This window comes from Catharus ustulatus, chromosome Z (genome assembly GCF_009819885.2).
Source record: "Catharus ustulatus isolate bCatUst1 chromosome Z, bCatUst1.pri.v2, whole genome shotgun sequence".
NCBI lineage: Eukaryota > Metazoa > Chordata > Aves > Passeriformes > Turdidae > Catharus > Catharus ustulatus.
Window position 1 is genome coordinate 64,310,807 of NC_046262.2, and position 134,146 is coordinate 64,444,952.

Consider the following 134,146-nt stretch of genomic DNA (forward strand, 5'->3'; position numbering starts at 1 on the left):
CCTGTGTATTGTGTAATCACCATGGACTGGAACAGGAAATTCAGCTTCAGAATGGTGTTGCCTTACCTTCATATGGCTCCACTTTCCAGGCAAATCCTGTTATAACTTGCCTACTTGATGGATGTTGGTGTTTAGGGCACAGCAGTGCATTAGCTCTTTACTGTTTAGGTTTCTACATTGGTCAAAAAACCCAGTTACCATCTGAGAGGGACAAAAATCATCCTTTGGGCACAGAAGCGTTTCACATTCTTAACGACAGGGCAACATCTGCACCTGTTTCTTCCATTTATTTTGTTTTCATAGTTTTGTGTTTCTTGCACTTGTTGTTGCAGACTTAAGGTGCCAGATGCTACTTTTTCACTGTAGATGTAATAATAACTGTAGGGAAGGCATTGATCTGTACAGAAAGGAGTGTGAAGCGAAACTCTTCCTAGATGAGGATGAAGGGATCCCTGAGTTCAGGGCTGCCTGGGCAATGATCAAGCCAGCAGATTTTATAAAATTTGGGTGCAGGATTTTATAAAATTTGGATGCAGGGTATTCTCAGAGCAGAAAGTACCTTATTAATATTATTATAATTATTATTATGCTTACAATTCAAAATTTAATTCAGTTTAATGAAATTCAAATTAATATAACTCAGAAGGAAAGGGTTGTGGTCCACTAAATCCCGAACTGCAGCTGGTCCATTCTGCTGTTCAAAATATTTTTCCCTTTAGGTACTGCAAGATATCCTTTAGCAGATTAAAGAATTGCAGCAGCTTTTCACGTGGAAGTGGACAGGGCTTTGTTGAACTTGGAGGTAGTGTTTGCAGAGGGCTTGAGGTGTAGGCTGGTGCTGGTGTTGCAGTAACTGCTGGTGTTGGCTTTATTCCCGTCGCTGGCTTTATTCCTGTCTTGTACCGGATCCAGTTGTAGTAGTACTGAGTGGAGGTGGAGACTCCAGGCTTTTTATATCTAGCACAGCCTATTGCCCAGCTGTGTACACCAATTTGCCAGAAGAAGTCACCACTCTTATCTTGGCAGGTAATAGGTCCCCCGCTGTCACCCTGAAGCAGAGCAGAGAGGATTAAGATGATTTTGAGTGCCTGTCAGCAGTTAGAGTTGGGTCCTTCGCTTGTCCTTTACTCTCCCAGCCCTGGCTGGAGAACTGGATTCCTGGCAGAGGAAGGAACCTGCAGAACCTTGACACTCTTGGGAGCAGGTTGAGGGTCTGTAAGGTGGGGCTCTCTGTCTCCCTTGGATGCTTGGATGTTTCAGGGTTGGTATCTGGACCTCACTGAGCAACAACCCACAGGTGGGAAAGGGGGCAGAAGCTACAGCAGTGGTGTAGAGCTGTGGGTGGGAGAGTGACTGGCCAGGGAAAGCAGGTGCTGGGCTGTGCTTGGGTGGTGTGGTGGGGCTGCCCACACCCCTGGGAGCAGGGGGACTCATAGCATGCTCCTACCTGGCAGATGCCAAGGCCGGTTACCCCAGAAGAACACACGTGGAAGTCGTGGATGTACCCTTGCAGGTAATCGGTACTGTTGCAGAGTTTGTTATTCACAACCTGGACCTTGGCCTGCTGCAGGATCTCACTACCTACTTTTGCTGTGAGCAGAGAAAGAAATGAGTTCCCAGCAACTCCTTGCTCATTCTCCTGGCCTGTCTGTGTGTTGAAATCCTTCCCTAGGGCTTGGCTCTGCCTATAGAGTGGTTTTGGAGTGCTATGTCACTGCCATCTGGCATTGGACAGCAGCCCAAACCCATCTCTCCAGAAGTATGTATCCCACAGCCCAACTCTCAATTTGGCTTTTGCTGTCTGGAAGCCCCAGCCATCTCTCCCTGGTGTTCCAAGCTTGCCCTCAGGGCACAGGTTCTTTATGGGAACTCACATTTTGCGTATGTGTCACCCCAGCCGGCAATGTAACAGTTTTTCAGCTCTGACAATTTCACTGAAGGACCAGGCAGGCAGGCAAGCTGAATGAAGGAGGTGCACTCTACTGGTCTGTCCAATTCCATCACGGCAATGTCGTTAAATACCGTTTCCCTATCGTATTTTTCGTGGTTGATCACCCGCTTAACCCCGCGCACTACCACATCTTGGGTTATCTGGTTCATTATGGTGGCCCCAATCACGACGGCCCACTCCTTCATGGGACTGGAAGGCAGATGGAGAGAGGTGTGAGAGGGAGTCATGTGCTGTCACAGCCCAGCATTTCCTTGCCTTCTGCTTCCTGAGGCAGAGAGCAAAACAGCACTACAGAAAGACAAAACAGGCTCAAGATATGTTCAGCTGGAGGCTGCTAGGAAGCAGAGGCCTGAGCCCAGTCCTCTCCCTGCCCAGGCCTCAGCTAGGCCCTGCAATGTCCTAGCACAAGGCACACTAGTGAGGAAATGGGATGGGAATAGCACACACTGGTTGTTGTGGGGATATCCTTGTGCCCAAGTCTTCCTTACTTTGTGACATTATCAAAGCAGTGGGCCGCTATGAGGACCCACTTCGGGCTGATGAGGGTTCCTCCACACACGTGCATGCTATATTGTAATGTCCAGATAGGGCGGAAACTGACAATGCCAGCCCAGGCCCCATATCCTGGCAGGACATCTGTGCCACCCACAACGCGTGATGAGCTGACCGTAGCAGGCATGGGCCGGAGTCCACAGGTGTCCCTGTAAGGAGAAAGACATTACTGTCCTGTGAGAAGGCTTGCTGCTTTGCAGCATGAAGGTCAGGCAGCTTCCTTTCCCGCAGGGCCTTGGCTGCAAAGCCAGCACGGCCAGGGAACTTCCTGGGGAGTGCATATGTCTGCCTGTTTCTGCTGTAGACAAGTGGTGCCAGCAGCCTGCATGCTGGTAATAAACTGAGACTCCCACCCAGCCTTTTAGAAATTGGTGTGGCCACAGGCAGCAAGCAGGCATCCTCAGGGAACACCCTAAGCTTTTGCCTGGGTCCCCTCAGAGCCCGGGGCTACTTACCCACAGGCGCCATGTGCAGGCCCGCACAGAGCCAGCAGGATGAGGATGCACAACAAAATCATTGCTGTCAGAGACACAAGTCAGCAGCAAGGAGAGAGAGAGAGAGAGGGCCCGTCAGCTCCTCCACAACTGCCAATGGAGCGCCCACAGAATTTGCACTGCCGCAGTGCCCTTGGCCCTGGGGCTGATGTCACAAAGGGACTGATTCCATGTTCCGGGCATGGTGCTGGCCTCTGGAGGCGGGGGGGAGGGGCAATGTAGAGGCATAGAACCACAGAAAAATCTGACTGGAAGGTACCTTAAGGATTGACTGGTTTCAAACCCCAGCCATGCACACAGATGCCTTCCACTACACCAGGCTGCTCAGAGTCCCTCCTGGCCTCAAATGGCAAAAGGAATGGGACATCCACAGCTTCTTTGGGAAACCTGTGCCAGCACCATGACAACGATACAAGATTGTCATCTAAAACTCCTACAGAATTTGCAACAACAATTCAAAGCAACACACATTCTGATTTTTAAAAACAATTTGTGGCATTGTTTTCATTTGCTTCGAGACAGAAAAATCAACTAAACAAATGGAACTGTCTCAAGGCCTAAGCTCTTTTGGTGTTGTTTAGAAACCAACTATGAAGAACTCTAATTAAAAATAATTTTCCTTCAAGAAACTGTAGTCCCTTTACAGTTGAGCCTGTTTATTTAGTTGCTTCCACTGGACTGCTAAACAGCTTACCCTTATTTTGAGAGGTACAGCAGCTGTGCGTTGGACTGCCATTTCAGCTACTGCCAATAAGTTCCTCTGTTCACTAAACTCCAATTTTCTTAGCTTTCTTTTGATGAAGTTCAGGGAGGACCAAGGAGATGGAAGGCTCCTACCCAGAGATCAGTTTCAAGTTCCCTGGTGTGCTATACAGCACACACACAGAAGCACCAGATGTCAGCAGCCTAAGACACTGCATTTCCAGCTGCTGTCCCCAACATCTCTAGGACCTGCAGTCCCTTATTCCACTGCACCTTTGCCTAATGTTGGTGGCCTCTCAGGAGCTCAAGATGACCACCTGTGTATTTTAAGTCTCTGTTACCCAGCCCGAGCACCGGAGAAAGAGTCAGGAGTCATCTTCTGCAGGTCCCAGAGGCTGTTTATTTTATATTATCTAAGAAGTTCTTTCCCTGACTGTTGTGGTCCGTTCAGCTCTTCAGTCCCAGGCACACTGCCCGCCTTCAGGGTGGTATTATCTTTATATACTACAAACTACGTAAACATTATTTATAGTTATTCCAATACATATCATCTATATGGTACAGTCTCGTTCTACTCTAAACCAATCCAGAAGTGTCACCATCACCTAGAAGATGGATGCCAAGAAGAAGGAGAAAGAGGGACAGAATATGCCCAAATTCCTCCATCTTGACCCTGGACCCCTATTCTAAAAAAATCTTAAAAATCTACTTTTTCACCTTTTGATAAACTTACTTATACTCTACTTATTTTTTGTGACTTGTAACTCTTCATGCAATGGTGGTAACTTTTCCCAGGCGTTAAAATCAAAGGCACAGGGGTCTTAGGCTCTGTGCCAAGGCTTCTGAGCCCCCTGCCAGGGTCTCAAGCTATCCAAGGCAGCCAGAGGGATGTCCTGGGTTCCCACATTTGCCCTCCTCTCTGAGCGGGCACAGTTCTGGCCCTTTAGAGAGACCCTTTCCCTTTGTGCCTGACATGCCTGTCCACGGCTGCATTTTGCAGATCCCAGCTCAGGGAGGCCTTGCCTCACACATGAGAATGAGTGGAAGTGCAAACACGGTTATCTGTGAAACAAGATAGTTTCTTAAGACCACTAAAGGTCCATTTTACATCTACAGCAACTAAGTCACCATCAGCCATGGCACACATGTGGAGGAGGCGTGTGGGCTGGACAGCATGGGCCTATGGTATTGAGGCTGCCTTTGGATCAGCAGGCATTGCCCCAGAAAGAAAAGTTGTGTACCACAGTAACCTGAAGTGCTACCAATCAATCCTTCCCTAGCGGGCCTTAGGCTCCCACCTTCAAGCTGCAGTTGGAGTTGAATGCAAGATGAGGCTGGGTTTTTGTTTCTTTGAACTCAGGAAATCTGGTAATGCCCTTCCCTTGCCTTGGTTACACGGGAAAAGAGAAACAAAAATATTTATTTCAGTTTGTTGTAGCTCTTTGGTCTTTAAGGCAGAAATGTCCTTCATGCAGTGCCAGCAGTGGTATTTCAGGAGAAGTGGGCTTGAGGTCTAGGCCTTTGACTTTTGCAAAAGGTAAAAGGGGGAAATGAGATAAAAAGAGGAAAAAAAAGAGATTAAAAAAAGAGAAAAAAATAGAAGAGACAAAAAGATAATAAAAGGCGGGTAAAGGTTTCCCCTTGGCTGGTCTCACCCTTGCAGGTTCTTGAAGGCCTTTGCTGTTGATGGTCACGTCCTGTGGCAAAGTGTGATCTAGGGAGCCTGCAGGTGTCACCTTTGGACACTGAAAGTTGCTGTGGGTTTTTGGTTTTGCTTTGGTTTGACACTTCCCCCCGTTTGGAAATACTCCCCATTGCTCCCCCGTCATTTTCCCCCTTAAGAAGTGCAGGAACAGGGCAGAAAACTTATTTTTGGTCTGAAACTCTCAACCTCTCCCTCTGTAATAAATATTTTTAGATTCCCACTGCATACAATATAGATTATATTATAGGCTGTTTTATAGGGGTATGGGAAAAACTACAAGCCAGTGTTTTCAGAGCTATGCCTTGGAGGAGAAGCCATGCTGAGGTGCGATGGTTATGGACTTGCATGGATGCAGGGCTGGATGATGCCTTGGGAGGAGAGAAGAGCTGTGCACACCCAGCCCCAGCTTGTATCTGCCTCCTGCTGCACAAATGAAGAAGCAGCAACTAACCAGGGAATGATGAGCAATGTTGTCAATATTTAGTATGAGAAGTGGGGAGGGGAGTCTCTGCTGGTACAAGGGCCACCACAGTTGTGGGTTTTCCATTGCACAAAGTCCCTATGCCTGTTGCACAGTATTACAGCACACGCAGCAAAATGTGCCATGATAGTACGTAAATAAACACAGTTCTTTCCAGAGGCTTTTGAAATTATTACAGCTTTTAAACCAAGGGGAAAGCCTCCCCCAAAAGTTCTGGTGTGAGCCTTCACCACAGGGCTGGATAATTCATAGCTTGATTTTTCACAGAGGCTGCTCCTAACTTGGAGAGAAGAATGATGTGATGGCTGCAGATGTTAGACTGTGTTCTTCCTCATTTTTTTTATTCTTGAGTTCATTATCATGATGCTGATTTGATCTTGTCATCTTGTGCCATGCAAAGATTTTAAAAAATGCTGCTGTGTCATGAACAAATCTGAGTTGTCCAGCCAAAGCTGACATTTCAGAAACAATTTCGTACTTTCAGGAACACTTGCTCCTAGCACTTATTGCAAAGCTGGAGCAGAATGGACTTGGGAGAAAGGACAGGTCTACACCATTGAGGGATACAATGAAAATGAAATTGAGAGAAGTTGGTATTTCCTCCCTAGATGGATGCACTGATTTAACTGTGGTTTCTGCATCAGCTGGCTTCCCGGTATCAAGAGCAAGTGCCACTTTTTTGCAAATCTCTGAATCCTGTGCAAGGGTGTGCAGACACCACTGGTCACACACAGCCACCGCCATAACAGACTCCATAGCTGGAAGCATCAGAAAGAGGAGGACTTTGCTCCAACAGAGCAAGACTACTACTGTAACAATCCACATCCCTCACTAACCTGTTTAGGGTTATGTGGACACTATGTGAGGTCTTCTCCAGGCAGGTCCATGTGGCTAGTTCTGAGGGAAAGTGGCATTGCTTAGCAAGATGACCTTTCCTTTAAGGCTGTTTAAGCGCATGATTTTGCTAAACGCATCTTCCTTAGAGGGATCCTGCCTTTAGAAATGGAAGTCAGAGAGAATAAAGCAGTCTATCCTTATGCAGAGGAGAAACATGTTTCTCCTCCGTGGTCCTGGGCCAGTCTGCACAGTCCTGGAGGTAAGGGCCTAGCCCAGTAATAATGGCTGGACTGGTGCACATCTGATGCCCACTTGGAATGTAAGCATGACACCCACAGTAACAGGATGAAGCTTTGTCTCCTATCCCCAGACACCCCACCCCAGTGGGTACAGTTCATCCTCAGTACCAAGTCGGAGGAGCAGCACATCCCTCATGACTTGCTCTCTGAGCTGGATAAGATCTGTGTGAAAGAGGCTGAAGATGCTGAGTGGAAGGAAATGGCAAGGTAAATCCTGCTTGCCAGCTGTGATGGCAAGTGCCCATGCTGGCAGTACCCTTGGGGCTCTGCTTTCTGCTCTCTGGAACACCTTCTGCAACTGCAGATGTGAGCAGCCTTCTCCTCTTGCTACCCCAGAGCTTTTGCTAAGGAGTTTGAGATCTGGAGCTCAAGAGGAGGTGAAAGACAGTATCAAGTGCAGGGTCAAGCCCTATGCAGCTAACTCTATCCTTGCACAGCATTTGAGCTGAGGAGCTGCACCACCAATGAAACGATGCTGCCGGACAATTGTGCCAATAGCATCAAAGATACTGAAGGTAATGCGGGAGCCTCATGCCTCAGGGAGTGGCCGAGCTCGGTTTGTCACACAGCCCTTCACTCCCAAATGAATCCTGCCCCAATGACACATCCTTTTTCAGAAGTTCTGCTGTACCTTTAAATTCTGTAGTCATCCTTCTAACATTGCCAGGCTGGCTCATTAAGTCAATTCATAAGGCATGCAAGGACACACTTGCTTACTACACTTCAGCCAGTAAGTCTGCATTTGGTACAGCCCCTAATACTTTGTGTCCTACACTTGGTAGTCTCACTTACAAAGTACTACTGAGTAATACTACAAATTCCATAATCCAGCATTACCTGGGTTAGCTTGAACAGTTCAAGTTTTTGTCCTGCACCTATGGCTAAGCTTAACTAGCCATACCAGCTAGCCATAGTCACACTAGTCCTAACCGGAATCCTGCTAATGGGACATCCAACTCTCTGGCACTTAGAGTGGAGTAGCAGTCCTTACCTTCCCTCGGAAGCCTTTTCACAGCCCTCCTAACACTGAGTTTCTGCTCTTTGTGCTGCACTAACACCTCACCCTTTTCCTGACCCTCACCACGCCCTAAGTCCATGTCCAAACATGAGCCTTGCCAGCAAAGATTATCCGCCTTGTACCAGGTCTTGGCCATTTCTGTCTTCATCAATTGCCAACACACTCCAAAAAATGACAATTATATTTAAGCATTTATCATGGAAGGAGGAATTGATTCCAGTAGAACTTATTAATAGGGCTGCAGACTCCCTAACAGAAAAACAATTTAAAAACCTCTACGACTGACATAATAAAGTATGCGTATGCAACAAATGGTAAAATGAAAAAAAGCCTCCCCAGCTTTCCAGATTTTCTTGGTACACTTTCTTGTCTAAAACTGAGCTCCATGTTATTGTTTCATAGTTGTCAGTAAAGCATTTTAATGGAATAGTAAATATTTTAAATTTCAGAGCAGAAATCAGGAGGAAGATGGGATCCTCTTCCACAGTTTTGATTTTAAATGTTTTAAGACTCAATATTGTGGCCAAGGATGAAATAAAATGTGTGAGAGGACAGCCGGGATAAAAAAGTGGAAGTTTACAACTGACTTGTCATTTAAGAAATGAATAGGAAGAAAAAGATGGTATATATATGTACATACACACACGTATATATGCAAATATTAAAATATGGAAATAGTACTTCTGTATTTTAAAATAAAGGATGAATCAAAGTAATAACACATGACAGTAAAAACTTCAAGAATATACTTACAGTAAATTCACGAATACAAGCCGCACTGAGTATAAGCCGCATCGCCGGGTGTTGGCAAACATTTTGTTTTTTGTCCATAAATAAGCCGCACCCAAGTATAAGCCGCTCTGTCGTTCGCAGCGAGGACCCGCGTGCAACAAAGTTGCCAAATAGTAACAGAACCGTGGCAGGGCGGGGTTTACTGGCTCGGCTCGGGCCATGTGGGCTCGGGGTTGCTGACAGGGCTGGGTGGTCCAGCTCGGCGCTGCCACTCGGCGGGGCCGCTCGGGGCCGACCACCACCACTGCTGTGCTCGGTCACCCCGGCCCGGCGCTGCCCCGCGGCGGCAGGGGGGCACAGAGCCCGCCGGCATCTGCGGTGGCCATGGGAGCCGGGGATGTAGCTTGTCTGCTCCTGTGGCGGCGGCGGCACGCGGGGACAGGAGCCCCCCGAGCAGCGGGGCCAAGCAGGAGAGAGCCCCTGCTTCCCCCGAGCCGCGGGGCCAAGCAGGAGAGAGCCCCTGCCTCCTCTGAGCCGTGGAGCCAGCAGGAGAGAGCTGCCCCTGCTTCCCCCGAGCCATGGGGCCAGCAGGAGAGAGCTGCCCCGCCTTCCCCACCCCCTGTGCTACCTGCACAGAGCAGCTCCACCCGCCGAGCAACAGAGTAACCAATTTGTAACAACCACGTAAATGAAGGGTTTTACTGGCAGGAGCTTGACTTTGCAGTTCGCACTGACTTGGTTTGCACTCCTAGGGTTGAAAATGTCAGAAAATTATTCACATATTGGCCGCACCTGAATATTAGCCGCATTTCTGCTATGGGAGCAAAATTTTGGTCAAAACAGTGCGGCTTGTATTCATGAAATTACTGTAATTGCAATTCTCATTCCATAATGTAACAACAGTTCTAAATCTGCTTGCACGAATCCACAATAGATACATTGGTAGTGAAATGAAAAGATAAAAAATGTATGTTTAATCTTGCATGTACTGTATATATATATACACTATATCTCCAAAGTGGCTTTTTTCACCATTTCTGAAAGACATAGATTGCGCTGCAGGTATTACATTTTACAGTGTTGCACATTAGGAATTTGGTTCCTATTCTTCAGAAGACTTTAAGGATTTGTCTCATAAGATTTTTTACAATAGTAGAAAAATAAATCATTAAAATCTGAATTAAAAGTTTTCCTAAAACTAATGCCCTAAAGACTGAACAATGATGACAATTTACACTTATTTGACAGTTACCAGGCAATGAAAGACTAGAAGTTTACAAAAATGAGGTGACTGACTAATCTATCAACTGCAACTCCTCTGCAACATGTGGTGAAAGTCAGTAGTCAAAAGGGCACAAATCAGTATCAGTCTAAGAGATGAACCAACCTTAAAAAATACAGCAAAATCAGTTAAAGTTCAACCATTAATGAAGAGATTTTCTACCATTAATGAAGTGTTGCCTTCGTTGGGGGAGAAACGAAGGCAAGTGGCGACCTGGTTAGAGTGGGCCACGGCGAACACACACATACACTTTTACAATCCCAGTCGCCGGACAAATCACTCGCTACACCGATACGGTCGACGGTGAAATGCGTTTATTTCTCGGCAAACGCCGGCTTAAGTAACTTTGGTACAGCTGTGATTGGCTAACGCCGTGGAGAGGGCGGGGCCTAACTCCTCGTGCATAACGATGTCTTCTGAACGAACTTTCTAGCTCACCACATTTCCCCCCTCTCCATGACCGATTAAGCCTTCGCAGCTGTGCTAAACTGATGTTAGTAACAACTCGTGAAACATATTAGTAACAACATGCAAACTATTTTAAACGTCTAAATGCAATCGCAACTTGGTTATAACTTATCCAGTCTAACAATGAAACGGGGACCGAACATTAACACGGGTACAACAACTGCAACTGGTCCTACTAGGGTGAACACATGGGTGGTAAACTAGGGCTGTTGGGTAAACAGGGGAATCGAACAATCATTGCTGGAGCTTTTGGCCGTGACGTTGGAACTTGTCTTCGAGTTCTTTGCTTGGCCGATGAAGCGGGTTTGGCGACAACAGGACACCGAAGCACGAAGATGGAACACGAGGCTGATGAGATGGATCACGGCCATGAACCTGTCAAAAGAAACTCAGAGATTTCATTAGTTTCATCGGTTTTGTTAGACAGCACGGGCTTTATGGATTTTAATGGGCACCACTTGATGACATCATCATTTTTTACTGCCGCGTACCCTCTGCCCATTACAACTAGCTTCCATTGTTTCTTTAGTGCAGGAAGCTTCTGCTGTCTCCAGAGCAGTCACTGCTTCAGAGGTTAGCTCCAGTTCACTTGCTGTGGTGTCATCACTTACATTCTTTCTAGTCTCTGGCACTGTCTTAGCAGTACATCCTCCACAGTAACACCCAGTTCAGCTGCTTTCTGAATTTCTTTCTCTTCCTCTTCTCTTGCCTGCTCAATGCACTCTGTCAGAGCAGCAGATATCCATGATGGTGATCTCTCCTCAATGCTGCTCACTACCTTTTCTTCTTCCACAACGGTAACAGCAACTGCATGTACCAGCCCTTCAGATCCTTACTCCATCCTCAGGGTCTCCTGTAACTTTTCTGCTCTCTCTTCCTCTGAGGTTTGTTCTCTCATTGCTTCAGCATCTTTCACTCATTGGGCTTCCGTCTTTTCCTGTTCTGCTGCTTCATACTGCGATAAAGGAACAACAGCTGGAATATCAGAATGTTCTTCAGCTGTTTCTGCCATGTCTTCTCTTGCTTGTTACCTGCAGCTGAGTCCGCGCACCAGGGCACTGGCAGAGGAATTCTCAGATGTGTGGGCGCACTCCTGCCTGGACTGCTGGATGGGGACCTGGTGCCCCTCCAGGAGGAGCGCCCGCAGTCCTGGCGCGAGAAGAAGCTGGTGGAGGGACTGCTGCGTGGATGGGAGCTAGATGTTCTTCTTCTGTGACTGGCTGGTTCGATGCCCAGATGCCTTGGGGCAAATCTCTTGCCTTTCTCCCCGCTTCTTTTCCCCATTTTTTTTTTTTTTGAAACCACAACAGAGGAAAACATGCATTTGAATTTCCTTAGTTTGGTGAAAACCACGATTCTTGATATTTTACAATCCCATCTTAGTATTTAATATTGTTTGAGAACCTTCCTTTCAAATGACAACCCAGGAGAATCCTCTCCAGACAAGATTCTCCACGTTCCCTTCAAAGGAAAAGGTTCTAGCCCTTATGAGGCCGAATCAACCCTTCCAAATTACTTGTTTTCAATTTTAACTCGTAAATATCTGAACTTTATAATTTTCTCCCCTTGTCAGTCAATTCCAATCTGGCCACAATTGAAACAGACTGAGAAGGTTTTGATGGCAAACGTTCTTTGCTTAGCTAATATTCCCACCTGACCAGGGCTGAGATATTAGACTAGGCAAAATTTTTTTTCCTATTATATTTTAAAACCCAACCTTTACTAAATTTTGAAAAGTGGTAAGGGATAAGTATTTTAGAAAACCACACAATTTTAATTCAACAATGAAATGCTTTTCACCAAACTAATTCACTCAATTTGGTTCCTCAAACCTATAATGTTAAAGGAAGCAACATCCTTAAGTTCTCTGAATGGCTAACAATATTTCGGCGCTCTGGGACTTTCACTTCCTGGGTCCGGTGGACTCCTTTTGTCTGCGCGCGGTGTGAGTAAGCCGGTATGTTTGATGGGAACGGCCGGTGCATAGCTTCCATCACAATCGGATTCCGAGTCTGTACTGGATATGTATTGTTTTGTGTGTCTTTGCTTTCCCCACTGCTCGTGCCGTGATGTTTGCTCGGCCCACCCGAGCTCGCTATCCGAGTTGGAGGAAATAGAGTGATAAGGAGCTTCCGGCCACTGGTGACTTTTGTCCGAACTCCACCTTTCTTTTCCCCCTCCCCTTCTCTGTCCTTCTTTGGGGGAGTTCTCCTCCTCTGAGGGGAGTATCTTGGGGTGAGCTCCCTGGTTGGCTCTTGGGCTCTCCTCCCTTTCGTTGTCCGCACCTCTCCCCCCATGTTCGTCACTGCCCGTGTGTGAGGCGTGAGAAAGCTCTTGGCCCCACCCCTCGCCTTGGCAGGCATAGCCCGGCCCCGTGCAGGCGGGGAGGAGCCCCGGCAGGCTTGCCCTGGCCCCGTGGAGGGGACACAGAGGAGCGAGTGGCAGAGCCCGGCCCCATGGAGAGGGCACGCAGGGGCAGGTGGAAGAGCACCGCCCCGTGGAGGGGGCATGGAGGGGCGGGCGGCAGAGCCCGGCCCTGGGGAGGGGGCATGGAGGGGCAGGTGGCAGAGCCCGGGCCCAGGGAGGGGGCACAGAGGGGCGGGTGGCACAGCCCGGCCCCGGGGAGGGGGCATGCAGGGACGGCAGGAAGAGCCCCGTCCCGTGCAGGCAGGGAGGAGCCCCGGAAGGCTTGCCCTGATCCCATGGAGGGGACACGGAGGAGTGAGCGGCAGAGCTCAGCCCTGGGGAGGGGGTACGGAGGGGTGGGCAGCAGAGCCTGGCTCCGGGGAGGGGGCACGTAGGGACGGCACACATAGGCTGGCCCTGTGCAGGAGGGGAGGAGCCCCGGAAGGCTTGCTCCGGCCCCCTGGAGGTGGGGCTGCACCCCGGCAGGCATAGCCCGGCCCCGTGGAGGGGACACAGAGGGGTGGCAGGCATAGCCCGGCCCTGGGAAGGATGCATGGAAGGGCGGCAGGAAGAGCCCGGTCCCGTTTAGGCAGAGAGGAGCCCTGGCCAGCATGCCCCGGCCCCGTGGAAGCGGGGAAGAGCTCCAGAAGGCATACCCCGGCCTTGTGGAGGTGGGGAGGAGCCCTGGCAAATTTTGCGACTCCCGGGGGATGCGCCTTATTATCCGGTGCACCTTATGGTCGTGAAATTACTGTAAATTGTACACAAAGTTGAGAATTTCTATGGCTCCAAATGTACATGAATCCACAGCAGAATGAATTCTTCATAATAAAAAAGCGGGCTTTGGATTTGCCACTAAGTAATCTTCTTTCAGCATGCAGCTCAGGAAATGCAGATGAAAGAAAACGTGTGGCTAGTTTTGCAGTTGAACTTAATGAGACTGGAGACGAAGTCTAGCACAGTCATCCTCTCATAGAGCAACACTAATTGCAGTAACTTCACGACTATAAGGCGCACCCTTTTGACTAAAATTTTACCCCAAACCTTGAAGTGCACCTTATAGTCCGGTGCGCCTTATCTGATGGACAAAGTTCAGAGATTTGCCTACCCAGAAGTGAGAGCTGCGAGCCGCAGGGGGAGCCAGCAGTGCCATGGCTGCCAGGTGGAGGCGGGGCAGAGCAGCGGCGGGCATGCCCCAGCCCTGTGGAGGCGGGACAGCCCCTCTACAGACACGCCCCGGCCCCGTGGAGGCAGGACGGCCCCTCCAGAGGCACGCCTTGGCCCCGTGCAGGTGGGACGGCCCCTCCAGAGGCCCCCATGCAAGCAGGACAGCCCCTCTACAGACACACCCTGGCCCCGTGGAGGCGGGACGGCGCCTCTACAGATACCCCCTGGCCCCGTGGAGGTGCGATGGCCCCTCCAGAGGCACTCCCCAGCCCCATGGAGGCGGGACGGCCCCTCTACAGGCACGCTCCGGCCCCGTGGATGGGTCACGGAGTGGTGGCGGCTGTAGCCCGGCCCCAGAGAGGCGGCACGGAGGGGCGGCGGGCAGGCCCTGGCCCCTCCTGGGTCCAGGCGGACCGGGGGCCCATGGCTATCGGGTGAAGGCGGGCCAGGGGACCTGCGGCACCGCCCCTTCCGGGTACAGGCAGTCCCGGGGGCCAATGGCTGCCGGGTTGAGGCGGGGCCTCGGCCAGCAACCGTGCAGGGGGAGCTGGGGGCGGAGCCTCGCTGCAAAAAGAAGTGCGCCTTGTAGTCCGGTGCGTCTTATATGATCTACAAAGTTGCGAATTTTGCCGACTCCCGGGGTGTGCGCCTTATAGTCCGGTGTGCCTTATGGTCGTGAAAGTACTGTACTTCCACACATGGAACAATTCAAGACAGAATCACATTCTTTATTAGTGTGAAGTCGGTGGTGGTGGTGTGGTGGGGCTTTCATTTTTGATCGTTCTGTTTGTTGTTGGGGTGTTTTCCCCAAATACAATGGTGACAATTTAAAAGCAAGACAGACGGGTACAAGAAGTGGAAGCTCAGTTTTTGTGATACCTTACTGTTCCGTTAGACTTCATCCATGTGTCAAACATCTTGGCAGCAGTTGTTCTACAATTTCTTATATCATGAGTGCAGGCAAAAGCCAGCAGTGTTGACCGGAGCTCTCGTTCAGACAGGGTCCCGTCATCTGTCCAGTGCTGTTGATCAGTTTTATCTCCAAGCAAGTGCTCTATCCTATGCTAAAGGAGGAGAAAGTTAATAGCAATACCTAATTCATTCCAAGAGGATTTTCTATATATAAAATCAGTTTAAAATCAAAAAAAAAAAAAAAAAAAAAAAAAAAAAGGTTGATTGTTGCCTCACAGGTGGAGGTGTGGTGACCCAGTTCCTAGGACCGGACACGTCGGCTAACACCTTACAGGCCTGACAGGCCAAATCACTCACTGACACCCACGGGGTGGATGGTGAAATGCGTTTATTAACTGGTGAGCACCGGCTTAAGTAACTGTGGAATACATACGTAACTTCCTTCAGCCATATGATTGGCTGACGTCATGGAGAGGGTGGGGCCCTATCTCCTTGTACATCGCGATGTCTTCTGATTGATCTTTCTGGCTAACCACATTTCCCCCCTCTCCATGAACGGTCAAGCCTTCGTTGCTGTGTTAAACTCTTGTTAGTAGCAACTTGTGGAACATGTTAGTAATAACGCACTGAACATTTTAAACGTTTGAACACGGTTACAACTTGGCTATGCAACTTATTAAGTTAACAGGTTAAACAAACGGCTGAAATTTTTTCAGGTTAACTGCCTTTGTTCTAAAATCATAACATCAATTCTATTCAAATGAGATTTAATGAACTGGGCTAGTCTATTTAGGAGGCAGGGACCGAACACGAACACAAGTATAATAACTATAACTGGTCCCATTAGGGTGGATATGAGGGTGGAAATCCAGGGATGTTTTTTTCCCAGGCTGGTCTCTGTCCTACAGGAGTTTTCAGCATCTGGTTTCACTTTGGGAGTCTGTTCTTTGCTTGGCTGGCACAAAGTAGGCTTAGTAACAGCAAACACTGAGGCACGAAGATGGAACGTGAAGCTGAGGAGGTGGATCACAATGGCAAGCCTGTTAAAAGAAACTCAGAGGTTTCATTAGTTTTATTGGGCAGCATGGGTTTTATGGATTTCAGAGGGCGCCACTTAATGATACCATCTTTTTTGACTGCCACGTACCCTTGCCCCATGAGCACTAGTCTCCTACCTTGTTCCCACTCCCTTAGTCCATCTTAACTATAACCAGTGGCCCAGTGGCTCAGGTGGCCCAGTGTCTCTGGGCAGGACTATTTATCTCATCCCCCCTGAGGAATTGATTTAATGCTAGCAGTGCGGTTGCTAGTATGCGCACTTGGTCACTCAGGGGAATGGAATTGGTAAAACCCTCTGTCTCTGCCAGTACTTCCAGCCTAGTTCTCAGAGTCCGACCCGCTCTCTCAACAACGGTCTGCCCGGTGCTGTTGCACGGGATGCCATGCACCAAGGTGATGCTCCGTTTCGAGATGAATGCTTGGACCGATTTTGAGACAAAATTTGGACCATTGTCTGTTCCAATCTGTTTTGGAGCTCCAAGCCATGCTATGGCTGTCAACCAATGTTGGATAGTTGCTTTGGAGTCGGTCTTGAGATGCTGTGTGGCCACGATCGTTCCGCTGCACGCATCCACGACGACAGCAAGGCATGCCCGGAGTCCCAACAGCCGGCACAGTGCAAAATCTGTCTGCCATATTTCTGAGGCCTTGAGGCCTCTGGGGTTGACGCCGCCCGACCACGGCGGCGATCCCTGGCAGTGGGGGCACGTGGCAACGACGTACTTGGGCATCTGCGGAACCCGGTCTGCAGGACAGCACCACCAGGACCCGCCCGAAAAGGGGGAGCCATGCACCAGAGATGGCTTAGAGGCATGTATATATCTAGGAGGGCATTGAGACAGCAGTTTGATCCTCACACGTATCCGAGAGAGGCATACATGCTGTGCAAGCTGCAGTGGGGCGCAAGAGCAGGACTTGGATACACTGGGCCAGAAATGACGAAATAAATGATTACCATGTGGAAGAGTATTTCCTGGAACAAATCTTGGAACCAAGAAACTACCGTTTCTGTGACATGACCTGGTACCTGTCCTGGAGTCCAGGGTGCGAGGAGCCGAGGAGAGTGGGAGAATTTTCCAGGAGTTGGGAATCCATCAGGAGCCGGGCTCTGGAGCCAGTCAGGATGCCGAGATTCCCACCGGGATTTATGTGAGCTTCATGGGAATGCTGAGGGTCAGCGGGAATGCTGAGAGCAGGAACTCAGACTCGGGCTCGGACTCAGACTCGGAGCAACTCGTTGTGATCGCGTACCTGCAGCTGAGCCCACGCACCAGGGCGCTAGCAGAGGAATTCTCGGATGTGTGGGCGCTCTCCCGCCTGGATTGCGGGTGGCTGAGCCAGGAGGAGCTGCTGGACGGGGACCCGGTGCCCCTCCAGGAGGAGCACCCGCAGTCCTGGTGCGAGAAGAAGCTGATGGAGGGACTGCTGCGTGGATGGGAGCTAGATGTTCTTCTTTTGTGACTGGCGAGTTTGATGCCCGGATGCCTTAGGGCAAGTCTCCTGCCTTTCTCCCCACCCCACCTTTTTTTTTTTGGTTTGTTTTTTTTTTTGTTTGTTTGTTTTGTTTTTGTTTTTGTTTTTGAAATTACAACAGAGGAAAACATGCATTTTGAATTACCTTAGTTTGGTGAAAACCACAATTCCTCATATTCTACAATTCCATTCCAGTGCTTAATACTGTTCGAGAACCTTCCTTTCAAATGACAACCCAGGAGAATCCTCTCCGGACAAGATTCTCCACGTTCATCCCAAAGGAAAAGGTTCTAGTCCTTGCAAGGTCAAATCAACCAGTCCAAATTACTTGTTTTCAATTTTAACTCAGAAATATCTGAATTTTATAATTTTCTCCCTTTGTCAGTCAATTCCAATCTGGCCACAATTGAAATAGACTGAGAAGGTTCTGATGGTAAACATTTCTTTTGCTTAGCTAATATTCCAACCTGGCCAGGGCTGAGATATTAGACTAGGCAAAATACTTTTTTTTATTATATTTTTAAATCAAACTTTTACTAAATTTTTGAAAAGTGGTAAAAGGTAAGTATTTTAGAAAACTATACAATTTTAATTTAACAATGAAATAGTCCCCACCAAACTAACTCACATAATTTTGGTTCATTAAACTTATAATGTTAAAGGAAATAACACCCTAAAGTTTTCTGGATGGCTAATAGTGTATAATGCTAGTGCAATGTATACAAACAACATTAGCAAACATTGTGGTGCCAACATCAATACACTTTTAAGAGACATTAACATGTTTTTGCTGCATTGGTAAGACACGTTTTTAGCAACTGCAGGAGAATGAGTTAGCAAGGCAAATATTAACTTAGTAAGTTTGCAAAATATATAGGCTTTGACAATTTTAGTTTTGAGATGGGTAAAGCAGCTGTTGAACTCTCCCAAGGGCAAACGTCACCTGGATCAATGTCTTTAAGTTCTTTGCTTTTTATCCTTACTGAGTGGACACTTCCCAAGGGTTCCGTCCACACTCCAATCCGTGTAGGTGCCTGAGTGCCACACCTCGCCTGAGATGGTAGCTCCCCATGTGACCGGGGCTGTTTGGAAACGACACTCAATTGCAAACATTCTCTTTCTATACCTCTGTGTTTCTCTCCTTTACAGCTCAATGAAAGGCTAGTGTTTAAGTGTTCATTTCCCGGGGAGAAACCCTCCTGTCTCCATGGACACTGAGTCAGATGGAGCTGGAGCCACCCCTGGCCACGTAACATCAGCAGGATGGCCTGTGTTCTTTTCCTGAATGTCTTAAATGTCCTTCTGTGCTGTTACCTTCTAAAATTGGACCCTCGACTTTTGATACAAAATTTTGGAGCTCCGGGATTTTCACTTCCTGGTTCCGGTGGGCCTCTTTTGTTTGCGCACAGTGTAAACAAGCCAGTAAATTTAATAGGAGCGGCTGGCGCATAATTCTCATCTGAATTGGAGTCAGACTCTGTATTGGGTGAGTACTGTTCCCTGTTCTTTTGTTTTCCCCACTGCTGACTCCGCGGTATCCACCCAGCCCATCCGTACTTGCTGTCTGAGTTGAAGGAAGTGGAATGGTAAGGAGCTTCCGGCCAATGGCGGCTGTCCCCCTCCCCTTCTCTGCCCCTCTTTGGAGGAGTTCTCCTTCAAGGGGAGTGTTTTGGGGCGAGCTCCCCGGTTGGATCTTGGGGTCTCCTCCTTCTTGCCAGCCACGCCCTCCCCCTGGTGTTCACAGTTGCGCATGCCTGTGGCGGGAACAGACTCCTTGTCCCGCCCCTCTCCCTCGTGCCCAACGCCATCTTGTGACGCATAGGGCAGTGGCTTTTTAAAAACTTCTTCAGGGCTCGCTTCATTAAGAATGCCCTGAGGCTCACAAACTTTCTCGCTGTCTGGCGACCGATTAGTAGCTAGGGGTTGAGATAAGGGACTGGGGCCAAGAGTGGTTGTTAGTTTTCGACCCCGCGCGATCACCAGATGCAGTCTGGGTGGCAGCGGCCACCCCCACTTTCGGTGTGATTTTTAAACAGCTTCGAGCTGCTTTCCAAGTCTCCTGTTCCGATAAAGCTCTTTCCAGAGCCTGCATAACTTTTCCCCAGCTCCTCAAACATTTGCTTGACCCTGTGGTTATCACGTCTTCCGCGAGTGCTTTGAGGCATTCATCCCAACATCCCGAGTGCGGCACATCCACAGGACAACCTATTGCACTCAATTCTATTAACCTTGTAACCGCACACTCCAAATCTTTTCTTTTAACACTTATCCCCCACTGATTGTGTAATTCCCCTAATACCTCGCCGAGCACCTCCATCTCGATGGCACTAGGAGCGTCCTCCCGGTTGAAGTCGGTCCAGCTGATTCGACTGTCCCTCCTGAACCGGCGTGAATCCCATTACCCGATGGCCCGCGCCCGTGTGTCAGGGGGCTATCCGCCCACACTCGCATGTCAGGGGGCTATCTGCCTACGCCCGTGGGGCAGTAGACGACGTTCCCTCACCCAAACGTCGAGAGGCGACCTTCCCTCACCCATACACCGGGTGGTGATCCCGGGTTTCGGCACCACTTTGTTGCCTCACAGGTGGAGGCATGGCGACCCAGTTCCTAGGACCGCACACGTCAGCTAACACCTTACAGGCCTGACGGGCCAAATCACTCACTGACGCCCATGGGGTGGATGGTGAAATGTGTTTATTAGCTGGTGAGCACCGGCTTAAGTAACTGTGGAATACATACGAAACTTCCTTCAGCCATATGATTGGTTGATATCATGGAGAGGGTGGGGCCCTACCTCCTAGTACATCGCAATGACTTCCAATTGATCTTTTCTAACCACAGTTGAGCTTTTGAAACGCGGAAGCTAAACATAGTAGTTTTTCATCTACTTATTCCAACTTACACATGCTATTTCTTAACTGCAGGAATAAGTATCAGATAATACATAATCTGAAAGATGGGCCAGGTTACATCTTTCCATTGCACATGAAAAATGGAGACTACTCTTTGAGCCATGGCTCAGACTTGCTTGTAATCAGCTTACAATCTCAATGTGCTACAACTTCTGTATGTTTAACTGCTTTTAACTTCACCAAATCACAGTAAATATGCCTTCATTTAGCACAAAGAAACAACTTCTGTATGCCTACAGGCTGAATACCCTTCAGTTTTATAGTTCTGTAGCTTTGCCAAAACCACAGCTGGATGCCTGATCAACTACGACATCTCAGCTGAAACTTCTGAACTTAAATAAAACTGCATAGACACTGCATTGCAAACCAGAGCTCAGGCTGTTTATAGGAGATACGTGGCAACTTTGGGTAAATTAAAATAGTGCTCTTTTTTCTTATGTTTCTCTGAGCAATCACTAATAATCCCTACCTAGCATAAAGAAAAAACATCTGCTATTTTATCTAGTAATATAATAATTTCTTATAGAGTAAACCCCTTTACTCACATTTTACACCATAAAGCTGCAAAGTTCATTTTAAACTGGTAGATGAATATGGAGAAGAAGTTCCATAACAAGAAGGTAAACAGAGCATTGAGATATGCTCATCAAGAACAGAACCTACAGTTTTGATTTCACTGTCAAGTCTGTAGAACTATATTGTATTACTCTGTTACACAACTGAAACAGGACAATGACAACCATACTTGTGTTTCTATTTTTACAGAAAACCGTTCTGGTTTTTTCTCCTCTATCTCTACAAAGCAACTATATCTACAATCTCTAGCCACTCTAACTTTTGGAGATAACTTTTCTGTGCAAGCAAAGTACATCAATTTCATGATTATAAGCCGCACCTGATTATAAGCCGCGCTTCTGGATGTCACCAACTTTTCAGACTTTGCCCATATATAAGCCGCACCTGATTATAAGCCACAGGTTAAAATACAGAGTGTGATAAAAGGTATCTATTTTATCACCATCTGTTGAGGGTGGAGGCAGTGATCCTTATCTCCATGGGAGATATTCTGCTAATGGGCCATCAACTGAAACCAGGTGGGGCATTTTTCTTTATCTTTTCACTACCCATCCTTTCTCCAGGGAGCCATTTTCTGCTAATGGCCCATTGAGTCACACTGTATGACTGATAAAATTACTGCATCCCATTGGAAGTTGCTCCAGCCAGGGGGAAGAGCCCAACATTTCCTACCAAGATAAAAACAGAGGTTCTGGGACTCTAAGGTAGCCCCTTTCTCCACTGGACTCCAGGGGAAAAAGAGATTTCTCCAAATCACCACTGGACCTCCAGAGGGAAGCTGCACCTTCTACAGGACCACTGCTTCAACTGAACCACCTCTGTCACTGCAGGAGGATGCAGCCACCATTTAATGGGACTGCTAACAGCACCCTGCCTGACAGGGTGTCAGGTTGTACTCTGACTTTGTCAGGGTTTGTGGTTTGTTTCTTTGTAGTACTGTATTTTTATTTTAATTTCCCTAGAAAAGAACTGTTATTCCTAATTCCCATATTTTTGCCTGAAAGGTCCTTGATTTCAAAATTATAATAATTTGGAGGGAGCGGGGTCTACATTCTCCATTTCAAAGAAAATCTCCTGCCTTTCTTAGCAGACACCTGCCCTCCAAACTAAAACAGCAACTTTTTGTTCTTTGTCCATATATAAGCCGCACCTGATTATAAGCCGCACTTCGCGTTTGGACCAAAACTTTAGTCAAAATGATGCGCCTTATAATCCTGAAATTACTGTACATGGAACCTGTTCAATTACATATTTGTATTAAATTGACCTATATCTTTATTATTATAATTATAATTATTATTATGCACACAATTCAAAATTTAATTCAGTTTAATGAAATTCAAATGAATATAACTCAGAAGGAAAGGGTTGTGGTCCACTAAATCCCGAACTGCAGCTGGTCCATTCTGCTGTTCAAAATATTTTTCCCTGTAGGTACTGCAAGATATCCTTTAGCAGATTAAAGAATTGCAGCAGCTTTTCACGTGGAAGTGGACAGGGCTTTGTTGAACTTGGAGGAAGTGTTTGCAGAGGGCTTGAGGTGTAGGCTGGTGCTGGTGTGGCAGTAACTGCTGGTGTTGGCTTTATTCCCGTCGCTGGCTTTATTCCTGTCTTGTACCGGATCCAGTTGTAGTAGTACTGAGTGGAGGTGGAAACTCCAGGCTTTTTATATCTAGCACAGCCTATTGCCCAGCTGTGTACACCAATTTGCCAGAAGAAGTCACCACTCTTATCTTGGCAGGTAATAGGTCCCCCGCTGTCACCCTGAAGCAGAGCAGAGAGGATTAAGATGATTTTGAGTGCCTGTCAGCAGTTAGAGTTGGGTCCTTCACTTGTCCTTTACTCTCCCAGCCCTGGCTGGAGAACTGGATTCCTGGCAGAGGAAGGAACCTGCAGAACCCTGACACTCTTGGGAGCAGGTTGAGGGTCTGTAAGGTGGGGCTCTCTGTCTCCCTTGGATGCTTGGATGTTTCAGGGTTGGTATCTGGACCTCACTGAGCATTAACCCACAGGTGGGAAAGGGGGCAGAAGCTACAGCAGTGGTGTAGAGCTGTGGGTGGGAGAGTGACTGGCCAGGGAAAGCAGGTGCTGGGCTGTGCTTGGGTGGTGTGGTGGGGCTGCCCACACCACTGGGGGCTGGGGGACTCATAGCATGCTCCTACCTGGCAGATGCCAAGGCCGGTTACCCCAGAAGAACACACGTGGAAGTCGTGGATGTACCCTTGCAGGTAATCGGTACTGTTGCAGAGCTTGTTATTCACAACCTGGACCTTGGCCTGCTGCAGGATCTCACTACCTACTTTTGCTGTGAGCAGAGAAAGAAATGAGTTCCCAGCAACTCCTTGCTCATTCTCCTGGCCTGTCTGTGTGTTGAAATCCTTCCCTAGGGCTTGGCTCTGCCTCTAGAATGGTTTTGGAGTGCTACGTCACTGCCATCTGGCATTGGACAGCAGGCCAAACCCATCTCTCCAGAAGTATGTATCCCACAGCCCAACTCTCAATTTGGCTTTTGCTGTCTGGAAGCCCCAGCCATCTCTCCCTGGTGTTCCAAGCTTGCCCTCAGGGCACAGGTTCTTTATGGGAACTCACATTTTGCGTATGTGTCACCCCAGCCGGCAATGTAACAGTTTTTCAGCTCTGACAATTTCACTGAAGGACCAGGCAGGCAGGCAAGCTGAATGAAGGAGGTGCACTCTACTGGTCTGTCCAATTCCATCACGGCGATGTCGTTAAATACCGTTTCCCTATCGTATTTTTCGTGGTTGATCACCCGCTTAACCCCGCGCACTACCACATCTTGGGTTATCTGGTTCATTATGGTGGCCCCAATCACGACGGCCCACTCCTTCATGGGACTGGAAGGCAGATGGAGAGAGGTGTGAGAGGGAGTCATGTGCTGTGACAGCCCAGCATTTCCTTGCCTTCTGCTTCCTGAGGCAGAGAGCAAAACAGCACTACAGAAAGCCAAAATAGGCTCAAGATATGTTCAGCTGGAGGCTGCTAGGAAGCAGAGGCATGAGCCCAGTCCTCTCCCTGCCCAGGCCTCAGCTAGGCCCTGCAATGTCCTGGCACAAGGCACACTAGTGAGGAAATGGGATGGGAATAGCACACACTGGTTGTTGTGGGGATATCCCTGTGCCCAAGTCTTCCTTACTTTGTGACATTATCAAAGCAGTGGGCCGCTATGAGGACCCACTTCGGGCTGATGAGGGTTCCTCCACACACGTGCATGCTATATTGTAATGTCCAGATAGGGCGGAAACTGACAATGCCAGCCCAGGCCCCATATCCTGGCAGGACATCTGTGCCACCCACAACGCGTGATGAGCTGACCGTAGCAGGCATGGGCCGGAGTCCACAGGTGTCCCTGTAAGGAGAAAGACATTACTGTCCTGTGAGAAGGCTTGCTGCTTTGCAGCATGAAGGTCAGGCAGCTTCCTTTCCCGCAGGGCCTTGGCTGCAAAGCCAGCACGGCCAGGGAACTTCCTGGGGAGTGCATATGTCTGCCTGTTTCTGCTGTAGACAAGTGGTGCCAGCAGCCTGCATGCTGGTAATAAACTGAGACTCCCACCCAGCGTTTTAGAAATCGGTGTGGCCACAGGCAGCAAGCAGGCATCCTCAGGGAACACCCTAAGCTTTTGCCTGGGCCCCCTCAGAGCCCGGGGCTACTTACCCACAGGCGCCATGTGCAGGCCCGCACAGAGCCAGCAGGATGAGGATGCACAACAAAATCATTGCTGTCAGAGACACAAGTCAGCAGCAAGGAGAGAGAGAGAGAGAGGGCCCGTCAGCTCCTCCACAACTGCCAATGGAGCGCCCACAGAATTTGCACTGCCGCAGTGCCCTTGGCCCTGGGGCTGATGTCACAAAGGGACTGATTCCATGTTGCGGGCATGGTGCTGGCCTCTGGAGGCGGGGGGGAGGGGCAATGTAGAGGCATAGAACCACAGAAAAATCTGACTGGAAGGTACCTTAAGGATTGACTGGTTTCAAACCCCAGCCATGCACACAGATGCCTTCCACTACACCAGGTTGCTCAGACTCCCTCCTGGCCTCAAATGGCAAAAGGAATGGGACATCCACAGCTTCTTTGGGAAACCTGTGCCAGCACCATGACAACGATACAAGATTGTCATCTAAAACTCCTACAGAATTTGCAACAACAATTCAAAGCAACACACATTCTGATTTTTAAAAACAATTTGTGGCATTGTTTTCATTTGCTTTGAGACAGAAAAATCAACTAAACAAATGGAAGTGTCTCAAGGCCTAAGCTCTTTTGGTGTTGTTTAGAAACCAACTATGAAGAACTCTAATTAAAAATAATTTTCCTTCAAGAAACTGTAGCCCCTTTACAGTTGAGCCTGTGTATTTAGTTGCTTCCGCTGGACTGCTAAACAGCTTACCCCTATTTTGAGAGGTACAGCAGCTGTGCGTTGGACTGCCATTTCAGCTACTGCCAATAAGTTCCTCTGTTCACTAAACTCCAATTTTCTTAGCTTTCTTTTGATGAAGTTCAGGGAGGACCAAGGAGATGGAAGGCTCCTACCCAGAGATCAGTTTCAAGTTCCCTGGTGTGCTATACAGCACACACACAGAAGCACCAGATGTCAGCAGCCTAAGACACTGCATTTCCAGCTGCTGTCCCCAACATCTCTAGAACCTGCAGTCCCTTATTCCACTGCACCTTTGCCTAATGTTGGTGGTGTCTCAGGAGCTCGAGATGACCACCTGTGTATTTTAAGTCTCTGTTACCCAGCCCGAGCACCAGAGAAAGAGTCAGGAGTCATCTTCTGCAGTTCCCAGAGGCTGTTTATTTTATCTTATCTAAGAAGTTCTTTCCCTGACTGTTGTGGTCCGTTCAGCTCTTCAGTCCCAGGCACACTGCCCGCCTTCAGGGTGGTATTATCTTTATATACTACAAACTACGTAAACATTATAGTTATCTTGCAATACATATTATCTATATGGTACAGTCTAGTTCTACTCTAAACCAATCCAGAAGTGTCACCATCACCTAGAAGATGGATGCCAAGAAGAAGGAGAAAGAGGGACAGAACATGCCCAGATTCCTCTATCTTGACCCTGGACCCCTATTCTAAAAAAATCTTAAAAATCTACTTTTTCACCTTTTGATAAACTTACTTATACTCTACTTATTTTTTGTGACTTGTAACTCTTCGTGCAATGGTGGTAACTTTTCCCAGGCGTTAAAATCAAAGGCACAGGGGTCTTAGGCTCTGTGCCAAGGCTTCTGAGCCCCCTGCCAGGGTCTCAAGCTATCCAAGGCAGCCAGAGGGATGTCCTGGGTTCCCACATTTGCCCTCCTCTCTGAGCGGGCACAGTTCTGGCCCTTTAGAGGGACCCTTTCCCTTTGTGCCTGACATGCCTGTCCACGGCTGCATTTTGCAGATCCCAGCTCAGGGAGGCCTTGCCTCACACAGGACAATGAGTTGGAAGTGCAAACACAGTTATCTGTGAAACTAGATATTTTCTTAAGACCACTAAAGGTCCATTGTACATCTACAGCAACTAAGTCACCATCAGCCATGGCACACATGTGGAGGAGGCGTGTGGGCTGGACAGCATGGGCCTATGGTATTGAGGCTGCCTTTGGATCAGCAGGCATTGCCCCAGAAAGAAAAGTTGTGTACCACAGTAGCCTGAAGTGCTGCCAATCAATCCTTCCCTAGCGGGCCTTAGGCTCCCACCTTCAAGCTGCAGTCGGAGTTGAATGAAGATGAGGTTGGGTTTTTGTTTCTTTGAACTCAGGAAATCTGGTAATCCCCTTCCCCTGCCTTGGTTACACAGGAAAAGAGAAACAAAAATATTTGTTTTGGTTTGTTGTCGTAGCTCTTTGTCCTTTAAGGCAGAAATGTTCTTCACGCAGTGCCAGCAGTGGTATTTCAGGAGAAGTGGGCTTGAGGTCCAGGCCTTTGGTTTTTGCAAAAGGAAAAAGAGGGGGGAAAGAGATAAAAAGAGAAAAAAAAGGAAAAAAAAATAGGAAAAGAAAAAAAGATAATAAAAGGAGGATAAAGGTTTCCCCTTGGCTGGTCTCACCCTTACAGGTTCTTGAAGGCCTTTGCTGTTGATGGTCACGTCCTGTGGCAAAGTGTGATCTAGGGAGGCCTGCAGGTGTCACCTTTGGACACTGAAAGTTGCTGTGGGTTTTTGGTTTTGCTTTGGTTTGAAACTTCCCCCCGTTTGGAAATACCCCCCATTGCCCCCCCCCTTCTTTTTCCCCCTTAAGAAGTGCAGGAACAGGGCAGAAAACTTATTTTTGGTCTGAAACTCTCAACCTCTCCCTCTGTAATAAATATTTTCAGATTCCCACTGCATACAATATAGATTATATTATAGGCTGTTTTATAGGAGTATGGGAAAAACTACAAGCCAGTGTTTTCAGAGCTATGCCTTGGAGGAGAAGCCATGCTGAGGTGCGATGGTTATGGACTTGCATGGATGCAGGGGTGGATGATGCCTGGGAGGAGAGAAGAGCTGTGCACACCCAGCCCCAGCTTGTATCTGCCCCCTGCTACACAAATGAAGAAGCTGCAACTAACCAGGGAATGATGAGCAATGTTGTCAATATTTAGTATGAGAAGTGGGGAGGGGAGTCTCTGCTGGTACAAGGGCCACCACAGTTGTGGGTTTTCCATTGCACAAAGTCCCTATGCCTGTTGCACAGTATTACAGCACACGCAGCAAAACGTGCCATGATAGTACGTAAATAAACACATCTCTTTCCAGAGGCTTTTGAAATTATTACAGCTTTTAAACCAAGGGGAAAGCCTCCCCCAAAAGTTCTGGTGTGAGCCTTCACCACAGGGCTGGATAATTCATAGCTTGATTTTTCACAGAGGCTGCTCCTAACTTGGAGAGAAGAATGATGTGATGGCTGCAGATGTTAGACTGTGTTCTTCCTCATTTTTTTTATTCTTGAGTTCATTATCATGATGCTGATTTGATCTTGTCATCTTGTGCCATGCAAAGATCTTGAAAAATGCTGCTGTGTCATGAACAAATCTGAGTTGTCCAGCCAAAGCCGACATTTGAGAAGCAGTTTCGTACTTTCAGGAACACTTGCTCCTAGCACTTATTGCAAAGCTGGAGCAGAATGGACTTGGGAGAAAGGACAGGTCTACACCATTGAGGGATACAATGAAAATGAAATTGAGAGAAGTTGGTATTTCCTCCCTAGATGGATGCACTGATTTAACTGTGGTTTCTGCATCAGCTGGCTTCCCGGTATCAAGAGCAAGTGCCACTTTTTTGCAAACCTCTGAATCCTGTGCAAGGGTGTGCAGACACCACTGGTCACACACAGCCACCGCCATAACGGACTCCATAGCTGGAAGCATCAGAAAGAGGAGGACTTTGCTCCAACAGAGCAAGACTACTACTGTAACAATCCACATCCCTCACTAACCTCTTTAGGGTTATGTGAGCACTATGTGAGGCCTTCTCCAGGCAGGTCCATGTGGCCCCTTCTGAGGGAAAGTGGCATTGCTTAGCAAGATGACCTTTCCTTTAAGGCTGTTTAAGCGCATGATTTTGCTAAACGCATCTTCCTTAGAGGGATCCTGCCTTTAGAAATGGAAGTCAGAGAGAATAAAGCAGTCTATCCTTATGCAGAGGAGAAACATGTTTCTCCTCCGTGGTCCTGGGCCAGTCTGCACAGACCTAGAGGTAAGGGCCTAGCCCAGTAATAATGGCTGGACTGGTGCACATCTGATGCCCACTTGGAATGTAAGCATGACACCCACAGTAACAGGATGAAGCTTTGTCTCCTATCCCCAGACACCCCACCCCAGTGGGTACAGTTCATCCTCAGCACCAAGTAGGAGGAGCAGCACATCCCTCATGACTTGCTCTCTGAGCTGGATGAGATCTGTGTGAAAGAGGCTGAAGATGCTGAGTGGAAGGAAATGGCAAGGTAAATCCTGCTTGCCAGCTGTGATGGCAAGTGCCCATGCTGGCAGTACCCTTGGGGCTCTGCTTTCTGCTCTCTGGAACACCTTCTGCAACTGCAGATGTGAGCAGCCTTCTCCTCTTGCTACCCCAGAGCTTTTGCTAAGGAGTTTGAGATCTGGAGCTAAAGAGGAGGTGAAAGACAGTATCAAGTGCAGGGTCAAGCCCTATGCAGCTAACTCTATCCTTGCACAGCATTTGAGCTGAGGAGCTGCACCACCAATGAAACGATGCTGCCGGACAATTGTGCCAATAGCATCAAAGATACTGAAGGTAATGCGGGAGCCTCATGCCTCAGGGAGTGGCTGAGCTCGGTTTGTCACACAGCCCTTCACTCCCAAATGAATCCTGCCCCAATGACACATCCTTTTTCAGAAGTTCTGCTGTACCTTTAAATTCTGTAGTCATCCTTCTAACATTGCCAGGCTGGCTCATTAAGTCAATTCATAAGGCATGCAAGGACACACTTGCTTACTACACTTCAGCCAGTAAGTCTGCATTTGGTACAGCCCCTAATACTTTGTGTCCTACACTTGGTAGTCTCACTTACAAAGTACTACTGAGTAATACTACAAATTCCATAATCCAGCATTACCTGGGTTAGCTTGAACAGTTCAAGTTTTTGTCCTGCACCTATGGCTAAGCTTAACTAGCCATACCAGCTAGCCATAGTCACACTAGTCCTAACCGGAATCCTGCTAATGGGACATCCAACTCTCTGGCACTTAGAGTGGAGTAGCAGTCCTTACCTTCCCTCGGAAGCCTTTTCGCAGCCCTCCTAACACTGAGTTTCTGCTCTTTGTGCTGCACTAACACCTCACCCTTTTCCGGACCCTCACCCTGCCCTAAGTCCATGTCCAAACATGAGCCTTGCCAGCAAAGATTATCCGCCTTGTACCAGGTCTTGGCCATTTCTGTCTTCATCAATTGCCAATACACTCCAAAAAATGACAATTATATTTAAGCATTTATCATGGAAGGAGGAATTGACTCCAGTAGACCTTATTAATAGGGCTGCAGACTCCCTAACAGAAAAACAATTTAAAAACCTCTACGACTGACATAATAAAGTATGCGTATGCAACAAATGGTAAAATGAAAAAAAGCCTCCCCCAGCTTTCCAGATTTTCTTGGTACACTTCCCTGTCTAAAACTGAGCTCCATGTTATTGTCTCATAGTTGTCAGTAAAGCATTTTAATGGAATAGTAAATATTTTAAATTTCAGAGTAGAAATCAGGAGGAAGATGGGATCCTCTTCCACAGTTTTGATTTTAAATGTTTTAAGACTCAATATTGTGGCCTGGGATGAAATAAAATGTGTGAGAGGACAGCCGGGATAAAAAAGTGGAAGTTTACAACTGACTTGTCATTTAAGAAGTGAATAGGAAGAAAAAGATGATATATATATGTACATACACACACGTATATATGCAAATATTAAAATATGGCAATAGTACTTCTGTATTTTAAAATAAAGGATGAATCAAAATAATAACACATGACAGTTAAAACTTCAAGAATATACTTAATTGCAATTCTCATTCCATAATATAACAACAGTTCTAAATCTGCTTGCACGAATCCACAAAAGATACAATGGTAGCGAAATGAAAAGATAAAAATGTATGTTTAATCTTGCATGTACTGTATATATATATATACACTATATCTCCAAAATGGCTTTTTGCATCATTTCTGAAAGACATAGATTGCACTGCAGGTATTACATTTTATAGTGTTGCACATTAGGAATTTGGTTCCTATTGTCCAAAAGACTTTTGAGGATTTGTCTCATAAGATTTTTTACAATAGTAGAAAAATAAATCATTAAAATCTGAATTAAAAGTTTTCCTAAAACTAATGCCCTAAAGACTGAGCAATGATGACAATTTACACTAATTTGACAGTTACCAGGCAATGAAAGACTATAAGTTTACAAAAATGAGGTGACTGACTAATCTATCAACTGCAACTCCTCTGCAACATGTGGTGGAAGTCAGTAGTCAAAAGGGCACAAATCAGTATCAGTCTGAGATGAACCAACCTTAAAAAATACAGCAAAATCAGTTAAAGTTCAACCATTAATGAAGAGATTCTCAAAACTAATAAATGCAGAATAGAAATTCCAAAGTCACACCCCTGTTTCCAGAAATCCCACCTCTAAAACACTTTGTTTTGCTATCTGTTTCTTCTTTTCCATACTACCATCCAGCCACTTTTATATCTCAAATTGTGTATTCTTAGCATAAGATTTATTTTTTATGTGTAATTCCTAATGAACACCATGAAAATAAAAAAATCCAAACTCAAATTGAATTGTAACTGTATTTATTTTGCCTCTTGAACTTTGTAACATTCACTACTATTTACACATCTGAAATATATTTCTGTTCCACAACAGCTTCTAGATCTACAAATGTGGAAACCACACACAGTTTTGCATTAAGAAAAAAATCTACTGCTCAATGAGCAGTCTGCAAAAAAATAACAGTTCACGGTAACTCTTTCTTTATTACCTGACTGTCAGTATTAATCCACTGCCAAGAAGCTGTAACACAACTCCAAAGGAAAGAGCATAAATTCCACATATAAAATAATATTGAATCATTTGTGCAGATGTTCGGGCTACAGATGAAAACAGTTTCAGGGTAAATACTTACATATTGCTCAAAATGCTTCAAGGAAAATAAAAATTTATCTGAGACATGCCCTGAGCTATCTAGATTCCTTAATAGTGCAATGTCGCAGCGATGCCTGGTTTCATGAAACACAGTAACTGCTCACAGAGCTCCTAAGTGGCTGACACAGCACAGTATTATATGCACTACAGCAGTTCTTGTAGCTTTGCCAAATTTCTCTCCATCCACTGGATATTGAGCTGAATTGTGTCAATTGCCTCTTTTACACAACGCAGTTGAGAACTCTTCTCTGACTTTGACTCAAAAAATGACTTGACCTGCATAGCAAGAATAAAGAAAGAAAGAAAAAAATATTAATTTTAATTAACACTAGCCAGACAAATAGGTACAGCAGCAAAGGCTATACACATGTTGGAGGAAATCCATTTCTGAGAATTGTTTGTATCTGCGCAAACCTCTCAAAGGAGTTTCCAAAATGCAAGGAAAGCATTTTTCATGGATACAGCAGCAATAACTCATTTGGTTTCAATATATCATTTCACAAATAAATAGACATTAATTTACCATATCACAAACCCAACAAAGAGTATGCTGTGTTCTGGAAAAAAAGTCCTATTCTCTGACAAAGAATTGTTTATTGTAAGCAACCCTCTACAGTATTCTGAAACAGCCCCGACACCCAACCATCATCATTCTAACTGTCAATAACACTTAAAATGTTATAGGTCAAACTATTAATACCTATCTCTACCAAATTATCTGAATGAAAACATTGGACTGAACTGTAAACAACTCTTGATACATTAACTTCAAGGCCTTGTTAGGGAAGACAACAGAGCTTTCTAAAACCTATTAAACAATCTTGGCTGATACTCAACTTCCACAGTAACTCTGGGATTGTAGATGGAAAAAACCAGCATAAAGCAATTTTCATGTCATAGCATCACATTTCATAGATACAGAAGTCATAGCTTGTTTACAAAATCTAGACCAAAATTACATATAGATCAAATCATTATTTGGTGAGACAGCGTGTTCCAGTGCACAGGAAAACACAACAGTATAAACCAATAACTGCATTCAACTCTGTAATGCAATTCTGTCATAGACTTGGTATACAATTTCCCAGTGTCTGTGCATACATTTACCATGTGTCAAATGGGGAAAGCAACTAATATATATACTCGCAACAGGGTGTCAAGGATATACAAAATATGTGAACATGTGTTTTCCTCATCCTTCAACTAAATGAAAGCAGCATTGCCATCAGAAAATACCCCTGGTAGATTGAGCCACCAACCTCCAGTAGATGTGCCTTTGTTGCAAATTGAGAAGTTGACCAGCTAATGATATTCCGGATAGTATATGAGCCTAGGTGAAACCTGAAAGACAAACAAATATTTTCAGCTAGGAGACATTTTAACATGCAGTTTTGGTATGTGAATGCATTCATTTCTACCTTTTTGTTTAGAAGTTGGAAAATATTAAAAGCACTTAAATTCAATACCTTACATTCCAATTACAAACCTTATTTTTCAAAAGAAATATATGGACTTAGAAATCCAAGCTCCCTATTCCCTCTAAAACTGTAACATCAGAGCAAAAGCCAGGGAAAATTTTCAAACTCCTATCACAGGTCAAATAGTAAAGAACTGAGGACACCACACAGTGAATATCAAGATCTTGATCTGTGGTATGTATGTGTTCTAAAGCTTTACCAGAACTGAACTTGCAACCAGGTTTTCTTTCAAGTGAGATAACTGTAATATTGGATATGAAGAGCTTGCTAGAGCAGAAGTTTTCATGAGGAGAAACTTCTTTAGCAGCATGAAACTGTTTAAAATCAAACTTGGGATTTAGAAACAGAAGTTTCTAGTACTGTTGGCTTTCTGAAGACTTGGGGGGCCAGCTTTCCTGCTAGGCACCCTTCAAGGCCAGTGAAAGACAACATATTTCTGAAGCAAGTGGGATATTTTGGTTACTTGGTTTTAGGAGTGCTGTGACAATTCAGAAACAATAAATACTGAATTAATTCCCTGGATGTCCTTTTGAATCCATTTGATCCACACAAATATTTGGCAACTGAACCAATCATCCTAGAGACAGCAAACTTCCAAGAAAAATTAAGATTGTTTAGAATTACTCCGAGGTTCTAGGACAATCGCTAAGCCTTCAAGTTTTATGTAGCAAGTTACATTTGTAACCACTGATTTTAAAACATGATTTAGATTTTTAATATGAATCTTTTCATATGAATGCTACTATTTATTGTCCCGTTTGAAAGAAACAAACGGGTGCTTCTATAACTGTGAATTTGAAAGTTTCCGCTGCATAAAAAGCCTTACTTTCGTGTAAGTTTTTCCCAGCTCTCTTTGACGAAGTCCCAGGCCAGCAAATATCCAGGTAAACTCTGGCTAATGGTTGCTATGATATGTGAAAGCTCCTGTGACCTGATGATTTCTCCTTCAAGACTGTTCTGCATTAACCTAGGAGACAAAGCATATGCAAAGAGACAGGAAAAAAAGTCTATTCATATGTTCCCATGGGTTTCCTGAAAGTTCCCAGTGAGACAGAAAAGATTATATAAAACATCAAGCAAGCAACTTGTGACATCTGGAAGAAATCAATGTTACATTTTATTACAACAACTGTATCTGCTTGGCTTTAATTTCATGAATACAAGCTGCAACAATTTGACTAAGATTTTGCTCCTACACCGGAAATGCGGCTAATACTCAGGAGTGGCTAATATGTGAATAATTTTCTGACATTTACAACCTCAGAAGTGCCAGCCAGGGTGCTGAGCCCAGCTGCTGCAAAGTCGGCATTTTGGAATTGTTACAAATCGCTACTCTGTTGCACCGTGGGTGGAGCCTGGTTCCCTGCAGGCAGCACGAAGGGCGGGGAGAGAGGCGGGAGAGTTCCCTCCTTCCCTCGTCTACCGCAGCCCAGGGGAGAGATGGACAGGGCCCCGCGCCGTCATTGTCGCGGCTCGGGGAGGCGGCGGGGGACCCGGGCTGCCACTGCCGCGGCTCGGGAGGCGGTGGTGGGCTCCGTCCCCGCCCGCCGCCGCGGGAGAAAGGGGGGCTCCATCCCTGCCTGTCACCACAGGGCAGCGCCGGGCCGTGGTGACCGAGCCCAGGGGCAGCGGCGGTTGGCCCCCAGTGGCCCCGCCGGGCTGGGCCACCTGTCCCCGTCGGCAACCCCGAGCGGGCCGAGCCTGCACAGCCTTAGCTGAGCCAGTAAACCCCCACAGTCGCTGTTCTGTTACTATTTGGCAACTTTGTTGCACGCAGGTCCTCGCTGCGAACGACAGAGCAGCTTATACTCAGGTGCGGCTTATTTAGGGACAAAAAACGAAATATTTGCCAACACCCAGAGATGCGGCTTATACTCAGTGCGGCTTGTATTCGTGAATTTACTGTACTTAGCTTTAATTTCCAGAAATCAGAAGAGTGACCTTAGTGCTAATCCAAGCACCTAAATTTTCACTGGTGTTGGAAAAGTAAATTCTAATAATTTGCAAAAGAAAAACAATACATCAAAGAGGTAAGAGAGGGTAGCTGAAGACTAAATTGTAAGTCCAAGTTTGTGTTCTCCTTGCAGTATTAAGTCTATAGAGAGGAACATAATATAAAGTGAAATTTTCACCCAAAGAAAGAAATGAGAAAAAGAAGAGGAAAAAAATCCAAACAAAAAGTATACCTCAACTAGCCATTACTTTGATTATAAAGATATATCAATCTTTTAAGGTTCTATAGAATAGCCTGCAATTTAGTTACCCGCACTACAAAATCTGAAATTTTGTGTTACCAGAAGTGCAAAGCCTTTAAGTTCAACTCTTTTCTCCTTATGCATATTCAGAACTTGTTTTTTTGTGTGGATCTGTTACATAATTTATTTTTAAGTGAAAAATATCAGTTCTTCATGTGTATGGAAGCCTGTAACATTTGTATGGATTTTCTTTATCAAACAGAAATTTTTTCAGCAATAGAAAAAAGGCAATGCACTTTTCCAAGAAGATTTACCACTTGTAATTTACACAGCATACAACTTTTTGGCTCCTTCATACCAGATCAGCTTTCTGGCATCTTCTGTGCTGGCCAAGGCTTCAATCATTTTGCTTTTCTCTGCTTCAGAAACTGAAGAGAAGTACATCTTCAGGAGGAATTCCCAGACATCATTAGACTTGGCTCCAACTGCAAATATGGCTTTCATAACATCACTAGGCAGACTACAGGGAAAACCAAAAGCAACAAAACAAATAAACATCGGGGGCACAAAAGAACTCCCATGAGGAAAGAAAAAAGAAGTCACAAAAATAAAATATTAACTTTAAGGAGATGCCTCTCTTCGAACAATTTGATTCTGTAGCAATTGTTAAGATTTTACATGATTGACTTCATGCTGATCTAATACTTTCAGTCACTACAAAAAAGCAAATAATTTAGTCACACGAAAACAAAGTAAATTGTACACAAAGTTGAGAATTTCTGTGGCTCCAAATGCACATGAATCCACAGCAGAATGAATTCTTCATAATAAAAAAGTGGGCTTTGGATTTGCCACTACGTAATCTTCTTTCAGCATGCAGCTCAGGAAGTGCAGACGGAAGAAAACGTGTGGTTAGTTTTGCAGTTGAACTTAATGAGACTGGAGACAAAGTCTAGCACAGTCATCCTCTCATAGAGCAACACTAAGTACTTCCACACATGGAACAGTTCAAGACAGAATCACATTCATTATTAGTATGAAGTTGGTGGTGGTGGTGTGGTGGGGCTTTCATTTTTTGATTGTTCTGTTTGTTGTTGGGGTGTTTTCCCCAAATACAATGGTGACAATTTAAAAGCAAGACAGATGGGTACAAGAAGTGGAAGCTCAGTTTTTGTGATACCTTACTGTTCCGTTAGACTTCATCCATGTGTCAAACATCTTGGCAGCAGTTGTTCTACAGTTTCTTATATCATGAGTGCAGGCAAAAGCCAGCAGTGTTGACCGGAGCTCTCGTTCAGACAGGGTCCCGTCATCTGTCCAGTGCTGTTGATCAATTTTATCTCCAAGCAAGTGCTCTATCCTATGCTAAAGGAGGAGAAAGTTAGTAGCAATACCTAATTCATTCCAAGAGGATTTTCTATACATAAAATCAGTTTAAAATTTAAAAAGAAAAAAAAAAAAAAGTTGGGCTTTTTAAACGCGGAAGCTAAACATAGTAGTTTTTCATCTACTTATTCCAACTTACACATGCTATTTCTTAACTGCAGGAATAAGTATCAGATACTACACAATTTGAAAGATAGGCCAGGTTACATGTTTCCATTGCACATGGAAAATGGAGACTACTCTTTGAGCCACGGTTCCGACTTCTTTGCAATCAGCTTACAATCTCAATGTGCTACAACTTCTGTATGTTTAACTGCTTTTAACTTCACCAAATCACAGTAAATATGCCTTCATTTAGCACAAAGAAACAACTTCTGTATGCCTACAGGCTGAATACCCTTCAGTTTTATAGTTCTGTAGCTTTGCCAAAACCACAGCTGGATGCCTGATCAACTACGACATCTCAGCTGAAACTTCTGAACTTAAATAAAACTGCATAGACACTGCATTGCAAACCAGAGCTCAGGCTGTTTATAGGAGATACGTGGTAACTTTGGGTAAATTAAAATAGTGCTCTTTTTTCTTATGTTTCTCTGAGCAATCACTAATAATCCCTACCTAGCATAAAGAAAAAACATCTGCTATTTTATCTAGTAATATAATAATTTTCTTGTAGAGTAAACCCCTTTACTCACATTTTACACCATAAAGCAGCAAAGTTCATTTTAAACCGGTAGATGAATATGGAGAAGAAGTTTCATAATAAGAAGGTAAACAGAGAAATGAAAGAGATATGCTCATCAAGAACAGAACCTACAGTTTTGATTTCACTGTCAAGTCTGTAGAACTATATTGTATTACTCTGTTACACAACTGAAACAGGACAATGACAATCATACTTGTGTTTCTGTTTTTACAGAAAACTGTTCTGTTTTTTTCTCATCTATCTCTACAAAGCAACTATATCTACAATCTCTAGCCACTCTAACTTTTGGAGATAACTTTTCTGTGCAAGTAGAGTACAGCAATTTCACGATTATAAGCCGCACCTGATTATAAGCCGCACTTCTGGATGTCACCAACTTTTCAGACTTTGCCCATATATAAGCCACACCTGATTATAAGCCACAGGTTAAAATACAGAGTGTGATAAAAGGTATCTATTTTATCACCATCTGTTGAGGGTGGGGGCAGTGATCCTTATCTCCGTGGGTGATACTCTGCTGATGGGCCATCCATTGAAGCCAGGCAGGGCATTGTTCTTTATCTTTTCACAACCCATCCTTCCTCCAGCGAGTCATTTTCTGCTAATGGCCCATTGAGCCACACTGTGTGACTGATAAAATTACTTCATCCCACTGGAAGTTGCTCCAGCCAGGGGGAAGAGCCCAACATTTCCTACCAAGACAAAAACAGAGGTTTTGGGACTCTAAGGTAGCCCCTTTCTCCACTGGACTCCAGAGGAAAACCGGATTTCTCCAAATCACCACCAGACCTCCAGAGGGAAGCTGCACCTTCTACAGGAGCACTGCTTCAACTGAACCAAATCTGTCACTGCAGGAGGATGCAGCCACCATTTAATGGGACTGCTAACAGCACCCTGCCTGACAGGGTGTCAGGTTGTACTCTGACTTTGTCAGGGTTTGTGGTTTGTTTCTTTGTAGTACTGTATTTCTATTTTAATTTCCCTAGAAAAGAACTGTTATTCCTAATTCTCATATTTTTGCCTGAAAGGCCCTTGATTTCAAAATTATAATAATTTGGAGGGAGGGGGGCTCTACAGTCTCCATTTCAAAGAAAAGCTCCTGCCTTTCTTAGCAGACACCGGCAATCCAAACTAAAACAGCAACTTTTTGTTCTTTGTCCATATATAAGCCGCACCTGATTATAAGCCGCACTTCGCATTTGGACCAAAACTTTAGTCAAAATGATGCGCCTTATAATCCTGAAATAACTGTACACGGAAGCTGTTCAATTACATATTTGTATTAAATTGACCTATACCTTTATTATTATTATTATAATTATTATTATTATTATTTTGTTTACAATTCAAAATTTAATTCAGTTTAATGAAATTCAAATTAATATAACTCAGAAGGAAAGGGTTGTGGTCCACTAAATCCTGAACTGCAGCTGGTCCATTCTGCTGTTCAAAATATTTTTCCCTTTAGGTACTGCAAGATATCCTTTAGCAGATTAAGGAATTGCAGCAGCTTTTCACATGGAAATGGACAGGGTTGTGTTGAACTTGGAGGTAGTGTTTGCAGAGGGCTTGAGGTGTAGGCTGGTGCTGGTGTTGCAGTAACTGCTGGTGTTGGCTTTATTCCTGTCGCTGGCTTTATTCCTGTCTTGTACCAGATCCAGTTGTAGTAGTACTGAGTGGAGCTGGAGACTCCAGGCTTTTTATATCTAGCACAGCCTGTTGTCCAGCTGTGTACACCAATTTGCCAGAAGAAATCACCACTCTTATCTTGGCAAGTAACAGGTCCCCCGCTGTCACCCTGAAGCAGAGCAGAGAGGATAAAGATGATTTTGAGTGCCTGTCAGCAGTTAGAGTTGGGTCCTTTACTTGTCCTTTACTGTCCCAGCCCCGACTGGAGAACTGGATTCCTGGCAGAGGAAGGAACCTGCAGAGCCTTGACACTCTTGGGAGCAGGTTGGGGGTCTGTAAGGTGGGGCTCTCTGTCTCCCTTGGATGCTTGGATGTTTCAGGGTTGGTATCTGGACCTCACTGAGCAATAACCCACAGGTGGGAAAGGGGGCAGAAGCTACAGCAGTGGTGCAGAGTTGCGGGTGGGAGAGTGACTGGCCAGGGAAAGCAGGTGCTGGGCTGTGCTTGGGTGGTGTGGTGGGGCTAACCACACCACTGGGGGCTGGGGGACTCATAGCATGCTCCTACCTGGCAGATGCCAAGGCCGGTTACACCAGAAGTGCACACCTGGAAGTCGTGGATGTACCCTTGATTGTAATCGCTACTGTTGCAGAGCTTGTTATTCACAATCTGGACTTTGGCCTGCTGCAGGATCTCACTACCGCTTTCTGCTGTGAGCAGAGAAAGAAATGAGTTTCCAGCAACGCCTTGCTCATTCTCCTGGCCTGTCTGTGTGTTGAAATCCTTCCCTAGGGCTTGGCTCTGCCTCTACAGAGGTGTTGGAGTGCTACGTCACTGCCATCTGGCATTGGACAGCAGGCCAAACCCATCTCTCCAGAAGTATGTATCCCACAGCCCAACTCTCATTTTGGCCTTTGCTGTCTGGAAGCCCCAGCCACCTCTCCCTGGTGTTTCAAGTTTGCCCTCAGGGCACAGGTTCTTTATGGGAACTCACATTTTGCATATGTGTCACCCCAGCCGGCAATGTAACAGTTTTTCAGCTCTGACAATTTCACTGAAGGACCAGGCAGGCAGGCAAGCTGAATGAAGGAGGTGCACTCTACTGGTCTGTCCAATTCCATCACGGCGATGTCATTATGAGCCGATGACCTATTATATTTTTCGTGGTTGATCACCCGCTTAACCCTGCGCACTACCATATCTTTGGTCATCTGGCTCTTCATGGTGGTGCCAATCACGACGGCCCACTCGTTCATGGGACTGGAAGGCAGATGGAGAGAGGTGTGAGAGGGAGTCATGTGCTGTCACAGCCCAGCATTTCCTTGCCTTCTGCTTCCTGAGGCAGAGAGCAAAACAGCACTACAGAAAGACAAAATAGGCTCAAGATATGTTCAGCTGGAGGCTGCTAGGAAGCAGAGGCATGAGCCCAGTCCTCTCCCTGCCCAGGCCTCAGCTAGGCCCTGCAATGTCCTGGCACTAGGCACACTAGTGAGGAAATGGGATGGGAATAGCACACACTGGTTGTTGTGGGGATATCCCTGTGCCCAAGTCTTCCTTACTTTAAGATGTCATCAAAGCAGTGGGCCGCTATGAGGACCCACTTCGGGCTGATGAGTGTTCCTCCACACCAATGCAAAGAATATGGTGGTTGCCAGACAGGGCGGAAACTGACAATGCCAGCCCAGGCCCCATATCCTGGCAGGACATCTGTGCCACCCACAACGCGTGATGAGCTGACCGTAGCAGGCATGGGCCGGAGTCCACAGGTGTCCCTGTAAGGAGAAAGACATTACTGTCCTGTGAGAAGGCTTGCTGCTTTGCAGCATGAAGGTCAGGCAGCTTCCTTTCCCGCAGGGCCTTGGCTGCAAAGCCAGCACGGCCAGGGAACTTCCTGGGGAGTGCATATGTCTGCCTGTTTCTGCTGTAGACAAGTGGTGCCAGCAGCCTGCATGCTGGTAATAAACTGAGACTCCCACCCAGCGTTTTAGAAATCGGTGTGGCCACAGGCAGCAAGCAGGCATCCTCAGGGAACACCCTAAGCTTTTGTCTGGGCCCCCTCAGAGCCCGGGGCTACTTACCCACAGGCGCCATGTGCAGGCCCGCACAGAGCCAGCAGGATGAGGATGCACAACAAAATCATTGCTGTCAGAGACACAAGTCAGCAGCAAGGAGAGAGAGAGAGAGAGGGCCCGTCAGCTCCTCCACAACTGCCAATGGAGCGCCCACAGAATTTGCACTGCCGCAGTGCCCTTGGCCCTGGGGCTGATGTCACAAAGGGACTGATTCCATGTTGCGGGCATGGTGCTGGCCTCTGGAGGCGGGGGGGAGGGGCAATGTAGAGGCATAGAACCACAGAAAAATCTGACTGGAAGGTACCTTAAGGATTGACTGGTTTCAAACCCCAGCCATGCACACAGATGCCTTCCACTACACCAGGTTGCTCAGACTCCCTCCTGGCCTCAAATGGCAAAAGGAATGGGACATCCACAGCTTCTTTGGGCAACCTGTGCCAGTACCATGACAATGATACAAGATTGTCATCTAAAACTCGTACAGAATCTGTAGCAACAATTAAAAGCAACACATATTCTGATTTTTAAAAACAATTTGTGGCATTGTTTTCATTTGCTTCGAGACAGAAAAATCAACTAAACAAATGGAACTGTCTCAAGGCCTAAGCTCTTTTGGTGTTGTTTAGAAACCAACTATGAAGAACTCTAATTAAAAATAATTTTCCTTCAAGAAACTGTAGCCCCTTTACAGTTGAGCCTGTTTATTTAGTTGCTTCCGCTGGACTGCTAAACAGCTTACCCCTATTTTGAGAGGTACAGCAGCTGTGCGTTGGACTGCCATTTCAGCTACTTCCCATAAGTTCCTCTGTTCACTAAACTCCAATTTTCTTAGCTTTCTTTTGATGAAGTTCAGGGAGGACCAAGGAGATGGAAGGCTCCTACCCAGAGATCAGTTTCAAGTTCCCTGGTGTGCTATACAGCACACACACAGAAGCACCAGATGTCAGCAGCCTAAGACACTGCATTTCCAGCTGCTGTCCCCAACATCTCTAGGACCTGCAGTCCCTTATTCCACTGCACCTTTGCCTAATGTTGGTGGTGTATCAGGAGCTCGAGATGACCACCTGTGTATTTTAAGTCTCTGTTACCCAGCCCGAGCACCGGAGAAAGAGTCAGGAGTCATCTTCTGCAGTTCCCAGAGGCTGTTTATTTTATCTTATCTAAGAAGTCCTTTCCCTGATTGTTGTGGTCCATTCAGCATGTCAGTCCCAGGCACACAGCCCGCCTTCAGGGTGGTATTATCTTTATATACTACAAACTACGTAAACATTATAGTTATCTTGCAATACATATCATCTATATGGTACAGTCTAGTTCTACTCTAAACCAATCCAGAAGTGTCACCATCACCTAGAAGATGGATGCCAAGAAGAAGGAGAAAGAGGGACAGAATATGCCCATATTCCTCTATCTTGACCCTGGACTCCTATTCTAAAAAAATCTTAAAAATCTACTTTTTCACCTTTTGATAAACTTACTTATACTCTACTTACTTTTTGTGACTTGTAACTCTTCGTGCAATGGTGGTAACTTTTCCCAGGTGTTAAAATCAAAAGCATAGGGGTCTTAGGCTCTGTGCCAAGGCTTCTGAGCCCCCTGCCAGGGTCTCAAGCTATCCAAGGCAGCCAGAGGGATGTCCTGGGTTCCCACATTTGCCCTCCTCTCTGAGCGGGCACAGTTCTGGCCCTTTAGAGAGACCCTTTCCCTTTGTGCCTGACATGCCTGTCCACGGCTGCATTTTGCAGATCCCAGCTCAGGGAGGCCTTGCCTCACACAGGACAATGAGGGGAAGTGCAAACAAGGTTATCTGTGAAACTAGATATTTTCTTAAGACCACTAAAGGTCCATTTTACATCTACAGCAACTAAGTCATCATCAGCCATTGCACACATGTGGAGGAGGTGTGTGGGCAGGACAGCATGGGCTTATGTTATTGAGGCTGCCTTTGGATCAGCAGGCATTGCCCCAGAAAGAAAAGTTGTGTACCACAGTATCCTGAAGTGCTGCCAATCAATCCTTCCCTAGCGGGCCTTAGGCTCCCACCTTCAAGCTGCAGTTGGAGTTGAATGCAAGATGAGGCTGGGTTTTTGTTTCTTTGAACTCAGGAAATCTGGTAATCCCCTTCCCCTGCCTTGGTTACACGGGAAAACAGAAATAAAATATTCATTTCAGTTTGTTGTCGTAGCTCTTTGTCCTTTAAGGCAGAAATGTTCTTCACGCAGTGCCAGCAGTGGTATTTCAGGAGAAGTGGGCTTGAGGTCCAAGCCTTTGGCTTTTGCAAAAGGAAAAAGAGGGGGGAAAGAGATAAAAAAAAAACAAAAAGAGATTAAAAAAAAGAGAAAAAAAAATAGGAAAAGAAAAAAAGATAATAAAAGGAGGATAAAGGTTTCCCCTTGGCTAGTGTCACCCTTACAGGTTCTTGAAGGCCTTTGCTGTTGATGGTCACGTCCTGTGGCAAAGTGTGATCTAGGGAGGCCTGCAGGTGTCACCTTTGGACACTGAAAGTTGCTGTGGGTTTTTGGTTTTGCTTTGGTTTGAAACTTCCCCCCGTTTGGAAATACCCCCCATTGCCCCCCCCCTTCTTTTTCCCCCTTAAGAAGTGCAGGAACAGGGCAGAAAACTTATTTTTGGTCTGAAACTCTCAACCTCTCCCTCTGTAATAAATATTTTCAGATTCCCACTGCATACAATATAGATTATATTATAGGCTGTTTTATAGGGGTATGGGAAAAACTACAAGCCAGTGTTTTCAGAGCTATGCCTTGGAGGAGAAGCCATGCTGAGGTGCGATGGTTATGGACTTGCATGGATGCAGGGCTGGATGATGCCTTGGGAGGAGAGAAGAGCTGTGCACACCCAGCCCCAGCTTGTACCTGCCCCCTGCTACACAAATGAAGAAGCAGCAACTAACCAGGGAATGATGAGCAATGTTGTCAATATTTAGTATGAGAAGTGGGGAGGGGAGTCTCTGCTGGTACAAGGGCCACCACAGTTGTGGGTTTTCCATTGCACAAAGTCCCTATGCCTGTTGCACAGTATTACAGCACACGCAGCAAAATGTGCCATGATAGTACATAAATAAACACAGTTCTTTCCAGAGGCTTTTGAAATTATTACAGCTTTTAAACCAAGGGGAAAGCCTCCCCCAAAAGTTCTAGTGTGAGCCTTCACCACAGGGCTGGATAATTCATAGCTTGATTTTTCACAGAGGCTGCTCCTAACTTGGAGAGAAGAATGATGTGATGGCTGCAGATGTTAGACTGTGTTCTTCCTCATTTTTTTTATTCTTCAGTTCATTATCATGATGCTGATTTGATCTTGTCATCTTGTGCCATGCAAAGATCTTGAAAAATGCTGCTGTGTCATGAACAAATCTGAGTTGTCCAGCCAAAGCTGACATTTGAGATGCAGTTTCTTAATTTCAGGAACACTTGCTCCCAGCACTTATTGCAAAGCTGGAGCAGAATGGACTTGGGAGAAAGGACAGGTCTACACCATTGAGGGATACAATGAAAATGAAATTGAGAGAAGTTGGTATTTCCTCCCTAGATGGATGCACTGATTTAACTGTGGTTTCTGCATCAGCTGGCTTCCTGGTATCAAGAGCAAGTGCCACTTTTTTGCAAACCTCTGAATCCTGTGCAAGGGTGTGCAGACACCACTGGTCACACACAGCCACCGCCATAACGGACTCCATAGCTGGAAGCATCAGAAAGAGGAGGACTTTGCTCCAACAGAGCAAGACTACTACTGTAACAATCCACATCCCTCACTAACCTCTTTAGGGTTATGTGGACACTATGTGAGGTCTTCTCCAGGCAGGTCCATGTGGCTAGTTCTGAGGGAAAGTGGCATTGCTTAGCAAGATGACCTTTCCTTTAAGGCTGTTTAAGCGCATGATTTTGCTAAACGCATCTTCCTTAGAGGGATCCTGCCTTTAGAAATGGAAGTCAGAGAGAATAAAGCAGTCTATCCTTATGCAGAGGAGAAACATGTTTCTCCTCCGTGGTCCTGGGCCAGTCTGCACAGACCTAGAGGTAAGGGCCTAGCCCAGTAATAATGGCTGGACTGGTGCACATCTGATGCCCACTTGGAATGTAAGCATGACACCCACAGTAACAGGATGAAGCTTTGTCTCCTATCCCCAGACACCCCACCCCAGTGGGTACAGTTCATCCTCAGCACCAAGTAGGAGGAGCAGCACATCCCTCATGACTTGCTCTCTGAGCTGGATGAGATCTGTGTGAAAGAGGCTGAAGATGCTGAGTGGAAGGAAATGGCAAGGTAAATCCTGCTTGCCAGCTGTGATGGCAAGTGCCCATGCTGGCAGTACCCTTGGGGCTCTGCTTTCTGCTCTCTGGAACACCTTCTGCAACTGCAGATGTGAGCAGCCTTCTCCTCTTGCTACCCCAGAGCTTTTGCTAAGGAGTTTGAGATCTGGAGCTCAAGAGGAGGTGAAAGACAGTATCAAGTGCAGGGTCAAGCCCTATGCAGCTAACTCTGTCCTTGCACAGCATTTGAGCTGAGGAGCTGCACCACCAATGAAACGATGCTGCCGGACAATTGTGCCAATAGCATCAAAGATACTGAAGGTAATGCGGGAGCCTCATGCCTCAGGGAGTGGCTGAGCTCGGTTTGTCACACAGCCCTTCACTCCCAAATGAATCCTGCCCCAATGACACATCCTTTTTCAGAAGTTCTGCTGTACCTTTAAATTCTGTAGTCATCCTTCTAACATTGCCAGGCTGGCTCATTAAGTCAATTCATAAGGCATGCAAAGACACACTTGCTTACTACACTTCAGCCAGTAAGTCTGCATTTGGTACAGCCCCTAATACTTTGTGTCCTACACTTGGTAGTCTCACTTACAAAGTACTACTGAGTAATACTACAAATTCCATAATCCAGCATTACCTGGGTTAGCTTGAACAGTTCAAGTTTTTGTCCTGCACCTATGGCTAAGCTTAACTAGCCATACCAGCTAGCCATAGTCACACTAGTCCTAACCGGAATCCTGCTAATGGGACATCCAACTCTCTGGCACTTAGAGTGGAGTAGCAGTCCTTACCTTCCCTCGGAAGCCTTTTCACAGTCCTCCTAACACTGAGTTTCTGCTCTTTGTGCTGCACTAACACCTCACCCTTTTCCTGACCCTCACCACGCCCTAAGTCCATGTCCAAACATGAGCCTTGCCAGCAAAGATTATCTGCCTTGTACCAGGTCTTGGCCATTTCTGTCTTCATCAATTGCCAATACACTCCAAAAAATGACAATTATATTTAAGCATTTATCATGGAAGGAGGAATTGACTCCAGCAGACCTTATTAATAGGGCTGCAGACTCCCTAACAGAAAAACAATTTAAAAACCTCTACGACTGACATAACAAAGTATGCGTATGAAACGAATGGTAAAACGAAAAAAAGCCTCCCTAGCTTTCCAAATTTTCTTGGTACACTTTCCTGTCTAAAACTGAGCTCCATGTTATTGTTTCATAGTTGTCACTAAAGCATTTTAATGGAATAGTAAATATTTTAAATTTCAGAGCAGAAATAAGGAGGAAGATGGGATCCTCTTCCACAGTTTTGATTTTAAATGTTTTAAGACTCAATATTGTGGCCAGGGATGAAATAAAATCTTGCATGTACTGTATATATATATACACTATATCTCCAAAATGGCTTTTTTCACCATTTCTGAAAGACATAGATTGCACTGCAGGTATTATATTTTACAGTGTTGCACATTAGGAATTTGGTTCCTATTGTCCAAAAGACTTTTGAGGATTTGTCTCATAAGATTTTTTACAATAGTAGAAAAATAAATCATTAAAATCTGAATTAAAAGTTTTCCTAAAACTAATGCCCTAAAGACTGAGCAATGATGACAATTTACACTAATTTGACAGTTACCAGGCAATGAAAGACTAGAAGTTTACAAAAATGAGGTGACTGACTAATCTATCAACTGCAACTCCTCTGCAACATGTGGTGAAAGTCAGTAGTCAAAAGGGCACAAATCAGTATCAGTCTAAGAGATGAACCAACCTTAAAAAATACAGCAAAATCAGTTAAAGTTCAACCATTAATGAAGAGATTCTCAAAACTAATAAATGCAGAATAGAAATTCCAAAGTCACACCCCTGTTTCCAGAAATCCCACCTCTAAAACACTTTGTTTTGCTATCTGTTTCTTCTTTTCCATACTACCATCCAGCCACTTTTATATCTCAAATTGTGTATTCTTAGCATAAGATTTATTTTTTATGTGTAATTCCTAATGAACACCATGAAAATAAAAAAATCCAAACTTAAATTGAATTGTAACTGTATTTATTTTGCCTCTTGAACTTTGTAACATTCACTACTATTTACACATCTGAAATATATTTCTGTTCCACAACAGCTTCTAGATCTACAAATGTGGAAACCACACACAGTTTTGCATTAAGAAAAAAATCTACTGCTCAATGAGCAGTCTGCAAAAGAGTAACAGTTCACGGTAACTCTTTCTTTATTACCTGACTGTCAGTATTAATCCACTGCCAAGAAGCTGTAACACAACTCCAAAGGAAAGAGCATAAATTCCACATATAAAATAATATTGAATCATTTGTGCAGATGTTCGGGCTACAGATGAAAACAGTTTCAGGGTAAATACTTACATATTGCTCAAAATGCTTCAAGGAAAATAAAAATTTATCTGAGACATGCCCTGAGCTATCTAGATTCCTTAATAGTGCAATGTCGCAGCGATGCCTGGTTTCATGAAACACAGTAACTGCTCACAGAGCTCCTAAGTGGCTGACACAGCACAGTATTATATGCACTACAGCAGTTCTTGTAGCTTTGCCAAATTTCTCTCCATCCACTGGATATTGAGCTGAATTGTGTCAATTGCCTCTTTTACACAACGCAGTTGAGAACTCTTCTCTGACTTTGACTCAAAAAATGACTTGACCTGCATAGCAAGAATAAAGAAAGAAAGAAAAAAATATTAATTTTAATTAACACTAGCCAGACAAATAGGTACAGCAGCAAAGGCTATACACATGTTGGAGGAAATCCATTTCTGAGAATTGTTTGTATCTGCGCAAACCTCTCAAAGGAGTTTCCAAAATGCAAGGAAAGCATTTTTCATGGATACAGCAGCAATAACTCATTTGGTTTCAATATATCATTTCACAAATAAATAGACATTAATTTACCATATCACAAACCCAACAAAGAGTATGCTGTGTTCTGGAAAAGGAGTCCTATTCTCTGACAAAGAATTGTTTATTGTAAGCAACCCTCTTCAGTATTCTGGAACAGCCCCAACACCCAATCATCATCATTCTAACTGTCAATAACACTTAAAATGTTATAGGTCAAACTATTAATACCTATCTCTACCAAATTATCTGAATGAAAACATTGGACTGAACTGTAAACAACTCTTGATACATTAACTTCAAGGCCTTGTTAGGGAAGACAACAGAGCTTTCTAAAACCTATTAAACAATCTTGGCTGATACTCAACTTCCACAGTAACTCTGGGATTGTAGATGGAAAAAACCAGCATAAAGCAATTTTCATGTCATAGCATCACATTTCATAGATACAGAAGTCATAGCTTGCTTACAAAATCTAGACCAAAATTACATATAGATCAAATCATTATTTGGTGAGACAGCGTGTTCCAGTGCACAGGAAAACACAACAGTATAAACCAATAACTGCATTCAACTCTGTAATGCAATTCTGTCACAGACTTGGTATACAATTTCCCAGTGTCTGTGCATACATTTACCATGTGTCAAATGGGGAAAGCAACTAATATATATACTCGCAACAGGGTGTCAAGGATATACAAAATATGTGAACATGTGTTTTCCTCATCCTTCAACTAAATGAAAGCAGCATTGCCATCAGAAAATACCCCCGGTAGATTGAGCCACCAACCTCCAGTAGATGTGCCTTTGTTGCAAATTGAGAAGTTGACCAGCTAATGATATTCCGGATAGTATATGAGCCTAGGTGAAACCTGAAAGACAAACAAATATTTTCAGCTAGGAGACATTTTAACATGCAGTTTTGGTATGTGAATGCATTCATTTCTACCTTTTTGTTTAGAAGTTGGAAAATATTAAAAGCACTTAAATTCAATACCTTACATTCCAATTACAAACCTTATTTTTCAAAAGAAATATATGGACTTAGAAATCCAAGCTCCCTATTCCCTCTAAAACTGTAACATCAGAGCAAAAGCCAGGGAAAATTTTCAAACTCCTATCACAGGTCAAATAGTAAAGAACTGAGGACACCACACAGTGAATATCAAGATCTTGATCTGTGGTATGTATGTGTTCTAAAGCTTTACCAGAACTGAACTTGCAACCAGGTTTTCTTTCAAGTGAGATAACTGTAATATTGGATATGAAGAGCTTGCTAGAGCAGAAGTTTTCATGAGGAGAAACTTCTTTAGCAGCATGAAACTGTTTAAAATCAAACTTGGGATTTAGAAACAGAAGTTTCTAGTACTGTTGGCTTTCTGAAGACTTGGGGGGCCAGCTTTCCTGCTAGGCACCCTTCAAGGCCAGTGAAAGACAACATATTTCTGAAGCAAGTGGGATATTTTGGTCACTTGGTTTTAGGAGTGCTGTGACAATTCAGAAACAATAAATACTGAATTAATTCCCTGGATGTCCTTTTGAATCCATTTGATCCACATAAATATTCGGCAACTGAACCAATCATCCTAGAGACAGCAAACTTCCAAGAAAAATTAAGATTGTTTAGAATTACTCCGAGGTTCTAGGACAATCGCTAAGCCTTCAAGTTTTATGTAGCAAGTTACATTTGTAACCACTGATTTTAAAACATGATTTAGATTTTTAATATGAATCTTTTCATATGAATGCTACTATTTATTGTCCCGTTTGAAAGAAACAAACAGGTGCTTCTATAACTGTGAATTTGAAAGTTTCCGCTGCATAAAAAGCCTTACTTTCGTGTAAGTTTTTCCCAGCTCTCTTTGACGAAGTCCCAGGCCAGCAAATATCCAGGCAAACTCTGGCTAATGGTTGCTATGATATGTGAAAGCTCCTGTGACCTGATGATTTCTCCTTCAAGACTGTTCTGCATTAACCTAGGAGACAAAGCATATGCAAAGAGACAGGAAAAAAAGTCTATTCATATGTTCCCATGGGTTTCCTGAAAGTTCCCAGTGAGACAGAAAAGATTATATAAAACATCAAGCAAGCAACTTTTGACATCTTGAAGAAATCAATGTTACATTTTATTACAACAACTGTATCTGCTTGGCTTTATTTCACGAATACAAGCTGCAACAATTTGACTAAGATTTTGCTCCTACACCGGAAATGCGGCTAATACTCAGGAGTGGCTAATATGTGAATAATTTTCTGACATTTACAACCTCAGAAGTGCCACCCAGGGTGCCGAGCCCAGCTGCTGCAAAGTCAGCATTTTGGAATTGTTACAAATCGCTACTCTGTTGCACCGTGGGTGGAGCCTGGCTCCCTGCAGGCAGCACGGGGGGTGGGGAGAGAGGCGGGAGAGCTCCCTCCTTCCCTCGTCTACCGCAGCCCAGGGGAGAGATGGACAGGGCCCCGCGCTGCCATTGTCGCGGCTCGGGGAGGCGGCGGGGGACCCGGGCTGCCACTGCCACGGCTCGGGAGGCGGTGGTGGGCTCCGTCCCCGCCCGCCGCCGCGGGAGAAAGGGGGGCTCCATCCCTGCCTGCCACCACGAGGCAGGGCCGGGCCATGGTGACCGAGCCCAATGGCAGCGGCGGTTGGCCCCCAGTGGCCCCGCTGGGCTGGGCCACCTGTCCCCGTCGGCAACCCCGAGCGGGCCGAGCCTGCACAGTCTTAGCTGAGCCAGTAAACCCCCCCCGTCGCCGTTCTGTTACTATTTGGCAACTTTGTTGCACGCGGGTCCTCGCTGCAAACGACAGAGCAGCTTATACTCAGGTGTGGCTTATTTAGGGACAAAAAACGAAATATTTGCCAACACCCAGAGATGCGGCTTATACTCAGTGCGGCTTGTATTCGTGACTTTACTGTACTTAGCTTTAATTTCCAGAAATCAGAAGAGTGACCTTAGTGCTAATCCAAGCACCTAAATTTTCACTGGTGTTGGAAAAGTAAATTCTAATAATTTGCAAAAGAAAAACAATACATCAAAGAGGTAAGAGAGGGTAGCTGAAGACTAAATTGTAAGTCCAAGTTTGTGTTCTCCTTGCAGTATTAAGTCTATAGAGAGGAACATAATATAAAGTGAAATTTTCACCCAAAGAAAGAAATGAGAAAAAGAAGAGGAAAAAAATCCAAACAAAAAGTATACCTCAACTAGCCATTACTTTGATTATAAAGATATATCAATCTTTTAAGGTTCTATAGAGTAGCCTGCAATTTAGTTACCCGCACTACAAAATCTGAAATTTTGTGTTACCAGAAGTGCAAAGCCTTTAAGTTCAACTCTTTTCTCCTTATGCATATTCAGAACTTGTTTGTTTGTGTGGATCTGTTACATAACTTATTTTTAAGTGAAAAATATCAGTTCTTCATGTGTATGGAAGCCTGTAACATTTGTATGGATTTTCTTTATCAAACAGAAATTTTTTCAGCAATAGAAAAAAGGCAATGCACTTTTCCAAGAAGATTTACCACTTGTAATTTACACAGCATACAACTTTTTGGCTCCTTCATACCAGATCAGCTTTCTGGCATCTTCTGTGCTGGCCAAGGCTTCAATCATTTTGCTTTTCTCTGCTTCAGAAACTGAAGAGAAGTACATCTTCAGGAGGAATTCCCAGCCATCATTAGACTTGGCTCCAACTGCAAATATGGCTTTCATAACATCACTAGGCAGACTACAGGGAAAACCAAAAGCAACAAAACAAATAAACATCGGGGGCACAAAAGAACTCCCATGAGGAAAGAAAAAAGAAGTCACAAAAATAAAATATTAACTTTAAGGAGATGCCTCTCTTCGAACAATTTGATTCTGTAGCAATTGTTAAGATTTGACATGATTGACTTCATGCTGATCTAATACTTTCAGTCACTACAAAAAAGCAAATGATTTAGTCACACGAAAACAAAGTAAATTGTACACAAAGTTGAGAATTTCTGTGGCTCCAAATGCACATGAATCCACAGCAGAATGAATTCTTCATAATAAAAAAGTGGGCTTTGGATTTGCCACTACGTAATCTTCTTTCAGCATGCAGCTCAGGAAATGCAGACGGAAGAAAACGTGTGGTTAGTTTTGCAGTTGAACTTAATGAGACTGGAGACAAAGTCTAGCACAGTCATCCTCTCATAGAGCAACACTAAGTACTTCCACACATGGAACAGTTCAAGACAGAATCACATTCATTATTAGTATGAAGTTGGTGGTGGTGGTGTGGTGGGGCTTTCATTTTTTGATTGTTCTGTTTGTTGTTGGGGTGTTTTCCCCAAATACAATGGTGACAATTTAAAAGCAAGACAGATGGGTACAAGAAGTGGAAGCTCAGTTTTTGTGATACCTGACTGTTCCGTTAGACTTCATCCATGTGTCAAACATCTTGGCAGCAGTTGTTCTACAGTTTCTTATATCATGAGTGCAGGCAAAAGCCAGCAGTGTTGACCGGAGCTCTCGTTCAGACAGGGTCCCGTCATCTGTCCAGTGCTGTTGATCAATTTTATCTCCAAGCAAGTGCTCTATCCTATGCTAAAGGAGGAGAAAGTTAGTAGCAATACCTAATTCATTCCAAGAGGATTTTCTATACATAAAATCAGTTTAAAATTTAAAAAGAAAAAAAAAAAAAAGTTGAGCTTTTTAAACGCGGAAGCTAAACATAGTAGTTTTTCATCTACTTATTCCAACTTACACATGCTATTTCTTAACTGCAGGAATAAGTATCAGATACTACACAATTTGAAAGATAGGCCAGGTTACATGTTTCCATTGCACATGGAAAATGGAGACTACTCTTTGAGCCACGGCTCAGACTTGCTTGTAATCAGCTTACAATCTCAATGTGCTACAACTTCTGTATGTTTAACTGCTTTTAACTTCACCAAATCACAGTAAATATGCCTTCATTTAGCACAAAGAAACAACTTCTGTATGCCTACAGGCTGAATACCCTTCAGTTTTATAGTTCTGTAGCTTTGCCAAAACCACAGCTGGATGCCTGATCAACTACGACATCTCAGCTGAAACTTCTGAACTTAAATAAAACTGCATAGACACTGCATTGCAAACCAGAGCTCAGGCTGTTTATAGGAGATACGTGGTAACTTTGGGTAAATTAAAATAGTGCTCTTTTTTCTTATGTTTCTCTGAGCAATCACTAATAATCCCTACCTAGCATAAAGAAAAAACATCTGCTATTTTATCTAGTAATATAATAATTTTCTTGTAGAGTAAACCCCTTTACTCACATTTTACACCATAAAGCAGCAAAGTTCATTTTAAACCGGTAGATGAATATGGAGAAGAAGTTTCATAATAAGAAGGTAAACAGAGAAATGAAAGAGATATGCTCATCAAGAACAGAACCTACAGTTTTGATTTCACTGTCAAGTCTGTAGAACTATATTGTATTACTCTGTTACACAACTGAAACAGGACAATGACAACCATACTTGTGTTTCTGTTTTTACAGAAAACCGTTCTGTTTTTTTCTTCTCTATCTCTACAAAGCAACTATATCTACAATCTCTAGCCACTCTAACTTTTGGAGATAACTTTTCTGTGCAAGCAAAGTACTTGGAATCTATTCAATTACATATTTGTATTAAATTGACCTGTATGGGCACTTTAGGGTTGCCCAAGACACCACTGTGTTCCTGCTGCACCACACTCCCTACAAAACATTTTGGAGCATATGGATATGGTATGGAAACAGGGGAAGGAGAGGGGAAGAAGAAAGACCAGAAAGAAGCATTTTGGCAAGATATCATTAGAAAAAATTGGCAAGACCAGCAACTCTGTTCAATCTCCATCCAGCTTAGTGAAATTAACGAGTATGTTCAGCAGTCAACATGTAAAAAGAGAATGTAACTATAAAGAAGCATTATAGCTAATTATTTAAAATTATCATTTATGAAAAACTAAGACATACCATGACCCGTGCTGCCAGTTGTTGCTCACCCTTCTTGTCTAAAAGGCTGTATATAAGACTCAGCTGAAACAAAGCTTGAGTAAGTGGTGCAGTGCTGTTCTCTTTGTTGAGGTAATCAATCAACTCAAAGGCCTTTTCCAGAGACTCTCTTCCTAAACTACGGGTCAATGAACACAAACATTAAAACGGATTGCAAAACAAAAGCACTCCCTTAAACATATCACAAGTGGTGCTTTCCATTACAATAATAGAGAGGTAAGTGAATAGAGGGAGTGACAAACAATTGAAATGTGGAAATTTTCATATTTTAACTTTGGTAAGATTACAGCAAAGCAACAATGGCCACTAACATGCCTTCAGTTAACAAACATTGAAAATGGGTAAAGAAGTGCAGCAAGGATGTCTGAAAATATTAATCATAAATAAGGGTACTCAGATAGAACGGCAGCTGCCAACGAAACTATCCATATTGTTCAGCTTCCCTACCTGCTCTGGTAGTGAAACAAATGAGAGGGCACCAGCAAAAATTTAAGCGTAAAATAGCTTACTTTTCTAAAGTGAAGCACTGAGTACAGGAAAACAGTCTAGCAGACAGATTATTGGACACTAAAGAAAACAGTGTCTTCCAGAAATGGGAACTATCATGTGGTTCTCTGTGATCCAAAGAGATGATGCTAAAAAGAAGAGGGAAATAACATCTAAAGTATCAGTGAACAGTATTAACAAGGCTATTGAAGACTGAATTAAATTTTCTCTAAAGCAGTTGTCTCTAGAAACTAAATATGATCTTCTCTGATTTGGAAAAAACTTGAAACACACATAAAAATACCTTTTCCAATATAGAAGTCTTACCGTGCAAGGTTGAAGATGTTGTTGATCAAATTTGCTCTGTCTTTAGGACTCAGAGCAGTGTGGTTTTTTTTCAACAGATCAATCAGTGTTTTCCAATCTTCAGCATAGTGCACCATGTAATAGCCATTCATGTCCACATTGAATTTTATCCATTCCACCTCTTCTGGAAGTTCAATGACAGCTAGTGGACAAACAATATGTTGTCAACAGAAACAAACACTGAACAACTGTTTGTTCAAACCAAAGTCTATGAAGTAGACTAGTTTCAGAGAGACAGTAAATTCTTTCACACTATTTCCCCCCTATAGTGAAGAAGGAAAAGCCAGTACGAAGGTTTCAAAAGACAGCTCAAAAATTTGAGGCTGTACTTCCTCATCCCTCTTCCTACATCTGACTGAACAAACACTGTCATAAGTCTGCCCCAAGTTGCATGAGTTAATTTTTCTCCTTTTGTCCTATCATTCTTTCAAACAGCCCCATCTACAGTTCCAAATACAGTATTTTTCCATAAAATTTAAAAAAATAACCATTTCAGTGGAAAGTTACTTCCTAACATTTCAGCAAACTGGCAGACCAACATTCACATAACTTGCTCTCTGAGAACATGTAGTTTGAGAGATTACATGTATGCACTGTGATGAAAATCATAGGCTTTTACCAAGTTCAAATCTGTGCTTCTGTTCCAGCTGTTGTCATGTATTTATACACACTATGTACAGGGAACCATCTCTCTGATGATGACAAGACCAGCAGTGCTTTTCTCCAGATCTCCGAAATCATAATCACGTATCTGTAACACTTAAGTAATTTGCTACTGAAGCTTTTAGTCACATACCTGACTTCTGATCCAGTAAATATGCGTTAGTACAATGAGTGAAGTTGCACCTATTTGTTAGGTAAGTAAGAGGAATATGCCACAGGTAACTGCAAAGGAAAACAAATGTTTACTGACATGTTATATACATATTATCTCCCTTGAATGGTTTCTTTTAATTTAAGCACTTTTGTATACTAATAAAACTAGAATCACTGAATTCTGTGTAAAATAACAAAGTATAAATCTCACTTATATAATCAGAATATGATGAAAGAATAAATGCACAACATGCACAGAAATTTTTTTTTTAAATCCCACCATGTTGAGAAATGGGTAAATTTTACAGAACAGATTAGGTTCAAAGAAGTTTTAAGGTCATCTAGTTCAGCTCTCCTGCAACGAGCAGGAACATCTTCAACTAGATCATGAAGATGATCAGATTCCCATTCAACCTGGCCCTGAATATTTTCAGGGATGGGGCATCAACCACCTCTCTTGGCCACCAGTGCCACTGTTTCACCACCCTTATTATAAAAATACTATTCCTTATATCTTGGCTAAATTGACCCTCTTTTATTTCAAAACCATTATTCCCAGTCCTATCAAGACAGAACCTGCTAAAAAGTCTGTCCTGATCTTTCCTTTAAGTACTTGAAAGAATGCAGTGAGGTCTCCCCAGAGCCTTTTGTTCTCCAGGACAACCAGCCCAAACTGCCCTTGTAGAGGAGAGGTGCTCTGTCCACCTGATTGTTTTTGTGAACCTACTCTGGACTCACTCCAACAATTCCATGTCCTTCCCGTACTGGGACCGTAGAGCTGGATGCAGGGCTCCAGCTGAGGTCTCACCAGAGTGGTGCAGAGGGGTAGAATCCCCTCCCTGGGCCTACTGCCCACACTGCTTTGGATGCAGCCCAAAATATAACTGGAATTCTGGGCTGTGAATGCATACTGCTGGCCTGTATCCAGTATCACTGTGGATGATACAATTCCTCCAAAGCCATCTTCCCCTGGCCCCTGGAACTTGCTATAATAGAAAAGGTTTCCTAGATACCAAGGCTGAGCCAAATTCCTTAAGAATTTGGTCACTCTCCTAACACCTTGAAAGATAATTGGTTAGAAATTAGTTTGTGTAATTGGTCAGTTCACCTTTAGAACTTTTGACTTAGACTGGATGCTGTTCTTTGTATAAACTTTTTATTGGCTGTAGTTTCAATCCCACTTGATCCTATAAATATGACTGTATGCCCTTTGTTCTGAGAGAATCCTGCTTGACCACCCTTCGCATGAAATAAAGATTCTTCTGGAACTTGTCAAGTAAGGCCTCCGGTCTTTCTCTGCTGGCTAATGTAAGCTTCTGAGAGATGGCACTCTCAGGTCCTGGTAAAACAACTACCAGGAACCAAAAAAAGGAAAACTTACATTGTGGTGCCTTGAACAGTGTCTGAAAACTGGGTTTACACACTGACGAACCAATCCTTCAAAATTCTCCTTTGCAAGGTTGCTCTTTATTTGTTCATCCCCCAGCATGTGTTGATACCAGGGGTTGCCCTGACCAAGGGCCCACTGCTCGAGTTTGTACAGATTCCTCTGGATGGCATCCATTCTCCCAGGCACACCAACTGCACCACTCAGCTTGGTGTCATCTACAAATTCTCTGGGGGGGAACTTGATCTTACTGTGTATGTCACCAACAAAGATTTTAAACCACACTAGTCTCTGATGGAATGAACTTTTCCTAGTACTTCTTTTCCAGTTCCCGCATACTAGGTAGCTTGTCTAACTCATACAGACAGTAAATCTCTGGCTGCATCAGAAATTCATCCAGTATTATTTTTACCTGAATCCAACATTCTTTTTCTGATCTTTTACAAGTTTTAACTAAAATTTTAAAATTATCGAAGTACAAGACTCAAATTCTAAATCATGGTATAGAAACCATAATTAATTGCATACCACAAAGACTTTCTTAGGTGAACTGCAAACTGGAAGAACAAATGTTAAGAAGGCTCATAATGATGACAAGGACTTAGCTAATTAGAGAAAAACACAAATCCGAGTGGGATGAAAAGCTTCACATATTAATCTGATTTTGAGAGGGATCACCTCTGTGTGTGACTCACACAGGGTGCTCTCTTTGAAAACTTTTTCATGCATGTCCCAAATTTACTTCAACTAGAAACAGAAATTATTTAGCTTAAAAATCCTTCCCTTCTTCCCTTACCTTTCAACCCCACATTGTTTTTCTCTCTCTGCATAACAAAAATAAAACAGAGCTCTCTAAATTCCCACATTTCAAGAAATAAATATCTTACACAGACCTAATTTTCTGCAGGATGATGAAATGAACTCAGCTCCTGTTAAAACCTCAAACAACTCAGTAAAACCAGAAATTCTCAAAAGAATTCACACTTACATATTTTTGTTAGAAGACACTGTTGAGGTAAGTCATATTTGTAGTAAACAAAATTTTAAAATTACCAACTGCCATATCTTTGCTTCTTCAGTATTTGCATACGTACTTTCTTTTTAGGTTTTGGCACAATGGATATTGCCTCTGTTATATATTCAGTCATTTGTTGTCATGCAGTAGCGTAATCTTAAAATTTCAAAGCCAACAAAGCATTGATTCTAGCTTCTTTACCTCCTTGTAGCAAAGCCCAAGATATACACTGAATTTTTGAAATAAGTAGGACAGGTTCTAAAGTTACATGAAAAATACATGCATCTGTAACTTCTGCCTTTCTTCAGAGTCTTGTTAAACACACAAAACTTTCCCAAATATAAAGAAACCTTTACTTAAGAGATCTGCCTTTTGGTATTGAAAACCAACTCATGCTGTCAAGCTTAAAAGCTTCAGGAAAATGGATGCGTGTAAGAAACTCAGATTATAAAGGGTGTCATTGATTTTTACCAGTTGCCTCAGTGGAAATAGACATGGATCTTCAGGCAGATACTAGATGTGTGAATTTCTGTGCTGAATTCTCTATTACTACCTGCCTTCAATGTAAACACTAAAAGGCCTGAATACAAGTGAAAAAAGGTACAAGGTTTAAGACAGTAGCCTGCTTTTAATGGATAAAAGGTATTAAGAAGGTAATAACCTTGCATCTGATGTCCAATTTTCTGGTTCCACACGATACAAAAATTTCTCTTGTTGTATTGAAATAAATTTTCCCTTTCGGACAACAGTGACTAAAGGAAATCCTTTATGCCCAATCCAAGTCTTCATCATTTTTTTTACATCTAAAGTTCCACTGGTAATCTGTAAAAACAATCATAACATAACAAGAAAATAGCAAATGGAGAACACTTAATTTTCTTAAGTTACCAATTTAGTGGTAGCATGATTCCGCATCTGTAAACAATCACTCTGACAGTGAACTTGTAAATTTCCCTCCACTCTCTGGGCATGGCTGTGCAGCCAGTTTTTAACCCAACAAAGAGTACACCTGCCCAGGCCACGAACTGTCAGATTTTTCAGGAAAATGCCATGAGAGAGAGCATCAAAGGCTCTGCTGAAGATCAGGCAAATAACACCCACAGCCTTTTCCTCAACCACCAGGCAGATCACCTAGTCATAAAAGGAGACCAGGTTGGTGAGGCAGTACCTGTACCTCCTAAATCCATGCTGCCCGGACCTGATTCACTGGTTGTCCTGTATGTGCTATGCAATGGTACTAAAGATGATTTGCTCCATGACCCTCCCTGGCACTCAGTTTGGGCCAACAGGCCTGTAGTTCCCTGGACCCTCCGTCTTTCCCCCATCCTTCCTGCTGCCTCTCCACCCTCCTTTCTCTAGCCTCTCTGATTCCCACAGACTTGCTGACTCTTGTCCTCACTCTCTTCTGCCTTGTTTTCCTGAGTCCTTCACACTAATTTTAAAATAAGACATAGCCTTATGCCTGGCACCTTATAATTTGAGAGCTGCCTGTACAGTCTGCCTTCCTAAAATTTCATCACACTTGTTAAAACAGATGCTACAACAAAGTTACACTACTAGAGAGTAACCCAAGAGCTCTGCAAGGTTGGATTTAGCTATTCCTTGAAAGTAAATTTTCTCCTGAATTTTATTACTTGCATTCTGGTCTTAACACACTACCCATGTAATTCTAGAGAGGATATGTCCATACTGGATGAACATGCATAGCAGTACATACCCACTCATAGTGATTTTTTTGGGATGATATTCAATGTAGCCCTAGAAGCTTCAGTTATCTCTCTATCTATATGAGAGAACTTTGGAATAGGATGAGCAAAAAATTCAGAGTACAGTAATTTCACGACTATAAGCTGCACTCTTCTGACTAAAATTTTGGCCCAAATCCAGAAGTGCGCCTTATAGTCCGGTGCGCCTTATATAAGGACGAAGTTCAGAAATTTGCCAACCCGGAAATGCGAGCTGCAAGGGGGAGTGGCCCCGTGGCAGTGTTGGGCTGTGAGGGGGAGCATCCCTGCAGCAGCGCCAGGCTGTGACAGGGGGCGGCCCCGTGGCAACGCCAGGCCGTGAGGGGGAGTGGCCCCGCGGCTGCCAGGTACAAGTGAGCCCGGGGGCCCGTAGCGCTGCGGCCGCCGGGTGTAGGTGAGCCCGGGGACCCGCAGGGCCGCAGCAACGGGGTGGAGGCAGGGCCTTGGCCAGCAACTGCACTGGGGATGCCAGGGGCGGATCCTCGCTGCAAAAAAAAAGTGCGTCTTATAGTCCGGTGTGCCTTACATATGGGCAAAAGTTCGGAAATTTGCTGACACCCGCAAGTGTGCCTTATAATCCGGTGTGCCTTATAGTCATGAAATTACTCTATTTACCTGAAGTCCATTATCCTACTTTTTTTCATAAACAATGAAATTAAAAAAAAAAAAATCTGACTATACTCTCAAAGAAGTGAAGAACAAAAAAACAGCAAAGAAGAACAGTGCATCAAAGATGGATACCTCATTCATGCTGTCCCACAGGTCATCACTCTGGGCAGTTCCGTAGCTGTGATTATGCAAGTATACCTCAATGCCAGCTTGGAAAACATCCTTACTGAGATAATGCTTCAGCATCAAAAGAAGTGAAGCCCCCTGTAGGGAGAAAAAAGGAGAAAATGAACCAGTAAATTGAAGCTACAGAACTTTTTTAAGCATATGCATATTTCAGCCCTTTCACAGTACAGGAGTAAGTCAGATGTTGGCAGATCTTATTCCAAGTAATATCCTTCAAATAATCACCTTTATACTCACTTTATACTCAAGTTGCCTTGGAAAAACACTCTTTTACAATTTCATAAACTCCAGATACAGTTACAGAAAAGGCTAATACAGTTTGAAAATCTTTCGAGCTCCTTTGGAAAAAAAATATTTTAAATGCTCAAACTACAATTAAAAAACAGACTAGTAGAATTTGATATTTTTTCCAGTTAACATAATCTGAAAAATATTGCCTTCTTACTGCTATATCTCTGTTCACTGCCACTTTTCATTACCAATACTCATCTGTATTGTACAGAACTGCACTTGTGAGTCAGTGTTTAACAGTCATATGATGTGCGGTTATATCAAAACCTAAAAATACAGGAAAAAGACGACATACACCACTTGGTAGCCTGGAATAGAATGCAGAAGAACAAGTACATTTTGATGTGTTTAAATACAGCCATGTCTTGTAAAGAAAGAAAGAAAAAAAACAGTATCTAAGTAGTTTTAGTATCAAAAGGACTGTGAAAATTTCTATGTCAAAGTCACAAATAAGTACAGTAATTTCATGCGTATAAGGCGCACCCTTTTGACTAAAATTTTGGTCCGAACCCAGAAATGCACCTCATACTCCGGAGCACCTTATGTATGGACAAAGTTTGGAAATTTGCCAACCTGGAAGTGGGAGCCGGCAGCCTACAAGAGCTTGCGAGAGCCGGCGGCAGCCCACAGCAGCTTGCAAGAGCCGGCGGCAGCCTGCAAGAGCCAGCGCCAGGCGGGAGTGCCAGGGCCCATGGCACAGGGAGGGCCCCTGGGGCTGAGTTTAAAGGCTACACCAATCTGTGAAAAATGTCTGCAAATTGAGCACCTGCCAGTAAACCCTGTGATCGCGTGAGTCCATTACTAATTCGTTACTTTGCTGAGTGCGGATCCTTACTGCAAAAAAAAAGGTGTGCCTTACACTCCAGTGCACCTTATACTCATGAAATTACTGTAAATTGCCTGAGGACTTGCATGCTCTAGAACTGAATACAGATGAGCAGCCACAGATCGAGAATAGTTTAAAGGCGCACTTTACACTTTTGGTACTATTTCTAGTACTGTTTCTAGGAAAGAAACAGTAGAACAGAAGAAGTAAAGGAGAAGATTTTAGAGAGATAATGCATTGTTCCCACACAATCCAAACTCAAGTTCTGGAATTTGAGTAACATCGTATCTGAAACTGAAGGTTGCCTGGTTATTTTCGACTCAACAAAAGTTAAAAATAACCCTTACGACAGTTTTTAATAATATGGCCACAATTTCTTCTCCTGCATGTATCCATACTTAACCTATAGGTTTGCTCCTTTGTTTTTCCTACTGTATATCCTTTCATACACTCTGTTGTTGCAGGTGGGTCTTGTCCCACAGGTCTTAGGCTTACTGACAGTCTGCAAAACAGTCAGACTAAAAATAAAATTGTACAATTATTTCTATTCCATACTGTACAATGTAGAGGCCACCTACTAATCTACGTCAGTTGGCAGTCCAGTTGAACAAATTTTTTTGTACAATTCAGTAACAGACAACTCTTTGCTTATTAGGGACTTCATTGCAAGTCTCTTTTCATGTGAATTGCCAAGAACTAACCTAAGCTACAGGGACAAGAGTAGCGGAATACAAAAACTTCATGCATGAAGGAAAAGCTATGCAATGAAATCCTCTGAAACACAGAAAGTAGCTGTGAAAACACTATTTCTGACAATGTCCAAAACCTCTTTTGGTCAGCTCTTAAAGGTGCAGGTTGGTACAATTGTATTTGAAATGTGCACATACTTATTAGTAGCAATGAAGTAATAAAATAATTCTCCAAATAAAATGTTATACTAATTTAACAAAGCTCTGATCCAATCAATGAGGGGACTTTTCCATTAAAATTATATAGGGAAGTTTCAATCAGTCAAAGACTGACAGAATTTGTATCTCTAAAGTTATTTGGCTACAGACATTGTGCTACAATTGTGCTAAATGCATAGTTTCCAGAAGTTCATCGAAAAGGGGATTACTTGAGACAGCACCTCTGAAGCACGAAACAACAGCCATGTCTTTTGATAAAAGAACACAAATTCATCTGTCAACCAAGATAACCTGGAAATCACACATATCAGTTCTTGCAGTTGAGAGAACAGAGTCCAAAATAAATGGAAGCACATCACTACTGAAGGTCTATTTGGCATCCCAGACTACTCAAGGATGCCAGACAACATGTGTTGACCAGTTGAGACTTGCAAAAAGAAGTCAGAGGAAACAAACCATGACTGTCATGGGAACTGCATTCCGCTCAGCAGAGGAAGATGTAGCATTTGACTATTTTCTAGCAGAAAACAGCTGTCCCCATGATTTCTAATTAGATGAAAGCATAAGATAGTGATGGAAAGAAGTGCCAGCTAATCCAAAGTAAACAAACAAAAGGCTTTCCTCAACACTATCAAAATCTGGTATCTAAAACCTGAGACAATGTGGATGAAAATTTTGCGAATACAGGTATTTCTTCTCTCATGCATTTTTAAGCAAGACACTGAGATGCTTTAATAACATAAGCCTCACACACAATTCTGACTAGACATTAGAAATTATCATGTTTCAGACAACCAGAATATGCAGTAAAATAAGTTGCATTCAGAGGCAAGTTTCCAGTTCAGGGTATTTCTAAAATACCGGGGTTTTCCTAAACCAGGGAAAACATAAGATTGAGTGATTACTTTGGTGTTCTGTTTTTATTCTTTTTTTAATCACTTATTATAGTATGCTATCACAAGAATATATGCCCAACTGGTTAGGTAGCTTCACCTATTGGTTCCCCTCTTACATCTCCATGAGTATTGTATTTTGTGCTCAAGTATTCAACAAGATGGTATGTAAGGCCACAAATACAGATACATAATATTTTCCTAATTAAATGCTACACAGAGGCTCCAAAACATAATTGAGAAATCCTGCATTGTTTGAATTAGGTATTTACTTGTGATTCCACATTCATATTTTAAATAGGTAATGTATCACTATCTAAATATTTTGCAATATTTTTACAGTTACCTTGATATAAGAAAGAGCATCAAACATTTCTTCGATTTGCTCAGAAGACTGAACAGCAGAAGAGACTGGATGTGAAGAATTCAAGGCATCCTTCATCATAGCCTTGAAAATTAGATTAAGAAAATCTTCATCCTAGAAGAGAAACATTTTTACTGTTTAGGAACCTGAAACATACACGTTAAGCGGAAAAATAAAAGTTGGCTTTGCTTTGCTCCTCCATTGCTCTAGGCAGCAAAAGAACTGTCAGTTTATCATTTATAAAAGCTACTATTTCTCTGCCAAATTTTAGCAGTGGAATCTCATTTCTGCGTTTGCATCATTATACAGACCCTTAAGCCCGTCTCAGGAAAGTGTGTCATCGGCACCAGACAAAAATGGACCCTCTAAATAAGTGCATGTCAAATTTCACATTTGGCTCACCGCTGTTCTCAGTTCACTTACAGGGGGCAGGGAATACAAAAATATGACTTTCATGTACTTTAAGCATGAAGTCTAGAGAAATTATTCACTACAGTAATGCTTGGGAGAATGTAAACAGCACATTATCTAGTGATTATCGAAGTCACTCACTTCTTTGTTTCCAGAATGAGGATATTTGCATTTAATGTATCAGAACAAGAAAACCCCAAACACTGAAAAGAAGCTGATCATATTGGTATGTGTCCGTTTCATTTCATCACAGCAAGCAAACAATTCTCTATACGTAAAAACTCCTACAAAAACAACAAAACAAATTCACAAAACCCCTCTGTGAAATACAAAACAAATAACTGCTGAAGTTTAAAATGTTAAGGCTATTCTTCTTGAATGAAGAAGTTCTGGGTGATGCCTTTTACTTTTACCAAAACACATTCTGACACAATCAAACAATAAAATGAGATATTGGTCAAGGCAGCTTTTCACACAGCTTTTGGAATGAAGTACACAGATGTTAGATATGTCCTTGCTAATAAAGGGCACTACTTTTGTGTCCCACCCTCAGCACATATGCAGCCAACAAGCAGAATGGCTATATACTTTTGGTGACAATGAAACTGAACAACCAAGCTAGGTCAAATGACAACATTTTGAAACATTCAGCGCTGTAAAGGAATTCTACTGGACCACGTCAGCAATTCAAGTTTCTTAATACGAATAAGTGTGAATTAAGACTTTAAAACTCACACTTCTCCAGAATGCTGAGAAGAACACACTCTATCAGGTAGGAAACAGTCCCTATAAATCAGGTGTTTAATCCCATGACTAAGGTAAGTCATATAAATGCTCCTAGAAGTTTATTTCAGGGCTAAGGTATGTGCTCTCCTTGGAGATATGTTTATCCAGAATGCAAAATTATTCTCTCAACTACCCTCTACATTTAATTACACTGACCTTTGTTTATCTGCCTGTCATTCTCAGTGACAATAAAGTGTTATAGCAGTAGTTGATATACTGTCCTTGGAGAAGAAACAACAAATTTGAAACCATCATGTTTTCCAGTGTCTGAAAAGCTGAGTCAGTATATGAGAGAGTTTGGAAATAATCACTATATTATTTTATCAGAAAGATTTTATCCTTCAGCTATATATGGAAACACAAGTGGCAGTGGGAGCAGTGCTTTGTGTTAAATGTAACTCAATGCTATCAGAGTCCTTTCTGATGGACCATTTGATACTTTTATGCCATGTCTGCTCATTTGTGAAACCCAAACTGATTTAGACACAAGCAATATCATGATGATGGGAAGACAGGAAGTACCTCATGCAGGAAAAGAAAACAAAGGGAACTTGCAATTGAGAGAACAAAGAGCATTTAGCTGGAAAGAAAAAACTATTCAGCCAATGCAGCAGAGATGTAACAAAGTTTTAAAAAATGTAACGACTAGCAGGTGCACAGTAGTTTGCAGAGCAAACTATTATATAAGCATTTATCTTCGAGAGAAAAGTCTGATGTTGCTACTAGGGAATTATCACAAATATACTGGTTAGCAAGCCTATAAACAATTATACTATCGGCTATCCAGGTCTGCACTATTCTAACTCGATGGTGAAAATATTATAAAAGCTATGTACATTTTTAATAAATGTCTCTGGTTACACCATGACTGGGACTGTTTCTTTCATGCGCTTGCAAATGGCTCGTTGAACAGGGACATATAATCTTCTAAGGCAATCCTGGACCTTCAGCGCATCCCAACTGCACCAATGGTGAACGTCAAGGATCGCTGAGGACATCCTTTCACTGCTGTCTAATAGACAAGTTAATGACACAGTCCTTTCCTCATAAAATGGGAAACAATACCTCTAAACTAGAAGCCTTCCATAAAAACTGCTTATTACATATAGCAAAGGAGCAAAATCTTAAAATTCAGGAAAAGAAACTAATACAACTCCTTACATGGAGTTGTCCCAGGTACACCACTAAAGGTTCCTATGATCTCAATCACTGGAACCAAGTGGGGGATGCTTTAAAAGCATGTCAAACACATGCACCTGAGATCAACTCAGATGAATTTATAACATGGACAAGTATGTATTCTGCATAGCAAGCTTTTAATAATTCTGAAGACGCAGTACTCCCAGCTGTAAATTCTCCAGCAGACGCTTCCCCTGCATCCACAGCAACGCTTTCATGCTCTAATTCACTTGCTTTGCATTTGGAGGGGACCACTGGGGAGGAAAAAGAAAGCAAATCTGGAGGAAAATATCTGCGATTTGCACTCTAAAATAGCGTTGCAACAGCTGAAAATTATGGTTGCAGCACCATCTACTGACGCAAAAGTACAAAGTAGTCTTTCATGACAGTCAATTTTTGCTGCTCCCTGAGCCACTTTTTAGACACCTGTAGAAAAACAGTTTTGTTTCAAGGGGATGTTGAATTGCTCTGTCCTTTGCCTGTGGTTTATCAAGGCAATCAGCCTCCACACGAGCAACTTTTCCATTAAATGGTAAAAGAATTAAGAAAATCTACGAAAGATAATGGTTTGAAATCTTCCTACACATTGAGATCTACAGAAGCTATCACAGAGAGCTATGTTATATTATCTGCTGGCTGGAAATCTTTATTTAAATCAACTATGACCGCAGCACAATATTCTACATGGTGGACAGAGTACAAGGGGCTTTGTGAAGAGACCAAACACAGGCTAACGTAAACACTGCTAATGCTCCAAAAACCAAGGATCATTTGACAGGGACTGGGGATCAGATGATGATAAGAGTTAAGGATGGCCCCAGAAATATATAAACAATTAAGAGAGCTGGCTATAAGAACTCTGAAAAAAATGTCAGAGGTTAATAAACTGAACCTGGCTTCTCTAGAGTAAGGCAGGGATCTCAAGAGCCCTACATTACTTTTATTGATAGTTTGTAAACAGCTGTGAAAAGGCAAATTGATTTACCAGATGCAGCAGAAGTTTGAGTAAAACTCCTTAGCTTATGAACATGCTAATCCTGACTGTCACAAGGCACTTGGTCTAGTTAAATACAAACCTGAAGTTTCTTTACATGACTTTATCAAAGCTTGGGCACATGTTGCCACAGAATAATACAAAACGGATTTACTAGCAACTGTCTTTGCTCAACAGCTAGAGGTTGCTAGGGCAACAGTTAAATTGTTTTGACTGTGGAGTAGAAAGTCATATGAAAAAGCATGCTCCAAGAACAAACAAGGGAACAAAAACCTAGTAAACCATGCCCTAGATGCAAGAAAGGTCACCACTGGAGTAATGAATGCCATTCTAAGTATGATGAAACAGCAAACCTCTGCCACAGCAGAGAAACTCCATGATGGGCTTGGAATCCTTTGCCCCACAACAAAACAGGATCCAGTGGCAGCAAACCCACACAGCTCAAGCTCAAGGAACAACAGGGGGACTTCAGGCAGTGCTGGGATGCCACAATCACAATAATTGACACTGGTTCACCTTATACCCACAGGTTTAAATGGACACCTTCCATATAAGTGCCATGCATTGTTACTCGGGAGATCATAATCATCTACAAGTGGACTTTTTCTTTTACCAGGAATAATCAGCTCTGATTCTAGGGATGAACTAAAAATCATGGCTTGGACTCCTAATCCACCTTGTACTATTCCATGCATCACTCAACTCATTCCACTTCCTATATTACCAGACATGCAATTGATACCATCTGTCTGTGTTAACAGAGGCACTGGAGGTTTTAGGAGCACAGGCACTCCTCAAATTTACTGGTCTAAATTTATTTCCATACAGTAACCTTTTCCAACCTGTGTTGTAGATGACAAGTCTTTTACAGGATTAATAGATACCAGAGCTGACAAAGCCATCACAGTGAACCTACCTGGCCCTTGTCACAGTCATCAGAGATCATCACAGGCATTGGACATCAGCAAATGCCACAGCAGTCAGCTAAGGAACTTACGGGCAAAAAGGGAAACAGGCACAGCTCAAACTATATGTACTTTCTACTACATGCACACTGTGGGAAGAGATCTGTTATCACAATGGGACTGACACTGACAACAAATTTTTATGAGGGACAACTGATGTGCATCTGAGACTTAAACTCATGTGTAACACTAATATACCTCTGTGGTACACCCCTCAGTAGTCCCTCAGGGGGGAATGGCTGCAACAAGCACAAAAACTGGTCAAACAATTGGATCTGGGAAATACAGCTCCTTCTACAACCCTATGGAACACCTTAATATTTGTGATTCCAAAAAGATGGCCAAATGGAGACTCTTAAAATACCCGAGGGTTATCAGCGCACTAATAGCCCTGATGGGCACACAGCAACCTTGAATTCCTAATCCAGAAATGATATCTGAAAATTGGGAATGTTAGTTATTGACTTAAAGGATTGTTTTTCACAATTGCATTACGCCCTGATGTTGCACCTAGTTTTGCTTTTTCATTACCATCCTTGAACAGTGAACCTATGCAAAAGTATCACAGGATTATGTTACCACAAGGAATGAAAAACAGTCCTACAATGTCAGTTTGTGGTAGCAAGTGTTTTACAACTGGTGCGACAGCTGTTTTCAAAGGTTTTGTTGTATCATTATATGGATTATATACTGCTAGCAGCAGATTACTCTGTAGTATTGCAAAACTGTTTGTCCTTCTGTGTTTCTTTCTTGACAAATTTGCTCTTTGTATTGCAGCAGACAAGGTTCCAACTGTCCCACTATTAAAATACCTAAGGCTTCTGTTATTTGAACAGAAAATTGTTCCTCAGCCCATTGTGCTGTGGACCTATATTAAAACACTAAATTATTTGCAAAAATTATTAGGAACTATTAGTTGGCTCACACCTACCCTTGGTATCTCCACTGAGGCACTGTCACCCTTGTTTAATTTACTTAAGAGAGACACAGATTTAGTACCTCCTCTCCTCACAAGCTGGATGCAGAAGCCTGTGAAGGATTGCAACTCATAACAAATAAAATTCAAACCTCTTCTGTACCCAGACAACAAGCAGAGTTACCACCGAGGCTTTTTCTCAACTTGGCTGAATTCCAACCATATGCACTAGTAGCACAGTGATGTACAAACAATTGTGGATGATAAAGTGGGTATTTTTACCTCACACAATTTCAAAACCAGTAACTACATTGCTTGATGTGATTGTTAGACTTGTTTCCACAAATGAAAATTAAGCCAGGAAGACCCTTCTCATATCCACAGTCCTTTGCCTGAAAACAATTTTCACAGTATGTTCCAAGAATCATTATCTTTACAGGCGGCCCTGAAAGACTTTTGGGAAACGTTGTTAATTCTTTGCCAAAAAAATAAACTTTTGCAATCTTTAAAAGATCTTTCCTTACAGACACGTTTTCTGATATTGTCACAGCTCCTGTCTGGAGCAAAGACAGTTTTTATCAATTGTTTTGGGAAAACTCAGAAAGCAGCTGTTGTCTGGAAATACTCCACAGGGGATTGGGAAAACTGGTTTTTCAGCCAAGGCCAACACAGCTAGTAGGGTTAGCAGCCATGGTAGAAGCTTTTCAATTGTTTCAAAAGGAAACTTTCAACTTACTATCAGATTCCTTGTATGTAGTAGCTATTTTAAACTGTACTGAACATGACTTTTCAAACCAGTTACTCAACAAGGATTTGTTTATGCTGTTATCTACTCTGTATTTTGTTCAATGCAGATCTCACTGTTTTTATGTTAAGCATCTCAGGTCTCACTCATCATTGCCTGAACCTCTGGTCGAAGGCAATGCGGCTGCTGATGCCCTAATAATGATGATGATGGCAACAGTTTCAAAACAACTTATACAAGCAAAGTAGTCACATGACTTATCACCAGAATGCAAAAGCTTTGAGTAAACAATTTGATCTCACCCTTTCTCAAGCCAGACAAATTGTTCATTCTTGCCCTGATTGTACTTGCTCAATACCCTTACCTACCACAGTAGGTACAAATCCAAGTAGGTTTGGGTGTCAGTGAAGTCTGGCAAATGGATGTTACCCACATTTCCTCTTCTGGCACCCTAAAATACGCGCATGTATCAATTGACACACATCCCAAATTTTTAGTTGTCTCTGCTCATAAAGGCGAAAAGGCAAGAGATGTCATTGAACACATGTTGTGAGCTATTGCTATCTAAGGAGTCCTGAAAGTAGTGAAAACTGACAATGGTGTAGTATATGTTTCACAACCAATGAAAACCTTTTTTCATTGTTGGGATATACAACATTCAACTGGTATACCTCATTCCTCAACAGATCAAGTTGTTGTGGAACAAATTAAAGAAAGCCCTTTTAAAAAGTATGCTTTTTAAACAAAAGAGGGTAGATCCCCTTGGTATAACACCTCCGAAACAATTGGACAAAGCAATGTTTGATTTAATTTTTTAAGCATTTCCAGATTTGATAACAAAACAGCAAGTGAAAGAAGGTTTTCCCATGCTTTAACAAATTCTCGGTCACCTGTCTATTATAAAGACTTGAAGAGTGGACAATGGCTAGGCCCTGTGCTTTTGTTAACACGGGGGCATGGTTATGGCTGTGTTTCTCTATCCACAGGAGCTCACTGGTTACCTGTGAAGAACATCAAACCCACCATATAATTGAAGGTATCATAATTTTAGTTTCGTAATCAGTTGTAATATGTTTGGGCACAACCCTTTTTATCATCCTCAGCATATTCTTAATGAATGTGAATGAAGCATGGGTACCACCACCAAAGATCAAAGTTAGGCTCACATTAGTCAAAGCAATTAATCAATCTCCCCTTTGTATATTCATGACCAGTCCTAGTGATACATTTCAAATATCTGGTTCGCATTCCTTTGACAAAGGATGAATGGAACAAATGATACAATCAGACAGTTACACGTGATTGTACAACTCCAGGCAAGCATAGATCATCGTGGTGTCTGGGATCACAGCAGTCTAATGCCAGCTAGTCTGTATCTGTCTGTGTATGTATGTATCTGAAATGGTCCATGGACAACATTGATGGAGGCATGAAAAAAACAAGTACAGTAATTTCACAACCATAAGGCGCACCCGCCGGGAGTTGGCAAAATTCGCAACTTTGTAGATCAGATAAGGCGCACCGGACTATAGGGCGCACTTTTTTTTTGCAGCGAGGCTCCGCCCCCAGCTCCCTCCGCGCGGTTGTTGGCCGAGGCCCCGCCTCAACCCGGCAGTCATTGGCCCCCGGGCCCGCCTGTACCTGGCAGGGGCGGTGCTGCGGGGCCCGAGGCCCGCCTGCATCCGGCGGGGCCGGGGCATGGCCGCCACCCCTCCGTGCTGCCTCTCCGGGGCCGGGCTATGGCCGCCACCCCTCCGTGCTGCCTCTCCGGGGCCGGGCTATGGCCGCCGCCCCTCCGTGCTGCCTGCACGGGGCCAGGGGGTGCCTGTGGAGGGGCGGCTCCGCCTGCACGGGGCCGGGGGGTGCCTCTGGACGCGCGGCTTCGCCTGCACGGGGCCGGGGGGTGCTTGTGGAGGGGCCGTCCCGCTTGCACGGGGCCGGGGGGTGCCTCTAGAGGGGCCGTCCCGCTTGCACGGGGCTGGAGGGTGCCTCTGGACGGACGGCTTCGCCTGCACGGGGCCGGGGGGTGCTTCTAGAGGGGCCATCCCGCCTGCACGGGGCCGGGGTGTGCCTCTGGAGGGACGGCTCCGCCTGCACGGGGCTGGGGCGTGCCTGTGTAGGGGCGGCTCCGCCTGCACGGGGCTGGGGCGTGCCTCTGGAGGGGCGGCTCCGCCTCCACAGGGCCAGGGCGTGCCCGCCCCTGCTCCGCCCCACCTCCACCTGGCAGCCATGGCCCTGCCGGCTCCCCCCGTGGCTCGCAGCTCGCACTTCCGGGTAGGCAATTTTTTTGAACTTTGTCCATCAGATAAGGCGCACCGGACTATAAGGCGCACTTCCGGGTTCCAGGGAAAATTTTAGTCAAAAGGGTGCGCCTTATAGTCGTGAAATTACTGTAACTTCCTGCTCTCTCACTGCAGCCTCAAGAGCTGGATGTACTTGGCTCTATAAAAGCTCCTGTGTGTTTTTACCTTAACTAATGCTTAACTATGCTTACCTCACTTTAAAAATGCTAATGATCCAAAAGCAGACAACACAGGGGTTGACATAACTGGCACTGGCATTTATTGTAATGCCTCTGCCTGGTGCAATTTTATTACTCCCTCACAAATCAGAACACTGCAACAAACCTGCCTGATAAAATATTTTTAATATGTGGCAACAGAGCATGGAAAGGAACTCAAAGTAATGCAGTGGGTGGTCAATATACTTTTGGTTGTTTGACTGTGTTTCATCCCAGTCTTGAAACTCTAACCAGTTGGACACTATAACATAGCAAAAGAAGCATAAATCTAAGTCATTTAATCACAACTCTAACTCTGAAGTTGAATTCTGGAATAGAACAAAGAGATTTTTTTAGTTCCTTAGTTGCCTCTATTGATACTGCATATGCCTTGAACACAATTAATAAACTAGGTTGTTGGCTTGTGAAGGAGAGTAACACTACTAGTAATGCTGTAACAGGGTTGTTAACTGATGTTGACTCAGTACATCATGCAACACTGCAAAACAAAGCAGCAATAGACTTTTTGCTGTTAGCCCAGGGACATGAAAGTGAATCCATTCTAGGGAATGTGCAGTATGAACCCAAGTGAGCATTCTGAATCTGTTCACAAAAGCATCCAGGAATTGAAGGAGCTGTCTGGAGAATCACAGCAAAGCCAGAGATTGGATCCTTTTAGTCTATTCTCCTGGTTGGGAAGATTTAATTTTGGATTTGGGTCAAACATGTAGTTGGTTTTGCTGTAGTAGGACTCACAGTACTTTTGATGATTATGTTATGTTTACAATGTGCATTTTCTTGTATTCAACAGCATATTCATCAGAATGTAAAGCAAGTAATGCTTATGCAGACACAAACTGTACTAGCTTTGCAATACTTAGCAAAAAAGAAAGGGGGAGATAAAGGGAAAGAAAACAACTTGTAATTGAGAAAGAAGCACTTAGAAAGAAAAGATTATTCAGTCAAGGCAGTAGAGATGTAACAAAGTTTTAAAAAATGTAACAAGTAACACGTACACAGCAGTTTGCAGAAAGAACTATTATATAAGCATTTATCTTTGAGAGAAAATTCTGATGTTGCTATTAGGGAATTGATCACAAATATTACTGATTAGCAAGCCTATTAACAATTATACTACTGGCTTTCTAGATGCATGCTATTGTAACCCAACAGTGAAAATATTATAAAAGCTATTAATTAGCTTTTATAATATTTTAATAAACATGTCTGGTTATACCATGACTGGGGACTCTGTTTCTTTCACATACTTGCAACCTCAGGCATATTTAATAACCTAAAGCTTCCTAGGTCTATTAGGAAAAGCAGAAGTAGACAAATTTGTTCAACAACATGTCTGGAATTGTTGTAGAAAGATTAAGTTATAATTTGATATACAGATATCTACATGTTTTAGCACTTAATATTTTACACAGAATACTTTAACCTTCACAAAACACAGTAGACTGCATGTAGATTACTACCAAAATAAAGCAAAAAAATTTTCAAACCCACAGAAACAATGTACCCTTCTCAAAGCCACTTCCACTATAATAAAATGCCAAAGCAGAGATGTAGCCTGATCAGGGCCCAAAATTAATTTCAATATCAGTTTATAAGTATCAATCATTTAAAGGCAGCAGTAAAAACAGATAATAACGAAGATGCAGCAAATGAAATTACAGAAATTACTTACTGAATGTAATTCTGGAAAAACCTCTTCCATGGCAAAGTATTCCATGAATGTGGCAAATCCTTCATTCAGCCAGAGATCATTCCACCATTCCATAGTTACTAGATTGCCAAACCACTACAAAAGACCAAAACCATCATTATTTTCTTAGAATTAAAATCAAATGACAATGTATCAAATAAGAAGTACTCCATCCATCCTCTGCTTTATCTTGTGGTAAAATGAAGGTCAGTCAAAACCATAGTAAAGATTTTTTGCAGCAACAACTCCTTAAGCAAGGCATGAGAGTTGCATTCTGCCTGTTATGCTGTAGAAAATACACCTGTAGATTTTCTGAACAAATACAATGCACAACCCAGTCACAGTGAGGGGAGAGGTAAATTCAAGGACAGAATTACACTTAAAAAACAAAGAAATTAGAAACGAAAACAATAACCTTTCCAGACTAGTACCTGATGGGCAAGCTCATGTGCTATCACCGATGTTATTAGCTTTTTATCCCTTGCTGAAGAAGTATTACTGTCAAATAAGAGTGCAATTTCTCGGAAGGTGATCAAGCCCCAGTTTTCCATTGCACCAGCCTGAAAATCAGGAATTGCTACCAGATCTGGAAAAGATTTGAAAGATTTAGAAAACAGCCAGTTAAAGCAACCCTGTCTTTCAAGCCTACCAATTACATGATATAATAATTTAAAAATTAATGATTTAAACACTGTGGTGTGAACACACACTCAAATCTCAAGTATGTAACACCCACAGATTTATAATGAGGTTTCTCTAGCAGTACTCTGACACAAACAATTTAAAGAGACCCTGCCTATGGATCCTGCATGAATAAAAGTAACATGGAAAGGAGACGGCTTAAAAGTACACTACTGAAAAGCACTGTCTTAGAAGACTGCATTTCACTATCTTTCCAGTCAAACTAATACATGCAGGAGTCAAGCTGCAGATCTTGCAGCTGTAAACATGGTTCACAGACTGAGAATTTCCTCACTATCAAGTTGAGTAACATCAAAGAAAATCTTCTGTGTAAATTTACATAAAAATGTGAGAAATCTGGCTCCAAAAGCTCACAAAAGCTCTCCAACTTTGGGACTCACTTAATACTTGCACTCAGACAAACATGCAATTAGTTTTTACAATTATTTAATAATTTAATAATTGCAATACTTTTTAAAAAAATGAAAATTCCCATATATTTTTCAGATCAGAGCTGCTTCTGTTTGTTTTTGGCTTTTTTGAAAGTCCTACAGAACTTACCTAATTTTTCAAGAGGGTATTTCATTAAGAAGTATTTTTGATAAAATTTCAGAAGCTTCACTGTTGTGTCTAGGGCATACCCAACCTGGTTTACATGCTGCGGTATGGCATAGACAGATACCTAGTCCAAACAGAGAAGAGAAAATAATTTGAAATTGGTAGCTACGAAAGATTTAGAATTGAAGCAGGGGCTGGCAGGAGTTATTAACTTGTCAAAATATACAGTGACACTGTCTTGTGTGTATGCAAGTACAACTCAAGGATGACAACATCAAGCAAAGTGTTCAAGAAAGGCATACATGACACAAATTTTAAAATCCCTCATGAGCTATTAAGTGAACCCACTGTACATTTCAACTAATCTTTAGGCTATGATAGCATTTATAGTATGACAGCAGCATTATAGTCTGCAAGAAATTATCTCAAAAAATAATAACTGCCATCCCTATCTAAGGTATGGCCACAAGAGACACGATGTAAGAAGCACTTCTAAAAATTGAGAGGTTACATTCTCCTCTACTCATGTTCAATTGTCTGCATCAAGAAAACATCTTCGATTAGGTTACAGGTAGACATCCTTTCTTATATGAACAAAGAAATATATGGAGAACCATATCCTAGCTCTATAAAAAAAGGACTCCCTCTTCCTGTGCTATAAATTAGTTCAACAAATGACATTTCAAACACAGGTCCTTTTAATTTTTGAGCCTGAATGAAACATATATAAATAAGAACCAAGACTTATGCTCCTGGAGTACAAAAGTATTATTCGCTACAAATTTTAACCTCAAAAACAAAATATAAGAGTCTCCCAGGATCGTCTCTAGTTGAGAAAAATCTCACTGTAATATGAGCATGAAACAACTTTACTTCAACTCTACACTATCTTAAAGCTTTCATGACAAAAAACTTGTTCTGTGTGAAGCTCAAATTCTTTGGATCGCCCAGCCATAAATCGCTGGAAGCATTCTGAGTCAGTTATTTCCTGGAAAATGTCAATATATGCGTCCTTTTTACTGACTTCCCTGGCCTGCTAGGCACTGATGAGACTACTTCAGACCTATTAAAACTCTGGCCTTACTTGGTATTCTTATGCTTTCTCCCTTCAAGGTAGCAAGTACTCTTAGTAAGATTAAAATACTAATTTTTTTATATTAAATTAAAAATAATACATTAAAGATAAGTAAGAAATATTCTTATTCAATTAAAAAGCTATCTGCCTCAAAGAGCTGACTGTATGATTTTACCAGAGTACAGTTCAAACACAGACCTGAATAAAAGCCACATAGTGAAAAAAATAAAAAAGTGTAACAATCTGCTCTATTCAGCTTTCATTAGAAATACTTGTCTAGATCAAAATTAAAGCCTGTCCAGTATCTTGTACTTGTTTATTAGACTAAAGAAAGGACTTCTGCAATGCTACCAGCACTGTTCCCTCTGGCTTTTTCTAGGTACATAGGGCACTTCTGACATTTCACCACAAAGGGGCAGCTTCTGCTAATGAGTCATGAAAGTCGTTGTTTACATGAAACTTCTGAACTTTCTAAAATAAGATTAAGGAACATCTACTAATACTACTGCATTTATTTTTTTAGTTGCTCTAACTGCACACATTGTAGAAACAGGCCATACCCTTGCAAAGGACAAAGCTCAAGCAGAAGACTCACTGTTATGTGTTTGGAGTCTTTGGAAAAACAAAACTAAATAATTGTATTTAAGTGATTAAATGTAGATTTAAAGTCAGCCTAAATTTGCTTTACTATCGGGCATGAGTTTTTTAGGTATATTATCTTGGCAGGTACAAAAAACTTTTGTGGCACTGCTTGAAACCACATGTAGGTGTTCCTTGAAACTTGTCACATTTCTTCACATCCTCAGAACAACTCCTGTTTGCATGACATTACTCAGATCAAATTCACATATGAAGAGCTTAAAGCTTCTGCTCTGAAAGTGCTTAGGAATTCTACATTTTGCAGATTTCCACTGTTAACAAGACGTGATGCAGAGTCCCTTGTTGTAAAAGTATATTCAGTCTCAGTCCACTTTATAGCATATGGTTTTTGCTCCCTAGCTATGATGAGTATAACAAAATGAAGAAGATAATTAAATTTTAAAGAGACAGAATTCACTTGCTGGTTTGTGATCTTTTTATTTTGTTTAGTAGCCTGGTCAGCTTGGGAAGAATGAAGTAGAACTTACAAACACATACCAGAGTCCCGTTAGTCATCCTGCTGATGTTTTTCAAGTCTGCAACAACAAAAGCTACTAGATAGGTACTCATCTTCAAACTCACAAAAAACTCATCCTGAACAATTCCATTTGTCACAGGTGTAGTGGCTTTCTGCAGGGGAAATGAAGTACTATCAATGCAGACAAAAGAACACTAAGACATAAAATAAATCAATGTTAAAGAATTACTTCATGCTACAAACAGTTTATAGGCAAGCTTACATAGTATCTTTATATTTTTGTTATATATCAGTGGGATTGATGACACTTATAACAATGCAACAAACTTAAGAAGACATTAAACATTTATGTCTATCGGCACAAAACTTATTTGCCAAATTTTATTACAAACAACTACTCTTTTGAAGAAACCAATCTAATTTGGTTTGCGTGTAATGTCCCAGTATAATCCAAAATCAACATATAGATCAGCATTAATTCAAGGGAGTGTTAGGCTAGACCAGAGACACAGTTCAGCATAGCCTACTAAACATAATGGTTTTACATGAGTTAAGTATTTGTCTCTTTCCATAATTCTCAGCAAAACTAGGTAACCAGACTGCACTATTACAAATCAAAAGAGTATGCATTCTAAAAACTGAGGAAAACCCAACATTTCAATTACTTCAAAGCAAAAACATGCCCAGCTTAAATCCATACTGACAAAAGTAGTTGCCTGGTTTTCTGAGCATACAGTGAGATACCATACAGAAGTAAGATACTGTACTGTACCTCAACTTTTTTGTGTGCAGTTCTCTTTAATATTAGTCCTATAAAAGCATATTATATGCCTTACAGTACTTTTCTATGTATTCCTCCACAAACATAAAATACAAAAAGAATAAAGCAAAATGTTTAAAACCACTATAGTGCAGAATATTACCAAGTCTAGAGAGAGATGGCAGTACATAAATTCTGAAACTTCACAGATGATTTTGTTTTCAAAACCCACGAACATTTAAAAACCAACAATAACCTTAGTTTTAGACAAGATCATTTGAAACCAAACGTTTTGACATTTAACTGTCATTGAAAATTTAACTGTCAGCCTTAAAGAGAAATGGATTTTTAAACCTGAAGATATAACCACTATAATAATTTAATCTGACCATGATAAATGAGTAAAATGCCATTTTTTAATTCCTCCAGTGAATTCACAAATTTTTGCCTTTAGTACAGGTTTTGTTTCATAGGGAAGTGACAGTCTATTTAAGAAAATCTGCTGCAGCTGCAGATAAACTGGTTTATAAACTAGTCATCCTCACTAAAAACAAAACAAAACAATAAAACAAAACCAAAAACAGGACAAACAAAACCACAAAAGGCAGCTCTACAGGCCCAAAATACGCAGTTTATTTCTAGCCTTAATCCATGTCAGACACTATATATTGCTAAGGTAGTGATGTACACACTAGCTGACAAGGTCTACTTCTGAGATCTTTCACTCATGTAGTTGTAGATGATTATTTCAGCAATGTCTGCTGCACACATGACAAAATATCCTGAGTTGGATGGAACCTACAAGGACCACGGAATCCAAGTCCAAGTGAATGGTCCATATGGGGCTCTAACCCATAATGCTGGCATTATCAGCACCTTGCTCTGACCCACAGAGCTAATTATGAGTGTATGCAGTAGTACTAAACCATCATTTACTTTCTGTAGATGAAGAACTTGGGAAGTTGTTGAAAGATGTCTTAGGCACTTGCTCAGCTCCTAGCAAGAAAAGTGAGTACCCTTTCTTGTTTACAATAAACAGAAGAGTGGTCCACCAGAGTCCAGTTCTTCTTGTAATTGCTAACAATCACTACACATCCAAATAAAAGTTTATACACTGTGGATAAATATTATTTCCTAAGGTTGCAATTATTAGCTTGATTTTCAAAAATAAAGCATCTGCACCAGAACCTGAGTTTTAGACAACGTTCTGGAACTCAAGCTGCACAGAGTACATAAATGTACAGCAACACCAAAGGTGTAATTTCCTCATTACTGATTAGACCAGTGTCAGCATTGATTTCTGCTGGGTGATAAACAGTGCTAACGTTTTGATGAGAGAATACCTAGCTCAGACACAGGCTAGGTAATGTTAGTCTTTCTCATCTAAATTAATTAGGCCCCCATAAAGGTTTGTCCAAAGGCATTGCAGCATAAAACATCACCATAAAATTCAGATATGCTCTTACAAGATTTTGTCTGAAAAATTCTAGCTGAAGGAATATCAGACCCCTCATTCACATTCTGAAGCTGACTGTACCTGTACTCATACTATGCCTCCCCTCATTTAGCCACAGAAGTACATCTTTCACGATCAGGCCTATCTTTCACAAAGACTGGTGCTAGTTACACAATCTACTGCTGAAGGTACTCCAGTACTCCGCACATGTGCAGTAGCGGCTAACACAGAAAACTTGAAAGCAAACATTAAGGGCTCTTGAGACCAATGTTACCAACAACATAACTTTTGCAAAATAATGATTAATTTAATTTCAACAGGAATCCTTCAGTCATTCAGTCTGTAGTAACATCCTACACTGTGCAATGCATTGAACAGCTTTTTCCTACAAAGTTCAATTCTTTGAGAACAAAACAGTTGATAGAGTCATATAGTTTATAGTTTACCCACTCAGGTCAATCCCCTGGACTTTAATGCAATAAAAACACAATCAAAACCACTGAAACAGATTACCTAGGCAGCAGCTCTACTAAAATTCCCCTACAAAAGCAGGTACCTTTGGCATATTTGACAGAGTGGAAAGTTTCTCATCCCTTTTGATCTTGATTAAAAAAGTAGCTTTAAGTGCTGGTTCATCAAAGCATGGAAAAGCAGACCTTGCTGCCAGAGGTTCAAACTGAGTTGCTGCAAACCACCTAATGGGAAGAGGGAAGAAGAGCAAAACAAGAATTATTAAATGCATAAGTGTCAGTTTATTTAGGATAGAACAGTAATTTCCCTCCCAAATGTTCTAAGAGCTTGTTATGAGAATAGTTTTTTGAACAGGCTTTGAACAAGGCTAGTTGGAATAAATGTTTCATTCACAATTTTTTCTTTAAAACCCAGTAAAGTACTTATTTGACGAGTAATCTTCTCGTTTTTTTTTTTCCTTTCTGAACAAAAAACAACACACCTGGAATAACACACTTACAAAACAATCATCAAAATATAAGCCAGCCAGTTTCCACAGAGAGGGAACAAAAAAAAGATTGAAAAACTAAATTAGCAAGCATGCCTACTAAATAAGAGTTTGGAAACTCTGCAGTAGATCTGCAAGAAAGCTGCTTCCATCTGATTGCTATGCCATTTCCTGTAGATGTTCCCACAGTTCATCCAACTGTACGCCAGCTCCCTGAGCCGGCCAGTAGACGGATTCTGTCCAAGTTCATGTACTGCCTTGTCCCTAATCCGACAGCTATTCACAAGACTTCTCAGGAGTCTACGTTCTTTCTCCGCTATTTTTATACTAACTAGCATATGGTTTTTGATGGAGAGTACATCTGAATTCTGCAGTTGCAAGACAATACAGAGTTCAACACGTCTACTAATTGAAGTATTTGCTGGAACTAAATGGAGACAATGGTACATATTGTGCTTCTCTTTTTCCTTGCCTTCTTTTTTTTAACCTACTGCCAAGCTACCCACAAGTGTTTGGGGAGTTTATTTGGTCTGCACCATCATTCAAACATTTTTGATCATACAGCTTTTCTGAGAAGGCACAGTGCTGACAACTTACAAGATTAAATTGCACACCTACTTTCAACTTCTTACTCTTTTCTTCCCCCTGACAAATTAATGCAGTTTGATCCCAAGATTTCCAAGAAGGAAAACAAAGAATAAAGAACCATTCTGCTTAAAAATATAAATAAGGCACTTTTTTTCTTTTGCTTTGGCAGTAAGTTAAGTAAGTTATTTTGCCATTTGGTAAGTTTTGTGACAATATTAAAAACATTCAAAGGAAAGTAAAAATAAGCTAAAGAAAATATACTTTCAAGCAAAATCAGCTTGATAGTTTGAGTTTTATACAGAAAGTGCAGTAACAATAGAGGTTATCAGAGTACTCTGCATTTGTAAAACTACAGACAACAGGCAGACAGAGACATTGCCCCTGCAAAAAGAAGAGGCAGGCAAGGGAACGGAAATTATGAAATCACTGAAGAGTTATCTGAAAAGACCTGACTGAAAAATATGCAGGTTAAAACTTGTTACATGCTGCTCCTGAACAAAAGCAGGTCGCACTGGACTGAAGGGGGACAAAGCCTCAACAAACTACTCACAGATCATATTTTTTCTCTGTGGACAATTATGCATTATCTTTCTAGTAATGTAAATACAAAAAAGAAAAGAAAGCTGCAAATACATCAGAATAGGAGAAAACCCACTGAGTCTCAGTCATTTAGGTGATTTTTGCCTTTTACACCCACTGCACTCTTGCGTCTGCTTCATGGGAATGCATGTTTTAAATGACTGCAGTAAGTTGCTTAGCTGATACACACTGCTTTTTCTCTTTTTTATTGCACCACACTTTTTCTAGGAGACCTGCATGGATAGTTATTTGCCCACAAATGCATGAACACTCTTAGGTATATGACCAACATAAGGCCCATTTGAAGTGCGGAGGGAGGGCCAATTTTTAATAATCTTGTTAAAAAGCCCTTATTTATTCTTTGTAAAATAAGTGCAATATTTCCCTTTTCTCCCGAGACTGCCTGACTGCCATGACTTTTTCACATATGATTGACAGCATCTTGGCAATGACATCTCACAGTTCCCTTAGGACTGTGTGACGCATCCCTTCGGGCCCCACTGCGTGCCTCTGGTGGTCTTGAACCTGGTCTCCTCCTATGATGACAGGACTTCATTTCCTCAGTCCCTGTCTTGAGACTCAAGGACTCAAGAAATGTGGGGAGAATTTCAAAGAGAAAAACTAAAAATTTAACAAACCAAAAAAGTCATACTACAACTATGCACAATCTCCACGCTGAAGTACATTGCACTGTAGGAGAGGCTGCCCTGACATAAGGAACTCACCCATGAAAGACATTTTTCAGCTAGATTAACCAAGAGATTAAAGACTGATTTTTCGCAAGAACAGTAAGTTGCATAAAATGTCCAGTTAGAAAAACCAACATTTTTACTTCTGTTTTACTTCAAAGCACAATCTAGACATGACAAAACAGAGAAGCTGTATTAGTGGGCATACCTCTGCTTAGACTTCTCATCCTTGTAAGAAATTTTGTAGAAGCCATAGTAGGTGTCTGATAAATTAGATGAGTATTCCATGTTGACAGTATAATTCTGTCCTACAAGGAGAGCCTCCGAAGCCATGAGCGCAATCTGATCATGCAACGGATATTCCAGGAATTCAATTGGCTTTGCTTGATGCCCTTGTGCTGAAGTAATCGTTGCCTTGGTGATATTAAGGCCTGAGCTGTGAAGTACAATCTTCCGAGTTACATGAAGGATGTTGACCACTATTTTTACAGAGCCTGAAAATTTCAGGGTTGTTAAATTTGGCTGCAAGACAAGATCATAGTGCAGTGGTACAACATCAGGAGGAAGTCTAATTTTTGCCCATGGAAACAGTTTTCCATTGGTTGCCAAAGGGTATATTAGTTCCATTGTATGATTTTTTTTATGGCAGCCTTCTTTGGTAAATGTACACTTGGGAAGAAGATAAATCACTATTACTAATGAAAATGCAATCACAAAAATAACTGTGCAAACCACCATGGTCCTCGTAGAGGGCACTGAGCATGATCCATTTGGATTTTGCCTATATACAGGCATGTTATTCTGCAGACCCGAGCTTCTATTCATGAAGGACATCCCCAACAATTTTGCTGATGACTCATAATCCTCTTCATCATCATCCATTTCATGCTCTCCAAGGCCACGCACCAAGAGACGAGAGCTTCTTGGTTCATATTCCACTTCATCAGGCTCCAGTGGATGTAAACAAGGCTCTTTTGCCAAGTCAACCACATCAGGCTCCTCTTCAAACATACTGTTTTCAATCATATTCCTGGGTAACTGGACTCGATCTGAAAAAGAAATGACCATATATTACATCATGAATAACAGGCTTCAGTGTAACGCCTCAAAGACATTTCACTGAATTACAGCATGAGAAACATCTTTACAGTACATACCATCAAGACCTCTTCCATTTTCTCTCCTAAGTTTGTTTCCTGGAAATATTTCTATGCTTTTCTGCCTGCTGTAATTTTGCTTTCAGTATCTTCAAAAGGATGCTTTCCTTCTGCATAATCAAAAGCATCTTACACCATATCTAGAGGTCAGCTATACTACTGCACTGCTCTCCCAGGCCACTGATGCCACTGGCTTGGTTGCATTTCCTCTACTCCAGTAAACTATACTTATACTCAACTAAATTGTTTAAGATGGATTACTTCTTATGTTGCACAGTAAAGCACAGCAGCCAATACAGCTCTAGAAGTGTTTCGAATATGCTACTTTTCGAGTTCTTCAGCAGAGGAGAAAGTCTGCCAATATGATGGCAGCCACACAAATAAAAATATCAATTTGACATTTTTAAACTTAATTTTTCATAAACATTGCAAAAAAGATAAAACTATTTCCCACACAAAAATAGCAGTTAAAAATTATAGTTCCAATTGACATCTTAATTTAATCTCCAGCTCATGCAATCCTTGAAACAATCCACACATCTAAGAAGTCAAATCAGTGCCAAATCAGACTGTTTGCCTCCATAAAATTTGTACTTAATAGGTAATGGACCACTGAATATAAATAAGGAATTGAAATTCAAACCAAATTTTGAAATCACATTTTACAGCATGTAGTTACATTTTAATGAAAATTCTGATCGTATCTACACTTTTTGTGTAAAAGGTTATCTTCTAGCTAGTCTTCTGTTACAGGTTCTATCCAAGGACAGTACTTCTGCCCAACTGCAAGGGTTCAGAAATTAACCTAATCTCTTTCAGACATGCATGTCTACTGTCAAGTGAAGAATATTCACATCACACCTCTATCCTCCACATCACTTGTTTCCAGACGAAGAAAGCTGGAGTTTGCTCTGGATGTAAACTTACTGTAATGTAGGCTTTTATTAATTTCTGGCAAGAATGTACATTTTGCCAATTCATAAACAACCTAGAATATAAAGTTCCTTCAATGTATTATTTATTTTATTTTTCATTTCGTTAAAGTCAAGTTTCTATATGGCTGAAAATCTCAAAAGTGAAAATAAAACATTTCAAAGAAAAGATGGCAGGATATTTTCAAATACTAAGTTCCTCAGCATTCACTCTAAATGTATCACAACTTCCTGCTTCAAGGTCACAAACTCAGAAAAACTGTAGTATCAGTAGCTGTAGCAATGAAAAGGCCTTAAAACAAGGTAAAAAGAAAATAAAAAATCCTTCCCCTGAAAGTTCAGTAATAGAAAGGAACACTAGTCAACCTGAACAGGAGGTATTAGTGATGTATAAAAGCAGAGAATTTGGTGAAATTTGGATCTACCTGTTCTAAGAAGGTATAGAATCAGAGGGTCACAAGATACCAGAGGTTGGAAGGGACTTCAGGAGGTCATCTGCTCCAACCTCTAAGCAAAAGCAGTTTCCAGAATTTTCTATTCTTATGGCATTTCCCAGTACAGTGCTCACATGCCAGCCTTCAGGCTGTGTTTGCACTCAGTAGTCTAGCACTACGATCTCTAAACTGCAGCATGTGTACTTCCACATCAGTTTGGGGGCCACACAGAATAGAGAGGACAGAAAGCTAAGTTAAATTACTAGTGAAAACACACAGGCAAACTATGGAAAAAACGTGGAAAGAAAGCATCGTGCAGCAGAAATTCTTCTACAATTCCTCTGCCCAAGAACAGTTTATCAAGAATTCACTATACTAACACTATTCTATTCTAGATAATATTCACTATTCTAACAGAAGTTCTTGATTACTCCCCCCAGCTGGTTGTTTTTGAAATCTGCTGACTAGCTTTGATAAAATTTGAAAACAGAATCAAGACCCAATTTCTTCAAGTCCCAATGTAATCCCACCCCAAAACAACCAGTTGCTGGTGGAAGACACCCAAATCCATATCTGCTATGTAGAAAATGCAGGTATTAAGACTCACATCTTAACCACTCCAAAAGGTAGCAGTCAATCAGTACACAGCTCCAACCCCAGCCATGGCATGTGCAGTTGCATGGCCAGCAAAAGAGGTAGAAGACAGGGGAGGCACTGCAGAGGGAAGGAGGAGAAACATGAAGTGCATAAATCTAGCAGAAAGTAGGTTTCATCAGCTCTGATGCTTGGAGAACAGTTTGCTTTTTGAAGAGCTTATTCTCTAATAACTTTCTTCTAAAGTATTTTCAAAGTTGCATGCAGGTACTAACAACTTTTTCAGTAAAAAAGAATTACACTAAAAAATCTCAAATTGAAACTAAGATACAAAAGTTAAACTAGAAGTTAGCTTCAAGACAATTCAGAGTTTTAATACCTAGAGACATTGGTTTCTAGGAAAATAACAGTTATAGCCAATTTCTACAGAAATACTTGCACAAATTGGAAGTAATCAAACCATGTGAGATCAAAACTTTACTGCATATTAAAAGCATCACCAGACTACTAATCTCCACTGGAAAGAACATAGACCAAGTATCAAAACATTACTAGAACTTTTTTACTCACAGAATACAGTTTTTGGAGATGAACCATGGAAAATTTGTTTAAAATTTTAACACTCAGATAAACTCTGAACTCCTTGCTTCCTGCTGGTTCACTGGCATGGATAACATGCTAGTGTGAGTGAATTGAAGCAGCCAAATAAAGAGGGAATAAACAGTATTCTTAAACTGAAACATGCCAGTAAGGAATAAGGAGCAGCTTGAGGAGCACAGTTGCAAGCATTACATTTCACTGTCATCTCTTATACTACGTACGGCCAAGCAGCAAACATTCCCAATTTAAAACAAATACAAAGCAGATTAATTCAGATTCCAAATATAACACAGGACAAATAAGTATAAATGCAGAGTAGGAAAATTAACATGGAAAGAAGCTGCATGGTTCCAGTGAACTACCACTGTCATACCAGAGGTTGCAGGTGCACAAGAGGCATTTGTGGTCACACCAGTCCACAATAATGGAAGTACCGATCTGAGCTGCTAAAATGCACTACAAATCTATCCGCCATCAAGTGTGGCAATTTAAATCTAAATCTTTGCTAAACACAAGTTTAGTGTGAGTGCAAACAAGGAGGTAAAAGAAAAGTCTCGGAGGCGATTATTGTTGCTGTCTACATAGCACTAATGAAATGTTAAGACCCAAAGGGTAAAGCTTAAGCTTTTACCTCCATCAGCTAAAAGCTTAAACAAACCCAAACAAAAGTGATTTTACACAATTCTTTTAGAATTCTTTGTTCTGGAAACAAGATACTTCAAACATCTTCCCCAATACATGATCTATTATCACATTTAATGGTGAATAATATGAATACTCACAGTTAGAAACAATCCTGAGAAAAGATGTGAGGTTAACTACTATATGTTAGACAAATACAGAAAACTAATCTTCCTCATACTGAAAAACTGAAGGAAGGAAGACATTTTCTCAAAATTGATGATTCTGAAAGTTTTTTTAGAGCTCCCTCCTGCAGCACAGATTCCCAAAAACCCATAGTAAGGTATCACCTCATTACAATATTCAGGCATCATAACAAGCTGGGTTTATTATTTTCTGTGAAGAGGACAAAATGCTCAGATGTGAACTTCAAATGCAGGCTGCACCAAGACAACAGTACAATGAGTTTGCTATATGTACTGCAGTCTTCGACAATGTAATCCCCACAGGCTTTGATAATGTGACCTAGGTGGTGTAGAGTGGCATGACTTAAGGACACAAAGGCAAGTGATTAATTAGCCACACAGTTTGCTCCTACAAGACATACATACTTCACTTCTACACCCTTTCAAAAATTAGTCTTTAAACTTATAAAGTGACTTTACCACAATACTCAAGTTCAGTATAAAACATGATCCTACAGGAACAATCAGGTCTTGGGAGTAAAACAGTAGTCTAGCACCTGCTCCAAGTATTTATTTTGTCTGAAGAGGTACCAGTTTCACTAAGGAGGAAAATATAAGTTTTTCCCTGAAGTTTAACAGGTCACACAATGTTTTGAATCTTAGTGTGTGCAATGACAAAGTATCTCATGATGTTTGGGTTTTGGAATCCATTATAAATATTCTGTAGAATACAGAATATTTATGTATGTGTGTATATATATATGTATATGCATATATGTACCTTTATATTTCAGAGACAGCATTTTCTGTAATGCTATTGATACCTCTTTTTTGGTTCTAGAAGTATGCACCTTTCCCTTGCAAAACAAAATCAGTAGTCTCTTGTCTATGTCTATCACGTCTGGGTATTCCACCTCAGAGCAGAAATCTCAACAGTCAAAATTCTTACATGAATCTAAGTGAACTATTAATTAATTCCTTTTTAAAAGATGTGCAGAAAATGCTCAAACTAATTTTATTTTTCAATTTCTCAATTCTGATTAAGAGTTTAAAACTGTAAAACCTAAAAATCCTATTCAATTCAGACAGACCTGCCACTTTCTGAAACCAAAATTCAGCACGATACTATCTTCAAACAGTGAGTAGATATCACATATTTTGACTGAAAAAAAAGTTAGAGGAATTACCGTAACACCTGACACATTGTGGCAACCAGACTCCCACTGCAGAAAAGTGAGAACCTTTCTCTAATTCTGGAATAACCTAGGAGCAAAACAACTATTGGGTAGCATGTACCAGCAGAAGCAGCAAAACCCAAGGTCAGACCAAAGGTGTAAAGGGGTAAAAAGTGTGGCAACCAACTGGAATAAATACTGATTCCCACTGAATGTAAGCTACTTCAGCTGCATATTAAAAAATGGGAGACAAGGTGCAGAGTTAAGCCTGTCCTAAACCAGACATTCATGCCTGGTAGGTCAGGAAAGAACACAGAAAAACTGTGAGCCAAGTAACTTCTTTGCTACCAAGCAACTCACTGATATTACATCAAAGAATAATTCTGTCCAATGATTTCAGGAATAGCGGTTTAACAATGCCATTAGCTATTATGAGCCATAATACCATTCTGCATACCTGACTTTTATGTCCAAATTTGAAAGCATTGGTCCTTTTCTGGCAGAAGTAGCTGCTAAAAACCCAACAAATTCCATAGACAAACCACATAAATTTGCTCCTATTAAAAGCCAAATTGCTTTGGCTAAGGCCATCCACCATGGCAAAAAGCAACTTGAGATGGACTTTTTCTCTTTAAAGATATTTTTTACCTTCATGTACCTGTCTAAATGTTGCCTCAGCTAGAATTAGTAGTAAAACACTTGCAAGGTTTCAGTACAGGTACTAAAATCAGAGTACATTATTCCTAAAACATGAATGAGCTTGCTACCAGGATGGTAAAGTGAGTTTAAAGAGAATATGCTATTGGGCACAAACACCACGTCACACAGTCTAAAACTAGAAGAACAAAGGCTCCACTATTACTTAAGAATCTGAGGACTAGTTCTACAGCGTTAAGGTTTACCAAACAGCATAAAATTCCTTGTTTCCAAGACTCTGAGGAATTATTTGAAGCACTTACGAGCACTTGCAAATACTTTGTGTATGGCATGCAAGCACACTCCAAGCAGAGAGATGCATGCTCGTATGCACATCTAACTCAACTGTAAAAATAGTAAGACTGGTTAGAGTACATGGAACCTGACTATCTCTCCTTTACTTGGTCCTTGGGACAAGCAGTAAAGGAAAGGAATGTGGTAGTTAGGACTAAAGCAGGTCACTGACACATAGCCATGGATACAAAACTGTACCAATGCTACTGCTCTTTAAGTTATGTAGTCCTTGTCAGTAATTAACATTGTGTCACATGGAAAAGCCAATGAAGGAATTCTGCAGAAACAATGACACATACGGAGTCACTGCTCTCTCCTGTATCAAAAACACTAAATTCAGCATAACTATTTCCTAGAAAAAGAAGAAAAAACAAAGGTTGAAAATTATATATTTTAAAAAAGTATTTTCACTGTAAATTAACATTTTTGTTTTGCTTAGTGAAATAATAATTTCTCATTGTATCTGAAAAAGAAATTAGAAACACTGCACAAATTAAAAAGAACCTATTAGCCATGACAAATGCATTGAAGTTTTCTGCTACAAATCCACTGTCTTTAAGAGGTAATATGATTTGTGCAGACGTGGGTCTAGAAAGTTTGCAAATAATAGGTGTACTGCTATAGAATCTGTTATTTTAGGGAAAAATTAACACATTACTCCCAGTACAGTACTCATCTATATTTATGAGAGAGGAAAGCAAAAATATACCTACTTAGTGAAATTTCTCACACATATCTTACATCTTCAGTTATCCCAAGCTAGTGACCAGAACAAGATGAAATATGAGACCTAATTAAAACCAGATGTACTTGATTAAACAGTTTCCATGCAAGAAGCAACAAAACAAACTATAGGAAAACAGTATAATGAATATTTAGCAAGATTTCAGGAATGTTATGTGTTTCTATCATCAGTTTCTATTTAAATTTAAAATAACATTTTAAATGCACAAACCACTAAGGCTTTCACTATTAAAAAAAAAAAAACAACTTCATGCTCCCTTTCTCTCATAGAAAGGTCAGATTTGACTGTAGAAACAAAAGTGTGATTTTTCACATTAAAGAGTTATCTAAAATGTGTTTAAGGACACCTGAGGTACTAAGGATTTGGAAACACTATTAAAGGTTTATACTTTTCTTCCTTAACTGTCTGATGCAAATCTGCATCTTCAACCTCAAACAGGGGGACGGTAAAGAAAGAGAAATGTTTAATAAACTAAATCTTTCCAAACTGTCCTATCTAAAACTTCAGAACTGCTACTATGGAAAAGGAACATAGCATATGGTATTCAATCACCTTTTTAAAATTTGGGCAATTTTTAAATTAAATTAAGCACAGGCCAAACTTCCACATTTAACTAATAAAAGCCATTAGTTTATTTATTTATGCTGAGTTACTCGGTAAAAATACAATGTTAACAGAATTGTAAAAATCAAAACTAGATACTTGGGCTCTTCTCTTACTAACCGGAGTTAACCAATTCTACTTTAACAGGAAGCAGCAGATCAAACACCCCAATTCTAAACTGCCAAACATTAATGTTTTTATAGATGATAGAAGGGAACATTCATTCTTACTTGTGCACCTCATGTTAGACTCATGTTTTGAGACTCGCTCCAAATATTATATCCTATTCTCACCCAAAACTATTGTCCTTGTTACTGTTTTGTCATTGTCCAAGAGAAGAGAAATGGGCAGGCCAAAAAGGGGAGTGCCAAAACAGATTCATTGTTACAGATACTCAAACTGGCGTATAGAGGCATTTTGAAGAAAACTTTGATTCCAAATACAACACTGGAAATCCAAAAGGTGAGAAATATTTCAGAAAGTGCAACCACTTCCTCAATGGAGGCTAAAGATCACTAGTTCCAAACATCATTAGTTAAGGGTTTTTATTACTGTAAATCAGCCTTAGAGTTTAAGAGAAATAAGAATAGTAACGGGTATAGATAAAATACAATTGTCAATCAGAATTTGATTCAACAGATGAGGAACAAAATAGCCAGAAAATGAGATTTAACTGACAGCTAAACATCTGAATTGGTGACTTTGAAAATGCAGAAACATAAATTGTTAGCATTTTCTTCGATATAAAATTCATCTTTTTCTAAACCTAAAGAGGTTTAATAAGGCTGGAAACTTTAGCTAATGCTGTTTATGAACTGCACAACCTAATATGACAGAAATTAGTTACAAAACTTCAGCAGAGAAGGAAGCAACATTCTACCCTACTTAACCACTTCAGCAAATGAAATGAGGAAAAATAAAGATCAAGAAATAGAAGTGACAACTTAGAAAACTGATAGTATTTTATGTCAATAGTTTTGTGAAATATTTTAAGAATAAAACCCTCAAGAGATTACTGAGGCAACAGGACTTTTTGTTTTTCACAGTACCACTTCCCTGTTTACTTAAGCATCATTCAAATCCATATATATCTATTATGCTCTATTTACATGCTGTATTATACTCGGCACAGGATTTGAACACATAGATGACATTATCTCATCATTAGGTGACATCTAATTTTTTCCCACAAAATTCTGACTGATCTTTAGCTATAGTATATGCCAATAAATGCTCAGTCTACAAGTAAGTGCTCAAGACAAAAAAAAGCCCTCCTGCTATCAAAATAGCCTTCTGTTACATCTGGATGCAGATTCAGAGTCGCTTTCTGTGTTACTTTAATATCTAAATCTACTGGTCTAATCAGAAATAACCTCAGCTCTATAATAAGGTTTATGACAGGTTGCTTGCTCAGTCAAGCACTCCAAAATCTGGACAAAAATGATAAAAGAGACATTAAATCAAATTGCTAAAAGCAACCATACTGGTATTTAACCTTTAAACAGCAATTCACTGCTGATGAAGCATCAGCAGCTAGGAAAGGAAAGCCAGGCTTTCTCAGCATTGAGCATAAACATGAAGTCTAGATTTTAAAATCAGTTAAGCAAACAGATAAACAAACAGACCCACTCATATGCAGAAGTGCTTGTCATCTTAATGTTCATGGCCAGTCCAGAACTATAGGTTGGAGCCTCAAAATCCAACCAAACACTGAGTATGAGCATATAGAAGCTCCACTGCTTTTTGACAACTGAAAGGAAGCCACCTCCAAAGTTACTTCTGAAGCAGAACTGCTTCCCACTGCTCAGTCAGAGAATTTAACAGTAGGAGTACAGTACAGATTGGACCCAGACTGGATCTGTGCAATACAGTTGTTGTTGTTGTCAGAGACACCCAAAACAACTGGTGGTCAGTCCAGACAGACTTTACATACCATTCCATTTCCCAAAAAAAGTGAAAAAAATATGAATCCCAAGCCATATCCTACAACCCTTTACATAGCCTTAGTACTACCTTGTGTCTATTTCACTGATTATTCAACTATCTCAAGGAAAAAGTCTTCAGCATACAAAAAAAAAAAAGGTGCACTGAAAAAAAAACCACTCGGTAGTACCAATAATACTACAGACAGTCTTAGAAAGTTTCTACAGTTTATTTGCCAGCAATATTCCATGCTCAGCATACAATTATTCCCAGAACTGCAGGGTCCCCGCTACTACCTAGCAACCATTCTTTAAGAATTAGATTTGCCTTTTGTATGAACTGTTAATTGCTGTGGTCTAGTGTCTTATTTTCCTTGATGAATTGTGTAGATTAGTCAAAATCAGCACACAGTGGTTGCTGTAGATTGACTTAAAAAAAAAAAAAAAAAGAACAAAAGAGTTGAAATTGAGCAAAACCAAAATGTAGACATTTATACATTTAGCAGAAAATGGTAGTAACGGCTGATCTGACCTGCGCTTATAAACAGAAGAACTGCTGTATGATTTTGTCCAAGAGGTACTTACTTTTGAAAGAACTTTGCTTTAAACTCTTTGTTCATTGCTTGCTGATAAGCTCTTCTGGACAGACTGAGCAAGCAGCATGTGCCCAAGAGTATAAAATTCTGGGGAAAAAAATTCTGACAGGTTTAAAATTGCTTTCCCTATTTTACAAATGCTCTGATCTATATAGGATTGAGATAACTCCTCTGAAGATATTTGCTCTTATTTTAGCTGCATTTAGAGTAAGTTGCTCCAAGGCAACCCTTGGCCTAAAGGTTTAGGGTGGCCTGTAGGTTAGGCTGCAGTGAGAGTAGATACCTTCAGTGACAGCTGTTGAGTCAGGAGCAGCACTTAGAGGTTTGAGCAAAGTTTACTGAACACAAAAGGCTTCTAATGGCTCAACAGGCCTATAAGTTGTAGAATAAGTACTACAGTCTTCACACAGGTGTTGACAGTCTGATTTCTGAAATTGCTGATGCGGACAGTAGAAAAATAAAATCAAAGGCTATCCTTAATAATAGCTGTCTAATGATGACACCTCTTCAAGACATAGGCCTCTCCCCTCTTATCTAACAGAGGTTTTAAAAAAGAGAAAAAGGTGTTATTTGATAGCTCAGCAATGATCTTTTCTGGTATGAATTACTTTGAATCTCAGCAGTCGAAGTGAAAACAGCATCTCATCAGTGCTCTCTTCTATGTAGCAGATATTTTGATGTCCTCAAATTTCTCCCAGAACAGTCATGCAGTGTCTTGTGTTCGTGGATCCATTTTTCTTGGCCCATAGAGCCATTTTCCCAATTTCATTATATGTAAACTTCAACTAAGACCAACAAAAACACTCAGAAAATTATTTGTTACTGACATTTCCACTTTTCAGCTGTTCTGCTTTTGTAACTGTTCAATGTGAAGATACCTGTTCATAAAGATTTCTGTAGTTCAAATACATCAAATATGAGTAAAGAATGAATTATTTAAAAGAAAAAGAAACAAGCAAACAGAAGTCTAAAATTAATTTCTTATTGAAAAACAGAAGCCACAATTCAGAGGTTTGACGGGCAACTTCGCCATTTGCATTTCTATACCTAGTTCTCAGAGAGTCTGAGTTACAGTATGGGCTTGAGGTCAAAGTATCTAAGTAAGTGTAACTTACACATTCAGTTACTGTCATGAAAAATCTTCTGGGAAAAAAAATATGATCAGTAAGCAGTTTCTCTTCATAGAGATTAAAGCAAAGCAGAACTTTGGTATAAACTATTACCTCATAACCTCACAGAGCCACTACCGAATGTTCATGATGAAGGAACAGGTCAGTATATAGATTTAATGTCTTCTATCCAGAAATTTAATTATTATTTAGTTAAATCTGGTTTGGGATATTTCTTTTTCATTTTGCTCTATCAATGGGTAAATTAGTCTAAATCTAACTGAGTTGAAATAACAAGGAAAAATTTAGAGTCAAATGCTGAGCTAAGTTACCTAAATGTACTGTAATGTATGTTACTTAAAAACCAGTTTCCCTACAAGATAGAGATTTCCCATTTTTACACCAAAATTCAATTACACATTTTGGAGAAAAACAAAAACCATAACAAAACATAAAAACAAACCACAGTTAAGTAGTACAGGAATTTTCCAAGTTCCTTAGTTTCTCTCCAACTACCTGAAAGGAGATTAGTGAGATGGGTGTTGGTCTCTTCTCTCAGGAAGTAAGTGGCAGGACGAGAGGAAATGGCCTCAAGTTCACCAAGAGTGGTTTAGATTGGATATTAGGAAAAATTTCTTCACCAAAAAGGTTATGAAGATTTGGAACAGGCCGGTCAAAGAAGTGATGGAGCCATCATTCTTGGAGGTATTTAAGAACATGTGGATATGGCACTAAGGAGCATGGTTTAGGGGTGGACTTGCCAGCATTAGGTTAATGGTTGTAATACATGATCCTACAGGTCTTTTCCAAATTAAATGATTCTGATTCAATAAATAATTAATTATCTAGCATGGAAACTTCTAACATTAGGTACAAATTCTATAAATCTGGTTAAGTAAATTGCACAATTTGTAGACCATCTCAGTTTATTTGCTGATGACATACAGCATTCCTAGTTGTTAAAACTGGTAGTGCATCACTCTGAACATTACTGGGCCTATTCCCCACCCAACTCACCACTTCCTCTAACAGAAGGTACATCACCCCATCACCACATCCCCCCATCCTTTCCCAGACACCTGTGTTCAGGATAATGCAGGCACTATTTTGTTTTCCATTGTTTTCTTTGTTCTTTTTCTCCTTTCAGAATAACAGTTCTGGACATCCAGCTGCTGCTATCCAGCAGAAGATTAAACAATTAAAAATGTGAGCAAGTTCTTCCTACTTCTCCTCTGAACACTACATTCACTGATGCACTGTAAGACTGTATGCCTACTTCCAGGAGTAGTTAATACAGGAATTAGTGTAGTTTCTTATTCTGAAACCTTGGGACAGTCACAAACTCTTAACTGCCTTGTTTCTTACCTTGGTTTCCACACAAAGATATAGGACTCACTTAGATTTTCTAATTGCCAGCTCTCTCTGCTCGGTCACTGTTTGCATTGTCTGGTCATAGCTTGAAAATAAATGCCTCAAATTTTTGGAGGAAGCTATTAAAAAAAAAAAAAAAAAACCAAAACAGAAAAAACTGGAAAAAATACTTAACTAACAAATGTTAATTTTAAAAATTGCTTTACTGTTTTTCCAAAATATCACCCAATGCAAGTTTTATCAGTTTTGTTGAATTTTGCTCATAGACAATTGATTTACAGTATAGTCAGTAAATAATCCCTGTTGCCACCTGCTCGCTCTTTGGGACACAGAAATTAACTTGCAGAAGGTGTATAAGGGTACTGGCACAGGCTGCTGATAATCACATGCCAAATGTCTGAGCATATTGGAAAACCTATCCAAAATCCTAACTAAAACCACAAGCTTTCATGGGCCAGGCAAGCAGTAATGTTTCTGGCTCTATCCTCCCTCCCCCAGAGGAAAGGAAATCTGAGGAACATCAAGTAAAAAGTTATATTTATTCAAAGTGTTAATGAAAGCAAACTACTCATCTTACAGCATTTCTAGACCCAGAACTCAACATAAAAACTCTAAAGATTGGTTGCATGAATCTTATAGGAGACAAGCACAACTCCTTAAATTCAAGACACGCTCAAATTTGAGTTCACACATTTACAGGCAAAAAAAATCCAAAAAACATACTTATGAAATCTAATTTTTGAAAGATACTGTATTTTGTTACTGGAACAGTGTGTAAGTAAAATATAAGTAAAAGAGTAAAACAAGTAAAAATCTTTATCTTTTTAAAACTCTTTCTGCAAAATTGTGTCCTGTAAAAGCAGTGATTGAGTTCATTGTATTAAATATTGCATTACACTGTACTTCCTTAAGGGTAAGTATCAACAGATATATCACATCAGACACTAAAAATTACTGATTTGCAGAAAGCAGTGATTTTTTACAAGGCTGCCTTTTAATTTTATAATCTTTTCAGCATGCTCTAAAAACTTGTTGGTTTATGATTATTATTCCCTGTCATATCAATTTAGCTCTTCCTTCTATAATGCGAATTACTTCCTGCACTGTTATGCTCTGGGCTGTCTCCTACTCATCCATTAAAAATTCTGTGTTTGGAGGGAATGAAGAAAAGCTTATCTTATCTTTTCCAACAAGCTTGTTCAGCAAACAAAGCCCATGTCCACAAACACATTAGTTATGCTAAGATTCCAACTAAAGATTTCCTCCTCTACTGTGTCTCCCTACTCATTCCATACATTCTAAGTTCCTTCTGAGCAAGAAAATAATTAAACTCTACATAGAAAAATTATTTGCTCTTACTAAAGCAGGACAGTACACAATGTCATTCATGCCATTTTAAATCTGCACCTATCTGCAGCAAGAAAACAGTTATAACCTTTACTCAGCTAACAAAGACACAACAAGCCACCAGAAGGTCAAAGAAATCACAAGCCCAACTGGAAAGCCCTTTGCCTTCATTTCACCATGGATTCACCTACCACTTTGGAGCTGGGGCTCTTCTTTGCTTGTGTGCATGCAGCTTTTGCTTTCCCTATTAAAATATCTTCATCTCAGCTCCTGACTTTTCCCTTTTTTTACCCTTCTGATTCTCTCTCCCACCCTGCTACATGGAATCAAGCATGTGGCTGCGTGGGGATTAGCTGCCTATCAGGGTTTACCTACAACAAGAACATTTAAGCAGAATTTTTACTTACTGCTATAGTCAGTTGAAGGATTAATATACAGCCACCTATAGGAAAGCACAAGTCTTTGCATTTATGAACATAAACTTTCATGCCTACAGTTATTTTAAATGTGTTAAACCTTACTTTAAGAATCTTCACGGAACATTTCTGGGGGGGAAAAGAAAGGCTATGCTGCTACAATATAGATGTCACCATTTTTCTCTCTCAAATTACTGAATTCAGACAAAAGAAGTAATACAATGGAAAAAATAAAAAAATTAAAAATTAAGAAGTATTAGGCAATATGAAGCATTACTACAAGAATCTGAATCATCCATGGGGTTTGCCTGCCTTTTAGAGACAGAACACAAGCAACAGGTAGGCTAAGAGCATATTCTTAATTCCCACTAAGCAGTAAGATTACATATGCATTGCATATTTATAATACACTAAAACTGGACATATATATGCTTATATATACTTTCATATCCTGAATGCAACTAAAAAACCAATAATTTTTAAAAATAAAAAAAAGGCACACATATACCAGTAAAACAAAATGCAGTGTGTTGCTTTTTGTAGTGTCCACATCTACATGCAAATAGATATGATGACTCTGTATGATTTTAATAAATATTCTTATCAAAATGTAGACACTACCTAACATCTGCTCATGACTAGAAGCACATATGCCACTCTGCAAGAGTTTGATTTCAAGATACAAATAACTGGTAGAGGTTTACAAGAATCTGTACAGTTAAGTATATACCATGGTTTCCACTGGACAGATAAAAAGTCTTCAAAACAAATGCTGATTTTGGGGAGAGGAATCAAAAACCCTTCTTTCTCAAAAAAAAAAAAAAAACCCAACTTGAAAATTAATAGATTTTCCTGTATTGCAAAGGAGGACAAATTTTGCTTTCCATTCTAAAATACACAAGGGAACTTGGGTTCCAAGCCTTACAAGGTCCCTCGCCCCTTCAAGCTACACTGCAAGGTCTACTTCTGCTGTTTACTTATTTATGTGCTTTTTTAAAACGAATGTGAGATAAATACTGCAGTGACAAGCTTCTGCACATAGACCGCAGCAAAATCCTTTCAATTCACTGTATCATGGAAATGAAAACAATGTGCAATTATGCATTTTAAGACCCTCTCTTATCTGAAGTTGTCATAAGAAATGTGAGCAAGGAGTGTAATTTCAAGGAAGTCACTGTTTATTAGTCTTGGATGCTTCTAAAAGGTTCTCTCAAAGTCTCTTCCTGATTTTTAAGCAAAGTACCATTGCATTTTCTTTGGCAGAACTTCAGGCTGAAGAATTACATAGATCAATTACATTTCACCAGTTTTACCAGTTAGATTCACATGTAACTAGCCAGGCTACTATTAAGATTTCTTTTCAGATCTTCTCTTCTATGTTATCAATAAAAGGAAAATATCATAGAAGGAGAAAAAGTCAGTGGATCATTTACTGAATACTCCATCTATACAACTGGCAAAAAATTGTAAATCATTTTTGTCATAATGACTATCTGGAGCCAAGAGGAAACAAGAGGAAAACTTATGGCTAACCAAACCAAGGTTAGCCTGGAATTTTGATTTCCAAAAGATATGTATCACATCCATTCACATTTAACCACATATTTTCAAGTTTAAATCTGGTACCAGTTAGGTTCCCTACAAGACAATGTAGGGGAAGTAGAGGGAAGGAAAGAGAAAGTAGTTTTAAATGACGCTTTCCTCTTTGGATACTACTGAGAAGGAAAACCCTCCACAGGGTTGAGGCAGTCTTTAATTCTCAGACAGAGGCTGAACAAAAAACAGGACAGGAGAGAAGCTTCTGGTTTTAATTATACAATATGGTTGTTTCAGTTTCCTGTTTCCAACCTTAGCAAAGACATGTTTTGCAATTAAAATCACATAAAATGTTTAACCACAGGGGTCTAATGAAAAGGTCCTGAATCTTAAGAGACACACAGGAAGTTCTATCTTAAATTTCTTGAGCTACTCAACCCCCATATTCAGAACTGCTGACTATCCTCTTCAAATCTGTCCATAAATTTCATGTCTGATAAACAGCAGGCTCATCACAGCTGAGGATACAAAACATTTCTTTGCCGGTACCAGTTACTCTGAAGAAAAAATTTTTGAGTTTTCTGAAACATCTAACAGTTAGGTATATAACCTGATAGACTGTATACAAACTGATGCTTGCCTAATCTTTTTTGGTATTTTGTTTGCTTTTAGCAATAAATTAATAGAATCATATCCTTTTGTCTTGAACACTGCATACAGAAGCAACCCAATGTGCCTTCTGGATGACTATTGTTACTCAACAGACACTTGATAATTCCAACCTCGCCAAGCTATTTGTAGGTCACATGCACACATTACACACATCACTGGTCTGTAACTGGTAGTCCAGTTCACAGAAAGCAAGATGCAACAATGTCTAGAGGCTACTGCCTATAATTCCTGATACAGTAAGTTTTGTATCATCATAACAGAGCAAAAATACATCTACCTACATTATTCTCAGCCTCATGATATAACAAGACATCTCATGTGTGTGGACATCTCACACCAGACACTTTTCAGAAGATCCCTTGCAAACTGAATCATTCAATGATTCACACTTATTATTCATTTGTGCCAAAAGACACACTAAAGCCTCATTAATATCTCTATTGATGATAAAAAGTACAAGTTTTGACAGCAACTGACAGCTTATACACGTCGTATTCACAGTCCCATTTTCTAAAAACCTACTCTTGTTCTCTTATAATGGTTTACAGGTCAGAAGTATGAGGCCTCTAAAGCATATCAAAGCATTTTGTCTCCTACTAACACAAGTCTTGCTATGTCCAGCACTTTGGTTTTTCATTCATGAAAAACAGTAAAAGTGGTTCTACTAATGTACTATCAAATCATTGTTACTGAGAGAGTTTTTATACAAAACAAAGGCTTAAATAGAAACCACTGTTAGGCCTTAGAACAGCAGGTGAATTAGACACATTCTTAGTTTTGAACATAATCGATTCTCCATAAAAGTCAGTGGCACTATGGTAGAAGTATTGTTACACAAGAACTCCAGTTAACAGAATACATTTCTTCAATATCAAAGCAATTAGAAACAAAGGAAAGTTCTCTGCACACAGTTATGCTTAGCAGAGCGCACTGAAACACTTCTCCAAATATCTTGGTGGGAGTTTTGACTGGAGTGAAAAAAACAAATTCCAAAATCAAAACTCACCATATTTTCACACAAACAAATGGCTGATTGAAAGCATCTTGTGCTTCAGTGGAATCATGATTCCACTTCTTCACTCTCCACCAAATGTAGTAAAGACAACCACTGCTTCAATAGGTTACTACACACCCCAGTAACCCAGAAAAAGAGCTGGGCTGTGAAGCCTTCCTTGAACATCTATTTTAAGACAACACTTATGAAGCAATAAAGGATCAGCTGTGCCCTAGGGACACGAACCGCACAGAACCCAACATACTGTATTACTCTGAAATTCCTGTCTCTTTGATCAATTGGATGAGTTTTCCAGATGTGTTCCCTCCCCCCCTTACTCCAAATTTCCTTTAGGAGTATCCATCTTTCTGTGTGCAAGAAGGCACACAATCTTTTTGTGATTATTACAATTTTAGGTTAATATATTTCCACTGCTTAAAGCAGTATCATAAGTAGTTAAAACACAACCTCAAAAGGTACATATGTACACTTTAAAATACTTTGAGGCAATTAAAACCCAGATCACATAAAATCCTGGTTTATTTTAAAAGTTAATGTGATCTTACTTTAAAGTACTGTAGGACAGAAGTCTAAGCAGCAGCTGCCATGCATACATTTCTCTGATAGACATACTGCACCCAATCATAATGAAATCTTAATGTTTTTGCTCTTCTACACAATCACTGCTTTTGTACTTCATGAAAAAAATATTGTGCAGGAGAATTGTAAATTCATTGAACTTTCTTAAACCACTGAGTAAAGGATGAAAAGAAAAATTTGAATTTTATGCATTCATCACTACTTTAATCAGAGGATGCATTAAATAAAGATAAATTCAGCTTCTTTGTACGTAATTTTTACACCAATGCCCATCTAACATGAAAAAAAGTATTCTGACCAGTGAAACAAACAGATGTGGCTTTATCCTTGCTTTCATTTGTTTCCACCATTTTTTATGGCAGTCATTACAGGGCTTTATCCAGCATACCTAGTCTCAACAATGCAAAACATGGTTGCTCAACTTTACATCATCTTCACAAAAAAGATGACAAGACAATCCTGGAATACTTCTGCAGATAGATACTGAGGTCAGCACAAGCTTTCATCATTTTTTACTTACGAGATAAACACAGATAATCCATAGTTTCATTCTGCAAGTGGAAGACTAACTGTTCAATGGAAAAATACTAACAAATGATCAACAGTGAGCACCTACACTCTCATCTGTAGACATTCTTTAAGTTACTGAGTATCCCTTCTGAACATCCGTTGATTGGCAGGGAGTTCACAGTGAATCAGTAAAAGCAAACACAAACCCAACACATTGAAAAAACAAGTTCCTGTTCAGCTGAGCTGACACATGAACACAAGTGCAGATACCACAGCAGGCTTTGTGGAAAACTACTACCCAGCACCATGCACTCGGACAACACAAGACTTGCACTTAGGAACAGATAAAATCAGCTTTTTATTTTTCTAGTAACAATTGATGGAATAGGCAAAACACAGGGCAGAAAAAAAGATATTAAGAACAGACCTTTTGATGTTTTCTATCTACCATCTTACCAAAAAAGATTACTCAATCTATTTTTTAGGACTGAGTAACAGTTTAAGACAAACAGGAACCCTTCTGCTCCATGACACAACAGTGTAAAACATTGGCAGTCAAGGCTATGCCTGCTGTCCTCAATAGAATCAAAGCTATGTACACAGTTACATGCCCCTGCAACCTCCAAAACATTTCTGTATTAAACAAAACTAACACAAAGAACAAAAACATTTTGGAATTGACAGGAACTACCTGAAATAACTAGACATTGCCAATGACATTTTCATTTTGTGAAGAACATTACCTAACTTGATTTATTACTACTTTCCAAAAAAAACCCTGCTTCTTCCCATTAAAGTCTTTTTGTTTCATTCATCACTTTAGTCATGTAATTAATATCAAAGATTGCATCTGTTGTGTATGAAAAGGATAAAAATAATTCAGGAATGTCAGTGAAACTGAGTTTTATTCGCACTTCAGCAGATCATCACAAGTTATCCCATCTCCAATTGCAAGTTCATTCATGTCACCTGTCATAAATGAGAAATTCTCTAATAGCTCACTTCTACCTCATTTTTCCATCTCAAGTACAGAAGTTACATATTTAATGTACTAAACAGGAAAAGATGAAATGACTTTTCAGTAACATTAAAAAATAAGCAAAAGACTTGCAAACTAATTTGTACTGATGACCAAAATTACATTACATATTCCCTTTAGTCTGTATTTTACTTTTTTCACTTAGTTTTTTTTTTGTTTCTTTACATTTTAGTGAAATTGTTTAGGTAACAAACAACTAGTCAGAAGAAATAAACTCTGCTCATTGATTCAGAACGGAATTCAAAGGAATGTGAGATTATACAACTTGGCGGGGGGAAATTATGTGCAACAATAAGGAAGATTTTCATTAACTTTTAATTACATTTTGATTATTCATTCTTGGGGGAAAAAATCTCATATTAAGTACAGTCATGCAAAATAGAGGAATCCATCTCAAAAAAAATCCTACTAGTAACCATTTCTAGAACATTTACTAATTTATAGCATTCATAACTTCCAAGAAGAAGTGCAGATGGGACATCACCAGGAAAATGTTCTTCATTGAGAGGGACTGGCCACTGGAACAGGAATGTGGTTATGGCATCAAGCCTGCCAGAGATCACAGAATGTCTAGATGCTGCTCCTGGTTATGTGATTTAGTTTCAGGTAGTCCTGAGAGGATCAGGGTGTTGGACTTAATGATCCTTATAGTTCCCTTCCAACTTGAGATATTCTATGATTAACTCAGCTATTCCAGGCACTAAAAATAAATATGCAATTAACTGTTCTTCCTCAGACAGACCTCATATATTATTGCCACCTAAATTCCTAGGCAGGAGAGAAGACACAGTCTAGATCTCTTCAAAGAGGTCCAAAAGTAAGTTTACACTACAGGGGTGAGGGTGAAGTAAAACAAAAAAATATTAAGTCTAGTTTATCTGAACATTTTGACTGGAAAAGCTATTCAAACAGTAAGGAGTTCAGCACACCCACTAGGATTTAAAGGAAAGGATAAGGATTTCTTTGACTTTTGAAATGCATTATGGCTGTGTTTTTCCTTTTATTTAAGGAAAAGAAAAATCCCACCAACAGTGAACTAGAAAAAATGGTATTTATATCCACTTTAGTGCATTTGCTGCCTTAAAGTCTATTTTAAGATACATACTCATTCTGACACAGCTCTACTCCTATAAAGTGAAACAAGAAATTGTCTCATTGCTAGTTTGCCCAATGGGTATCTAGAGTTTTGAATCCAACTAAAATGCTATTGCAAAATCTTAAGATTCAGTCTGTCACCTCCTCAATGTGTTTTACAAGGGTAAAAGCCCCGAAGAACTACAGATCTACAAGTATGATACTGTAAGCTTCCTGTGATAGGCATCCTTTCTTCTGAATTTAAACAGCACTTTGCACAGGAAATCATCAGTCACAAACAGAACTCATAACTACTGTATACAAAAACCCAGTTTATTTGAAAAACCTGATGCCCACAAAAGGTTCCAGACCACCAGGTATGCAAATGAAAATTCTATTCAAAAAGCCAATAATGTAAGCATCCTTTCCACCTCAGATTTTTGCAGCTGTTATTGAGAATCAAACATGCCTCAAGACCATCAGAAATAAGGAGCAACATCTTTGCTCTAATATTTGCACATTCTCTGTGGTGTCCATTCCAGCAGAGTCAGCTTCAGGAAGAAACTTATTGACCAACTTCAGCTCCACATTTTCTTACAGTCTTACCATCATTTGCAGGCTTTTCATTTCAGGGAACAAGATTAGGGTGCTCAGTGTATGAGTATAAGATTAGGGTGCTCAGTGCATGAGTATTGCTCCTCAGTACCTTAAACTACATGCTCAAGCCCACAGGTTCATTTATTCTGGTTGCATGGAGCAGAACTTTTTAAATGTTTTGTTGCACAGTGCAATATAGTATTATGTCAAACAGACCTTTAAAACATCTCATCTCATTCAAAGGGAATGGCCTTAGCAAGATGACTTTAAAATAAAATTTTCCCCCAAACAGCACTACTATTAAAGACAAGCTCTGTTTTCAATGTGTACAAGAATGCAGAATACAACCCTGTGACTGAAATAGGCTGTAGTTGAAAGACTTGGTTCTAAGGTCAGGATTAACTAGAGAATCAAAACATCAACTGCTTGTACAAACTGTAATTTTAGCAAGACAATACTAAGAGGGAAAAAAAAAAAAAAAAAAAAAGAAAGAAGAAAAAAATAGGGAAAAGGTCTCTCTTGCTAGCTATGCCATCAAAATATGCCCAGAGCTCATAACCTTCAGTTTCTTTTGGATTCTAAACAGCAGCATCAAATGACAGGGGATATATCACAAGTTTCAAAAAAGGGAAATGCAGGGCAATGAAGATATATTTAAAGATTCATAACATGGTCTGGAGAATCACAGAATGGATGAGAAAGAACCTTGAAGATCATCTAGTTCCAACCCTCTTGCCATGAGACAGGAAATTTAATTTTAAGTGCATAGGTTTTTTTCTGAATTTGACTTAAGTTTCATACTCTGACTTGGCAGGTCACTGAGGAGTATGCAGCAAACTCCACCTGGTACTTTAGCGACGGCTATTCAACATGCTTATCGTTTAACAGACCAAATCCCACCTGTAAACAAAGTGCTGCGTTTTCAGCAGGAAGGCTGAAAACCCACTTGTTTTACCCGCTGTCTAATTCCTTATTTGGCCACGGTCGTGAATCTAACCAGACACGCTTTAGTTTCAGTTTGATCTGAGAGCTTCATTTCCTCCTCTGTCCTGGATGGGTTTAATATACTATTAGTAGAGGCAGAAGCAACACGGACTTTTCATTTCAGGCACAAGCATAGGATGCAACACACACTGCTGTATCACGATGCCAGCAAACGCTCCACGTCGGTATTTCAAGCACTTCTATCAATGCACGGGCAGCTCTGAAAGCTTTCTGGCGTTCATGAATACCCCGAAACACTATTTCGTACAGCACCGATACTTCTGTATTTTATTTCTCCTTTCGCTCGGGGGAGGCGGGGGTGGTGTGGGGAGGTGCGGGGGCACACTCTGGTGAGAATGCCCCGATCAGGAAAACGCCATAAACAGCGGGTCTGCTTCCTACCTCCCACCAGCATCATGATAGCTGTGGAGCTACAGACGCCTGTAAGGCTCCTTCAGTGGTGCCACACACGGCGAGTGTACACACCTGGCGTACAAGCGGCCCCGGCTCCCGGCGTCAGCGAGACCCCGGCCGGGCAGTGAGAAGCGCAACAGCGCCGAGAAAGCGAAGGAGCTCCTCTCACCGCTGTCGTTCAAGACACCTATTCCTAATTAATCTGAGACGATTTTCAAGCCGCGGACCACGGAGGCAGCAAGACTACGAAGCCTGTCGTTTTCCTCTGGCATGCAGCTCCCGCTGGACGCGGCTCCGCCGGGAGGCCCCGCGGCCCCGTCCCGGGGTACTCACCGCTGGGAAAGGGCTCCATCTTCCTCCCCGAGTCCGCTCGCAGCGGAGGCGCTGCCACAGCTCTTCACTCCTCCTCCTCCTGCCGCCGCATGCTCCCAGGACGTGCTCAGGACGTGCTCAGTCCGTGCCCACCGCCAGCACCGCCCCGCCGGGGCCGCAGCGCTATCAGCCCGCGGCTCGCTCCCTGCTCGGCAGCTTTTTCAGCACAGGCGGCTCCTGCGAGCCACCACCCGCCGCTGCCTCAGCGCCCGCTTCCCCCTCGCCCCTGGCTGGGCCACGCGGCACCGCCTCCTCCCCGCATGGGCCCGCCTCACGCCGGGGTTGGCGGGGCGGGCTCCGGACCCCGAGAGAGCCGGGTGGGTGCTGGAATGTGGCGGCCCGTGGGCCGGTCGGCGGAGTGGGGTGGCCGGGCCGCAGCGGCTCCGGGCCCGCTGCGCAGCGGCCGCGCAGGCCGAGGCGGTGTCGCTGGGCCGGCTTTGCCTACATCTCTCCACCGTGTGCCTTCCGCCGCAATTTGACCTTTTTATTTAAACAAATCAACAAATAATTCCCCTGTCATCCGGTGTTCTGCGGTGCAAGGCACAAGAATGAAAAGGCACAACCGACTGCTTGAAATGTGACCAAGTGATCCTCCAAAGAAAGACTGGGTAGTGTTCCAGGAACCAAATGCAGAAGATCAAAACAATGAATTATACAAACCAGACCTGGTATTTGAAAGAGAGCCAGGCATCCATGGTGGATGTCACCATGGAATATGAAAGTGTTGAAACATGGTCAGAAGTGGCTACTGTGGGAAAAGTAGAGAAGTACAAACATCTTCAAGAACAAAATCAAGAATTAAAAGATGTTACAAATATTGTATTTATGGGTTTTCCACTTTGCGCACATGGGAAGTGCCATTGTGGCAACTGTGAAATTTCAGAGGCCCTGGGTCTCTCCAGCCTTGAGGAGAGAGGACTGCCCATGCTTTGGTTTTCAGGGCACTTTCTACTTTTGTGGGCATTGTGTACACGTTTGCTAGTAAAGTACGTAGTATTGTATCATCTTCACTTATGTAATATTTAATGTCTACATAACATCTTGTACTCCTGTGTTTATTGTAATATGTATTAACACCTATAATGAAGTACTGATAGGTGACGGTAACTCCTGCTGCCAACCCCTGTACCCCCAGAGGAGCTGAGACACGAGAGACAAAAGCTTGTGATTATGGTTGAGTATCAACAAAGAGGTATAAGATTGAAGATGAGCACCATGAAGCTAAAGCCACTACAATCCACTTGGGATTAGGGAGGGATTGTATGTACAGGTGACAAAGGAATCATGGTATGTGGTATGTCACATAGCATCAATTTGGGACAAAATTTTTGTGATGTTGATCAAGGTGGCCAGGCCATCTATACTTACCCTGGAAAAGGAACACATATAAATTATGTGTGTTCAATACCTAGCCTCATTAGTGACTTGCCTGGTCCCTGACATCTACACTTCTGCTATCATCTGATTGACTGGCTAACTTTTTTTCTTAACAGAAGAGATTTTTAAATATTGATTTTTTTGGAAAGGAGAAAATGGAAATTGATTACTCCCATAGAATACAAATGTAATGCTCATATTTATTTTAAAAATAGAAAAATATGAGGTTAATTATTCTATGAGTAAAGAAAGGGACAAGGGCCAGGAGTCCACAGGATTCCAGACACTAGTGCAGCCCTGTAACTCTTCTCTGTGTTTCATAAACCTAGAAGTGCACTTTTTCACACATGATCATGTTTCACAGACTTAGTTATGGTGACAACCTTGTAGCACAATCTAGGTCAAAGTCATATTTCACACTAAGTCCTTGGAGTTTAACACTGGCCCTAATGTTGGCACAGAGCTAAGTGAGTTTTAATAGCCATTTACATATTCTCAGACACCTCTTAATATATCACAACAGCTCATCCTCAAAAGAAAACCTTCTTTAAATTATTAAACCATCAAATCATTTCTTTTGACAGGATGACAGGTCTCTAGAGCTTTCTTTTCAAAGGACTAACCCTACCTGGCCTGTATTTAAATATTTTGAAGAAACAATACCTATGTAGCTAATTTTGCTGGGATTCAACACTGTGTCATGTAGAGACTGCGGGAAGGCTGAATGGTGTTTTTTGAGCACCTCATCCCTTGCTTTCACCATTCTTCATTTCTGCCAATCAAAAATCCTTAATGAATATATTACATCATTGGGATGCTAAAAGCTGAAATAAGATCATCCTCCATTACATGTGCAGAGATTTCCATATCCAGATTTTCTTATTAACATCAAGTTTTAAGATAATACAATGGGAATTAGTCATACAGAATAAGTCAGGTATGGAGCTCATTTCACAGTAGGACTCTTTGTACTGTAGTAGATGACTAAGGATTTCGCTGTAGTTTTGTGTAACATCATTTAGGAAAAAAAATTGAATGGATTTGAAGGTGCATCTTCGCTCATGTTGGTAAAAAGCTAAAATTTCTACAATATGATTTTAAAAAGTGCCTAAAAGTTACAGGTCCTTTCCACTGTAAAATAAATACAGTTTTTAGTTATAGCTTGTGAATGATTTGTAGAGGTGAAGAATTTTAAATAGTTTCTATTTTCAGATTTTGAGTCAACTGTTAATACAATCTCTCTTTTTTTCTTTTCTTTTTTTTTTTTAAAGATGCAGAATAAAACATTTCTGTGATTTCTCAAAGCCCTAAATATATCTTTACAGCATCTGCAATAACCTGTATTGTGCCTTAGTTTGGTTGCTTCCATTCAGCAATATCTTAATTAAGGCTTTTTAATGGGTTAAAATATGTTCGCCAGCAACCCTCCACCTTTTCTAACTTTGAAGACAAGCCATCTCTAAAGAATGTTTTAGATCTTCCGGCTTTTAGACACCTGGAAACATGACTCAGACTGTCTTTTTTCAGTTTACTTTTCTCATGAAAAGAACAGAGATTTCATGAACAGTTCAAGTGTCAGTAGACACTTGTGTGCTTTTGACTCAGTGGAAAGTCTTCAATGGTTTTCAACCAGATCTGCACTTTAGAAGCAGTTACACACACTAAAACTTTGCAGCTGAGAAGTTGCCAGGCCTCCAGGGGCTGGAAGGCGAGGGTTCATCAGTCTTGCTAAAACATGTCAGAAATAGCCCAGACTCAGGTGTGGAACTGGTGAATCATTTGGCTAACAGCCTTAAAATAAGATGAAAAAGTTGTCCCAAGAAATACACATGCCTAAAGCTTGAGCAGAGAGATAAGGAACAGGGAAGTTCTTTTTGTTCATTGACTGAAGTGGTTAATACTACTGATTGGTATGTTAACTTCTTCCTGAATGTGAAGTTTTGTATTTAAAGCCAAAATTGTTTCTTTAATTGGACACGACTGAAGAAATCTGACAATCTCATCCCTGCCAGCAGGAATTACATCCACTTGTAACCACTTTTTTTGCACAGAGTTACTGTCCCAAGAAATCCATAGCACTGTGTTTGCAAAATAAATATCCTTATCTATGTGTCTATCTATTTCTACAGGTGTTACCAGTTAAATAATTAAAGTAAATAATTTTGTGAATGGTGGAGCTAAATGAGGCATGGTTGTTTTCGCCTGTCTTAACTCATTGCAGATTCTTGCTAGGAGAAGCAACTGCTTCCACAGAAGTGTCATTGCTTTCTGCTTTGTGATGTCTTACAACCTACCTTTCAGCAATACTTCCTAGATATGTGTTCCTCTTTTTTTTTAATTGTGTGGTTAAGTTCACACTGTTACCTTGCTTCTTGCCATGTCTCTTTCAGAAACATTAAGACTACTGTATATTTTCTTAGAATCCAGGAAGCTCTCATGCTCTCTGGCCTAGAACAAGGATTTGACATAGTGCCCAGTCCCACTTGCAGTCCCATTCTCAATAGTCATGTAGAAATAAACACCTGGAACATTTTATTTTATAAAATATTTTATATTTTATAGTCATTTTGCCATAAATGCTTTTCTTGCTTTGATGGTTTTGTTTAATCCATAAAAATAAATAAGCTACTGTAAGAACTTTCAAGTCCTAAAATTAAACCAGTGCATTTTTCTCTTTCTCTTGGAATATTGCTCAATTCTGGGAATATCTCAATTCTAGAGACCTGCATCTAGAGTTACATTTCTTTAAAAAAGCATGACTAGCTAAAAACTATCTTGTGTTATAAATATATCCATCAGGGAGCACAGAAATAATTTGCCACTGTTTGTGACTGGAATGCTATGGGACATGATTCAAAAGTTGCTTTTTCCAGAGGAGAAATTACGGTTCAGTTAAGTGTAATGATTTTGACAGATCTAACAGCTTGTCACTTTCCAAAATGGCAATGGCCTTTTCTCTGCTCAGTTCTTGCCTCATGTTTTACAGCTTACCTTTCACCAACTCTAATGCTTGTTATATTCCTCTACAGGCTGATTTCAACTCTTCATTTGCCTAGTCTAGCAGAAAGCTAGTTTGCCAAAATAATGGATAATTTAATTTTGGGTTACAGAGTTTTATTTGAAACTGCAAAGTATCTGGATAACAACAGCAACACTAGGGCTCATAAAGATGTGGCTAAGCAACCTCAGCTCAGAATTCTCCTCTGCTTCCCCTAGTAAAGTGTGTATGCCAGTCTGCCCCTAAGGGTTCTGTTCTTCAGCTGATCCATAGATATTTGTCTCTCTTTCCAGTGATACCATTCTCAGCTCAGCTCAGGAAGCAGTCACTTCCTCTTGTCCACCATAAATCAAAACTCTTTAGCATTGAAAACAATCATTCTTAAATACTAAGAAGAAATGGTAGTGAATAGATTCACTAAGACAGATGATTTATAAAATAGGAAGTCTGCCCAGAATAAATCCACAGTGGACATTTTAGAAGCACTTAGTATTGACAAGACTTTTTTCTTTTTGAAATCAATACTAAATGACATCAACAATAGTAAAGCAGCAATGGTTATGGATTTTGAGAACTTCAATTACTGTGCTTAATGAATAAGATATAAACAGGATGCTTAATAAATAAGATACAAGCCTAAGTATCCCATTTTTTAAAGCCAGAATAACACTGGAACTTAAGAAGTCATCCATGCTCATGGCTCATCACTGAAGTACCCCATTAAGCAACTGAATAGTATTACTTCTCCTTTTCAAGCAGGAGGACTGCTGAAGGGCTGTGATCTGAAATTATCAGCCACTTACCAGATGCAGTGAATAACTAGCACTATTTATTTCATGTCTTTTTATTAATGTATTTGTTATTCTTTGTCTAGTACTACCAAGTTAAGTTATGTGAATCAGGCAAGTATTGCATATGAGAAACATGAGACTGATGAACCATCCAAAGTAACTTTGCTCCTGATATGCTGAGTTCTGTGAACATGGCTACCATAAGGTACTAAGCTGGTTGATGTGTTCTCGATCTTCCATAAAGCAGAAGTAAGCACAAAGTGTAGTGGAATGGTCAGTGTAACACATCCATATTGCTACACGTACTTCTCTGAAGTGTTCAGTGTTGACACCCCTAATTTGAGTCTGTTTGCACAGGGCAATGAGAGCAAAACCCCTTGCACCCATTAAAAAGATTATATAAGAAAATTGTGGGAAAACAGCATGACATACTTCTGTAGCAAAATAAGACTATGCTTAAATTATTTAGTAAACTGTAGAGCTTTCAATTGCAACAAAAATGTAGCCTTCAGTCAGATAGTATATGTTAAAGGACAGAGAACATATCGTACGCTAAACAAGGTGCACATGCCAGTGGCATCTGTTAAGCCACTGTACTCCTACAGCGTCTCAAGACAACAAGAAAGCATAAAGTCTGGCCAGTGTATTTGAGCTCTAATTCAAGTATATATTAAGAAACTAGAGTTCTTTCCACTTGCTTGTGGTGAATTTTTCAGTGGTGTATTTATTTCACTGAAAGTCTATCCATGTGTTGGCAATGTTCCTTTAAAAGCAAATCTTTGAAAAAGGCAGGTAGCAAATTACTTGATAACACTGTGTTGAAGAGACATATCCTAGCTTCTGATCAAACATTGTAATTACTTTACTAAGTTTTTAAATAAAAATTGAAAACACTTGTGGGTATTAATACAATCCTTTTATTTTCTTTCTTTTAAGGACTAATGCTTAAGTAGCAATGCTTTAATGCAAAATACTAATGCTTAAATCTTAATGCTTTTGAGTCCCTTTTTATTCCTGTTATCCATTCTAAGCAATAGGTTGAACTTAATGGTGTTTTTGTGCTGCTGCTAGATGCTCATTATGTGCTATTGAGAGAAGCTAGTTACAGAATTGTTGCTGATAAAAATTATAAAAATTATTAAAGCTATAGTCTACATCTGTCCTTTGAAAAATCTCTGTTCGTACATTTTGTCCACAATCACATTAAGAAATACTGATTTTGTGTGATTCTTATTAGAGTAACAGCATATTTACAAGATTTCTGCAAAGAAAGTAAATGTGGTCTGAGTCACAAAATGGTGGTATGAATACTCATAGGTAAGAAATATGATTCACACACAAAAGTATGTGGAATTTGCAGCTGATGGCAGATGGGAAATACAGTTCTGAGTGGTGTACAAAAGCATTAATCTAAAATCAACTGGCCATTTGGTAGGTGAACTTTGACAATCCAAATAGCTGAAAAGCAACATCATTTACTGGACCGGTACCACTATCAGTTAGCAAAACTTGATATGGACTAGAAATTCATAATCCTCCCACTTCTGGCTCCAAATGCAGGGAATAATTACCAGTCATGAAAGCACCATTTATGTACCATTTCTGGGCATAAGACATAGTACTGAATAATGGCATTTTATCTGGAATACCTTTGAAATATTGACAAGCCCTTGAACTAAAAAAAACAGGTGATTTTGTAGTTCAGCTTTCCTGAGGGGATTTATCTGAAGTCCTCATGCTTCTAAGAAGTGGCTGCTGCTTCCTTTATTTTCTTCACGTCTTTCACTGTAGTAGTTCCTTCAAGACTGAATCATACAATAAAACAAGATATTGTTGCTAAGGGAAAAAAAAAAACGCAGAAAGAAATAGAGCATAACTTATTTAAAAATCAAATAATATTAAATGTCACCCTAAATACTCAGAGTTAACTAGTTCTATCTGCTTTTATTCCTTTATGCAGTACTTTAAATACATCATATTTTGAAAACATTTTAGTTAGATCCCAGTTCTCAAGACTGTGTACACGATAGTAATGGGCCACACTGCTGATATGAATAAGTAGACTGACAGCTGTATTGGTCCTCAGTAGTTTTACAATTAACTACAAAAGCTAATGGTTTAACTCCATTATTTCCAGACTGATGACTAGCTTTCCCATAGACTAGTAAGAGACAGTGAAAAAGTTGCTAGCTTTCCTGGAAATTAAACCATTTAAATAAAACACAATACCTCCATAATGTCAGTTCTCACTCAGATGATTTCTGTACAAGTGTAGAATCATCACCACCATGATGCAATAACATGTCTCCAACATAGCTGCCAGCCAGGGAGAGGAGAAACAGAGCTCTGTGTTTCACAGTAGTTTAAATTGTCATGATTTGGTGAGCTAGGACGCTCCATTGTAGCTGTACATTTCCAACTCAGAAGAAGGCAAGGCAAGGCAATTATTCTCTAGAGCAACTAACTGCGAGTATGCTTAGGCAATTACTAGCCTGATGTTGCAACATCCTAGCTTGTTTTCCAAAATACCCACAGCATGTCTGCACTTATCGGTCCCTATCATACTTAAAATACCATTCTTTCTATCTGAATCTCTCCACCCACTTAATTAACCTCAATAGTATAGGAAACCTAGGCAGAAAACCCAAGCTGCAGTTCAGAAACCTTGGGCCAAATTCCTAGGAATCGTGTATGGAGAGCAGCTCACTTGAAGCCTACGACTGAACTTTTCATACTAACCCCGAGTCATCCATAGTGACGCAGCAACAACAGTGACCAAATAGCAGTTATAGTTACTTCAACAGTCTTAGGAAGGGCATATCTGTTGAAAATAAAATAGATGGTTGTGAATAGCATCCAAGAGTCTTGCAGTCCTGTTTCTGAGGAATTCACATGACTTGAACTGTATGGGCAGCAGCCTGTTTGTGCTCACTGTTCTGATTTTAGTGCTCACCAGGGCTACCTTGGAGAAATATCAGTGTCTTCAAGGAAGAGAACTGTATAGAGGCTATAAGAACTTTTCAAGTCTGGAGGGAATCTTACAAAACCCAAATATCAGGAGATGCACACAGTATCAGAACAGAATGATGCTTGATAGGATGTCTGTCTGGAATGCAGAGCATGCATTTTGAAACACCAGTGTTCTGTAAACAGATATAATACTCGGAATATGCAATATAATCAGCACGTAACAATGTCAGGGGTAATCCATTGAACATCCAACAACTGCCTCGAGTCACTTAACTGTGATTCACAGCAGAATGTTTCAAGCACAGATAATGCTTTACAACTGCCAAGTGAGAAGACAAACTGCAAACAAAACCAGTCACATTAATATGAGAAGGCTACTAAGAGGAGAAAAATCTCCATAGGCAGCAGACAAGATGTCACTTCCATATTTAACAAAAAATTGTGTGAGACGAGCGTGTGCCTGAAGGACGCTGGTATCTAATAATAGCATTGCCTCACACAATCTCTTTCTATGGCAAAGGTTTCTGGGCACACCCACGAGGAGAAATCTGAGCTGATGATAAACAAGAGAAGCTGGGCTGGGAAGCAGCGGGAGCATACTGCCTCCCCGAGACAGTGAGCCTTATGACACTAATGTGACACCTAAACAGTTGGACTAAATTCCTCAGAAGACGCTGGAGTCTTCTGCAAAGGAGCTTTCTTGCATCCAGATTGCCCTTCGAAACAGTCTTGTAAACACAAGTGCTTAGGTTCTCACAAATCCAAGTGAAAAGGAAATCCGTTAGAAAGACAAAAGGTTCTTGGACTCATGAAAGGTCTAAACTCTCTATGGATGATGAGATGGCTTTACACACGTACTCTGTATGTGTGGTGTTAGTTGGTTTTACAAAGTGTGTATTTGTTAGAGATTTGAATATATTTAGCTTTATTTAATTTTGCTTCAATTGCCATTCCTATAATCTCCAGTAAATAACTTTCTACCAAAACACAGGTGCCGAGCTAAAGAAAAGAACTTTTTTTTCATTCAATTGAGATAAGATACCAGCAAGAAGTTAGATTTAAATAACTAAAAAATAATCCAAAACCCTGAGGTTTTACCAGCAAGATGAGATGACGTCACATCAGGGGTTTTTTATTACCCCCTTTCAAATACTGACCAATGAATAACAGGCCAGAAGTACAATATTCTTAGAACAAATTTAAGGTGTCATGTGCCAGATAATATTGAAATATTCCTACTTGCCTACCTCCTTTTGAAATCCAGTGATTTGGTATATTTAATCTTATGGACATGTATTTAAGCTACGGAACAAATGTAGACTCCAGTTATTAAAAAATCGGAGGTACACTGACATACATCTTGCAAATTTATGCTTGGAAATGCTGAGAGTCATAAACAACAAAATATTCGAGGAAAACTCAGGCACTTCCTGGAACCAGTTGAGAGCTTTTGGAGTACAGTATACAGTTTGGAAAAGTATTGCTTGCCAAACTGCAATTTTCTCCCGGAAATGTGCCGTTAGCAATTAAATGTTAGATGGCAAAGCGTTTTGATGTCAGATGTGGAATTCTTAGATGGATTTAAAGATAAATTAATGTCTTTAATTACTTGGCAGTTACAGTAGTCTTCTAAAATGCAGGTGTCTTAGGATATGTCTGCATTGGATGTTTAACTCAGCCTGAAGAAGGGAATCCTTGCCTGTACAGAGTAAGAGGTACCAATGATTTGTTCTGTTCCCATTAGACTTTATACAAAGGAAGTTGTCCTATCATGCAACATAGCACCTCCTGAATTTTGTAGTACTTTTTAATAGTGATTAAATAACTCCTTCTAGGGCAGTTTTCTCAATAAGAAATTCACTTTGATTTTAATAAGAGCTTACTAGTGTAAAAATTGCATTTGGTTTTAAATCCTTTGGCACAGAATATGGTCCCTAAAGGTAGCCCATTGCCCATTGCTTAATAAATAAGTATAGGAAACAAAGGAATAGATACAAACACAACTTTTCAGTTTCCATAAAACTTGTGTGAGACAGTGATTGTTGATCACATGCATGTCTGTTTTGTGAGCTATGTATGCTTTCTAAAGTAAAGCCTGAACACAAACACAGTTACCAGAAGATTAAGTCTCTTTCTGTATAATTTAAGCAGGGCAACACATATTGCAGTAGTAAGAAATATTGGCTATGGCAATACATTTGGAGGACACCAGCTCGTATCATACTGTATTGATGAAGGCTGAGCTAATACAGACATTGGGCTCAACTGCTACCCTTGGTTAGCTAAATATCCAAACTTTACCTCGTCTTCTTTCCTCTTATCATCCAGTCATACTCCAATATTCTAAGACATGAGTTTAATGGATTTAATTGTAGTATTCTATGCTTTTAGTTTGTTGGTTTGTCTAAACATCTTCTAACTCACCCCCAGAAAATGTAAAATGCACTCCCAGAATAGTTAGTTCTAACAGAGTAAAAAGCTGATTGAAATGTGTGAATATGAATATAAATATTTTTCAATAAAAATTATCATATTGAACTGTATCCTCACAGTGTCTCTCATAATTGAGTTTCTTTTAGATTTCCATTTATGTACAGCAACATAATTCCAATTAAAAGCACTTATTTACCATGATAGCCTGTAAAAATGACTTGTTAGACAAAACTTTTGTAAAATTAATTTGTTTGTTATATTAGGAGAATGACATTGAATTAGTTTAATCTCCCTGTAAATTAAGTTAAAACTGCTGTCTTTATCTAGTTATTTCATCATTTCCCATAAGAATATATGGACCGAACGCTTACGTTTCATCTGCAGCTGCAATAGATAATCACCCATATTTTCTATTTTGTTTCTCTCTGCCTCTGTGATAGAGACAGTTCATCAGTCCTGACAGCTATTTACCTTATGAATAGCTGATACTTTAAAAAGTGCAAGAGAAAAAAAAGAAAAAATACAGTTTATTAAAACCTGACATACGACAAAAAATAAAACTACAATTGCATTGAGAAGCACTTCTCAGTAGTAAATCTGGCTTGTAGCTAGCTGAGTAGCTATCTGATTGCCCCAGAAGGCTAATGCAGCTTGATTAACACTACACTACTTGTCAGAGGTAATCTAAGAAGAGAAGCACCTACAGCTTCCTCAGAGTTTTGTTGGAGAGATGAGCACCATTATCAGAGCATTATCATGTTGACAGGATTTTAGAGCTTTGACATCGTTTTAGAAACCTGTACTTGCAAGTGTATTTTTCCTTTGAAGGTTCAAAGAGCTGCAAATCACTTAAATCAGGTGAGAACACATGCCATTGAGGACTACTCACTGAGCAGTTCAAAGTACAGGCTGCTTGTTGGTACTAGTCATCTCCAGCATTTTTAACTCTGTTGAGCTGAAGGAACAAGAAGCATACGCTATTACAGTAGAACATCTGTCAGGAAGTAAAAAAAAAAATGTTTTTATTAAAGTATAAGTGAATTGAGTTAGAACAAGTCACACAGAGACCAGAGACGCAAAGAATGAGGGAGACCCCCTTGTTAAGTCAGAAAGTTCAGAACAGGCCACCTTCCTTTCTAAACTCCCTATGAATCCTAGGGAAGGCTAAACCCTATCTTAGCATTGCGTTTATGTGCAATGAATTTAGCCTATGCAAGTTAGTAATAATAATGATGATGATGATAATGATAAAAATAATAATGGGTAGCTACATGGATTTCATTACTATTACTATTACTATTACTATTACTATTACTATTACTATTACTATTACTGTTACTGTTACTGTTACTGTTACTGTTACTATTACATTCATTACTATTAAATCAGCATTATTTCAATCACTTACCAAGATTCTGTCAAATGTACAGGATCTCTCCACCTTGGGTAAGAAAGGCTATCCTAATCTCAGGTAAGGAATTTCAAACCTCTTCAGGCTTCTGTGCTGAACGGGGGAGTCACCTGGCATGCAGTTCAGCTGCAGTCCAGAGAGAGCTCCAATTGTGCCCATCCTGACTGTGATATTTACAGAGTGAAGTAGCTGGCTGCTAGTCAGTAATAAAGACAAGACAAGTGTCTTCATTTTGGCTGTACTATCTTGCTGTGTGCTTTAGTTATCGTGCGCTCCTTTATACCTGAGCCAGTAGCTTAACAACATTCAAGTTCATCACAGGGCATGAGGCCTGTTGCTTTTTAGTCAGTGTGAACAAAGGCATGGGTGGGGGTCAAGTGTGTCTGTGACAACCATCTTACATAATATTTGCTGTGATTTTGTTTAATGCACTTTAATGTACTTGATGTTTTTATCTCATATTGACATAGAGGTGAAGTATTATAAAAGTCTGTGTTTGCATTCAGAAAATAGCTTGCAGTGAGATTACTGTCTATGATTTTGGGGAGTTTTTCCATGAAAATAATACCGGTTTTATAAAAACTAGAGAAAATATTCAGAAATTTAAATCTGCAATGCAAATATTTCACATGTATTTAATGAGATCATGTTTTCAGTCATTAATCCTCCAATGAATTTACACTTGACTAATACAAAAGGCAGCCAAGTTTTCATGTTAGAAGCTAATGATTCCAGTTGAAGTTTACAACTGAATGAACATGCATACTGCATTTTTCAAGCAGCTGGAAATCTGCCCAATGTACAAGACAGAGATGATTTCACTGGCCATTTATCAGTCTGCCTTTCTGACAATCTGTCCTTCCTGAGTAAGCTAAATGTTAGCCAACTATGGCACTCACTGCTGAACTGGGGTAGCTCATATTAAAACACAAGCTAAGCCTCTCAGTGCATGAGATCACAGAGGCAAGAACAATGTTCTGGTCCAAAAACAGAGTGTGGACAGAAGAAAATACCTGAGAAGTCTTCATCACTTACCAAGGAGCAAAACTGCTACTCTGTACTATATAAAAGTATCAGCTGGCAGAATCAAGGAATAAGAAAGGTCAAGGGGGGCATTTGCATTCCTATATTACATGGTAAGCATAAGAACTCCAAATCAGAGAGATGTGTTACATTGGAAGTGGTCTTGTTTGATGTTGTTACAGCTGACAAACGGAAAACTGTTATTAAATATTAACCAAAATGTCAGTTGTTTGTACTGTAACCACTCTGGCACAGTTAAGTTTACCTTTTAACAGAAGGCCAGTTATTTCCTTGCCTAGCTGACCAGATGTTAATTTCTTGCTTTTATCTTTTAAATTTCTTACTAACAAGTAATTTTCTACTTGCTTTGCCTTTTGTGATAATTTTCCCAAGGCATCTGTTATACAATTTATAATTTACTATTGAGAAGAGTAGCAATATGGTTAAATTCTTTGTCCTTTACCTTGACGGAAAGATCCACAAGCTGTGGGGAAAATATTTAGGGGGGAAAAAACAAGAAAGCATGACTTCTAAGATGCAGCTGTAGTTTACAGATACAGGGCTGAGGTAGCAGGTCTTGGTTCAACCCCAAAGAGTCACATGTGATATTTGTGTAGTCTCTTTCCAATCAAGCACTCCAAATAATCTGGAAAATTTTTCCAGAACACTGGAAAGCAGGGGAAAAAAAATGGAAAGAGGGAAATTGCTAAAAAGTATTTGATAATAATATATGATGCTTTGGTCTACCTGTAATCAAGACACATGTGCAAAAACATTTCCCATTAGTTTCCTGCTAACACACCTTTATGACTGCTTGAAAAGTAAACGACCTAGTAGAAGGCCTTATTTCCCATAATTTCCAATCCACTTACTGAAAAAATAACCTTTTAATTTAAAAACAAATGAGGAGGAGGAGAGGGGAGGGAGGGGATGGGAAGAATGCGAGACGAGGGGAGAGGAAGAGAGTGAGGGAAGGGGTGGAGATGCAGCATATCCAGAAGTCAATCACATGCTAGAAGGTATTGTAACCCAAAAAGCCTGTCATCAAGACAAGAGCTCATAATCAGTTTGGCAGAGCCTGAGAATGGTCCAAGTAAACCTTCATGAGACTGTGTGTCACCTGTCTCTAAGGCAGGAGATGTGAGAAGACTTGCATTGGTTTTGATTCAGTTGTGCTGGATTTGTGTGGCCCGGCTTTAGTAGTGGGGGAGGTACAGTCACTTCTATGAGAAGCTGCTGGAAGTTTCTCTGTGTCTGGCAGATCCAATGCCATATGTCTGCAAGACAGACCCATTGCTGGGCAAGGCTGTTCCAATAAGAAATGGTGGTAATGCCTCTGTGATAACATACTTAAGAAGGAAAAGTATTATTGTGCAGATGTAATTGTGGATGGAGAAGAGAGGGGTGAGAATATGTGAGAGGAATGACAATATGTGAGGGGAACCATTCAGGAGGTACCAAAGCCAGTGGAGATGGAAGGGTAGAAGGTGCTTCAGACACTGGAGCTGACATTCTCAGGCATTCCATGGTGCACCCCTTGGTGAAGCAGCTCTTCCAATGCAGCCCATGGAGATCCATGGGGATGCAGAGATCTACTTGCACCCCGTGGAGGAACCTGATGCTGGAGCAGACAAATGCCTGAGAGGAGGCTGTGACTCTGTGGGATGCCCATGGCAAGGACCTGTAGACCTGCGGAGAGAAGATCCTATGCTGGAGCTGGTTTCCTGGCAGGACTTGTGATCCCATGGGGGATGCATGTTGTAGCAGGCTGTGCCTGAAGGACTGCATCCTGTGGAAAGGTTGCCCACATTGCAGTGGTTTGTGGAGATGGGATGGACTCACATTGGAGAAGCTCATGGAGAGCTGTCCTCTGTGGGGACACCAGAGTGAAGCAGGGGAAGGATGTCTTCCCTGAGCAGCAGCAGAAACATGTGATGAACTGACCACAACATCCATTCCCTGTCTCCCTGTGCCACTGAGGTAGGGCTGGGAGGGAGGGAGGTGTGTGAGGGAAAGTGTTTCTAAGGTCATATTTTATTTCTCATTATTGTGATCTGATTTTGTTAGTAATAAATTCAATTAATATCTGTAATTCAAGTCTGTTTTGCTTGTGCCAGTATCTGATAAATGATCTCTCCTAGTCCTTAACTCATAAACCCTTTATTATATTTTCTCCCCTCTGTCCAACTGCAGAGAGGAGTGAGTGAGAAGCTTTGGTGGGTGTCTGGCATCCAGCTGGGGTCAACCATTACCAAAAAATCTTCAAATGAATACTACTAACATTTAGACCTTCTCATTCTTACCAGTCTCCCAGGCAAGACTGTTGTCCAGCCAGGTGTGGTATTCAGACAGATATATATAAAAGTGTGAACTGTGTCAAGTTCTGGAGTCACCAAAGTCCAGTTTTTAGCTAAAAAAACCAGTCATATTACAGAATTACTTCCATTTCTATGAAGAAAAATTTTCTGCAGGATATTATGGACTAAGTATGTTTCTTTTCTCTGTAATTTTATTTCCTTTAATATTATTACTCTTTGAAAATAATTTTTATACCAGCTATGCTATATGAAATATATTTACTTACTTAATTTACTAGTTATGTTAAGGTTGAAATGTTAAGATTGAAAGCAAACTTTGAGATCATCCAGTCCCAACTCCTGCTCCCATGGGGAGGGACACTTCCCATATACCAGTTTGCTCCAGGCCTTATCCAACCTGGCCTTGGACAGTCCCAAGGTTGTGACACCCGCAACCTCCCTGAGCAACTCGTTCCAGTATCTCATCTCCTCACAGTAAAGAATTTCTTTCTAATATCTAACTTTAAATTCCCATCTTCCCATTTGTACCCATTACGTCTTGTCTTATCACTACACTACCTTATGAAGAATTCCTCTCCAGCTTCTATGCAGGATCCTGGAGATGGTGGAAGGTTGCCATGAGGTGTCCACACAGCCTTCTCCAGGACGAACAGACACATATTTCTCAGCCTATCTGAGGGAGGTGCTCCAGTGGTCTCATCAAATTTATGGGCCTCCCCCATACATATGCTGAGGACCCCAGAGCTGGGTGCAGGGTTCCAGGTGGGTCTCACCAGAGCAGAGCAGAGGGGCAGAATCCCCTCCCTCCCCTGCTGCCCACACTGCTTTAGATGCAGCCCAGGACACGTTTGGCTTTCTGGGCTGGGAGTGCCCATGGCTGGGTCATGTCGTGTTTTTCATCACGCCCAAGTCCTTTTCCTCAGGGCTGCTCTCAGTCACACTCCACCCAGGCTGTAGCTGTGACTGGTATTGCCATGACCCAGGTATAGGACCTTCCACTGCAAAATAAATAACCTACCTTTTGCCTTTATATTTCAGGAATGCTTTGGCTTTTTTATGATGATTCACCAACAGTGTAATTAGGAAATGTCCATGTTTCTTATGAAAAAATTCTTCTCTTTTTTCCCACCATTCTTCTATTATTAGAAAGTCATCAGTTACTTTTACTGCAACAACACATATACTCTTGCAGTTTTGTAATTATATAAGGATACTTCCTCCTCTCATAATACCACATTTTGGGAAAGCAGCAGATGACCATATGGGATTACAATGAGACAGGGTTTTCTTAGGTTTTTTTATTCAATTAAAACAAATGTTTAGACTCCATTAGAATGACTGGAAAATAATGTCAATTAAAGACATAATGGCTGTTACGTGGCTTGAGTCAAGTAATTTTATGGTCATAACTAAGTAACTCCTTGAAAACAACCATCTGGACTCAGGGCCAGGAATTAAAAGGATACTAAGCTCTGGTACCCAAAATAATAATGCTTTATTGAGTCAGTGTAAAAGGCAAAGTGGCAGGTCATAAGGGAATGCAATTTCATGAGCGAAAGAGTGATAAGCAAATTGGTAAATGTGAAGTTTACAAGTTGCAGTCTTGAAAAATAAATGTATGTATACTTTCTAGTTCATTTTTATGGCAAAAATTATTTCTCAAAGCTGGATTCAGTCATTGGAAACTTGTATATATGATGCTTTTTTCACCAGTAGAAAAGTGTGCCAGGAACCTCTGTAGCGATCCACAATCCAGACACACACTAAAATCCTACCAAAATCTTCTTTGTGACAGATTAATAAGCCCAGCCACTACTGTTGTGCTGGGCATGGGGTCAGCCAGCTTTCCAGTGGCCTGTGGGTAGAAGGGTTGCCGAGGAGAAGAAAGGTGCAGTGTGAGTGCAGAACATGCCTTCCGTTTTAGCAGTGCTGGTTCAGTCTGGTGCTAGAGTACAGCAGATCCATGCTGGAGCGGGTGGATATGTCTGAAGGAGGCTGTGACCCTGCAGAAAATCTGCAGTGGGGCAGGCTCCAGGCAGCACCTGTGGTCCTGTGGAGAGAGGAGCCCATGCTGGAGCAAGTTTGTGGGCAGAGCTTGTAACCCTGTGGTGGAGCCATGCTGGGGCAGTGTGTTCCTTAGGGACTGCACCCCATGGAAAGGATCCATGCGGGAACAGGTCATGATGAACTGCAATGTGTGAGACATTAATGAAGAACTGTCTCCTCTGCAAGGGTCCCTACACTGGAGCACTGGAGGACTGTGAATTGGACTAGATGACCTTATCTTTCAAACCTAAACTATTCAAATGATTCAATATCTCATGTTGTGTTCTTGAAGAAGAAAGTCTAATCTGAATTCTTCCGAAGTGTCATTTATGTTTCAGGGGAAAAGTATACAACACCCTAAAAACACGTTTGTATTTAAAAGGCCACTGCCTTTCACCATTCTTTATTAAAAGTGATCACAGACACAAACTGACAGATATCCTACACTTGAATTTGGATTGAATGTTTTAAAGGGAAATAGCAATGGTCACCAACACTTTTTCTCAAAAAAAAAAAAGTTTTTTTTTTGCCAAAGATGGACTGCTAAGAAGTCTTTAGTGAATAATCAGCAGTCTCTTGTCTCTTTGTGGTTCAGACCATAGATATTCTTCAAAAACTTGGTGAACTCTGAGGGCTTCAAGGGGACAGTGATATGGGGGCTTGACCTTATCTGGGACCCTTGTCTGTCAAGCTTCTCTATGATTCTCCTCAACACAGTGGGAACAGAAAGAAAATAAGATGGGAAACAAACTCCCATGGGTTGAGAAAAAGTCAGTTTAATAAAACAAAAGAGATGTATGTGTATGTGTACAAGCAAAGGGGGGAAAAATCGGAAAGATTTTATTCTTTATTTCCCACCAGTTAATGGTATTCAGCTATTTCCCAGGAAGCAGGGCTTCAGCACACACAGCAGATGGTTCAAAAGGCAAACACCGTAAGCAATGAAGGCCACACCTTCTGCTCCTTTCCCTTAGGTTTTGTACCTGGACAGACATCCTATGATGTGGAATACCCCTTGGGTCAGTTTGGGCTGTCCCAGCTGTGTGCCCTTCCAGGATCCTGCCCAGCCCCAGCCTCCTGCCTGTGTGGGGTGGAATGCTGGAGAGAAAGGCTGGTGCTGTGCCAGCACTGCTCAGCAGCCAAGGCTCTGCTGTGTTGTCAACACCTTTCCAGCTACTAATTCAAATCACAGCACTGGGAGGGCTGCTGTGGCAAAATGAGCTCCACCTCAGCCAGACCAAATACAGGTATAAAGGCTATAACAGGTATGTGCAGAAAAATCCTTGCAATTTGGATGGGTTATATTATTTGTGTGAGTTACATTATCCTAACTGAGAAGTCAGCCATTTGACTGCATTAGAACAATCTGATACTGTTTAAATCTCCTTTTATGGTTTCCAAGCATACTAAAATGCAAATCTGCATCTGGATTACTTACTAGGCAATTGCAAAATCTCTCATTATGTAAAATGGCCACGTTTGGACACCCATAAGCCAGTAGACACTAAATGAGAGCAATTAACCTTTTATTGAGTCCAATGGAATGAAATGTCAGAGAGGAGGACAGTGACTCAAGGCATAGGAGTAATTTATTAAAGAATCAGAGCTGTCTTGATTGCCTTACAGCATGTGCCAGTGTAAAGTCACCAAACTATCTTCCTCTATGCAATAAGAATTTCAGACTTCAGCAACTATGGTGTATGTTTCCATTGTAGGAGCTTGATTATTGTGAAACTCCTCAGTATTTGATTTGGTTATAGACCATCCTCCTCTTTTGTACAAGCTACAGAATAATGTACAAAATGTACCTGTAGGAAAACGCAGGTCTTGAGAGGCAAAGTCCTTTTTGTCAACACAGTGCAATCAGGAGCTACAAACATGGTTTGTGTTCCTGATGGATATTCAGAACATGACATGAAAGCTTGTGAACCAGAGAAGGATCATAGGAGCAGTTTACTGCACAGAAGAGCACCAAGACAGACAAACACATTATAAATGACTGTTGTAGACTAGCAGGGGCATGAAGCAGTATTTGACACAAATTATCTGGAATAGCATTCTTCCTCATTAGATCCACAAAGAGCAAGAAATCAACAGCAAAATCTGCAGGCCTGTCATCCAGTAGTAGTATGAGGGTACATGTATGGGCAATCTGAAAAACTGAACTGAAGAACTGTTCCTCTTTCTATAACTAAAACCTCATGAAAATTAGGTGGGACAAGTCTTCTGAGAGTCATTGTTCTACTTGAACTAGGGAAATGTTAAAACATAACCGATAACATAATAAATACTCTGCACTGTAGATCTGGAAATGTCAGGGTCAAAGCTGCATGCAGAAACTTAATATCTTACAGTTGTTATGACTTAGCCTTTAATTACAGAATTGTGCTTGTTTTCATCTAATCAAGACTCAATTACTGCACCAGCTGTATGGATTGCTTGTTGAAAGCCTGTGTTCAATATTACTTTCCTTGCCTGCTTCATATAGACCAATTTGAAAAGATTATGAAATTTCTCACATCTCTTGTCCCAGTAGTTGCCATTAATGTATTGCAGAGGTATGATTATTCGCCCAGTTGCTGAGGCTGTACTCACTGTCCTGCAGTGTCTGCTTCAGCCTTTCAGAGTAATGCTTATATGTGTTAATTTCCTGGAGTCTGTACTTGAGCTGTACCTCAGGTCCCGGCAGTTGACCAATGCAGTTAAATGCTTTTTAGCATGCAGAACTGTCTATGTTTCTGTTCTAATTCTCTGCTGAGAAACTTATTATGAAGAAATCTTTCCAATCTCTGACCAGTGAAAGTTGGTCATTAATAAATCATGAAGAGGAATTATCCTGATGTTCTGATATTATTCTGATAATTTTATTGAGAAGTGCACAGGTTAATGCCTGTAAAGTACTATTTCTTCTTCATTATCATATTGAAAAAGTAATTAGGTATTCACATCCTGTTGTGAGCAAGAATTAAAAGGAATGGAATTTTTTTTCCAAATTTTCAGCAAATCTGGGAGCTCTTTGTGAGTCTCCAAATTGCCACTTCCACACACTCCAACAATATGATGTGAAACTCTTTAATCCAGATGTGTTTCCTAATTAGAAAACCTATTTAGTCCACAGAAACTAGAAATAAGTTCAGAATGAAGGGGAAATTTTTTATAAATTAGTTTGATTTTTTGTTATCAGAAGGCTCTGGAATTTAACTGTAGTGATTTTAAAATAATGGCTCCTGAACAATGGGCCTAAAGAAATGCAACAGTACCACTGCCAGCAGGATCTTGCATCCTCCCCTGTGCTGTATCAAAACTTGCCCTCATTATTGAATCTAGATATTGAATCTATTGAATCTGTTCTTTCCCTGCACAGTTTCTGATGCCCCACTCCTGTGCTCCTGATACATGGCAATATGGTTAGCATGACTAATGACATTTAATATGGCAAAGAGCTGTTCCTCTGACTGAGTGGCCACGTGTCAGTTCCCTTTCTCCCCTTTATCAGACTTATCCACCTCCATATCATCCTCAAGGGTTCCTTCTCACCTCCTTATAGCCTTGAAGGTCTCAGGCACCTGGACAAACAAGTTGTGATGATCCAGCCACAGAAAAATGAAACATCACACAGAGAGAGAACTCTCTAAAATGGAGAAGTTACAAGCCCTTAGTGGGACTTGGCCCACAGCTGCTACTGGACAGCAAAACCCATGATCCCTCAGTGGCCAGGGCTCTTCCACTGTTGTCTGCTTCCTCTGAAGATTTAGATTATAGATTATGATTGCTTTGTTTACACTGCAAGCCAAGCACTCAATCTACAGAGAGTCCAGGTGATTAGGAAACATCAATTAAGATGTGATTTTAAATTTGGTGCTATGATATTTATAAAATTGTTCTACTTTGATGCGAGTTACAAACAAAATCCTGTGGTGCTGTAATGAAAAAAAATCTATACTATGCTGATCATAAAATGATATTTAAAAAAAATAGATCTTCAATTGTAATTACAATCTAGTGTAATCATTCTGCTGAGGTTCTCCAAAAGAATCAGTTTGTCTTTACTATTGCAGTTGACAAGTAGAATTATAGGACAACTATTTTCAGTTTGAGGTTGAATTGTGGTATCTCAGTGGGGTCACAATCAGGCATATTCATATGGAAAATTGTCCTGTTGTGCCAGTGAGGGCTTTTGGTCAGTGTCCTGCCTTATGCAGCACAGGAACACAAGGGCTAGAAAAAATATGGATAGGAGAACAGCTTCATTTTAGGTTAAACAGAACCTCCAGGTATCTGTGGACCACTGTCTTGCTGAAAGCTGGGCTTGTCTAAATCTGAGTTTTCAGGGGCCTCACTATTTGACGTCTCAATTTCTGACAGTGGAAATCCCATTACCACTCTGTACCAGTGGTTAACTTCTCCTCACTGTGCAGGAGGCCCTGTTACTACCCAAAGGTTGTGTTGCACTGGAACTCAGAGCAGAAAGGTCAGAATCCTGCTATATGCAATTGTAGAAAAAAACAAACACCGCCCCCTCCCCCCCCCCCCCCAAAAAAACCCCACCAAAACCCAAGGAAAAGTGCTTGCATCAAAATGATAAAGCTCCAATTTATCCAGTTGAGTTGAAGCTAATTCAAGGTGCCAGACAAAATCTGCAATCCGTGGAGAACCCTGTGCATTCTGCATCTTTGCCAGAATTTGTCATTGTCTGAAGAGTAGCTGGAATTGAAGTACAGTAAATTCATGAACACAAGCCGCACTGAATATAAGCCGCATCTCTGGGTGTTGGCAAATATTTCGGTTTTTGTCCATAGATAAGCCGCACCCAAATATAAGCCGCTCTGTCGTTCGCAGCGAGGACCCGCGTGCAATTAGTAACAGAACCGCGGGAGGGCGGGGTTTACTGGCTGAGCTAAGGCTGTGCAGGCTCGGCCCGCTAGGGGCCGCTGACGGGGCCAGGTGGCCCAGCCCGGTGCTGCCGCTCGGGGCCGGCCGCCGCTGCCACTGGGCTCGGGGCCACCCGCCGCTGCCCCTGGGCTCGGTCACCCCGGGTCGGCGCTGCCCTGCGGTGGCAGGCAGGGACGGAGTTTCCCCTGCTCCTACGGCAGCGGCGGCGGGCGGGGACGGAGCTTTCCCGCGCCCGTGGCACCGGCGGCGGGCAGGGACGGAGTTTCCCCGCTCCTGCTGCGGCGGCGGCGGGCGGGGACAAAGCACCCCGTCGGCTCCCCGAGCCGCGGCAATGGCTGCGCGGGGCTCCCGTCGGCTCCCCGGGCCACAGCAATGGCGGCGCGCGCTTCCCCCCCCTCCCCGGGCCGCAGCAATGGCGGCGCGCGCTTCCCCCCCCCTCCTTGGGCCGCAGCAATGGCGGCGCCGGCTTCCCCCCCCCCTCCCCGGGCCGCGGTAGGGGCGGCCCGGGTCCCCCCTCTCCTCCCCAGGCCACGGCAATGGCGGCGCCGGGCCCCCCCCGTCTCTCCCCTGGGCTGTGGCAGAGGAGGAAAGAGAGCTCTCCCGCCTCTCTCCCCGCCCCCCGTGCTGCCTACAGGGAGCCAGGCTCCACCCGCAGTGCAACAGAGTAGCGATTTGTAACAATCGCAAAATGCCGACTTTGCAGCTGCTCGGCTCAGCACTCTGGCAGGCACTTCTGAGGTTGTATTAGCCGCTCCTGATTATTAGCCGCATTTCCGGTTTAGGAGCAAAATCTTAGTCAAATTGGTGCGGCTTGTATTCGTGAAATTACTGTACATAATTCCAATGACTATACCCTACCTATGTGCAAAGCAAATCTGTGATACAGATCATAGTGGCCCCTTGAGCCAGAGCTTTCCAGAGAGGCACTGAAAAATGCAAGAAAATGACAAATAGAATGTATGCAAGCACGCTGTGCTCTAAATCCAGCTGGCATTATGAAGCTGCTTTTGCAAACTTTGCAGAATATCTGTAGGTGACAAAACCCTTCAAAACCTGATTTTGAACAGTCCTTGTGATTTAAGAAAACTAAAGATGATTGATGTGAACTTGTTCTTGGAGGTAAAGATACCATCACAAAACTAGAATTCAAGAGGAGTGTCTGGTTAGATTTTTTTCCCTGCAACATGAGAACATGGGACATATTGGCTGGACTTAAATAACTAACACGCTCACAGTATAAGAATTTCTCCTTACTCAGGAATAAAGTAATTTCAGGAAGATGTCACCCTGGAAAGCATAAAAATCAGAACTTCCTAATAATCCCATATTTAGTCATACATATGCACAAGAAGAAAAACAGTCAGCATTTTCATAGCCTGTGGACAACAAATCGACCTCTAATCATTACCTGGGTATGATTTGTGTGATGTAACATTCACAAACAGGAGGAATCCAAATGTGTTATGGATGTTATACACCCTTTCTGAGCTGTCTGATACTAGTCACAAGGAAAAGTACCTCAAGAAAGAGAATGTTTCTCTGTGATGGCTATTCTTAGCGTCGTGAATGCATTTGATTTTGGTTTTTTGCATAGCCTAAAGCCATATTAACCAGAAGGGTTATCTGCTTTCTATTTTTCTTGTATATATCTCAGTGTGAAGGGTTGATCAATACTAAAATTTTGGACTTGTTTTCCTGCAAGATAACTGTGAAGTTAGACTTGGCAGCACTGCTTGAGTGCTTATTAATACAGAAAGTACTTTGCTCTGCATTTTACTTGCCGCTTTTTCTTCTTTATCCTAATTTGAAATGCAGTGCATGTACTGCAACCCTTAATACACATGGAAATCAGAAACATGAGAGGAAATAAGACCTTAAAAATCCCAGAGTAGATGCTACTTAGCTTCATTATTTAATTAAATTAATATGATTAGGAGTGTGAACACTTGGCACAAATTAGTGACTTATGTGCAATGATATGCCTGTATCAAAAGGTAAGAGTCTCTTTTTTACTAATTGCCTAACTTGAAACAAACTGTAAACTATTTCTACTTCAAGAGATGCAGATCCAAGAAGTAGATATTCTATTCAGATCATAACATTTTAGGATTTGGTAAAAAAATATGCTGGAAACTTGCCAACGAGAACTCAATAATGTGGTCAAAGTTCTGAAAAGGACAAAGCCTGTTTCCTTCAAAAACCCATGTGGAAAGGACTCAGAGTAGGGACTAGGAGTCCTGAAGGTACAGATGTACCCTGCATCAGCAGATTGAGATTGGAAAGCATCTTCTGCACATGCAGAAGTGTTGAGGGCCTTGCTGACTTGTATTTGTACAATCTCTTAGATTAGAGAGGCAATAGGATTTTTGATTTTACTTTTCTGCTATGCCTGTTTTACAGATTATTCTGTCCTCATTCATACATATTTGTCCAAGTTTGAGTTTTCCTATGGTTATCCATTACACTCGTAGTTCTTATTCTGTCACACTGCTGGGAGGAAACTTTAGAGATATTCTGAAGTTTTAGAGAAGCTTCCTTCCATCGATGTGCCTTTTCTCACTTTTCAACTCACAAGCTGCCTGTCCGTGCAAGGAAGAGAATGTTCTTCCTCACTGAACCACAGGGGACAGTATCAGGCCGAGTTTGGAGTTCTCCGGGGCCTTCTTGCCCCTCCCACGACTGGCAGAACAGGAATAAGGGAGCTGCTAGACTTTTGAGTAATGAGATCCTTTGAATTTTAAAGAAATTGAGACTCAAATTGCTTCTGGGCAAAAAATCGCTCACATACAAAGGGCCTAGAATATACCATTCCTGAATCAGCGACTACTGGGAGTCTTGAAACCCCCTGAGAGAACCAGGTAGTAGCCAGTCAAGAAACAGGACACTGCTCAGGCTCAGGCTGCGAAGTTGCTCTGAGAAAAAAAAAAAAAAACTATAGTCAGACAGGATGAATATGCTGAGACAGGAGACCAGCACCAAGGACATGAAATTTGCTGATGACAGTAAAGGGAGCATGCAATCCTCCTTTCCATAGAAACTGATGAAAATGCTGCAGGAAGGAATTACAACTGAAGCCTGCACTCACAGGGGAGGAGGTTTGTCCTTAGGAGCTCACTAAAACATACAGACACGCTTAAGTTGAGCAACTGCAAGGATAGTGCCCAAACTCAGAGAGAATGAGGCTTCTTATAGAGAATGTGCGGCCAAGAGTGAGGTTAAAAGGGTTCATAAAACCAGATAAAAACTTTGTATGTAAATCCAGTCCAGTTTCATAAAGATAAGTAACTCAAGAATATAACTGAGTCCATTTTGCCCTCATAATTCATGACAGGTGGTGGGTGTGTAAATACACTATAGGTATGTGTCTGACATTGGCTTCAACAATGCCAACAGGGAGCTACATAGGTGCTTTCCAAAATGCAACAGGGCAATATGCAATTAACTTTAGTAATAAGTAGATAATGGTCTCTCCTCTCCTCTCCTCTCCTCTCCTCTCCTCTCCTCTCCTCTCCTCTCCTCTCCTCTCCTCTCCTCTCCTCTCCTCTCCTCTCCTCTCCTCTCCTCTCCTCTCCTCTCCTCTCCTCTCCTCTCCTCTCCTCTCCTCTCCTCTCCTCTCCTCTCCTCTCCTCTCCTCTCCTCTCCTCTCCTCTCCCCTCCCCTCCCCTCCCCTCCCCTCCCCTCCCCTCCCCTCCCCTCCCCTCCCCTCCCCTCCCCTCTCCTCTCCTCTCCTCTCCCCTATTCTGCTTATAAAAAGGTTTAAACAGTCCCAGCTTTCAAATGATTAAAAACAACAGCGCAAAACATGACTGTGCCTGATATCTTCACACCCCTCTCCAAACGGCACATGGCATTGCCTTTCTCATCTTCAAAACAGGGTTGCATCTCAAGTCTAATTTTGGGCCACACTTCTGTGCAGAAAGCATGTGTTAGAGAAGGCAAACTTTAGCAGTCTGAATATGCCCCCCTTCCTTCTTCTCCCCCCAGTTTTATAGGTGGAGCATGACGCCATATGATGTGGAACGTCTGTCTGGTTGGTTGAGGTCAGCTCTCCTGGCTTGTGCCATCCCAAGATTTTGTGCACTCCCAGTCTGCCTGCTGCTGGGGCAGTGTGAGAAGACAAGGCCTTGGGGTCTGTGTAACCGCTGCTCATCAGTAGCAAAAACCCCCCGATATTTATAATTAAACACCTCCCCCGTGTGTTTTCAGCACAAATAGCCCCATAATCGTTATTGTGAAGAAAATTAACTGTACCCAAGCCAAAACCAGCACATCATATTAGGAACATGTTCACAGCTCCTGGTGAAACTGCAGTGTGCTTGTGAAGATTTATGAAAAGGGTTCCCCCTTTTTGCTCATTTCTCTGCATTGATAGACTTGATAAGGTAATGGGGAAATGATGCTTCACATGAAGGTATAGCTCTGGAAAACTGTCACAGATTTGCACTGAGGGAATGAAATACTTTTGATTTCTTTTATTGACAAGTCTGAATTCTGATTAGTGGAAGATTTCTAAAAATGCAATTGTGACGCTTTCTCTAACTCTTCATTGAAACTGCATTCCACTATGCAGTGTGGACAGAACAAAACTGCAGCAAATCTCTCCTGTCACCGGCCATAATGCACAATTGAAGCACCTCTGGCCAAGCTATCATCTGAGTAGTTCTTCTGTTTGTTTAACTTTTATATTGTGGCAGAGGCCAGAGATGGGCCTGGAGAGATTAACCTGCAGGTATTCCTATCCCCACCTGACCAACCATTCAATGCCTTCAGCATTCCCTAAACCAGACCAAATCAGCACTGGGATGAAGACTAAAGATACAGGTGAGACTATTACAGCTGGGCAGACAGAACTTGGGAAAACCTGCTGTAGTATATGTTTACCTTTGGGCAGATGGAGAAAGATTAAAAGAGCAATAGTAAGTGGTTGCAACTGTGGTGGCCCAGATGAAAAATCCTTCTGGTAACACACAAGCTCAGTAGTATGATTCACACAAGTATCATCTCTGCACCTGACTTACTGTAGCCCTTACCTAGAAATACACATAGTAAAGGTACCTACCAAAAAAAAATTAAAATAAAATAAAATAAAATAAAGCAACATCCTGTTTGTTTAGTATCAGCCCTAGCCAAAACCAGGGCTTGATTCCTTTTTAGGCACCAGCTGGAACCTTCCTACCCCACCATGGATAGGAAGGGGGACACACAGGTAGTGGAAGTAGAGAACTCAGAGTTCAAACTCAGAGTTCAGCAGGTAGTGGCTGCAGCTACCACAGCCGCTGCAGGCGACAGGCAGAGGCACCTAGGAAAAGGAGCGGAAAGGCACCTCCGTCGTCCTCACGATGGCAGCTCCGCTCCCCCGCCCGTTCGAGGACGCGGCGGGGAAGCCCCGGCGGACCCCGTCGCGCCGGAACGTAAAGCACGGCTACGGCTACGGCT

General features: G+C 41.5%; 4 protein-coding genes and 1 pseudogene across 4 annotated transcripts; all 5 read right to left on the minus strand.

Moving 5' to 3' along the window:
* Positions 1-698: 698 nt before the first annotated feature.
* Positions 699-3,065, minus strand: LOC117010496 (acrosin-like). The gene is made up of 5 exons (XM_033085005.1): positions 2,959-3,065; positions 2,440-2,652; positions 1,875-2,140; positions 1,448-1,590; positions 699-1,049 (listed from the first exon to the last, which is right to left on the minus strand). The coding sequence occupies exons 1-5, from the start codon at positions 3,018-3,020 to the stop codon at positions 699-701; spliced, it is 1,035 nt and encodes a 344-aa protein (XP_032940896.1). The 5' UTR covers positions 3,021-3,065.
* A 19,374-nt stretch (positions 3,066-22,439) lies between these two features.
* Positions 22,440-24,761, minus strand: LOC117010521 (acrosin-like). Its single transcript, XM_033085035.1, has 5 exons — positions 24,700-24,761; positions 24,181-24,393; positions 23,616-23,881; positions 23,189-23,331; positions 22,440-22,790 (listed from the first exon to the last, which is right to left on the minus strand). The coding sequence occupies exons 1-5, from the start codon at positions 24,759-24,761 to the stop codon at positions 22,440-22,442; spliced, it is 1,035 nt and encodes a 344-aa protein (XP_032940926.1).
* Positions 24,762-31,309: 6,548 nt separating this feature from the next.
* LOC117010276 (leucyl-cystinyl aminopeptidase-like) lies at positions 31,310-36,791 on the minus strand. The gene is made up of 5 exons (XM_033084581.2): positions 36,532-36,791; positions 35,710-35,871; positions 33,983-34,123; positions 32,938-33,019; positions 31,310-31,954 (listed from the first exon to the last, which is right to left on the minus strand). The coding sequence occupies exons 1-5, from the start codon at positions 36,567-36,569 to the stop codon at positions 31,823-31,825; spliced, it is 555 nt and encodes a 184-aa protein (XP_032940472.1). The 5' UTR covers positions 36,570-36,791; the 3' UTR covers positions 31,310-31,822.
* Positions 36,792-38,890: 2,099 nt separating this feature from the next.
* Positions 38,891-41,257, minus strand: LOC117010275 (annotated as a pseudogene).
* A 6,200-nt stretch (positions 41,258-47,457) lies between these two features.
* Positions 47,458-106,715, minus strand: LOC117010454 (leucyl and cystinyl aminopeptidase). Its single transcript, XM_033084943.2, has 18 exons — positions 106,412-106,715; positions 83,070-83,910; positions 80,604-80,742; positions 77,852-77,983; positions 75,643-75,763; positions 74,832-74,986; positions 74,383-74,496; positions 64,176-64,307; positions 60,858-60,989; positions 59,033-59,193; positions 55,950-56,038; positions 55,115-55,295; positions 54,263-54,419; positions 52,679-52,863; positions 51,857-52,018; positions 50,131-50,271; positions 49,086-49,167; positions 47,458-48,102 (listed from the first exon to the last, which is right to left on the minus strand). The coding sequence occupies exons 1-18, from the start codon at positions 106,428-106,430 to the stop codon at positions 47,971-47,973; spliced, it is 3,075 nt and encodes a 1,024-aa protein (XP_032940834.1). The 5' UTR covers positions 106,431-106,715; the 3' UTR covers positions 47,458-47,970.
* Between the last annotated feature and the right edge of the window lie 27,431 nt (positions 106,716-134,146).

What these genes read in the sequence shown, in the direction of transcription:
- LOC117010276 (XM_033084581.2), bottom strand. Translation starts at nt 36,569, where the DNA reads ATGTTTGACACATGGATGAAGTCTAACGGAACAGTAAG. An exon ending in AAGTCTAACGGAACAGTAAG is followed by an intron (nt 35,872 to 36,531) that starts GTATCACAAAAA and finishes TTTTCCCTGTAG; the next exon opens with TCTGCCTAGTGATGTTATGA. An exon ending in TGGGAAAAACTTACACGAAA is followed by an intron (nt 33,020 to 33,982) that starts GTAAGGCTTTTT and finishes TTTGTCTTTCAG; the next exon opens with GTTTCACCTAGGCTCATATA.
- LOC117010521 (XM_033085035.1), bottom strand. Translation starts at nt 24,761, where the DNA reads ATGATTTTGTTGTGCATCCTCATCCTGCTGGCTCTGTGCGGGCCTGCA. An exon ending in TGCTTTGATAATGTCACAAA is followed by an intron (nt 23,882 to 24,180) that starts GTAAGGAAGACT and finishes TCTGCCTTCCAG; the next exon opens with TCCCATGAAGGAGTGGGCCG. An exon ending in GGGTGACACATACGCAAAAT is followed by an intron (nt 23,332 to 23,615) that starts GTGAGTTCCCAT and finishes CTCTGCTCACAG; the next exon opens with CAAAAGTAGGTAGTGAGATC.
- LOC117010496 (XM_033085005.1), bottom strand. Translation starts at nt 3,020, where the DNA reads ATGATTTTGTTGTGCATCCTCATCCTGCTGGCTCTGTGCGGGCCTGCA. An exon ending in CCTGCACATGGCGCCTGTGG is followed by an intron (nt 2,653 to 2,958) that starts GTAAGTAGCCCC and finishes TTCTCCTTACAG; the next exon opens with GGACACCTGTGGACTCCGGC. An exon ending in GGGTGACACATACGCAAAAT is followed by an intron (nt 1,591 to 1,874) that starts GTGAGTTCCCAT and finishes CTCTGCTCACAG; the next exon opens with CAAAAGTAGGTAGTGAGATC.
- LOC117010454 (XM_033084943.2), bottom strand. An exon ending in GGATGACTAACGGGACTCTG is followed by an intron (nt 75,764 to 77,851) that starts GTATGTGTTTGT and finishes TGTTTGGACTAG; the next exon opens with GTATCTGTCTATGCCATACC. An exon ending in TTTTTCCAGAATTACATTCA is followed by an intron (nt 64,308 to 74,382) that starts GTAAGTAATTTC and finishes TTTCTCTTCTAG; the next exon opens with GATGAAGATTTTCTTAATCT.